This window comes from Poecilia latipinna, unplaced genomic scaffold, assembly GCF_001443285.1.
Source record: "Poecilia latipinna isolate Pla-1442-1.1 unplaced genomic scaffold, P_latipinna-1.0 Scaffold666, whole genome shotgun sequence".
NCBI lineage: Eukaryota > Metazoa > Chordata > Actinopteri > Cyprinodontiformes > Poeciliidae > Poecilia > Poecilia latipinna.
The window spans coordinates 191,673-306,625 of record NW_015113282.1 but is presented as its reverse complement, the minus strand read 5'-3'; the positions used below and the strand labels follow the sequence as shown (position 1 = coordinate 306,625).

The 114,953-nt window shown below is 37.3% G+C and overlaps 3 protein-coding genes across 9 annotated transcripts; all 3 read left to right on the top strand.

Annotated features, from left to right (window-relative positions):
* Window positions 1-26,952: 26,952 nt before the first annotated feature.
* Window positions 26,953-41,825, top strand: kcng1 (potassium voltage-gated channel, subfamily G, member 1). Its single transcript, XM_015044282.1, has 3 exons — window positions 26,953-27,369; window positions 35,844-36,683; window positions 40,488-41,825. Exons 2-3 carry the CDS (start codon window positions 35,901-35,903, stop codon window positions 41,265-41,267), a joined length of 1,563 nt encoding a protein of 520 aa, XP_014899768.1. The 5' UTR covers window positions 26,953-27,369; window positions 35,844-35,900; the 3' UTR covers window positions 41,268-41,825.
* Window positions 41,826-46,485: 4,660 nt separating this feature from the next.
* Window positions 46,486-83,412, top strand: src (v-src avian sarcoma (Schmidt-Ruppin A-2) viral oncogene homolog). 4 transcript variants are annotated; one of them, XM_015044278.1, is made up of 14 exons: window positions 46,486-46,925; window positions 69,564-69,798; window positions 69,878-69,974; window positions 71,573-71,590; window positions 72,186-72,284; window positions 73,215-73,241; window positions 73,727-73,830; window positions 76,808-76,957; window positions 77,045-77,200; window positions 77,704-77,883; window positions 77,985-78,061; window positions 78,165-78,318; window positions 80,731-80,862; window positions 81,640-83,412. In XM_015044278.1, exons 2-14 carry the CDS (start codon window positions 69,573-69,575, stop codon window positions 81,846-81,848), a joined length of 1,629 nt encoding a protein of 542 aa, XP_014899764.1. In that variant the 5' UTR covers window positions 46,486-46,925; window positions 69,564-69,572; the 3' UTR covers window positions 81,849-83,412. The 4 variants fall into 4 exon arrangements, with proteins under 4 accessions (XP_014899764.1, XP_014899765.1, XP_014899766.1 ...); XM_015044279.1 differs by lacking the exon at window positions 71,573-71,590; XM_015044280.1 differs by lacking the exon at window positions 73,215-73,241 and having other exon boundaries at window positions 46,487-46,925.
* Window positions 83,413-84,663: 1,251 nt separating this feature from the next.
* mical1 (microtubule associated monooxygenase, calponin and LIM domain containing 1) lies at window positions 84,664-110,234 on the top strand. Of its 4 annotated transcripts, none has more exons than XM_015044274.1 (25): window positions 84,664-84,762; window positions 88,335-88,388; window positions 93,325-93,633; window positions 95,415-95,622; window positions 96,091-96,198; window positions 96,322-96,417; window positions 96,585-96,740; window positions 97,617-97,717; window positions 97,958-98,215; window positions 98,935-99,050; window positions 99,135-99,261; window positions 99,498-99,573; window positions 99,722-99,869; window positions 100,226-100,401; window positions 101,624-101,730; window positions 101,917-101,979; window positions 102,064-102,319; window positions 104,638-104,705; window positions 104,796-105,558; window positions 106,269-106,381; window positions 106,465-106,572; window positions 107,189-107,282; window positions 107,958-108,051; window positions 108,241-108,314; window positions 109,155-110,234. In XM_015044274.1, the coding sequence occupies exons 3-25, from the start codon at window positions 93,376-93,378 to the stop codon at window positions 109,346-109,348; spliced, it is 3,762 nt and encodes a 1,253-aa protein (XP_014899760.1). In that variant the 5' UTR covers window positions 84,664-84,762; window positions 88,335-88,388; window positions 93,325-93,375; the 3' UTR covers window positions 109,349-110,234. The 4 variants fall into 4 exon arrangements, with proteins under 4 accessions (XP_014899760.1, XP_014899762.1, XP_014899761.1 ...); XM_015044276.1 differs by lacking the exon at window positions 84,664-84,762 and adding an exon at window positions 85,762-85,917 and having other exon boundaries at window positions 106,468-106,572; XM_015044273.1 differs by lacking the exon at window positions 84,664-84,762 and adding an exon at window positions 85,764-85,917.
* Window positions 110,235-114,953: the final 4,719 nt, after the last annotated feature.

The following is a 114,953-nucleotide window of genomic DNA, read 5'->3' as shown; positions in this document are numbered from 1 at the left end:
ATATATATATATATATATATATAAAACTTTAACCTCTAAATTCAGGAAAATAAAATAAAACTATCTTTCTAACAGATTTTAAAATAAACCACTATCATAATGGGCTACAGTACTACACCGAATTACACAGCGTTTTTTTGATTATTTATTGGAATCCACAGTGGAAAATTATTTTGAACATCAAAAGCCAGAACCCAAAAAATACAAGAAGTTTTGCAAACATTATCAATTAAGCGTTAGTTATTGTTATTAACCCATCCAGGGTCCCTATCTGCAGCAGCATATGGGCAAAAGGTAGGAGACGACCTGGACAGGTCACCAGTATGTCACATGACTACAGAGACAGTCAGCCATGCACACACACACACACACACACACACACACACACACACACACACGCATGGTGTTAAATTGGGTAGACCAGTGAACCAGAAGGTAACTGGTTAAAATCCATCACATGCAAATTTCATTCTGAAAGAGCCAGGATGTGAACCCAGAACCTTCTTGTTGCAAGACAACATTGATAAGGAGCATTTACCAAAGGACGAGTAACTCTTACTACTAATGTGTTGTTTTGCTTTTTTTTTTTTTTTTACACATGAATACATCATAATAATTTGTAGTTTTGTTGGGTTTTTTTTCACACCTGTTCTTCATTTCCTCATCAAGCTGCTGTCAATCCTTTTGGATCACCAGAATGGTAATATTAACCCTTTACTGGTTCCTGGTGTTTACCTCCATCTCTGTGCTGCCAAGGAAAGAAAATCCTGGAGCTTTTCAAAGAATCTCGAAGAAAAAGAGAACCCTTACCTGAATCATATATCTGATTCCAACGCTCGCCATTTGTGTGCCCAAAGTGCAGAAGCTTTCTGGAAAGACCAACTAATCTAGCAGTCATGTCTTTTTTGGAATGTGGGACGATGTTGGAGTATCTGCAGGGAGAACGCAAACTACATGAAAGAGCCGAGACCAGGACTTGAAACCAGGACTGAAAGGAAAAGCTGCTACTGAACGGTCAGAAGCTTGGCTGTTTGAACAGATTTGTCTTCCACTTGTTTAGATCAGTCAAATAACATCTCAATCAGATCTCTGGCACTTATATGACAAAGTGTCAAATGTACACTGCCTGGCTCAAAAAAAGGTCACACGCGCTAAGATTTGTTGGACCTTTACCTTTGAAGAAAGCATACATTGTTACGATAAGCTTCTGCAACATCACAAGATTTCATTCCATCCACTGTTTCTTTAATTTGTCACCAAGATATTGTACTGTTGAGGGAAAAGTCCAACCAATGTGCAAAACATTCTCCAGAGCATCCCAAAGATTCTCAATGGGGTTAAAATCTGAACTCTGGTTAAAATGTTATGAAATTGTAAGAAAGTGGTTCAGGGAGCATGAGGCACTGGGCTTCACTTTGCCTGTCTTCTTACCCTGAGTCGCCCATTATCCTGGAAGAGGAAAAATCCAGATTCATGAGATCACATGACCTTCTTCCTTCACTCTAAAATCCAATCTTTATGATCCCTTGCAAATTGCTGTCTTTTCCTCTGGTTTTCCTCACTGATTGGTGGTTTTCTTCTGGCTACACAGATGTTCAGTCCCAATCCCTTCAGCTCCCTTCACATTGTGAGAGTGGAAATGCTCTTACTTTCACTATTAAACAACCCTTAGTTCTACTGTTCGTTTTATTTTGATTTGTCACCAGATGTTTAAGTGACCACAAATAACGATCAGTCAAGGTTTTTATCTGACCACATTTCTTCCTTAAAGATGATGGTTGCCTGCTATACTTCCAGTTTTTGCTCATGCTTTGGACAGTTCTCAACCCAAGTTTAGTCATTTCAGCAATCTTCGTCAGTGTTGTCTTTGCTTCATCTTTTTCACAACCGCAGGACGTGTCTTTCCTGTGGTTGTTGAAGACGTGAGAAGCTACTCCTTGCATCAGTTGGGGTTAAATAACTTGTTGCTAGCTGGAAGACAGTCTTTTTTTGATCAGGCAGTGTAAAGGTGACTTAAACTTGAAACATCCATTTGTCCTTCAGTTCCTTTTCCACAGGATGGTGCATATTTCCAGTGGCTAGTACCCTGAACACAGTCCATCACAGGGACCCATTCACTTACTTTACATTAAATGTTTACATGTTATTTATGTTTGGAACATTCAGATTACAGGCTAGCCCTCACACAAAGTTTAATATTTGTTTTAAACATGAAAATATCCCAAAAATGGGCGTGAACTTTGCATCGCAGAACTTTATGAAGATATGCACATCTCTGGGTGTTAAGCAGAGACCGCTGAAAGGTGCCTCTTCTCTCTCTGTAGTGCACATTAACAGGAAAATTATTGGAGCAGACGGTGACTCATTCTTGCACTTCCCTCCTGCTCCGAGACTCATGGGAGACTTAATCTGTTTGTTTATAATTCATGAAACATGGTAATAATCAGACTTTTAATCTCCAAATGTTGTGTGCTGTTGACATGGACACACGTGGTCGTGAACTGAACAGACAGCCTCAGACGTCCCCCGCTCTTCCCCCCAAACATCATTGAGAGGAGACCTCACATGGCCAGAGGCTACGGTTGCCAAGGAAACGGCTTGTTTGGTGCAGTGTCCCGTGTCAGAAGGAGGGCTCTGTGAATGAACCCTGTGTTCAGGAAGTCTCTGGTTATGACATCATCGTTTTGGGTGAAAAAGCACCAAGTGGGCGTCGCCAGCGCCGCTCACACAGATATGCCTTGATGAGTCATTCGGCCTTTAGCGGCGCTGTGGTGTAATGGCTTTGGAGTGCACACAGATTCGCTGCGTGAAATCGGACAAGAATGAAAGTGAGTGACGACCGTGGCATTTCATTCAGATCACTTCTGTGTCGCTTACAACAAAAACAAAGACACGCAGGAACTCCGAAGTAACAGATTCTGCAGGAAGCAGAACAGTAGTTTTCCTCTGAAATCATCAATTGCTCAGAGACATGAGTTAGTTTCACTGGATTCTGGTGGGTAAACACTTTCCATACTCACCAGGTGGAGCATAAAACCCTAATCCAAATAAACGCAATAATTAAGTATACCAATCTAATGTTTGGTTTAAAACTGCTGTTTCTTGCCACAGGATATGCCTTTCAGATGTCTTTTTCAAGCAATAAAACCAGATACAGTCTTAAACCTGCCACTACACAGGGCTCAACGCACATGTGAGAATGTGGGGTTCAGTTTGTGACGGATTAAACTCGGATTGTAGGAATACTGAACGCAGAGAGCTGCAGTTAGGAAGCCACGGTGGAGAGCGGTGAGCTCTGCCGACGCCCTGCAGAGGGAGACAAAAACATATGAATGAGTGTCAGGAGCACAGGGAGCCGTTCAGCAGCACTCCAGCAGAATCAAGAGACAGCTAATGAAGTAAGTAGGAAACACAAGAGCTCCCTCTGAGGAATAATGGGAACACTGAGTACTTTTCTTTTTATCCACTGGACTGGAAAATTCAGACACATTACAGAACTGAGAGGGAATCTAAAGATGGAGAGATTAGAAACGTCCTTTCTGGCTTTTATAAGACATTTTAGCATTTCAATTAATTTAATAGATTTGACAGCTTAAAATATAAACGAATCAATCATTTGTTTTGTTTGATACCATCCATTCAAACATCCACCCCCTTCTCACTGATCTTCAAAACTGTCCACTCCTCTTTTTCTGAATCCCATCTTGATTAAGCATCATCTGTAAATGTTTTCTCCAGAGGTGGAACCTTGACTCTAAATCTGTTTTTAATCTAGAGAGGATTTCAGTAAGCCCTAAAACATTCCCCCAGATCTTCTTTACTAATTTTATGCTACAAAGCACTTTGACTTTTTAGTAACACAGTAAAAAGCAATGGTTCTATTCCAAGCTCCCCTTTTGATGATGGAAACTTTTCCATCACTTTTATGTGGGATCCCCCAAGGCTTTGTTCTTGGTCCTTATGGGCTCTATTTAAAATATAAAACCATGAAGTCTCATTTTGTTGTTTTGCAGATGACTTGCAGATTTACCATACACTGAAATGTATGACTTCTCTGAAGGATTTACTAGATTGGTTGGAGGACTGTAATGTAGTGGCTTTAAACTTTCTTAATCTAACTGAACAGGAAACTGAGGTCATTGTGTTTGGTCGCTGTGACCCTCACAACTTCAGCCGTTTAGACATTTGTAAAAACAATTAAAAAAAATAATTTAAAAAAACCTTTTCTAGAAGCGGATTAGGAGAGATTTTTGACATTAACTTTTGATAAGCAGGTGAAATAAGCTTGTTTATTTAACCTCTGGCTCCTTGCACAAGTTAAGCTACTCCTCAGTTTCTGAAACATTTAAAGGAGCTATTCATGCATCCATCTAATCTTTCCTTGACTATTGGAATACTCTTTCTTCAATTGGTGAATTGACTGCAACTGGTCCAAAATACTATGGCTGTAAGCACAGCAGGTGATGTTCATCCAAGTAATGAGGGTGGGTGTGGTCTAATGGGGTCAAAACCCTATATCAAGGTGTGCATAATTATTTGTCAGTTTCTTTTCAGTGAGCCAAAAAAGAAAATGAACTGACTGTTTAAAGTTCCTCAGCGGGCTGCAGCACTTATCACAGAAGCATGAACCGTTTTGTTTCAAATAGAAAATAAAGTAGCAAGAAATGTGTTGAGAAAAAAAGATGCAAATTAAACGGCAATTTAATTTGCATGACAAAACATGTTTTTCATTTAGCTGTAATAATTTTACACAATAATAGTTGCCCAGCAATTCTGTACACAAAGATATTATCCTAAGAAAGCCAAAACCTGACTTTTACTTTCTAAATTAACAGCTTAGGTTGACTAAGAAAACTGTGGTTGATGATTAATAATAATAAAAAAAATCCACAAAAAATAAGACTGGCCTGATAATTGTGCACACTGTGTATTCTTTGAGTTCATGGCCATTAAAGCTAGTAATTTCTAAACTCTGGTCAAAGGCTAGTTTTATATTTCTCTACTTTCAAAATGCTATAGGAAAGAAATATTAGAAAAAATAAATTCTGGTAAAGCATGTATTTTTTATATTTTAACTAAAAATATTTTAAATATTTTAATATTTATTTATTTTAATTAAACAGACATCAACAGGTGCAGAATTACTCTGTACAGTAGTTGAAGTAATATTCTTTGCAGGTTCTCATTTTTTCTGTTTTTTTTTTTTTTTACAAAACCAAGAGTAATCTTCCACAAGCTTTCCTTTCCTTTTTTCTCAAAGTGACCTCTCAGAATGCAGTATCTAACAAAAGAAAGTTTGCTGATGAAAAGATGACCAAGGCTTTGATACAACCATCCCTGAATCAGAGAGGTCAGCTGTGTCCAGTCTAAATGACCACAGCCCAGGAAGATGAACTCTGCGGCTTTGGAAGTTCGATTTCACAGAATATCAAAAGTTACATCAGTGTTGCTCCTTGGCCTTCTCTTCACGCCACCTTTGAAGTTCTCAGCTTTGTCTTCATCTGCCTTTCAAACACCTTCTGGATCAGAAGTCTGTGTGTTTTGAGTTCAGCTCACCAAAATACAGTTATGTTCATAAAAATGGAATATTGTATTGTAGTTTAATTGCAGACAGGCTGAGGTGTTGAAGCCTCTATTACTGTTAGTTGTAATGATAAACCACGTTATGCCAATTATACCAGGCTAATAAAATACATTTTAATACAGACGTGAGATTAATGAAAACTAAATTTAATATTTGCTGAAATGTTGTTTTGTTTTTATTCTGGAACAAAATTCCAGTAAGTAGAAATTATACTCCATTGCACATGTGTCAAACTCGAGGCCCGTGGGCCAAATCCGGCCCACGGCCGGTTATTTTAACATAACCGTTGTATGTTAAAATAAAAATGCATCAATCAAATGGAAGCAGTTTTCAACAACAGAAGATTACAGCCATGGGATTTACCAGAATAATTCCAAATTTAATCTTCTAAGATAAAAGTTAGAATTCTGAGAAAAAAAGTCACATTTTTTTCTTAGAATTATGACCTTTAATCTCAGAAGATTAAAGACAGTTTTTTTTTGTTCAGTGCCAAATTAGATCAATGTGAAATGATGTTCAGCATCACTAAAATTTAAGAAGTGCTCGTTGAATGCAGAAGCGGCTATTCGTTAAAATTTTAGGGGTTTGTTAATGAGATTTACCAAAACGTTTTACCACAACAGGCCCTGTGAGGACATTCATAATCTCATAGACCAAAATAAAAATGAGTGTGACATCATTGCTCTAACATATTTAGTATGACTTCAGTCTACCTCACTATGACTTTTCCAGGTTTAAATAACATTTTACCTCCTTACAAACAAATCCTTGTATGGACTTGGCGCCACTCATCTAATCAATGTGTCAAAACTCTGCAAATCATCTGCTGCAATCACTCAAGCATCAGGGATATTTGTGAAATTGTTTTTTGTCTGAGGTATTCAGAACCTTTAAACTTTGCCACAGTTTAAAGGTTCCACCTTAAACCCCCAAATTTCCTGTATTATTTTGACAAGCATGAAGCAATTCATTATTGTGGAGATTTAAAAAAAAAAAAAATTGCTGCAATTTTTCTATTTCTAATGAAAGTTTACTCTTCTACCACTAAAATTCAAGAATGTCCAAAATAAAGTCCAGGATCATTTACAAATCATTTGAAATTAATAGCTGCTAGTAGTTAATTTGAATAAGTTGGAAGAAGAATATGATTCTTAATGAACTGTGAAACTTTAAGTGCACAAATAGATTACCTCAAAGTCTGAGTACAAGAGGAGCTATAAAGAGTAGAACAAGTTGTTTAAGTTGCTGAACACTTTATCACCAGGTGGTGAAATCCCACTCTCTTGTTTTAAGGTGAGCGGTGACATCAGCGCTGCAGTGGACCTGCTGCTCATTAAATCAGAGGAAACGGGCTCCACTGGTAAATACAGCAGCCGCCCACCAACGGTACAAGCAACAACTGCTCCATGGATCATTTCTGTGCTTCTATGCTTCCCACCGTCAGAAATGTCAAAAGGTCTTCTGTTTGCATAATCCCCTGACAGTGGAATAATTGGGAAGATATATATAAACCTAGATTTATATAAGACACAGCTTTAATGATAAATGCATTACTATGTACTTTATGTAACTTTGTAGGTCATTTATGCAGTAAAGCAGTTTGTCTGAAAAGTAGTTATAGACTTACAGCATGAAACACAAAGATTCATAAAAGTTACCAGAGCGAGATTTGAGATGCTTTTCTGCACAAACAGGTTTCACTTCGTTACTTCACTTTGTTCTGGTATTTCTTGTTTCCCACGTTTGACTTTAAGCCCCCACCAGTGGGTGGGAATTTGTTTTGTCTGTTAAAAGTGAGCAGATGAGTGGGTGAAGGTAAGGTAGTCAACGAGGTTGTGAACACAGTGTCATATTTATGATAAGACCCCACCATCACTGCCGCCCCCACCTCTAACCAGTTCCACTGGTTAAATGCACAATGACAACTTTAAAGCTACAATACCCAGACAGCCATGAGAGGACTGAGTAATGAGCCCTTGATCTTACAATTTGAAAATTAATATAAACATACTTTTACAGGGACCAATAAACTCAAACAAGTTGGCAAAGAGGAAAAGAGTAACCAAAAGATTTAAAAAGTACATTGGACACTTCTCACCTGTCTATTAGCGGGTTAGCATTCTCCTACTTGCACATTTTTCTGTGGAAGGTAATTCCAAATTCTTTGCAGAAAATTGCAGATATGCCATTAATTTATTATTGTGTAGTCTACATAATAATAAATTATTTGTATAGACAAATTTTTTTCTATATAATCTGTGTCAAGACTTGAGAATTGATGTTTCAAGTCTCTCTCTAGCTAAGTTTGAACTATTTTACTAAACATAATGAGCAAAAACATCAGTTTGCAGATTAATAAGTTGGTAGATCAATACCTCCAAAATCTTTTTGCAGGAAATCCATTGTCTGGAAATACACTGTCTGGCTGAAGGAGGCTGAATACAAATGCACGCCACACTTTTCACATTATTAATAGAAAAATAAAAAAGTTAAAAACATCTGTTGATGGTCTTTCACATAAAATTAAAATAAATATTTTGAAGTTTGTAACATGAGAAAATATGAAGAGTTTCAAAGGCAATAACGACTTTTGTCAGTAACTGTCATAAAGCATTTAAAGTAAATGTTATTTAACGTGTTTCTTGTTGCTCCTTATAATGGGATGAAAACTCATTGCATCACAGGATGTCTGAAGATTAATGCTTGAAGTCTTAATTGAAGAGAAAGTGGTGACCTCATGATGACCTCATGGAGCAGTAACTAACACAATTTCCTCTCTTTTATTTACCTTTTAGCAACACAGATTGCAGTGCAGAGCGGACAATAAAGTAGATTCCTTTTCAGCTTGTTCCACCTTCTCTGTAAATGTTTATTTTATTTACTTTTGTACAGCTAATCGGTTTTTGTCTGAAGTTGGCAGAGTAACATCATTCACTGTTTGTTTATAATGCAGCTTTTGCTCTCTAACCGTCGTCTAAAAGCATTAAGTGCTGCCAGTAATTCAAATGACAATGATTCTCATATTTCACTTGAGATTATTTAAAGCGATGCTTCCAAGGCGAGAGAAAACGGTCTCATTCGTTTCATTTTAGAAGTGAAACTCTTTGGCAAACACCTTCATTCTGTCTCTTTCTATTTCAGTTGCCACTCATATGGGGAATGCACAGACAAGTATGCAGAAGCAAAGAGTAATATAAAATGTGTTACTTTCTTCATTTGCAAGTTTGATGCTAGTTGCAGTCTCTCGTGTTTCTGTTCTGTTGAAGATTTATGAAAGTGAAATTCTGTCATCTATTGCCTGATGATTCTGATACCTCAGATATTATCTCCTTGCAAGCTGCAGAAGATGGTGTGCAATCCAGATTTGTTTGAACAAGATGACTGTGCTAAAATAGGAGCTTCTGTGAGGTTTTTGCAAAAAAGAAATAAAAAAAATCATGATTTCATTTATTCAAAATTAATTGTGGGTTTATGATTTAATTTAGCTTAATCAGACTGTTAGTACTTTAATATCTGCATTACACAATCTCTGTAGACCATCAAAAGTTATTGGTTCTCTTGTGTCCAAATTTTCTTCAGCTCACCAAACAACGTTCTGCATATGATTCATACCTGCAGACTGAGCCAGACATGGAAACAAATAATTGATTTAGTAAAAATGAAACAAACAAAAAAAAAACCCTGTTATTTCTTAGTGTAGGAATTATTTGGGTCACCAAATATGTGGTTTGGATTTTTTAAAACTATGTCTCAATTTGAATCAAATAAAATATAATTTTCTTTTAACTTTTAAGTGTAGAATTGTCTCTAAAATTGTTTCTGCTTAACTATTGGAACTGATTTTGAATCTTAATTACTTTAAAAACCAAACTTGGTAAACATTTTAATTCAAACATGTTAAGATAAGACATACAGACCAAACTGGACTTGACATGAATGTAACTTTTTATATTTATTTTTGCAGAACTTGTTCATTTGTCTCAAGATTGTAAGTATCATACTGTCTTTCAAATAACATAAACTCTTTTTTTCACTCAAATAATTGTTCTAATCTGTCTTTTAAGAAGGAAAAAGTAGCAACGAGGGAAATATCCAATCTACCAAGTGGGGAGGCAACAGCCAAAACATCCTGTTAATTAATCACACTTAGGCATGAAGTCTAAGACATAATGTGCAACCAGCTGAGAGTGTTTAATTGCATTAATCCCATGAAACCAGCAGGCTGTAAAGTTCAGATATAGAAACATATATATCACAGATTTTTCTTTAAAAGCTGAGTCATGGTAAATATTTATGTAATGCCTGTCATTATTCCAGAACATAAAAAAGACATAAACACATCTTCAGTTTTTTTCTTCTGATTGAATGGATGTTTGCCAGACATAATAATGGCCCAAAAAACATCACAGAAACACAAGATCCTAAAGAATACAAAGCAGAGTGGATAGTGGATTGTTTTTAGAAGGAAGCTGTTATTTTCCACACCTATAATAATAAAAGTCTTGATAATCAGCTTTATATTACTGACAGGAGTTGTTGACTTATAAAGCAAAGTAGATTTAGAGAGCAACAGAAAATAGGATTGGATTTTAGAGTTTTTCATCCTGTAATTCACCTTTTTTTCATTATTTATCATTCATTTCTTGTGAAATATAATCACAAAACACAGATGCCCCTGAAAGAATCCTGAAAAAAAAGAAGAAGAAAGAAGCATGCTGCCTGATGGAACTAATGAGGCTCGTCTAATTGGGTATTCAGTTATTCTAAGCCCTTTGACAAACAGGTCATGCTCAGTGTTCCGCCTGGAGGGAACGGTTAATCATCCTAAATACATTGGGTCTAATTAAAAATATCCACCATGGGGTAACATAATGCAAAACTCAGCCTGACTGGATTTCACACTATGAACATCACTAAAAGAAAAATATGCAAAGCTTTCTGTTTTGATTTTTTTATCCAATAAACATTTTTCCCCCTTTTTTTTTCACATTGCAATAAATACATCTTTACATACAGGACCCAGCCGCTGACTCATGTTTCAATTCTTACATAGCAACAATGTGGTCTCCATGGAAACTGAATTAAACTTCAGACAAAGGATATTTATATCATATCATCAGTAACAGAATGCAATCATTCTTTAAATAGTAATGATTTCCTCAACTAAGAGCTGATATTTTTGATTTGCAATTTGAGGCACTCCAACAGGCTCTTACATGTGCCACTTAATCACAAAAAGATTGCAAAGTGATTTTTTAATTGAGAATCTTTATAGTGCATGTACCCTTTTAGTTCCTTTCTTTCTTTCTTTCTGGGGCAAAATGTTCCAGTTGTAAATCTTAAAAACCTCTCTCTTTTAAGTATATTCCTGGCTTGTTAAATGAGAACAAATAATTTTAAACACATGAATAATTAAAAAGATAGTTTTGTTTTATCAAAAAGACATTTGTGACAGAACTTCAGTAACATTTTTACTAGATAATTAAAAAAAAGTGAATAACAAATCAGTTTAAAATGGGCAAAACAACCAGTGGTGGGAGAGTATTCAAATATTTTACTTAAGAAAAGTAAAGAGTAGGTGTCCAAAGTACAATGTTTTTATTAAAATGCATAATCCAAATTACTTACAAGGAAACAATAGATCTTCTATTGAGAGTGAAAAAGGCAACAAAGGAATGTGACAATAAACAATTTAATCAGAAATGTGGCTAAATTTATCCAGAAACCTGGATAATGAAAGTGGAATCAACAGAAAAGTTGTCAAGATAACGCACTGAATCTTAAATATTAGCATGATATATAAAATAAAAGGTGACTGCAATGCTTTGCAATTAACTGTCAATACTACAATGACTAAACATCAAGGTCCATGGTCAGGAAAAAGGTTAATTAAAAAATATCAAGAGGGTGAGAAATAGGTTAGGCTAGCTTGACTTTGACAACTTTAACATGTAGATGTGCTGCAGAACTCAGTGTGTTTCAGTTCAGCAAATAAAAAGGCAAACCACACTCTAACTGTCTGATCATCAACACAGCTGGTGTTTAACCACTGCTGGGTTCAGACGATCACTTATTTATAATCAGAAACTAAACATCACATCTCAAAAAGGAATAACTGTAAAGGACTGAATGTTCAGTTTTTGTGTGGGAAATGTTTGGTGTTTTTTGGTGTTGAATTCTGATACTATTGTAGAGCTGTTGTCAGTCAGTTTCCATGGCAACTTGTCGGTATGTAGCTTAGCAGACACTGAGCGTGAGAAGAAAGAAGAATACAGTTTTTCTGAGTTATTTTTCTCTTTTATGTGGCGCACTGCACTAAATTAATAATACCTACATCTCCAGGTTTCATTTTGTAAACAGATTTGTTATACTGTGGCAGCGCGGCTACAGATGGCAAGTAAACGAATCGTCTTTTTGCCCTCCAGCATTGTGATGTAAACAGATGTAAACAATAACATGCAATGTGTCTCTACTCACTTTTAGCCTCTGAGTGGCCAGACTGAACTTTCACTGCTTTTAAAACACCAATGAACAGTACATGTTTGTCATTTCTCAACTCTTGCAGTTATCAGATGGTGCAGTTTTCACAGCCATGAGTCTTGCTGCTGTCCTCCAAGCCAAAAGTCATCAGCAGCTCCCTGCCAGCAGGATGACTCCTAAAACCTGGCTGCACAGTTGGAATTCACACATTCCTAATATCCTAACAGGAATTTTTTTTTTTTCTTACAAAAATTGCTGAATGAAAAATGAAAACTAGAAGTTATCAAACTCAGTTAGGATTAATAAAGATTCACAGTTTTTTCAGATGAATAATGAGAGAGAAGTGTTTATGCCTTTCTTGAGATGATGATGTCACGGCTTTGTAAGCCTCTGATAGGGTAAGCACAACACGTGAGTTAATTATGGTTTTATACTGTGGATTTATTCTAAGGGAACATCTCAAACCCACTTATTCTTTGAGAATTTCATGAGAAATTAAAATAAAATTGGTCAATCAAGACAACAGAAAGAGAGTTATAGATCTCCTTAGGTACAATTTCCAGATGCTTAGAGGTGCAGCACATCCTGAACCATAAGCAGCATGGGAATATCCAGCCGTCATTCCTTTCGGAAAGGTGACATGTCCCAGACATGAATATAGTTTTATGTGACAAATGTATTTTTTTTAATCCCAAAAGGCAAAAACAATTTTTAGAGAGTGTCATTATCCACAGTGAAACAAGTCCACCAAATAAATAGGAAATGTAAATTTCCAAATTTGAAAAACACTTAAAGCATTTTTTAAGAAATGGTTTCTGTCATTATTCTGGGATTCAGCAAATATAAATAATTTTAGGAATCCTAAATGACCTAAACCAGCAAAGATTTCCATCTGTGTGCAGTTAATCTATATTATGTGTTTCACTTGGTGAGGAAGTTTCTAAAATAAATGGGTTTCTCATCTGAAATTCATACTGAACATTAGAAGCTCAATATAAGAACGCAGATTGATCTTGCACAGTTCAAACTAAATATCTTGAGATAATAGGAGGCAAAGACGGTTAAACTACTTACACAATCGAAAGTAAAAATCTTCATTCTGCAGCAGCTAAAGCATCACAGAAATGTTAAGCATGGGGCTGAGACCTTGAGCTATTTTTAGAAACTCTTCCATGTGAACTCCTGACATATGAACGTGTGAATCTGCACAGAGTCTTTATTACTGCACTGCTGCTGTTTCCTGCTTTGTTTTAAGGAATGAGATTATTTCTGTCACCAAAAGCTGCAGCTCTCTAACGGTAACATGTCAGCTGGATGTTTTTCTGTTTTGTTCGTTTTTTGTTTTTTTTACAAGACAAAAGAAATCACGCTTGTGATATATTTTTGGTTTCTTTTGCTTTTTTTTCTTTTAATTTGATTTTCCTTGATTGTCAACTTGTAAATTTTTGCTTTGGGCAAACGCTTTGTATTTATACCAAAGTGAAGTTGTATCTGAAACAAAAATCCTGATAGTCGTACAGCTGCAAGAAGAAACTACAGAAAGCAAGAACAAACAAGTAAATTGTGCTTTAAATGTTTCAAATGTGCCTAAGTAACTATCTCAAGCTATTTAGAATTGAGAGTATTTGTAAATATCTGATAGTTTTTGATGTACACACACATTAATAAAACCCATTTGTCAGGTGAAAACAAGAACAAAGGGTAATAAAGTGTTGGAAATCTACAGCCTTGTTCTGAAAAGCAGAAATATGAGAAATCTAATTTAGCTGTAAGCTTTACCTGGATTTACTGTTATAGGTTGAGACAGATTTCTGCAAAACCTTTTACTGACTACCATGCAGCTCTTTACGTGAACTGCATAAGGCTCTCACTAAAAGCAGGAAAAAGTCTTATTATGACTTCACTCCACCTTATGTTCATGCCGTATTTCTGAGCTTACATCTATTTCCCCTCAGAGCTCCAGGTCTGATCTGCCCTAATACCTTTTTTTTTTTTTTTTTTTTTTTCGGTGAAATCAAAGGGCGTCAGAAAAAGAAAGCAATAATGCAGAAGTCTTCACGCCTTCGGAGGTGTGTTTACCGAGCTTCCAGCCCGGGTGTCAAGAGACTGAGGTGTGCTCGGTCGTACAGGAAAGCTAAGGAGCTGCAGGTCTGCTCCAAAACTGTGACTAATCTTCTGAACTTCACTCTCAAAACAAGCTATTTCAAGCTCGCTTGACATAAAATACCTGTCAGCTTTTAAGGCTACTGAATAGTGACTGTATACTGATTTCAACTTGATTTGCTTGTCATTTATTGTAGATAAACAGTCATAATCAATAAGTTAAATCATCTGTTCCAATTACACTGAACTTCCTTTAAGCTGGTACTAAATATACTTTTCATAACGCCCACATTTCTGTATCTAAATATGCTTTTTTATCATTTTGTTGTAATATTCTAACCATATGTATCATGTTTTGTTTAGCTAAAAGAGGAAAATAATCATAACTAACAGAAATAAAGGATCAAAACATAAGTCTCTGTGAAATTTAGATATATTAAATATTATATGAATTGAGCAACTAATGAAAACAGCCTTAAGACATTTCTGTTTGACAAAATATTTGATTAATTTTCTTGGATATTGGTTTAATCTCATTTATTTATTTATTTTTAGCCATTACAATTACTTAAGACACAAAGGGCATTATAAATAAAAACTATTATTATTATTACTGAAATAAAATAACTTTTGAGTAATGTTCTAATTTACTGAATGTGTCTTTGTGTAAAAATGTACCAAGAAACTACCTTACAAAAAACATAGAAATGGAGACAGTTAGCTTTCCGACTAAACAAATGCACACTTTGTCCTTTTGTCAAGCAAACTCAATTGATCTGAGTTATGTATCTTACTGAACTAAGTTTTAAAATATACTTTTGAACTAGCAAATTACAGTTGTAGCTTTGCAGTTGTCCTGCCCTTTCCACTTTCAGGCCATGAACTGAACAGTTCTTAATGAGACGTTCAAAGCTTGGGAAATTGTGTCATAATCTACATTACACTGTAGTGGTTCGTAATATAAAATCCCAATAAAATACATTAAAGAATACATTGAAGTTTCTGTTTACTTGGGATCTGAATACTTTCACAAGGTATTGTTGATAAAAAAATCGACTTCTTTTAGATGCAGCCTTTCCTCAGGTTCCTCATTTTCAGACGCACCGGCTGTTCCTCGTAATGTGTTAAAATATGTTAAATATGGGCTGTGATGTTGCTTAGTGAACCATGTGAGAATACTACAGCGTTGATCCTCGCTGCTGGGATCTGTGGATGTGACCTACAACTAAAAGACCCATTAAAAGCTGATCTTAAAGCTCTGAGATCATCCCAGTTTGAGTCAGTGTAATTAAGCAGCTCCTTACTGCCCATTATGTGGACCTTCATGCTGTCATATTGCTGCATAATTTGCTTTGAGTGAAGGCTGGGAAAAGTGAGCTTCTTTTTTAGGAATGTTCTCACCACAGATGGACCAGTCCACCTGCCAAAGGAGGTTTCTAAATAGATTCCTGAGCAACTACAGGGTGGAATTGGTTGAGCATCCAGGTGGGTAATTTGACATTTAAAGGGCTTCAGGCTGAGCTGTAAAGTTTCAAAGGAATCAATTTGGCTACAAGGACTCACTGAAAATATGACAAACCCGACTAAGATCATTTTCCTCTAACATCTGACATCAGATGGGTTTTTTTTTAGTACCCATCTCCTGTAGAGCTTCAGTGTATTTTGAGGTTCTCAGTGAGGCTCTGATTGCACAGATCTTAAAGTCGAAGAAATATATATATATTTTTAGAATCAATATTTAGTTATTTGCAGTGAATCTGTCTAGCTTTTTCTGGAGCTTGATGTTGGAAACATTTTGACCTGGCAGCTGTCAGAAATAGGCTTAAGTCACAGACACCTCCCACTCATTTCCACGCCGTCACCCACCGTGTTCTAACTTCTCTGCTCTGTAACTCTTGCTTTATAGAATAGACAGTGCTGGGAAAGAGGAACTTTCGCCCCTTACAGATTTCTTTTTTTCACATCTACATCATCATTTTTTAAGTACCACTCAAAAGCAACCTTAATAGGCACAACATGTAGTTTTTAAATTATGATTTTACCTATAATTTGGGGAAAAACATTACAAACTAAAGCTAATAACTGGCTATGCCACCTTTTGTTTTAGTACAGACCCACTTAATAAATCAGGATAATATTAAAAAGTCAATTTATTTCAATAACTCATATACAGATTAGACAAAGACCAACATATTATCACCTTTATTTTTCTTTTAATCATCGTGATTTTCTGCTAACAACTAATGTAACTTATAGATCAATATCAGAAATGGTGAAAGAGAAGCTATTTTAAAAGGTGCAAAACCTTTTCAAATTACCAGCTGTTTCCATTGACCATAAAATTGCACAAATTGCATTTAAGAAAATGGAATCACAGCAATTTAGAAAAAAAAACCTCACATTTTTTGATAAAATGTTTTTGCCTTAGGATGAGGTGGTTTTTCAAAACTATTACACCAATGTGAAAGGAAACACATTTTCCCATGACAACACATCATGTTATAAACAATTGGATGTTACAACTGACTGAAAAGACAAAGAAGACAACAGGATGTGGTAGGAAGATAATGATGTTTTCTAACCACTTATCTCATGAACAAAAACTTATTCACGTGTGATTTTAATTGCATTGGATGATGTTTTTTGACATTACTGGAATATCAACAACGTGTTTCCATTTGTAATGGGAACACAGCTACTGATCTTCATTCACACTCAAAGAAATCCTGTCATTTGCACTTCCACATGAGTTCAGCTGCACAGGATTAGGATTAATCTCACAGTAAAACAGACACAGCTGATGTCATTTCTTCCAGTTCTCTTTCTTTCTTGCGTGTGGATCAATAGCACGTTGCTGTTGAGTTTTCTCAACAAAAAATGCTAAATGCGTAAAATGTGTCATATAACTTCAGTTTTATTTTGCTTTAACTAATTGTTTGTCATTTAAATGCATGTGAAACTTAAAAATGGCACCGGTTGGTCCCAACTGAGTCACTTTAGACTGTCTTCGCTCATTTGCACAGTTACACCTATGTCAACACTTCACCCCTGCTAAAGGTGTGTGAAAATTCTTAGAATAAATTCATCTTCCTTTGCAGGAACATAATGTGAAATTATCAAAAAATATATTCAGACTGAGAAAAAAAAATATGTGTCAAATAACTGTTAACAAAATCACTGGTGTTATTTCCTTTGCAGATAATAACTTTGGCAACCATCTTTTGTTTTCTCCGACAGCACTGAGAAAGAGAGAGGTTAGCTATTCCTCTGCATAATCTGTCTGGATTATCCAGAGTCTGAGTTGGACACTTATTCATCCTTTACTTCAAATTAGTTAAAAACACATTAATCAACATGTTCTATAGTATTTATTTATTTATTTATTTTGCCTTATATGTTGATGAAGATAAATGAAGTCGTATCACCTGAGTGGATGATTTTTAATTGCCACAAATCAGTGTCTACATAACTTTGTATAAGTCTAGGCGACATTTTGTCAGGTCATCGCTGCCATGGTAACACTTTATTTGAAGGGGCGTGGATAAAACTGACATGACCCACCTGTTTAGAGTTGCTTATGGCTAAATTAGGGTTAGAGTGTGGGTTTGATGTATTCGATTTTTTTTAATGTTTTTATCTTTAGTTTTTATGTATTCAATGTTTTTAATGTTTTTTATTAATTTCTTTTTATTTCTCTTTCTCACTGTTTATCTTTTTAAATCTTTTTTAAAATGTCTTTCTCTTTCTCACTGTTTTGGTGATTTTAATGTTTTTATCTTAAAAAAAAAAACAGTCCGAGAGGTTAGAGTCCTTGTCAAACAGCGTTTTGACTAAAATCCAAAGGGTTGGAGTCCCAGTTGACGGAGTCTCAACTAAAGTTCTACAGCTTTTTATTTCTCTTTCTCACTGTTTACGTTTTAATTATGTTTTTTTTAAATCTCTTTCTCACATGCTGTTTTTATTTTAATTATGTAAAGCACTCTGAATTGTCATGTTGCTGAAATGTGCTATACAAATAGAATTTGATTGATTTGATTGATTGATTGATGACATGACAACAACTGTCATGAACAGGAAGAAGTCTTTATGAATGTTTATGACTGTCGTGAGGTGTTATTCTGTGAATAATGACATTTGTGGTCCAAAGTTGACACTTTTAATGGACTTTTGATGCAATTTTGCATGCAACTTTGCTTTAAAAGTGTCATTATTTACCAAATACTGTAAAGTTTACACTTTTTCATGTACTTTTACTGCAACTTTCCATTACAAATGTAATTATTTACCAAACTTCATGACAACAGTCATAAACATTTATAAAGACTCCTTCATATTTATGTCAGTCTTATGCACACTCCTTCAAATAAATGTTACTGTTTCAAAGCAGGTAGATTTCCTGACTCAGGAATGTCAGCACAGACATGATTTAGATGCATTTTATGTTCTGGTGTCTTTCCCATTTTGAACAGTGGCTCAGAAATTTGTGTCACATTGTATTTATACAAAAGAGGAACAGGCAGTCATAAATTACTAAATGTGTTCAAGAACACAATTAAAATAAAGTATAGGGAGATGTTTTGGTGACATTTATGTTACAGGTGCAACAAATAGATCATTAACAACATTATTCTCCACAGAATTTACTCTTTAAGGTTTGATCTCCTTATGAAACGACTGGAGTAGAAAAATAATTTATTTCAAGGCTTTTTAGAATCAGATCTCTTCTGCTCCTCCTAAAGCAGCATACCTTCTTCCTGGCACAGGGTCACGTAATAGGAAAATTAGATGATCCGTCTTTTTTATCCTCCTACACTCCTCTTCCCAGATAATTAGACTTCCTACAGCACAGATTGCACCTATACTGGAACTCTGAGCAATTTCTCAAGTATAGTATCACTTTAGGTCAGAAACAGTCATTAAAAAAAGTGCATAATGAACATGATCCTCATTACCATTAAGAATTTGTCTAAATTATTTTAAAAATTAGTTTCAACAGCAGCTGACACGCTCAGAGGTTTTCATCACAAAGGAAGCCATTTTGGTTCCTCTGGTGACAATAGCACATTAGAGAGCAGCAGCTGTTGAACTAATGCAATAATGGAGTAAAAGAGACTGTTTGCCTGTTTGAATGGAAATAAAGAACTTATTCAGAAAATCCCTCCCACAGTGTGTTCACCCCCTGTGACTCTCTTCATGGTTGAAACTGTAGAGCCTTAAAGTGCTTGAATGGCTTTTTTTCTACTTAAATCTTTCTCACTGCAGCGCTGAAATGTCTGTGTATCAGTTCAGGATTAAAATAATGGTTGGAGCAATTTGAAAGCCACATGCTTTTAGAAAATCAATGGTAAACTCTTGAAACTTTGTGGGTATGTCTTTGTGTTTAATGTGGTTACAAGTTGTTTTTTTTCCCCACAGACTGAGTGAGTTAGAGTCTGAGTGGTCCTGTCCATCTGATCGATAAACCTCTCATACGTCCATTCAGCCATTGATCAACTTTAAGAGAGATGATCTAGTTTAGAAGACGCTTACTAAGCGTTTACTTCAACATTTTAGTTCTTCACTACCCAGAAGTTTTTGCAGAGGTTTGGTTTGACACAGTCTGGAGGTTGCCTCACTGAACAGCAGTTATACAAGGCTATGTAGAGTGGCTTTTTTTTTATAGTATTATTATTGATTTGCTGTGGCACTATCAGTAAAACAATAAATGATTTTTCCGGAAATGCTCATGAGAAATGACCAGAAATTACCAAAAAGGGTGCAGAAATGTCTAAATTGCCTCCAGTAATCTTACAATTATAAAGACCACTAACAGAAAATACAGTTCAAAGTGAACATAGTTATGTTTATTGTTTAACATGAGGTACAAGAGCTTATAAAAAATGATTTGCATACATTTATGTAACTGGTAATATCTTAGCATTTTCTGTTTCAGAAAAAGATGTTTCAAAAAAAGGATTTTAATCTTTGCTCACCTCAGTGTCAGAAGTTTTAAAGTAGAAGTATTATGAAAGCAATTTTAACATAATATTTTAATACCATACCTGGAGTGTTGCTTTGTTCCTTTCATGCATTTTGGAAAAATACTTTAACCTCCCTTGGCACCCATTTTGGTCTCATCTCCCCTTTTCCACAAAGATCCTCCTCAGAGCTGCAGTTTCCAAGCTGAGCTTCNTGTTTCCATTTGTAATGGGAACACAGCTACTGATCTTCATTCACACTCAAAGAAATCCTGTCATTTGCACTTCCACATGAGTTCAGCTGCACAGGATTAGGATTAATCTCACAGTAAAACAGACACAGCTGATGTCATTTCTTCCAGTTCTCTTTCTTTCTTGCGTGTGGATCAATAGCACGTTGCTGTTGAGTTTTCTCAACAAAAAATGCTAAATGCGTAAAATGTGTCATATAACTTCAGTTTTATTTTGCTTTAACTAATTGTTTGTCATTTAAATGCATGTGAAACTTAAAAATGGCACCGGTTGGTCCCAACTGAGTCACTTTAGACTGTCTTCGCTCATTTGCACAGTTACACCTATGTCAACACTTCACCCCTGCTAAAGGTGTGTGAAAATTCTTAGAATAAATTCATCTTCCTTTGCAGGAACATAATGTGAAATTATCAAAAAATATATTCAGACTGAGAAAAAAAAATATGTGTCAAATAACTGTTAACAAAATCACTGGTGTTATTTCCTTTGCAGATAATAACTTTGGCAACCATCTTTTGTTTTCTCCGACAGCACTGAGAAAGAGAGAGGTTAGCTATTCCTCTGCATAATCTGTCTGGATTATCCAGAGTCTGAGTTGGACACTTATTCATCCTTTACTTCAAATTAGTTAAAAACACATTAATCAACATGTTCTATAGTATTTATTTATTTATTTATTTTGCCTTATATGTTGATGAAGATAAATGAAGTCGTATCACCTGAGTGGATGATTTTTAATTGCCACAAATCAGTGTCTACATAACTTTGTATAAGTCTAGGCGACATTTTGTCAGGTCATCGCTGCCATGGTAACACTTTATTTGAAGGGGCGTGGATAAAACTGACATGACCCACCTGTTTAGAGTTGCTTATGGCTAAATTAGGGTTAGAGTGTGGGTTTGATGTATTCGATTTTTTTTAATGTTTTTATCTTTAGTTTTTATGTATTCAATGTTTTTAATGTTTTTTATTAATTTCTTTTTATTTCTCTTTCTCACTGTTTATCTTTTTAAATCTTTTTTAAAATGTCTTTCTCTTTCTCACTGTTTTGGTGATTTTAATGTTTTTATCTTAAAAAAAAAAACAGTCCGAGAGGTTAGAGTCCTTGTCAAACAGCGTTTTGACTAAAATCCAAAGGGTTGGAGTCCCAGTTGACGGAGACTCAACTAAAGTTCTACAGCTTTTTATTTCTCTTTCTCACTGTTTACGTTTTAATGATGTTTTTTAAATATCTTTCTCACATGCTGTTTTTATTTTAATTATGTAAAGCACTCTGAATTGTCATGTTGCTGAAATGTGCTATACAAATAGAATTTGATTGATTTGATTGATTGATTGATGACATGACAACAACTGTCATGAACAGGAAGAAGTCTTTATGAATGTTTATGACTGTCGTGAGGTGTTATTCTGTGAATAATGACATTTGTGGTCCAAAGTTGACACTTTTAATGGACTTTTGATGCAATTTTGCATGCAACTTTGCTTTAAAAGTGTCATTATTTACCAAATACTGTAAAGTTTACACTTTTTCATGTACTTTTACTGCAACTTTCCATTACAAATGTAATTATTTACCAAACTTCATGACAACAGTCATAAACATTTATAAAGACTCCTTCATATTTATGTCAGTCTTATGCACACTCCTTCAAATAAATGTTACTGTTTCAAAGCAGGTAGATTTCCTGACTCAGGAATGTCAGCACAGACATGATTTAGATGCATTTTATGTTCTGGTGTCTTTCCCATTTTGAACAGTGGCTCAGAAATTTGTGTCACATTGTATTTATACAAAAGAGGAACAGGCAGTCATAAATTACTAAATGTGTTCAAGAACACAATTAAAATAAAGTATAGGGAGATGTTTTGGTGACATTTATGTTACAGGTGCAACAAATAGATCATTAACAACATTATTCTCCACAGAATTTACTCTTTAAGGTTTGATCTCCTTATGAAACGACTGGAGTAGAAAAATAATTTATTTCAAGGCTTTTTAGAATCAGATCTCTTCTGCTCCTCCTAAAGCAGCATACCTTCTTCCTGGCACAGGGTCACGTAATAGGAAAATTAGATGATCCGTCTTTTTTATCCTCCTACACTCCTCTTCCCAGATAATTAGACTTCCTACAGCACAGATTGCACCTATACTGGAACTCTGAGCAATTTCTCAAGTATAGTATCACTTTAGGTCAGAAACAGTCATTAAAAAAAGTGCATAATGAACATGATCCTCATTACCATTAAGAATTTGTCTAAATTATTTTAAAAATTAGTTTCAACAGCAGCTGACACGCTCAGAGGTTTTCATCACAAAGGAAGCCATTTTGGTTCCTCTGGTGACAATAGCACATTAGAGAGCAGCAGCTGTTGAACTAATGCAATAATGGAGTAAAAGAGACTGTTTGCCTGTTTGAATGGAAATAAAGAACTTATTCAGAAAATCCCTCCCACAGTGTGTTCACCCCCTGTGACTCTCTTCATGGTTGAAACTGTAGAGCCTTAAAGTGCTTGAATGGCTTTTTTTCTACTTAAATCTTTCTCACTGCAGCGCTGAAATGTCTGTGTATCAGTTCAGGATTAAAATAATGGTTGGAGCAATTTGAAAGCCACATGCTTTTAGAAAATCAATGGTAAACTCTTGAAACTTTGTGGGTATGTCTTTGTGTTTAATGTGGTTACAAGTTGTTTTTTTTCCCCACAGACTGAGTGAGTTAGAGTCTGAGTGGTCCTGTCCATCTGATCGATAAACCTCTCATACGTCCATTCAGCCATTGATCAACTTTAAGAGAGATGATCTAGTTTAGAAGACGCTTACTAAGCGTTTACTTCAACATTTTAGTTCTTCACTACCCAGAAGTTTTTGCAGAGGTTTGGTTTGACACAGTCTGGAGGTTGCCTCACTGAACAGCAGTTATACAAGGCTATGTAGAGTGGCTTTTTTTTTATAGTATTATTATTGATTTGCTGTGGCACTATCAGTAAAACAATAAATGATTTTTCCGGAAATGCTCATGAGAAATGACCAGAAATTACCAAAAAGGGTGCAGAAATGTCTAAATTGCCTCCAGTAATCTTACAATTATAAAGACCACTAACAGAAAATACAGTTCAAAGTGAACATAGTTATGTTTATTGTTTAACATGAGGTACAAGAGCTTATAAAAAATGATTTGCATACATTTATGTAACTGGTAATATCTTAGCATTTTCTGTTTCAGAAAAAGATGTTTCAAAAAAAGGATTTTAATCTTTGCTCACCTCAGTGTCAGAAGTTTTAAAGTAGAAGTATTATGAAAGCAATTTTAACATAATATTTTAATACCATACCTGGAGTGTTGCTTTGTTCCTTTCATGCATTTTGGAAAAATACTTTAACCTCCCTTGGCACCCATTTTGGTCTCATCTCCCCTTTTCCACAAAGATCCTCCTCAGAGCTGCAGTTTCCAAGCTGAGCTTCCACCTTAGAGATCTCTCATCCCCACTCAGCTCCTGCAGACTAGCCAGCAGCAATTAGCAAACACTGCATATCAGCTGAGCTCATCATACCATCAGTCCAACGCTGGTAAAACGTTGTTAAAGGCTTAAGCAGGAGCTTCTTAAAGAGACAGAGGCCCAATTTCAATTCTGAAGTCAATTTTCTTTTAAGTGCTGTTTGATATTTACATAATTTTTATAACTTAAGCTTACATACCCTGTGTTTTTGTTATAAATGTGTGGAAAAACTTTGTTGATATTCGATTAATGTGGACGTCATTAAAAAATCATCATCCTCCTACCACTTCCTGTCAACTTCTCCGTCGTTTCTGCAAGTAGTAACATCCGGTTGTTGGTCACATGACTCAAGTGAGATCTTTCCATTGCAATTTTGTGAAATACACTGATATTAAAAGTTTTAAAAAACATCTCATCCTAGCGCAAATAATGTGAACTTCCATCTTTCTATTAAGCAAAATTATTTTCATAATTCCAAGTTATACTATTATAATGTCAACGTTACGCAATTGTGTTATAAAATGGCACAATTGAGTCTGGAATGTGTGCCTGGAAAATACATAATACAGGTCCCTTAATATTCTGGCACTGAAATGAGAGAAAGCTTGAAGACAAACAGATTGTTTGCTGTTCCCAAAATACGCCAGCTGATTTATTTGTTGTAGCCTTGATAGTGCTGCATTTTATGCTGTAAAAGAAAGTCATTTTTATTACAAATGTTCTCTGATATGTATGTTTTAGTGCTTTCTTTTATGATCTTCAGTAGATTGTGTGCAACACTAAACCTATTTTATTTGCATAAATGTTCTGCCATCTGCCTCTTTTATTTATAACCTCAATGTAAGACAGTGCTTTAGTGAATCTGTTGAAAGGTCTATATTTTTATTATCTTCCCTGCAGTTTAGAGATAAAAGGTGCCTTTGAAAGCGAATTTGACTGTTGAGCACAGGGGGATGAAAGTGTCTTAAATGAGGGGGTGAAATTTTCTCAAGACCGAGCACAAGTGGAGCGGAAGAATCAGTGACTGTGAGATCGTTTCATGAAATGATGAAAAACCAACAAACTGAAAGAGTAATTAGTAATCAGGACTCAACAGGTGAAAACCTCCAGGCACAATCACTGATGAAAAGACCCCTGGAGAAATGCATTCCTAATTTCATTCTTCTTCTTCCGATATTCGGATGGATTCATGTTTTAAATCTGCCAGCGGCTTCACCAGATCGGGGTGAGAAAGCACAGCATGCCTGAATCCTGGTGTGCTGCATGTGGATCAGGATGATGAATTGCAAATACAGCAAGGTGGATTTGTTATTTGTAGTATTTCTGAATACCTTTAGACTTTTTGTTTGTTTGCACTTTCATCTTAGCTTGCCTGTCAAAGAGAAATCATAAGGAAATGTTATTTTTCCAGCTCATTATAATTGTTTACAGACACTAAAATGTCCTGAAACAGATGAGGAAATGACCATAAACCCAGATAATATCAATAGATATATAAGCAGATTATAATATAAACAAGAAAAAAATTAATTAGGGTTATGTTGCATTATTTTTGATTGAATCATACTTGAATTTATTTATTGATCTGATTTAAATTCAGGAAAAAATGACTTTCTGTGTAACAAATTGGACCTCTTTGTCTCTTTTTGGGAATTAAATAATAAAATAAACAATCACATAACAGGTTCATGCTATTAACACTACAAAAGATTCCAGATCATGACAAATCTGAGGACTGCACAGATGCAGTTGGTAGCTCAGTTGCCTTGCAGCAGGAAGTTCTTTGGTTTAAATGCTGGTCTACAGTCTTTCTGCATGGAGTTTGTACAGATTATGAACATAACTTTTATTTTCTATCCCAAATTCCAAATTCAAAGTCTGACAACAATAAACAAAAAGAAAAACATTGGAGAAGAGTCATGATGTTGTCATCCCTGGGACGTTGACCTCATGCATCACTGCATAACGCAACTGAAAAAAGAACGTATTGATCGCAGCGTCTCCAGCCGGAATGTGAGCTCATGCAATTGAGATTTATCTGGTGATCTGAGTGGAGAGGAGGAGGAAGTCAGGAAAAAGGTCCTGACTGGAGGTTAAAGAGCAGCTCAGACCATTTCAGACTGTAACATTCTGGACGCATTCATCCATCCAACCTGCTTATGGATCATCAGGGGAGGCTGACCAGAAATATTAAAAGCTTTGTATTTTACCAGCTTTACCTTGTATAAGTCATCAATCCAGACATGCAGCTTTGAATAAAAACACGAATAAATATGATAATCATTTAGTTCTGTGTTACAGTTTACATATCATGTCCATATATTTCATTCACCTCAATATAACAGCAGCGTCTGAGAACCCAGGCGAAGTTTTATGATTTTTTTCCACCTCAAGGTTCCTGTGCTATTTTTGCAGCCTAATGTTATAATGATGGAGCTCCTTTCCTTTGTGTGTATTATCACAGTCATCAGTTCCCTTTAGTCACCCAGCAAACAGCAGCTCTGTTCCGAATCTCAACAACCCCGCACAGGAACTGCACTTGACCTTTCCTTCCCTGCATACGTCTCTTTGTGAAAGCAGCCATAAGCGGCTGACAGGGGAGGGAGACTGCACCAACAGTTTTTAGAAAAAGCAAAAAAAGAAAAAGAAAAATTGTGCAAATTTTGGTATTTTCACTGCACCATAATGGGTCATTACTAAACTGAGGTGAAAATAATTTGCTGAGATTGACCTGTCATGTGCAGATGTGTGTTCATTTTCAATTCAGAAGGGAATAACAGACTTTACAAAACATGGAGAGGGTTTTTTTGTTGTTGTTGCTTTTCATACTTTCTGTGCAGATTTTAAATAAAATGCACACATATTCATGTCATTTGTGAACATTAGGAACAGAAAAAAGTAGAAATTAACATTTGTAGCATTGTGAAACATTGCCTCTTCATCATGTACCTCATGATAGCATTTCCCACCACTTCTCTAAATTTGGACACCCTGCTGAGTCTCAGGCAGCCCACTGCAGCCCTTCCCTCCTCCTCTTCCTCCCTCGCCTTCAGTCGAGTAACCCACTTGACAAACATAAACCTTCACGTGAATTTACCAGCAACAGACGCAGAGCATTCCCATTTAAAAGTGAACAGGAAGAACAGGATATGCGGTTGCCATGGAATTCTCTCAAAAGCTTTTGGCAAACTGGCACATCCCACTTCTGATGTCAGCACTCAGAGAAGGAAGCATGGAGAGAGGGAGGGTGAGGAAGGAAGGGAAGAGGGTGAGGAAGGAGTTCAGAGAAAAGAGCGAGAGACGAGGGAGAAGTGGAAGGTGTGAGAGAGCGAGCGAGGGAGGGAACAAGGGAGGCAGCCTGTTGCTCCTGATCATCAAACAGCCTCTTCGTACTCCACAAGCTCCAGCGCCTGTGTTGAGATGGAGCAGAGTTGAAGCAAGAAGGAAACACAATTCTTCATCTTCATGTTTCCTGAGCAAGGATACAAGAGCAAAGTAAGTATCTTTTCATTAAAAGATAAAGAAAATGTGATTTTTAAACTTTATTTTTCATGAGGGAAAGGATGCCGTTTCTTTTAAGCAAGTTTGTCCTTGGAGGAGTTTTGTCACAACTTAAAAATCACACTGCAGTTTGAATATTTCCACAGCTATCTGGATGAAGGAAAAGAGAGCACTTGTTACCTGAGAGCTCTAGAGAAGATGTGCAGAAATTTTCCCCATCTTTTGACACCAACTGGAGTGGTGCTGCAGGAGAAACACGGAGCAGAGCAAACGTTTCCTGCGAAGTGAGCTTCTGATTCAGAAAAGGCATTATTTGTCTTTCACAGATTACAGTGATTTGCATGCTGGATGCTCTGCATCTACACCATGGTAACAAGGCTGCGGCCACATTGCAGAATGTTATGGTCTGTAAACATTTGCTGATATCTGAGAGACAGAGTCCGGCTTAGACACTAGATGCTCTGCATCGTTGTCTGGATGGCCACTTGATATCACATTCACTCCTCAAAATCAAATTATTTTTTTAATGAGAATTGATGAGGGAGAAACTTTCACAGCACTGAGTCCTCAAACAGCAAAACCTGGCTGATGTTTCGAGTCCGTCCATCATTTCCAAGCACAGACCATGCTCTCACTTTTAAGATGATGGCAGATTATGGCATGTAATACGATTATATGTCCGCAGCTCTGATGCATGGCCCGAGTCTTTGGGGTCAGTGATATATGATATGTAATACATCAAAGGCTCTCCCTCCTTCAGGTAATTGTGACCATAATGAGATGAACTAATGACTTTATTCTTGTTCTAATAGAGTCTGTCTGATTCTCTTCCACAAAGAGGAAACCATAAAGTAATTAAAATATGCTGTTCTCAGGTACATTTTAGTGTAATCTTCAGCTTCCTCTGCAGTCATTGGCATACCTGGTTAAAAAGTGTAAAAAAAAATTAAAAAAAACCTGAACAATTTATACAATTTTATTCCAGAAACATAATCTCCTAACATTTCTTTAAAAACATGTTTTCACTTAATCTGTTTATTTTTAGCAAAATGCTGCACTCATTAATTCCTCAAAAATACATGAAACTGAAGCATTTTTTATTTTTGCTATTCTTTTTTAAGTTAATCAGAATGTCTTAAGAACTAGTTTAGAACATGGCTTTTAAATCAGGTGTTGGTTTTAAAAAGCCAGGAAAATAACTACAAGCTAATTGGTTGGTCTCAAGTCTCATGACAACCAGCAGACGCCATCTACCTGCCAACATGTTGTCTTTTTTGTCCAACAATCAGTTAAATGAAACAAAAATTGAGCTTCTTTGCATCAAACACTTCAGGTTGATATGGAAAAAAAAAGAAAAACCAATTAGAAAAGCACTTCATAACCACCAAGTTGGAGGATTTGTGATGCTGTGGGTCTGTTCCTCTTATTGTAATCACATAATGTCTATGTTTGGATTATCTGTAGCCTGTAGAGGAACGGTCAAAGATCCCTCTCTCTGGATGCACCAATTAGTTAAATGTTGTAGAAAAGACGAAAGGCTGTAATGTCGACTAAATGTGGTTCTACATCAGCAAGATTGCTAAAAACTTTGCTCTTTGTATTTTTGTTAAAAGCAGTTTTCCAGTTAGATACATGCATTCAACATTTTTCAATCTGAGATTGTGTTACTGAGATAAAAGGTTAATTTAAAAAAATAACATAATGTGTTGATATGTGTGGGGGGTGAGGTTCAATGTGAGTTAAAAAGCATGAATGAACGCAAATCTAATAGACTTTAACTCTAGCTTCATTTATTTACAGAACGTGGTGAATTAATATTAATATTTGTGTGAAAATGTTGAGACATGCAAAATATTTTGTCAGTTTTTATTTTAACGCTGAGCATTAAACCAGGATGGGATGAGTCTCTTACTCCACTTCTTGATCTTCTTCAATTTGACTTCACATCCATCACTTCTGCTCAAAGGAAAGCCCTGTGGCTGTTTGTCAGCTCCATTCATTCCATCTCATCAACCAGAGCACTTCTTCACTCTCTGTGTTTCAGTGTTAAAAGTTCAATTTTTTTTTATTTTTTCAAACCAATCTGGAATAAACCATTGCCCTGGTCAATGCAGCCCACAGAGACCGAGTGAAGATCCTTTAAAACCTGGCAGACAGGGGAGGGTTTCCGCTGCAGGAGGATGCACCCATGCCGATCCTCCGAGACATTTATCAGCGCCTCCTCGACAAAAAGACTTGTTTACATTGCCCTGAGGCAGTTAGGTGGTCGCATGACTGCTGCCCTCACAGGAAGAAAAGGCATCAAAAAGATGAAAAATGATGCACACAGTCAATACAGGGAACCTAATGTTATGCAATCTTTATATAATCAAGTTAGATGAGCACTCACAAACAGCGAGAGTGTGCAATCATCCACTCAGGAAAGAAAAATGCCTGGGATGGAAAAAAAAATGTAATGTGATTATCGACTAAATCTGAAGTATTGATGTAAAGTTAGGATGTTGCTGCAATATTTTTCAGACAGGGGATAATATGGAGCAGCAGTGCTGAAATGTTTGGATTTGTTGGACCAAGGACAGACAGAACTGGCAGACAAACTGCAGACACAAAGTGATGGAGGTGCAATATTTCTGCTGGCTCTTTTCTCTGAACAGTTTCATCCAATTAAAAAGTTTTTTTTGTCTTGTTTTTGAATAGCAGATCTTTTTTTTTTACTTCCTTTCCTGATAAAACGAGTTTAAGCCTTTAGCTCTCTGTTGTTATATCAATTTCAATGACTGAAAGTGAGAAATATCCAGAAGATTGCCAGAATTTGGCAGAAGAGGAATAATGTTACATTTCAAATGCTGAAAGCGACATTAATGCACAAAATGTCCATCCAAGACAAAGATAGTGATGGAAAATGCTCTAGTTTAAAATTGAGTTTATCATGTCAGGATTTATATGCAGAGGAAGTCAGGAGATTTTTCTAAGTATTGTAGCTTGGAGACTTAACAAACCGGCAACCTGGTGGGATTTCAAAGTTTTATGGAGATCCGGCTTGGAATTTATCTCAGAGAGAAATGTCCAATTGAGACAAAAACTTTCATTTGAAACTGAAAAATTATGAGTGTCTTTTTTTCTAAGTTCTGATTCTGATTGTGCAAACTTTATTTTTCTTCATGTAATCAGATTTTTTTAATTGAGTCTCTAAATGTGCTACAACATTGTAGCAATCAAGATATTATTCCTAATACAGACTGGTGTCTCACCAGTCTTCTCATACCATGAAAAAGACATTTCAAGCTAATGCAGTACAGAAGAGGAACGGAAGTGGAGAGAAATTACTTAGTGTTGAAGAGAAAATAAGGTCTCTATTACTAATAGTTATCAAAAGAAAACATTTGATAGATGATTTATGCTCACAAACAACATTGCGGTTACCTTCTTGGTCCATCAGTTGATGTTGCTTGAGCTTTGGTTGTAGTGTTGCCATGAGGTTTATTGTGTTCTTGTCCCACAAGTTTCAAGTTGTTCCTTCACTTTAATCCAAGGTTTCAGTTGTTTTATAGTCCTGGATTAAAAGTGTTTCCAGCAGAAATATCATTTTTGGAAATTAGGAGAAATTATTCTTCATTTTTTCCTCGGCGCTTCGACATGTTTCCATTACTGATGATAGCTGCAGTAAATCATTTAATCTATTTTTATGTGTATCAACAATGTGACTGTGTGCGTCCATTGGAGATTTTTGTTGCTGTTTCTTAAGATAACAATGTATGACATGATTAATGTAAAAGATTTCCAGAAAGTGAGCAAGTAACATGTCGTCATCCAGGCTTTTCTGTTTTAGTGGGCATGACACAAAAGGCCCCTTTTCTTTTGCAAGCTAGATTACTAATTTGTATTTTTCAAGATTTTTATGCTTTCATATCTAAAATATGAGGATATTTGTCTTTTAAGATCCTTCATGGTGCTGAAATTAATTGTATAATAGGAAGAAAGACAGGAAAAAACAGCCATTAGTGCTAACATAGCTCATGACTGGAAAACATTATCTCCTAAGAAGCAAAGAGCAACCCACAGCAGTGGACCACAGACTTGTGGAGAAGATTATAACCCCAAAGCTCGCCCTCCTTCCAGGGTTTTCTGTTTGCATTAATACCACCCACTTCCTACTGTTTACAACTATTCCTACAGGAATTACTGTAGAAAAAGGTCTCTGGTTCAGATCTGCCTCTGGCGTGCCTGACTGTTTCAGTGTTTAACCAGATTTTAGTCGGAGACAAAGAAGAGTGAGACGGCCAGGTCTTGGCAGCTTTTACGGTCCATTAGAGAACAGTGAGCTGTTAAAGGAACAGGGAAAGAATTGGTTGTTGTAAAATTGGGCATTGTGCAAACTAAATGGTCTTCTAGAACATGATAGATCTCAATTATCAGGTGATATCTGTCATTCTGAAGAACACCTCACAGTACCTTGTGGTTTCAAGCAAAATGGAAGAAAATAAGACAATCCTTTTCAGTCTGAACAGCTCGGGCTGTGTGAGTTTTGTGTGTCCAGAAACACTGACAAAAAGTCTGTTACTCATGAATTTACCATGTGTCTGTAATTCACAGAATGAGTCAAGCTGAATTGCAAATCCCTGATTCAGAGACAGATTGATCAAATCTGTTTTGCATAACGCTTCCTTCAATACTGTAGAACTACAAATAGTCGCAACTAATACAGCAGTACGGGTCTCTCAGGAGAACATGTTGCCATTCAACATATGCTATTTCTATAAACACACGTCTGATACAATCTCAACTGTTTCTTAGCTTCTAGATTCACAGTTTTTCTTTTAATTTAACAGGGACTGTTAACATGATCTCCCCCCTCAGCTGATATGGATGCTCTTCAAATTCTCCTGTGGATGGAATTGTGGGAAACGCAGTTCAGTCAGGAAGCAGAGACTCACAGGCCGGTGACTCACCAGGCAATCTGGAGAACATGCCCTGTGGCTTAGCTGCGATAACGCTGGCACCAAAAGAGGCCAGACCTCAGCCGATCTGGTGAGGAGAACAGCCTTCATCTCTCTTTCAGAGAGAGAGAGAGAAAGAGAGACTCCGTCACCCCCTCCTGAGGATGCATCAGAGCCGCGGCGGAGCAGAGAAAAGAGTTTAGAAATCGTTTCTGCGTCTGTGAAGAGACAAAAGCACAATCACTTTAAAGACAAAGTGAGAGATGAAGCAGGCCTCGGGGGGGTTAAGTGTGATTTAATCCGATTGGGGGGAGGCTGAAATAGACTCCATCACATCCACACTATAGAGGTGGGTTGTAGGTGTATGAATGACCTCTGCCACACAAAAGCAGGGACTGTGAAAAGTGTGAAAAATGAAAGAATTTACATAGTTTTATTTCTGGAGTTTATGTTTTTTTCCCCCAACTACAAACACTGGCTGATTTCATAATCAGGCAATGTTTCATACTGTTTTCTTTGGATTACATAATCCAAAGAAACTTTGAAACTTTATTACAAAATGTTAATATTTGTGGCTTTAATGTTAGAAATGATGAAAAAGTTGTGTTGGTATTTGTTCCCATCAAGTTTTTCCACATCAAACAATTTATAGATAAACAGATGGTAGTTTTATGTCTTTTTTCTTCAGATTCACATTTAGCAGCAAGAATTAGAATGAAAATTCTTAGAATAAAAATTGAAATGAAGCAGAGAAGAGCTCAGTGAACAACATCTGGCTTCATGGGTGGAAGCTCCTGCTGGCTGTAATCAGTACGGCAAACAAAAGCTGACAGCGCAGGTGCTTAATAACCATTCGGTCGACACCCACTTCCCCATTTTAGAAGCCAAGACCTTCCTCCTAAACCCAAGCTGGCATTGCAGCATTGACAGTTTAATCTCTGACAGGCTAACCTGCCTCCCCCTAAATTACTGTAATTGATTCAATTAGTGTGTACATTGGCCAGGAGTTCCTTCTTAAAACGATGATGCACAGTAAAAAAAATGCTGCCTTTTCTTCCTTCTTCCTCTTGTATTTTCTCTTACCTCTAAAGAAGAAAAAGCGTTAAAATATTGAATTACTTTTTCTCAGCTCAACTCAGGGGGTATGGAAAATATAATCTCCTTGTAACATACAGAAAATAATTACATCAGTGAATTATCTAGCACTCAGAGGAACATCATTATTTATAATTCCCAGGCTGCAGTGGGTAACAGATGTTTATGCACACTGCAGGGGGATGAAACCGTTATCTCTCTATGCCTACTGTATCTATCAGTGACAGTGTTTAATGATTCATAAATGTCATATTTCCTGCTTCAGACGGTGAGAAAGACTTGAAGGGATGTTTTCAGTGCCACTTGTTAGCCTGTTTGGAGAATCTGCCGACATCCAGAGAGCGCAGCAGAAAGTATTTTAAGATCTTGATCATGTTATATCCTGCAATGACTTGAAGGAAAACTCTAATTTTTTTTAAATAAGCTGCTCATAACTATTGAATAATCTTTGTCACAGTAGGCCTGAATTGCTGTTAAATGTACAAATATTTTCAGACTAACGGCACACTTCCAGATTTCCTTTATTAAATATATTTTTTGTTTTATTAGTTTTCACCATAACTGGAAAGAAATGATAGCTTGTCATGTTGTTTTTTCTAATATGTGAAGTTTTTATGTGGTGCCTAAATTAGGAGCACAGTTTCTCAAACTCATTCCCAACTCAACCTATTTGCACTTCATCAAATCACAGTCCGTGCATTTACATGCACAATATTATTTTTTCTGATTGCATCCAAAAACAGAAGCAATTTGAATAATTTTGCTGCTTGCAAAAGGTCAGGAATCTTAATATTTCTGTGCAGTTTAACTTCTTACCCTCGACTTCCAGTCTTCAGTAAAAATAATAACTCCTGCATGTAAATCTGCCATTAACACAACAAAACTGTGTCAGTTTGCTATGGCAAATAAGGAAACACCATTAAAAAAATAAACAGAATACTGATTATTATTATAGTTTGAGCAAGGAAAAAAACTTAACATCCTGGTTATACACCATGGCTGTGTTTGGTCTAAGTGCATTTATCCCCCATTCAGCAGCTTAATCAAACTTTAAATAAATTAACAAAGTTCATAAAATTATGACCTCTTATTATATCATACTAACAATGATCAATCTATCTATAAAATAGAAAATATTTTATAGATAGATAAAATATTTAAAACGTTGACCACCAACGTTTTTACCATGTTGGTGGTCAAAACTGGTTTGAAATAAACAAAGTTTTTTATTATTATTTATGAAAAGACTAAAAGTGTAGTAGTTTAAAAGCATTGTTATATACTTCTTGTATACATATATTAGTGAACTGCTCTGGTGTGTTCTGGTAAAGAGGAAGCTGAGCTGAAATGGGAAGCTCTCGACTTACCAGATCATCTTCATTCTGAAGCTGAAATTTGCTTTTTTCATGGCTTGTTTGGGTCAAATTGAGGAAGTTGTGATCTCAGGTGTTTGACATCCTGATTGCCTCCCTTTGTAAGTTTACCAGTTGCATCCAAATGTGAGGAGAAACCAGGAAAAACCAAAACGCATTGGAGGGAAATCCAGTTGAATTTCCAAAGAATATTTTTAGTGTCACTGGGGAGACATGGGTCTGAGTTTCTTGGTTACCCCAGCAACCTGATCTGATCTGGCTGCACTATGTTAACTATCTGAGCTTTGACTTGGCCTTGGTCAGAAAGTTTCTAGCTTTCTTTTTCTCATTGAGGCTTGGCCTTTGTGCTGGCCTGTTGATGCAGTCATTCATCATCCATTTGACTGAAAAAGCAAACAGTCTGTTGGTTTCCTGCAATAAAAACAAAATCTGTATCAGGTGATATGGCCTCAAATATTTACTGGTATAATTTTCAATAAACATAGAATATGAGCAAGTTTGTCAGATTAAGACTTTTCCAAAAATCAGTTTTTTTCATATTTGTTAAAACTGTTACCATGTCTTAACAGTATGAGACATAATCTGTAAAAAGATTGATCAATTCCACCTACTATTGCTGTCTTAAGAAATATAGCTCCTCGTTAAAAAGAACCAATCAGAGCCAGGAGGAGAGTCTTAGCACTGCCAACCAACTTGTGTACATGCTGCTTGATGTGCTAGTGGCAGGGAAACAGCTTATAGTTACAGGAAGCTACAGGAAGGGTACATAAGCTTCATTGACAGCAATAAGACCCTCCTCCTGGCTATGATTGGTTGTTTCTAAAAAGCACTGGAAGTACTGGGAGAAGAGCTTTATTTATTCACAGATTATCTGTCTCATGCTGTACTTCCACAACATAGTAACAGAAAAACATATTTTTTCTAAAGGACACATACCTCAACTATAATTATCCATTGATATTTAAAGTATTCATCATCAATAAATGAGGAATCTGAGCATATCCCACAATAGGTGAACTTTCAGAAGAATTGTCAGAGTAACCAGTTTTATTCTCTCTTTCAGTCTGTGAGGGTGAGATCGCGCTGATGGGAGGTTGAGCACAGGGATGTGACAGTAAAGATGACCCTGTTGGCGGGTGATGGTTCTGACTACGACTACAGTGCCCTAAGCTGTGCCTCTGATACTTCCCTCAATCAACCTCCCCAACAAGAAGCAGAGGCTCGGAAGGGAGCCTTCTACAAAAGGGCCCAGCTCGCCCTGGAGCGCACCACCATCCCTGACAACACCGCTTTGTCCGGCGCCCGGAAGATCCACGCCATCATTAATGTGGGTGGCCTGCGCTACCAGATGCCTTGGACCACTTTAGAGGATTTCCCTCTGTCCCGCCTGGGCCAGCTGCACCTCTGCAGCAGCTTTGATGAGATTATGCGCATCTGTGATGACTACGACGTGGCACACAATGAGTTCTTCTTTGACCGCAGCCCCTGTGCCTTCAGGACCATCCTGACGTTCTTGAGGGCCGGTAAGCTGCGCTCCCTCAGGGAGATGTGCGCTCTCTCGTTCAGAGAGGAGCTCCTCTACTGGGGCGTCCCGGAGGAGAGCCTGGAGTGGTGCTGTCGCCGGCGCATGCTGCAGCGTGTGGAGGAGTTTGAAGCCATGGAGAAAGCAGAAGAAGAGGATGAACTTTTGGAGGACCTGTTGGATTCGGAGAATGGGCACAGGGAGCGCACGGCTGAGTCCAGAATCAACTGGTGCATGAACAAACTGAGAGACATGGTGGAGAGGCCTCACTCCGGCCTGCCAGGGAAGATCTTTGCTTGCTTGTCAGTGTTGTTTGTTACCATCACAGCCATCAACCTCTCCATCAGCACCATGCCGGCTATGAGAGAAGAGGAGGAGGCGGTGAGTAAAAGAGCATTTAACATATAAAATCATTTTTATTTAAATACAGCAAAGACGCAGGAACAAAACAACATATAGCCTACTTTATGGGCATCAATGTCTTTTTGTTTCTGGGCTTTTATTAATGCATCTGAAAAAATCTGGTTACAGAATAAACGTAATTTGCAGAGTAAACATAAATGGAACTGCTGTGGAAACAGTCTTAACCCACTTCAAAATAAAAGGATGATCATAAACAATTTTCCACAGTCAATAATCCAAACGTCAACACAGATGTCAAATTTACTTTAACTGAAAGTTTACAAAACAGCACTATAGAATTTATCCAGAAAATATATATATTTAGGGGAAGCTAAACATTTTTAACGAGCAAAATGACAAATTAGCTTAACTATTAGGATTAGTGGAAGTCTGTCCACCACTGCAAACAGGTTTTACTACAATCATTAATAATGGTATTCCAGCAGTTTTCCTGGATTATTCCTGATCAGTATTGGCAATTTTTGATTTTTTGGGAGTCATAATGGAAAATCTAATTTGAACTCTGCCAATTCTGATAGTAAGAGTGGTCTGGTATCCAGCCAGAGTTATTAAAAAGTTCTCAATAAGCATTCATGTTAAAGAATATTTGGATAAAACAACAAAAAATGTTAACAGTAAGGAATGTGAAAAATAAAGAAATTCTTAACTGAAACTTTTTATCTGACCTGTCCAAATACAACTTCTGTTTCCAAGCTACCTTTTCATTCCCTCTCAAAGAAAAAAAAAAAAAAACAAGCAATGAAATTTTTCTGGTGGTTTACCTGTTATTCCTGCAAACATAAAGCAAGTTGCAGGAATAACATCATTGCTTTTCACATGTCAACATTCTCCCCACCTTCGTCTCCTGAGAAAACTTCATAAGCTCCTCTTCCTCAGCCTTAACTTATTAGAGAATAAAAAGATGTTCCAGGAAAGAACGTGATCCCAGAGACAGCAAGTGTTGCTCTAGTGTGTTTTTCTGCATTAATGCTACTACCATAGAAGTGTAAATAAACTTTGCTGGAGGCATTGTCAGTCCCAGATGTTTCTGGCTTCTTGGTTAAGCCAGGAATCTCTGGAAACATTTGCGATTTTAACTCTGCTTTATAGAGACTCACAATGTTTCCCAAGACTTAGTCTGGATGGTTCTGTTGGGTTTTTGATGCAGTAGATTACTGATCAGTAGACCAAACCAGAGATCTCAGTGGATTGCTCCGAAACCCTTTTCTGAAATTTATGATTCCTCAAAGGTTTAGTGAGGTTCTGCACAAATGTTAAACGTTTTTATTTAAAGAATATTTTTTAAACAGTTTGATGATTTAAAAAAAAAAAACATTCTCAGGAAGTTATCCAGAATTTTTACCCCCTGCTCTTCAAAATTTTTACCTTTCCGAAATCCTGTTTTGTACTAAATTATTGAAAAATCAATTGCAGGTCTAAAGTGAAATTTTCCTTAACTTTTTTTTTAATGTGCATATAAAAATAGTATTAAATCAGCATTAAGTTTCAAAAATAAAAGAAGTTTTAAAATGGAGCTCCACAGACAAGTTTTTTCTTTAGTATTTTTAATTCTGTCTCTATTTATTTTATTTAATAACTATTGCAAATATGTTGCTTTATGGGATCATCAATAGATTCAACCTAATCACAACTAGTTATGTCATGTTTCAATGCTGTCAAATTAAAAAAAGAAATATAAAAGAGAGACCACTGGAAGAGCAGCGGCACAGAATTGATGTTTTCCAGATTAGAAAAATATTCATAGACATCACAGGCTGTATTATTATTGCGTTTTACTTCAGTCACAGCTTTAATTAAAAACCTTAGCCTTCACTTTCACATAAAAGGAAAGTGGATTTTTAGCTATTCACACAGAAAACGACAGAAGTTTTATAAATAAATCCTAAATCTGAGCTTTTACCACAAAATCTCAGTGACTGCAGATTATATTTCCAACTGCTAACAGGAAGATTTAAAAATTATGCAAAACAAGTTTCTTTAGATGCAAAAATGTGAACTTTTCAGTGTTAAACTGAAATATAATGATGTTAAAATCTTCTCTATTACACATTTCTAAACCAAGCCCAATCCCTGCTGATGAAAATGAATAAAAAGAGTTCTTGGGATGTAACTGAGTTCAAAAATTTAGTTTGAGCCAACAGGCCTCCCTTGTACTCACGCCTCATTTTTCTTAATATGTCTCTGCGAGAATGCTTAATTAAAAGTGGCAACAATCTGATTGTAACAGACTGCTTCTGGTTCCTGTCTGCCAGAGAAAGTTTTCAGCTTCTGCTGCAAGTTTACTCAACATTTCCTGCAATTCTGCAGTATTTCCATTATAATATCATAATATAAGCATTCCAAGTCTGTGATATGTTTACAACTTTAACCTTTCTGTTCCCTTCAAATGTTTCAACACAGTTTTAACTCAGCATGACATGGACAAACCCCTGTATTGTGTTTACCTACTTAATTTGGAAGTTTAGGCAAATTATGAAGTATTTTGTGTCTAAAACGCAGTTATAAAAAATCCAGCTATTTAAGAAATACGATCTCTCTTAGTCCTTGATTAGGGTCCCAGTGGAAGCAAGGGGTATTTCAAGGACTGGACTTATTTCTGTAAATGTTTCTCTTGGCAAAACAGTTGAAATGACTGTTGATGTCACTTCCCACACTTTATTGGGTCATTCTCAAGATTTCTTTAAGTGAAGTCTTAGGCTATGTTCAGACTGCAGCCTGAAGCGACCCAAAACCAATTTGGTGGGGTTTGGGGTTTCTTGCGTGGTCGACACACTTACTACTTGTACGTGATCTCCTGTGTGAACTGCAAACGACCTGGAAGTGTCCCGCATAGCAGTAGAGGGCGCAATAACATAACCCATAGATGTTTTTTGCCGACCGCCATTAAAAGAAGAAGTGTGTAGTGTTTGCGGAAGTAAATGTGGATGCTAATGGTGAAGCTTATCTTACAATTTGTAAGTTATTGTCCGACCCGTGCCAGCACACTAACAGCTTAATCTTCATTATCGTCCGCACTGCTTGTTGTTTTTCTTCCTGGTCGCGGATGTCAGGGCGCAGAATAGTGACGTTTATCGAGTATCAATCAGGTATCAATGACGTTCAGGTCTGATGAATGCGACCTGGCAGTACAGACTCAGGTCACATCTGAAAAGATCAGGTACGTAAGTTTCCTGGGTCGTATTCGAAAAAATCAGATCTGTGTTTTTCAGTCTGTCATGAAAAATCAGATACAGGTCGCTTAAGGGGGGGCAAAAAAATCGGAATTGGGTCACTTCCGGCTGCAGTGAGAACGGAGCCTTATTTGCATTTTTGAAACGATTATGGTGCGTTTAATTTACACTACGAAGTTGGATTTTCTGGTTCCGAGTCAGAGAAGTTGACTAGAACTGGAATGATCCCTGAAGTCAGATTACTAACTCGGAAAGTCAGCAATCTGTTCTGTAGTGCGAACAAGTTTGTATTAAAGAACAGCACAGCAACAGCAATGACTTGTATGTAGAGTCTGTTGTGACACAAATAGGTAAGTTAAGAAGTGGACATACATATTTTAAGGAAAGGCTGTAAATTAATACGAAATATATGAATATAGGGGGAAAAAAACATACAAAACAAAATAAATCACCAAAAAAAAAAAAAAAAGCCATGTGTTGCTTGTGCAGCTGCATCCTGTTCTGGTTAGTTTCATGCTGATGTGGCTCCCTCTAGTGACTGTAACGTGCTGATGGGCACAGGGGGATTTTTTTTTTTTTTTTTTTTTTACAGGGCACATGTTCCAAGATGTGCTACAACATCTTCATAGTGGAGACCATATGTGTGGCCTGGTTCTCCTTGGAGTTCACCCTGCGCTTCATTCAGGACCGCAGCAAGCTGACCTTCTTCAGAAAGCCTCTAAACCTGATCGATGTGGTGGCCATCCTGCCCTACTACATCACGCTGCTGGTGGACGGTTCGTCCAAGGGGGAGAAGCGCCTCGGCTCCGGCAGCAGCTACTTGGACAAAGTGGGCTTGGTGCTACGCGTCCTCAGAGCGCTGCGCATCCTCTACGTGATGCGGCTGGCTCGCCACTCACTGGGCCTGCAGACTCTTGGCCTGACGGCGAGGCGCTGCACACGGGAGTTTGGACTGCTCCTCCTTTTCTTATGCGTGGCGATTGCTTTGTATTCACCCCTTCTGTACCTGATTGAGAATGAAATGGCCAACACACAGGAGTTCACAAGCATCCCCGCAACCTATTGGTGGGCTGTGATCACTATGACAACCGTTGGTTATGGGGACATGGTGCCAAGGAGCATCCCGGGTCAGGTGGTAGCTCTCAGCAGCATTCTGAGTGGCATCCTCCTGATGGCGTTCCCCGTCACCTCCATCTTTCATACCTTCTCCAGATCATATGTGGAGCTGAAGCAGGAGCAGCAGAGGATCCTGCAGAGGAGGACACACTTCCTGCTGCGTAGCCGCATGGCCGGCCTGGGCAGCAATGTCTCCTTAGAAAGTGACATCCTGTTTCCCATAGGGCCACCTGAAGCCAGAGAAATGAACAACTGAGACTGCAGTAGATGAGGACAACATGTGGCTGTCCAATTACAGGCAGAGTGGAAAGAAGATCAATGTCACCCATTGGACTTTTTTGCTTTTATCACATTGCAACAACAAACTTAAAACTGCAGTATTTAACTTATAAAGAACATGTTTTGTTTTTTGGGGGGTTTCTTTACATATTTTTTAAAACTGCCATCATGTCGTGACAGGGTAATATGCAAAAGATAATCTGTGAAAAGATTGATCTTATCCATCTCCATGAGCTAGTACTGGCATCTAAACAAATGTGCTTCTCCCAACCAAAAACAACCAATCAGAGCCAGGAGGAGGGTCTTAGCACTGTCAATCAAACTCATGTACTCGCTTCCCCCTGAGAAACAAACAACTTACCATTTAGCTGTGGCCATGACTGAGCATTTAAAACAGTCTATGCTAGCTGCAATAGGGAAGGGAACGGGAGGGAGGATGAGCATCACCGCACCAGATTGTGATTGGCAGCGCTAAGTCCCACCTCCTGGCTCTGATTGGTTGTTTCTAGTTAGCACTGGGAGCACTGGACAAAGGCAAAGAAGCTTGATTTTCTTTCACATATTATCTGAGACAACATAATGACAGTTTCAATAAATATGTAAGAAACAGAAAAGAGAAAGTTACATATTCCTGCATGAAGTGTATGAAAAATTGGATTTTCAGTGGTAGACCAACAAAATGTAGTGCATTGTTCTGATATGGAAGAAAAATATACATATTTTATTTTGCTTCTCTACCTAAAAACATGTGAAGTTGTGGCATCAATTTGTATTTAGCCTTTTTTTGTTCTGATACCCCTAAATAAACTCCAATGCAAACAAATACTTTCAGTTTAAATAACCCCACTTCACAACAAATGATTGATACTCCAGAAATGTATACATATATTGTAATTTAACCATTTTTAACATCAAAAATTAACCATGTGAGTTGGTTAAGGGACAAATTATAAACAAAAATGCAAAATTATTTAACAGAGGTAAAAGTTGAGACATGCTAGCCTATAACTTCACACCCTTTGATAGAAACAGCCGAGTCATTCACAGCATCTCAATGAGACCAGGATCTGGGTTTATGTTTGGCCCAGGAAATTTGTACAAGCATTCATTTTTATAACACTGCCTGTTTTATGAGACTTATTTAAATCTTAACCTGAAGGTAATGCAGTCTTCTTTCTAACACTCTTCAGTTTCACTTCTGCAGTCGGGAGGAGTCCAAACTAAATGTCTGAAACACAACAAACCTCCTTCAAAATGCTGAGTTATGATTTTCCAATCATGTGCGCATGATGTGAGATTTTTTCCAGTCTAAGTAACTAAATGTGGTAGTGAATATTCAAATGTCCAGATATGTCAGAAAAGCAGGCAGTCAAACCAGTCATAATTTTTCTTTTTACAACTGTACAATTCATACTTAAATCAATTACTTACAATAATTACTGAGACAGACTGAAATTTAAATACAAATATTCCAAATCGATCCTAGTTATAAAAGCAATGCAATTTCAGTTTGTAACAACAGTTGGTAAAAAGTTAGACTCTAACATTCTGTAATTTAATCTCAGCATAAATGCATCTATTCTGCCACAGACATTTTGGGATGTCAGAGTAAAAGGCCTTCAATTCAAAAGAATGTCACAATTATCAGGTCTTTACTTGCAAAAGGTGTTGAAAATGTTTTATTGTTTGTGTTCCACTTCACAATTACATGCTACTTTGTGTTGGTCTATCGTGCAAAATTTTAATGAAATACACTGAAGTTTGTAGCTGTAAATTTAGAAAGGCGCTGTTGGTGGATTATGTGGAGACAAAACAAAAAACAAAAGCAACTAATGGTTTTCCTTCAGGAAAATCAGGTTCCTGTGTAGCATGAAAGCACCTGGCAAAAAGGAAAAACATCAAAGCATCTATGACGCATTTCAGTTTAACAGCTGAAGGCTTTGCAAAGCATTGAAAATAAGTCGAAGCCATTGTATTCAATTAAAAATGTAGGTACAAAGACTTTGCTCAAGATCAAGCTGAATAACAAACAATTAGCTGCATGTGTCTAATTATGCAACTAATTCTGCTGTTAGTCACATTATAGGGAGCTTTTGCATCTAGTTTACTAAAAGCAATAGGAGTTTTTGAATGAATGGTCCATCCATCTCTCCCCACACACACAACCAAACACACACCAACTCTCCTGATGAGTATTCTGCTGATTAGATTAGATATATTTTTGAGAAAACTAAGAATCAATTTTTTTAAAAAAGAAAAAGAAAACAGAAATTTCAAAATTCATTACCTCTTTTTTGTTTGTTTTGCTTCATGACACCCTACAGGTCATGTCGAATATTAAGGTTAGAAAAATTTTAGAAATATATATATTTGCATTTTGCATTGCAGAATGTTAACTAAGTTGTAAATAAAAAGACACAAGAGCAAAGGACAGAAAATATAGAAGGCCATGTCATGTCATTTACACACAAACAGGCTGTTTCTCAGCTGATTAAAAGTTTAAGAATATAGATATATAATCCTCTAAAAATAAAAACAACAATAACAAATTATGAGATGTCATAAAAGTAGTAGTTCAGAGTAGTTCTGTTGAGAAAGTTTCGCCTTGTGGTGTGGACGGCTTCTCAAAGGTTTCACTTTTTACAAAATCTGAATCTGCAGCTTGTTTTCATCTGGGGGTGTCCAAAGTGTGGCCTGAGGGCCATTTGTGGCCCTTGGATTGATTTTCTTTTACCCCTCAACTCCAGTTAAAAAAAGCTATAATTTTGTTTATTAAACTTTTATTTATAAAATTACTATTTTATAAATAAAAATTGTTTTCTTGAAATGGAAAATATGAAGTCTGCAAAGCATTAATCATTTTACAACCAAACTTTTAAAAAAAGCAGAACCATATTTATCCAGAGATTTTACTGAAAAACCGAGTTTCCTGCATCCGGTTTAACTTTTGTGTAATTTATTAAACTCAGCTTAACATAGTGAGTGTTTTGAAAGAAGATCCAAATTTTGCTTTTATAGCTAAAAGCAAATTTGCTCAAATGAGCCCAAAAGAAATTGAAAATGGATTTTTCAATTTTGGAAAATTTTAAATTTTTCCAAATTTTGCAAATGTTTTGTTTGCAAAAAGGACTTTGCAATCAAGCAAAATCCTTTTTAAGTTTTGTATCTACAAACAGAAAAAAAAGCTATTTGCTTTATTTTAGTCTTTTTCTTCTTTCTTTCTTGACTTTTGAAAACTTCTGACTTGATAATTTTGACCCACATGACAAAATTCTTTGGAGGCCTCTGTTTTAGTCAAATCCATTTTTTTCCCTTCCAAGGAATATCACAACTGAATATGTGGTCAGTCCAGGATTGGTTGTGCACAAAAAAAATAATTATGAAGGACACAAAAAGTGGGAAAGGAAAAAAGCTATTTCAAAAAAGCAATGCATTTCAATAAAATTATGCTACAGCAATATGAAGTCCATGTAAAGTGTAAGAGTTCAAGCCAGACTCTTAGTTATCTGTGTTAAAATCTTAAAATACACTCTGGTGTAACATAAAGAGCATTGGTAATGTTTATTTAGGAAACCATTATTTTTTTCCGAATTTAAAATCTAATTGATTTGAGAATCCATGGTGCAGATTGTCTCAGTGTAACTCAGCAGAAGCTGCTGTATGTTTATCATAAATCCTAAAGCCGTAACGGATTTTATGCCCAAGCTCAAACTTAATCCACTGAGTGTTTCCTGAGTGACTGTGAAAACTCTCAAAGTTTTTTATACTCTGCTCCCCAGCACAGTCAGCATCTACATATTAATGATGTTGTGGTAATTATCCTTCGTCCTCTCAGCGATGCTTCATATGCAATTTCTGAAGATGATTGTCTCTAAAATTGCTGCTGTGGCTGTGAATAGCTGTTTATAAATGAGTTCCCCCGTGGACGTGGATTACACTGGGTTTTTGTCTTTTTGTGTATAATGCTGTCTGATTGCTTCTCATTCTGACACAACATTTGCAGATCTGAGCTGGAATCCAAAGTCTGGGTGTCCAGGTTTTGCCTGTGTTTGGATCCGAAACATAAGTAGTCAGGAAAAATGTAATGTTGTCTGTTCAATTTTTAAAACTCATTAAAGAATAAGAAACGACAAGTGATAAGGGAATTTTTGATGGCTGATAGTTCTTCACCTAAGAGATTCATACATGAAAAACATGGAAACATCACATCTAGGGAAACCGGATCATTGCTGCAGGAGTTTATAGAATTATATTTGTTATAAATGTCAAACTTAGAGTTTGACAATAGTTGTGATACAGGATAGGCAAAGTAGAATAAACAGTGGTGAAGTTACAAAGCTTAGTATCAGTTCTAATACACATTTTTCTCAAAATTTACTGAAAACTTAAAAAAAAACTCAAAAAGAAGAAAACAGAACAAAAAATACAATCACTCTCAAATCCTGACACTGTGAAAGTACAGAATATATGATCAAATAGCTTTTATTAATAAATTATCCAGCAGCCACACTTAATTTGAGTGCTGTTCATGAGATTTATTTTTTAAACTAGTAGGTTCTTTCTATAGATTTTAAATTTATTTTAATCATCTTATTCACATTTGAATATTTTATTGAAGTGTTATCCTTGTGAATCATGTTCGGCTCGCTATATGTTTGCTGTTCTGTATTTATTGGGGAAATCCAGTGCATTTTTTTATTTTATGGCGTAAAATAAAGAATACCTCATACAGGCAGTGCAACTACACATTATTCAGGTGGATGCGAAAACATAAATAAATATTCCATTCAGATGATGTGTTCTCCCGTTTGAACAGTAGAGGGCAGCCTTGTTCTAAATAATTCCTTTTAAACAAAGCAAAGATAAGAAATTTCGTTTTTCTGTAATTGTGAGACTTTTTAGTCCATACCAGTCTTTATTTTTAGTTTTCCAGTAGATGACACGAAATTGAAGAATGGTTGTAGAATTTCTTTAATAAATAATTAAATGGTAATTGTTGTGTTTAGTCCTGGAAAATGCAGACACTGGGTGAATCACAGTCTGATATCAGGCGCAGGTTGGGACCTGCAGCCTCAGGTGAGGAGGCGCTCATCATCAGAGACGCCATTCAGCCAAATCACAGAAAACCTGTGCGTAAAACCTCTCTGACCAATCAGAGCCTGAGAATCCACAGAGGCCCCGCCCCTCGCCCTGCCCCTGCACATCCCAGTGTTTTGATCCCGGTTTGTTTCTGTGTTTTTGCTGCAGAGGATCACAGCGTCGCTCGGCTTTTTTCACGGATCTCTGTGGTCCACGCTTGTCCACCTTCTTGTTTTCTGTCTGTCTGAGTTAGAAATAAAAAATAAAAATAAAAAGATGTCTCCTCAGCTCCGGAGGGTTTCCCCATCATGACCTCACCGGGCCGCCGCCGCTCCTCTTCACCGGGATTCCTCACCGCTCTTCAGTGAGCCTGGCTTCATTTTGGCACCTCCTCGCTCCGCTTCAATCCGCTGATTTTTTTATTATAATATATTTTTTATTTATTTCTGGATCTGTGAGCTCGAAGTGTCGCTGAACAGATCATTGATGTTTTGACGCCAAATTTGGACCTCCAGAAGAGAGAAGAGACTAAATCTCCAGCAGCCTGTTCTTCAGGGTGAGTAGCAAAAACTTGTTTTTCTTTTTTTCACAGACTTCAGACAGAAGTTCATGAAAAATGAATGAGATCTCAGATGCATCAGTCTCAGCTTTGTGTCTTGAATCTTATCTTATCTTATCTGCACACTGTTGCGGTTTTTTTTCCTTGTTCTTACAGTAAGTTGTTGGGGCAGTGCCAGCTGCTCCAACATTTCTGGTTCTTAGGAAATACGTTGCATACTTTTCATACCTCCATGCTGCACATTATGAGACAATCACACCACACCTTACTGGATTCCAGCAGCGGCGACAATTAATTAACATCAATAAAACTTCACTCAAAGACTAGAACAGCATTCCAATATGAACACTGTAAATAATGTGGAGAACTTAATTAATTTGGCAATTTCAGAGGCGGATTTACTTCGACCTAAATTAGAAGACAGGTGTGGAATCCCTTCTTAGTTTTATTTTTAACCCTTATTTAACCTTGACTTGTACTTCTTGTTGCTATTTCACAGGTTTGTTTAACAAATACACTCTTTTCAAAATGTTTTTTTCTAGCCACGTGTTTTACAAACAGTGATGTTTTGTTTTTAAATTTGATCTGAAGCTGTGAATAAAAGTAGTTTCTGGAAATATATGAAACATGACAACGGCTGTTGTCATTTCCTTGGAAATAACAGCATTTAAATATTTTTGATTCACTATTCTAACTAGAGTTTATTCTTATCATTTACCATCTGAATTTCATATTATTTTTTTATGGCATCAACTATTATGTTTCTCAAAGTTTATGTAAGTAAAGTTTTGGTTTACCAGAATGGAAAAACTTAACTAAATTAACTCTTCTATGAAGAAACCTCACATTTCAGATCACCAAATCTGAAATTGTACAGTTCTTAATTTCACCCCATTTATTTAAAACAATTCAAATACATCTTTTTATATGTGAAATTCAGTAGTTGTTAGTTTTTCAAATAACAGGTCTCACACATATGTCTTGGATCTTACAGTGCATTAAAGGAGTCAATTTCCAATTTGAGCAGCTAAACAGAACCATGTCTGTTGTAATTGTGAAATTAAATAAGAGATCCACCAAGAAGTAATCCAGTTATATTCCTTTTAAAATGGCATTGATAGGTAACCGGCCAATCAGACTAAAAAGAGCGTTTTTTTCTGATCTGTTATTGTATCGTTTGAAGGGTTATTAAATCAAACTAACAAAACTGTGTGGATGCTGTGACTGAGGAAAGAAGACTCCTCAGCTATTTTCAGTTTCAGGTGTTTTAAAATGACGTCAGCAGGATCTATTTAAAAGGAAACTGTAATTTTCTGTGACGGGTGTGTCTGCTGTTCATTTAGGCTGTAAGTGAGAGAGAGAGCTGTCCAGCAGATAACAGGAAGGCTGAATGGAGGAAAGCATAGAGGCTTTGTGTTTTTCCTTTATGCCTTTAGCTTTTGTCTTGCTTGTCAACTGTGGTTCGTTTAGTCATTCACCAAAAATGGATCAAACCGATTTTTCCATCTCAAGCATAATTTTTCTATTATTATTGGTCATTGTTAAGATATAATCACTGTATCTTCAAACCCATAACACACACTACTGGGGCTCCTTAAATATGAAGTGTTTTTCAAAAAGAAGCAATATGCATTAATCAGATGTCTTCCTAACTAATGCATGTATTTTAAATGCTAAAATGGTCTAAATCTCACATTTTTGCTGATTTAAAACCTGAAAGGCAGCAACTCGTGAAAATTTACTGATCATTTTTCATCAAACATTTTGTTTACCAGAAGGATTTTGATCAGAATCAGTCACTAAATAATTTTTTATAAACTTTTAAAAGAATAATGTATGAAAATGTTCAGGGTCGAGGCAGTAATGGGGCTAAAGAAAATTTTGAACTGTCATGTAAATTTGGTTTTGTTTTGTATCATATATGTTGAGATCTTTTTAATCTAACTCATAAGGAGCAAGCAGAATAAGATAAAATTTAAAAAATGACAGATAGCATAGATTTCTAAAATATGCATTTCTTCTGCTGAGATATGTTCACTAGTACTTTTTCAAACCAGGAGTATCAAACTAATTTTAATTTTGAGTAATATAAGGATAATGAATGTTATCAAGGGCTGGTTTTGCTGGAATGTATTGATAAAACCCATTAAGAACCTGTTAAAATATGAATGAATAGCTGCCTCTGCATACAGTAAATTCTTAAAATTAAATAATATTGAACATCTCTTGACATTTATCACCACCTCCCAGATTTTGTGATTGTTTTTTGTGATTTCTTTTGCAATCAAAATTCTGTTCCTGCTTTAGAAATATTTTAAATGTTTTTGACCATATTTGCAGAAAATTTGTAATGAACTCACAATTATGCATTAGTGAGAAAAAAAAGCAAAAAAAAAAAAATACTGGAGGGACTGATGTAATTCGGCAGCATACAGATAAAAATGCTTTGAATTGATTGATAATATTATATTTTATGACAACTTTTTACTTGAAGTGTCTATTTATTCTAGAGTTTAGAGGGCCACATAAAAAGCTATGGTGGGCCGGATTTGGCCCCCGGGCCTCAAGTTTGACAGAGATGGTGCGATCCCGTGTGACTGTAGTTTAGATTAACTTGATCTGACGTATTTTTGGGGCTCTGTGCGGCGGCCCACCTTTACCTCAAGGCTAGGACCGCCTCTGGAGATGCTGACTGTACAAGCCACGGTTTCCGTTCCCACAACCCCACACACTTTAACCGACACGCTTCAGGATTAGCTTCTCCCACTCAGCATGGCTCAAATGTCCAAATATTGACTGTCTGTGGTGAAACTAATAATAGAAAAAGACTGGATGTGCCAGCGAGAGCCTCAAACCAACTGGACCGCAGCGTTTTTGCCTGATTTTGAATAATAATTCAGTCAATTCCTCCTCCTGCTTACAGTATACACATCAGGCCTGAATCGATGCCAGACCACTGATCCAGGATCTGCCTTCATTACTGGAGATAATTCAACCGGGTTCAGCGTCTAGACAAGTTGTTCCTCTCAGACACTTAAGTAGTGGCCTCCCTGTTCATGGACGACGTCAAACTGTCTGCATTTTTCCTTCCTGACATTGATATATAACGCTTGGCATACACACACACACACACACACACACACATACACAGTCAAAGCCTGCTGTGCCACTATATCAGCGTGTTGCCACAGCTTTTTGATCTGCCTTAAACCTAAATATTGCACATAAACCCCCGGCTTGTTTTTTCCCCTCGCGCTGTAATCCGTTCTGAAATCTGAAACCTTTTTTCCAGAGACTTGTGTCGAAGCGCCATTAGATGAGTTTTCATGGAAATAAAAATGCTAATTCTCGTGATCATCAGGAGTGCATACGACTAATCCTCCAGATTCTGCCAGAAGGGGTTTTTGCTCTGTTTTATTTTAATTTTTTAGACATTTTCCTGAAAGAATTAAAATGTTATGTAGCAGGCAAAAGAAAACCCACTGATTTCCCTTGTTTTTAGCATTACGGAAACTGATGCTTCTGCAAACACTGACTCAACAGACCATCCCTAATTATTTCTCTCTGCTGCAGTGTATATTATTTTTTTCTAAATTGCTAATTGATGCCAGTTTAAGGAGCTTCCTGCAGTGTTAGTGGTGCAGCCAGCTGATGCTGAGCGAGAAGCAGCTTGAAAAGGTCCGTTGCATTTCCTCAACTGTCAGACTTCAACTCCGCAGAGGGGACCTAATGCTCCCTGGAATCCCATGAATGCATCCCAGAGAAAGCCAAAGATGTTTGTGTCAGCTCCAATGAGATTGCTGGAAAGTGCCTCTTGAGGTTCAAATTCCTGCTAATTGGCAACGTGGCCAGGCACAGACGCCTTTGTTCACTAATACAGGAGGTTTCTGTGTGTGTCAGGCTGATACACTGAGCCTGGCATCAATGAACTGTTTGTTTTTTTGTTTTTTTTTTTGTTGTTTTTTTTCTGAGCTTGCTGCTCCCGGAGCATCGATATCGGCGTTAGGACAGGTCACTTCCACTTATTTAAAACTACCTCTGTAACCTTTCTCTCAGGGATTGCAAAAGAAAGATTCAGGGTGGTCCACAACTCTAGATTGCATGGCTAACAGGAATCTTTCGAGTCAAATTCAATAAACTGCTTTTAACCGCAATGAAGCAAAAATGTGCAGGCAAGTTAAACAGACTGCAGTTGAGCTTGCAGCTTGATGACTTCATTTAATTTTGCGGGTGTCTCATTTCCCTTTAGGACCAGTGCGGATTCACTGACACTGAGCTGGGAAGATGTAATTTAAATTTTTATGATATCATAAAGAATACAGTCCTGGTAAAAAGATACTGGGCGCTCTTCAATTGCAGGGTTTTAGAAATGATTTAGTCTTCTACAGTTATTTCAATTTAACATGAAGTGTAGAAAAACACAGATTTATCATCATTATATATTAAATGAAGACTAAAAGGATGGCCTTTCTGCACCCAGTAGATTTAGGAGAATGAGTAGCAGCGAATTAAATAAAATAGAATAATATACTTTATCTTCCCTGGTGGGGAAGCTAAAAACTAAATAAAAATACTTGGTCAAATTTAGTGGGGTTTTTTGCAGTAAACTTGTTTAGTATCATCATTTTGTAAAAACTAGAACGCGTTTCCACACAATGTTCTGGCAAAGTCAACTATTTCGAGTTTAATGTGATGAATGCTTTTGCAAGGTACTGTAAAGTTTGGCCTGAATTGGGTCGTCTACGCAGTGAAGGCGTGTTTTAAAATGAGTCGACATGTTTTCAACAATGACGTGAGCCTGGAAAAGTCAAACAGAAAACTTGTACATCTGGTTATTGTTGCTGAAGGCGATTCAACAAGCCACTGTACTTAGTCTGTCACGCTTGGTTTTCAGTTTTGTCTTTTTGTCTTAGCTTAGTAAATAAGGGCCTTATGGATTCTGTTGTGTTTTTGAACGTTTGAGGTTTGTCTGTGGTGAACATCAGATTATTACGCTCTGATATAAAGATGTTCAGAATCTAAAGATGCAGGCGCTTTCTTTTTACAATAACTGTAAATCCACTGAAACAGAAACAGCAGCTCACAAATTACAGGAATTGTGAATAAGCCTCTACTGTAGCAGCAGCTGTAGAAATTTGAGCGTGCTTTTTGTTTTTCTAAAGAAGCATGATCCCCGTTTGGTTTCAGAGCTCTGAACCAACAAAAGAAAACCGCGGTGTGATTCCAGCACCGATCTCCTTCGGTTCCCTGCTGACTCGGTGTAAAGGCTCTCTGAGCGAGAGAATGTCAGAAACGGATCATGTATCCAAAAATGGGACATGAGATTTGCGATTGCGTCCCGCTGACTCAGGCTTTTGAATTTTTTATGCTGCAGACACGAAACGTCTGTCGCTCTGGCCCAGATTTGGTGCTAATTAGTGTCCGGCTTGGTACGCGGGCATATGGCTGAGCATGGGAATGCTGCTGCCACCTGTTCTCACATCGCTCCCGTCCTGTTGCTCTGTTTCTCTGCTTGTTTGAAACTGAAGCCTCAGTGGCCTAGTTTGGCTCTTTTTCATGTCTTTGTTGCTTCGTGAGCTCTTTGCTCTGCTTTACGGTAGAGATGCTCCAATCTGATATTAACATCCGTATCGGCCTTGATATTGAAAAAAACTTCTAGATCAGGTATTGGTGACAATGTGCCCGATCCAGATCGACGCCACGTTTTAATAATTTATTTAACAATAAATTTAGAATTCCTAATTGCACTTTTTGAACCATTTGAAAGAAAGTTATTCACAATATATTTTTACTAGGTGTGCACTGATTGCAGTCTTTTGGCCAATCTTTAAAGATCCAGATCGTGCTGAGACTGATTTATTGGTGCACTCCTAAGTTTTACATGTTTAGCTGAGGCAGTCAGTCTGTTCCTTTTGTCAGTTTCAGTTTCTTTATTTGAAATTGGCTGACTGAACAAATTAAAGCTGAGTTCTTTTTACACGTTTGGCCAGTATTGGTGCATTTAAGTGTGCAGAGTTATCAAATAAATTTGTAATTCAGTTCATTAATGTTTGTATTTAAAAAGAGAAATGTTTTCAGTAAACTCAGCGCTGTTTTTCTGTGTCGAGTCGGTATCGTCTGATACTAAACCTCCGATATCTGTATCTGTATTCTGAAGTTAAAAAAGTGAATCAGTGCATCCCTACTTCTCCGCGGCCTTGCTGTTAACTGACAGTTTCTGAATTTCACTCTGTTTGACAAAGATTTAGAGACGGTTTCCACCCCAAAGATGACCGCTGCATAATAAAGGCGGCTGAATAGTCTCAATGCATAGTCCATTCACTCTGAAATATTCCTCTAAGCTCTCAATCTCTTGGCCATTTGAATGAAGCACCAGATAGTGTAGATGCAGACAAACAGAGGATGGCTTGTATCCTCCCAGGATCCCCTGGCCACTTCCTGTCCCTCTGCTCTGGGAACGGGCCAGGGTGACACAGGCCACCCATCTCCCGCTCAATCCACCCACTGTTGCCTCAGTGGAAAAGCGGTCCCTCTCGCCCCCTTATTCCCGCCGCTCTGCGCACATTTTCTTGTGACAGGAAAAGAGTCTTTGGCTTTTAGAAAAGATGCCTCTGTGTGCGCGGCTTTGTGTAGGCGCAGCTGTGCGTTTAAAACGTGCCGGTCTCCATCCTCTGAGAATCGCCGCAGTGTACATGGGCTGGAGAGTGGAAATTGGGGATTCTTTTAGACTGAGCCTCCGGTCCAAACAAATCTATTTATTCCAGCAAAATCAGATGGGACACAAAATGTGTCATTCCCTCTGACAGTAAAGTGTAAAATACAAAATCTTACCACGTATTTTTGTCCAGTTTCTAGTGCAAATATCTTTGTATACTTGAAATAAGACAAAACAAACTTACAAGTAATTTTTCAGCAAGAAATATGACCTTATTTTCAATCAATAATTAATTAATATTCAAGAAAAAGTATTAGGTTAAGTATTTCACTTAGAACATATCTAGTACTTTTTCATCAGTATTAAAGTATTAATTAAAAGAAGCTGCTATATCCTTCTGAAAAGTTACTTGTAAGTTAGTTTTGTCTTTCAAGTGTACTATGACATTTGCACTAAAAACTAAACCAAAAAGATGTTGTGGTTTTGCACTGTGGGCCCAAATCTTTAAATTTTTCCAGATTTTTTAAAATGTTTTTATGGAACCTGTTAGCATGGTGGCTGTTTGAACATTTTTGTTGTTGAACAAAATATGGAAATTAGTAATTTATTCCACCTACAAACCAAAAACTTTAGTTTGTGTTGCCTTTTTGAAATCAAATATCTTCTCTTCCTTTTGCATTAGAGTGGCTTTGTGCAATGTAAAGTTTGAGACCTCAGCAAACCGCAGCATGTTTGTGTGTCAATCCTTTTCTGGCAGCTGAACCTTTTTCAGGAAGTGGCGGCTCTGTCCTCTCTTCAGGCCGTGACCCCTGGTATCTCACCCATCCGTGCTGATGTCAGACTCCGATGAGATACAGAGCAGAGGCGTGGCCACCAACTCTGAGCTCTGCACTGATTGCCTCGCAGTTGGCGTCTGCTTCAGCGCTCCGCTGCCCCACCGACCTGCATTTGAATATTGAAATCAGGGCGCCCTATGAACAAAGGGGTGGTTTAAATGAGATGGAGGAAATTACTGCAGTGTCGGGGGGCCTCGCCCTCCAATCTGCTATGTAAATGTCACGACAGGAAGCAGTTATGTTTTGATGATGAAGCGTGACATGGACATATTTCGTGTCTGCTTGGTTTATTTGTCTATCTCCAAGGAAGGAGGGTTTTCTGTGATCCTTTGTTTCACTTTCAGTTTAGAAACGTAAAATTGACATCTAATTGTGGTTAAACTTCCCTCTTTGTGATGCAGTTGGAAGCACTAATGCTTTACAGAAATCAAGTCGAGGGGCTTTTAATTCTGCACTGAGTTTGCATGTTCTCCCTGTGCATGATTAGGTTTTCGCTGGGTACTCTGGTTTTCTCCCACAGTCCAAAAACATGACTGGTGTTTTATTGGTCTCTTTAAATTGTTCTTAGGTAAGAGTGTGTTGTGCATGGTCCTGTGTGCCTCTGTGTGTTTTCACACCTGAAAGTAGACCAAAAATACCTGGTAAGAGTTCGTGTTTTTGCACTGTAGGCCCAAATATTTTCATTTATCCAGTTTTTCTTATGTTTTCATTGAATGAGCCTGTTGGCATGATTATTTAAAAATGGTTGAACATTTCATTGTTGAACAAATTGTGAAAATTAGTCATGTATCCAGAGTTTCAGTCCAATAGACTTGGTTTGATTGGGGGACCAAAATTGCGACATTTGTTCCATTTTCAGCTGGTGTGATTCGCTTTCATGAACCAAACTATTTGAGAAACTTGTTCCCTTCCTCACCTGTGGTGCTGCTACACCAAGAACCACTGAAGGAAACAAAACAAAAACCACTAAAGAAGATGCAGAGTGCAACTTTCTTCTTCACAAAATGTAAGCAAGAATGGAATGGTGTCAGATTTTAGGGTTTGTAGGATTTCTCTCTTTTTTTCCTTGTTAAATTAATACCACAAGCCATTCCTCTGCTTTGTTACTTAAATATGCCATGAAAATCAACTTGACCAACACTCCAGTACTATATCTAGACCAGAGGTATACAACGGCAGTCCTTAAGAGCCACTGTTCTGCAGCTTTTAGACGCATCCCTTCTCCAATAAACTTGAATGAAAAGGCTACATTTCAGGTCAGCATGTTCTGCAAAAACCTGGTGACCAACCCGTCGTGTGATTCAGGTGTGTTGGAGCAGGGATTGCATATAAAAGTTGCAGGATAGTGCATCTTGCCAGAACTGTATGATGAAAATGGTCTTTCTTGTTTTAAACCAAATGAAGTCCCAGTCAAGCCGGGGCTCCTCATTACTTGAGGTGTTTTCGAAGACACATAATGGGAGTAAGAACTGATGAGCAGGCACAATGCGACACCCTCCACACACCCTTTAATTCAATATTGATAATAAACAACGTGAGCTCGAATGTTTTCACAGCAGTTTGAACAACCACAGAGCGAGCGCCCAAGCAGGATGCCGCCCTGGACCGACGGTTGTCTATACCTGCTTCCCCAAACGCATTCCTGCTCCGGGCTGTGGGAACAGGAGCGAGGTTTAAACTCGCCTCATTCTCAACCCTGCATTCCAGAGCCGTGACTGGGCCCAGCAACACCAGCGAGCCTCGGACTGCATCAAGAACACCTGGTTCATTTTACATGCAGATGAAGTTATGTTTAGCGTGTCTATATATGTATACGTCTGTCTGCGTATTTTATGTAAAGTCCCCGGGGACGGAGGGTGTTGTATTTCGGCGCTGTTGGGATTCCTCATCCTGCATGGCAGTGCCGATGAGAAGCTAAACGGTACAAGTGCTGGAAAAGCTTTAACCCACTGAAGCGTGAGGCATATTCCAGTCTCCATGGAATCGAGTGGATCAAATGCAGCCTCTTTGAAATGTGAAGAGAAGGGGCGAATTTAAGGCTTTGCTTGTACAGTACCCCAGTTCACTGCAAGGAAGCAACAAAACACAGCCCTGTGTGATGCTGGAAGAGATCTAAAGTGCCTTTTTAATCTAGCCTCTGCCAGTTTTTTGGACCTTTTCATTTCCCTGATGCTTGAGCGTCTTTTCCCCCAGCTCATGTGATATACTGCTGACACTTGAACGGATGAAAGCCTTTTCCTTTTCCATTTTGTCTGAAAAGAAGGGATTGGAGGAAAGAAAATAAGGGAAAGAGTGTAAGGATGGAGATAGACTATGAGGGACTAATCTAGGGGGTGAGGGGTCGTGGAAGGAATGGACTCAAAGCTCTTGAGGATTATCTTCTACTTCTTCTCCCTCCCCCATTTCAGAGGCTCATAACTGGAGCTGATGATTTCACGTGCTCCTAATGATCACAGATCAGGATTCAGGGAAGAGGGGATATAAAGGTTAGGCAAGGACTCCATGCCAAAAGTAACACAACTTCAATGTTTGTCTGCAGGAATACTCACATAGTACTGCTGAGATCCTAATGCATGCTTCGTATGTTTCTTGTCCAGAATCCAAAGTTCAGAAGATTTCACGAGTGACAAGAAAACTACACACACGATCTTACCAAGTAATTTTGCTCTAGTTTCTAGTGAAAATGTCTTAGTACACTTGAAATAAGACAAAACTAACTCACAAGTATATTTTTAGCAAGATATTGCAGCTAGGTTTAAGTCAGTAATTCCTTAATGTTGATGAAAAAGTAATTCTTCCATTGGCGCATTATTTCACTAATAATATGGGAAAAATGTCTTGCTATTAGCGAAATAACTTGCCAATGGAATAAATTACTTTTTTTGCACTTTACAAGCAGGGAAACACATCAGAAAACATCAGACAGTGGAAATTCATAAATGCAAAGGAAATCTGAGTATGAATCTCCTTCTGTCTGTCACAAGAATAAACCAAAGTCTGTTCTGGATGGAAGGAGAGATGGGGCTTCAAACTATATTTTTTCACAAACACAAAAAAAGATTTAGCAAATCTGTAATCATTACAGCATGATTCTCCTTTTCATGCTTGCCTCAGTCTTGTTTATTCCTAAAGCCAGACAAAATATGAAAATACTATTACCATTATCCAACTTTCAAATTATTTTTAAGTGGTCTCACTGTTCTATGATCAAATGCAGTAAAGTTAGAAACCATTGAATTATAAGCTACCAATCTTCAGTATGACCAGCCTTGCATCAACATTTAGTTTTCTTAGACACCACAGGGGGCGCTCACCCATCAGATCCCTTGGTTGGACCAGCAGAAAAGCAATAGAAAACTCATTTGGGGGGCAAAAAACATGTTTTCTTGTTGTTGTTTTGTTGTACTCCCTACTTGTGCTAGTCTGCAACACAACTTATTGTTTTCAGTTTTTTCTTCTCATTATAGACAAATTGTTAGAGTTCAGCTTCATGTTTTAACTCTTCTGTAAAAAGAACAAAAAAGGTTTATTGATTTTACCAACTGCATGTCACCAGGAAAGAAATACCAGATTACTATATCTTTCAGCTGATATCCTCAATTCAGTTTTTGAGTGAAAACCTACTGCTGTTGTGATGTAACTGATCTAATTTACCTCCAACCTCTGGCAAGTGCCAATTTCAAGATGCGAACATGAGCTCAAGCATGACACATAAACGGTAGACATGAACTGACCTCGCTTGTATGTCTCATCTGTTGCTCGACCAGTTATCACCCAGCCTTGAAATCTGCTTCAGGGAACCTGGGATTGTTCTGGATAAGGGCGGTTACCTGTTTAACTGAAGTAGTGATGTAATCCTTAAAATCCCTAATTCTGAGGTGTTAAAAGCAGAAACATGAAGAGTGACGTTTTGAGCATGTTGACCTACTCAGCATAATGAAATGGGTGGGAAAGATAAAGAAAATGAAGTGTAGCCCAGAAGCCATTTGAAGCCAGTGGAATAATTTTTCTTTGGAGCTGATGCAGATGGACACTTTCTACAATTTTGTACTTTTGAGTTTTGTCAATAACTACACTGCTCAAAAAGTAAAGGGAACACTCAAATAACACATCCTAGATCTGAATGAATGAAATATTCTCATTGAATACTTTGTTCTGTACAAAGTTGAATGTGCTGACAACAAAATCACACAAAAATCATCAATGGAAATCAAATTTATTAACCAATGGAGGCCTGGATTTGGAGCCACACACAAAATTAAAGTGAAATGTTCCCTTTATTTTTTTGAGCAGTATATTTTGTATCGTATTAAATGGAAAATATTAGCTAAACCACCACGTAATCTTATTATATAGGTTCTTCTTTCGCTTTTGTTTTAAAATCAGAGCAAGCTGGGCCACACACATCACTTTGGTTCATCTATTGATTAACCTTGATTAAATACAGCCAATGTTTTCCAAGTAAGTTCTTATTGTTATTGTTGGGAGCAGACTAAAAACATTTTCTCTCAGTTATACATCTTTACTTTAGGCAGACATCTTAAACTTACTTTCAACATGCAGATTTTGACTCGTGCTAAAAGTTTGGTCACATGTGCTCAGCAGAAAGCGACACCACCCTTCATCAGAAATGGCCCAGATATTTTCTTTCTGAGCCTCAATCCCAAAATAATTTGATACATGTCACACTCAGATTAGGAGCAGGGGATGACAGAAAATCTGTCATCCCCTGTGATTAACCTGCAGTGGCTACCAGAAGCATTTATTTGGATGAGAACAAAAAAAAATTCCCAGTTAACCCTGGGTTTAGGATACCGTGGCCAGCTGCTTGGATTGTCAAATAATTTTAATGCTTGTTTCACTGTGGCGTTTGGCAAACAAAAAGTGATTAAGAAAAATCTCTGGATCACTTTTGTTTGTTGTATACCGCTGCATAGAAATGTACTGTGCACACAAGCTTCCACACAGTGAAAGGGAAAGGAGCTCAAAGACCCCGATCCTGTTATAAAAGCCAAAGATCCTCAGGCTCCATGAAGTAAATGAGTAAACATGATGTAATTTTTAAAAATTGGAAACTCCCTTTGACTTATCAGAAGATATTTGCAGGTGATTTCACCTTGCCTCCGTTTCTCTGGCTAGTCCCTCTCCGTCTCTGTTCCTGTATGCCTCTAGGAAGTGTCAGACGTCCCACATATTTCACAAAGCCTCCACTAATCTTGCCTTTTTCTTCATCAGATCGGTATGCAGTGCTCTCTGAGAGTTTTGGCCCAGAAAGTGTGGATGTGTGTGTGTATGTGTGTGTGGCTATCTTACATCTGTGCAATTTGTTGGTTTGTGGAATGCTTGGAATCACCTCCATGGCAACAGCGGGACCGTGCGAGTGCGTGTGTGTGCCGCAGTAAATATTGACTTCACCTCCTCCCCATCTTTGTGCTGCCTGTGTTCAGCCTTTGCACACACTTCATCCAGGTTCCAGTCCTGGCACTGGGGGTGTGTGTTTACCTGTAGACCTCCAAACATGGAGGAACTTTCTGATTCTTCTTCCATTATTTGCTTTTTGCTGTGTTACATCATCTTCATAACATTCTGGTACTCGGTGTTAGAAAAAAGTTACTGACCAGAGTTGTTAATTCAGATTGTAGCATTTTTATTGCACTGTATTTCAGGGTGTTTTCACTCCTGACAGTCTTAAGAACTAATTAAACTTTTGAACCAGTTTCTCCAGCAACAACAGCCCTGAAGCGTTAATGGTTATCTGTTTTCTACATCGCAGAGAAGGAATTTGAGTCCCATTCTTATTTTCACTATTGTTTCAATTCAATGAATGGTTTTCAGGCATGAATGGCTTGTTGAAGGCCACACCACATCATCTCAGTTGAATTTCAACCTGGATTATAGCTGGGCCATTCCAAAACTTTAATTTTGTCTTTTTGTAGCCATTCAGGGGTGGACTTACTGGTAAGATTGAAATCACTGAAGCACACCAGATCCTTAAGAAATTTCTGGTAAAAAGCAGAATCTATGTGTTAATCATTTATAGCAAGTTCTCTAGATCTTGAAGGAGTACAGCACTAAATAAGTAAAGTTTATTTATAAAATGTTCAGACATAAATGTCACAAAGTGCTGCACAACATAAATCACAGATAAGTTACACACAATATAAAAACATAGATGTCTGGGAGAACAAAATAGTTTTCTGTTTAAAGAAAAAACAGAAGCAGCAAAATGAAGCTGTAAGAGGAAAATGACCTACAGTTTTGGAGCCACTGACTGAAAGGCCCTTAATTTTTAACTAAGTATGTAGAACAACCAGAAGATTCTGGGGTTGCAAAATGTTTGGTTAAAACTGAGACAAATAAGATTTAGCTAAAAGTCTGGTTGCTGCGTTCAGAATAGCTTGCAGACATAAGAAATTATGATCTGTCCAGACAGGTAAAAACAGCATAATAATAGTTAAAGTGTGATGACACAAAAATATGAAAAATTTTCTGAAAGAAACGGTAAATAGCTCTGATTTGTGTCTCAAAGCCCAATGAGGAGTTGAGTTTTTTTTTTTTTTACACTGGGCAAAAAGAGGCAACTGTCTGACTGGTTTTAAGATGCAGTTGCCTGGCAGCTAATAACTCAAAGGCTCTCTTTTATTTGGGCTTAAAACCAGAAAATTACTGGAAAGAAATTCACTAATCTGAGATAAACATTTTACAAGGGTGAACAGCTTAACCACCTCGTGTGGTTTAAAATAAAGAAACAATTGGATGTCATGAGCATAAATGTGATAATAAATGTCATTAAAAAATGAGTAATGTTAGCAAATTGAGGAATGTAAAAAGAAAATCATAATGGGCCCAGAACCAAGCCCTGTGGAACTCCACAGATTAGAGGAGCAGAGGCTCAGGTCTGTCATAATGCAGAATTTCCTGTCAGATACATAAGAAGATAACCAGCCCAATGGCAGAGGCAGAAATACCATCAACACTGAACATTTTACATCAGCATCAACATTTTATTGAAAAATTCAGAATGAATGAAGACGTCTCAGTGGAATGCTGCTTTAGAAAGCCAGACTGAAAGAGCGAATCAGAGATCCGTGACCGACTCAGCCAGAATCTAAGCTGAGTTTCTACAACTTTATCGAGTATTTTACTCAGAAAATCCAGCTTGGAGATGGAACTGAAGCTGCAAATCAAACCAGTATCAAGATTATGTTTCTTCAGGACAGGAGTTGAGTTCTTGTGTCCTATTTCAAGTGTTGGACAGGAATCTTGATTCTGAAGGTCAGACACTGATCATGTGGAAATCAAGTGAAATTAAACCAATGAATTCAAAATGAATTCAAAATAATCACAATTAATGCATAGTTTGAGTTGACATTGGACTTTGTTGGTTTAAATAGAAATTCCTTTAGTAGAAAAATCCTCAAGTGATTGATTTTCTACCACAGAAGGAAAACAGAAGGAATTCTCTTTCACAGAATGAATCCAAATAGAAACTGTGGAAAGGTGGTGCTCTCGTACAAACACAACTAAATATCTTTTTGTTTGCTACTGTAGAGAAACCAGGTGAAAAACCAGCGATACCCTGTGTTTGCGTAGAACCAGGAACTAACCCACCTAAACAGTCGTTCATGCTTCAGATGGTTAAGTACATGCATACGTTGAGGCTCTCGGCAGCTGCTGTCGTTCGCCACAGTTGGACCGGTCTTTCCTGTCTTGCCTTCTCAGCATCCGTGTTGTTTACCGGCCACAGATGGGATGTCATTGCTGCGTTTGGTGAACACGATTAGGGAGTAGATGTTGATAATCTGGACAGAACTAGCAGGGTTGGATTATGGTACAATTGGCGGCAAGTGACGCAGGAGCCAAAGCCTTTCCGCTCCCTCCTCCCCTTGTAATAATCACATAGGGGGCATTAAGATGACAGAAGACATCCATCAGGCTGCCTTCGGACTCACATGGATGTTTTCCACACAGGCCAAACTCTCTGTACATGCATGCAGACTCTCTGATCCCTTGTACATGTTCTCTGACAAGTCACATGTGGAAAGGGCTTTAAAAACATCAAGGCTTGGATCGTCAGCATCGCTAACTTTGGGAAGCATCTTTGTAGGTTTGGTTAAGAAGTTTATCACCATACAACCGATTTTAAATAAGGACAGTGTGTCTCCCAATATATTCTCCACTACATGGGAACAATGTGTTAAACGCCCGATGTCTGCTGATGCAAATGCAATAAAAACACGATAGTATCTTTCTGTGGTCTGGCAGCTGCTGTTCGCTGAGCTCACTTAAGTGGACTGGGTTGGCGTTCATCTGGCTCTGATGTGCAATATGTGACATGTCCAGAGTAGTGGTCGCATTACGAATCAGGTCATTTTGCTTTTAGCCGGCGCTCTGGACTGAGATGACCCTCTTTAAACTGCTCCAGCCACTAATGTCAGGATCAGAACAACTGTTAGACTCATGAAAATCTACAAGACATCTCAGACCATGAAACTTGAGCATTTGTTATTTATTAGGTGCAAAAGCCTGAATATATTACCAGAGAGAAGTACTATCTAATTCCATAAGCAAATCAGTGCCTTAAAGGCATCTACAGTCTTCTCAAACTCATATATGTTTGATGGCGCTCCCGTTTCAGTATACATAATTTGTGTCAAATTCCAGTTTTAAAGCCTTGCAAAGTGCCGCTTTAAACATGTCTTAACTTTTACCACCTGATGTATGATTGCAGCTGTGGTTTTGCTCAACACCACCAGCATGAGACGGAAACATGTTTTCAGTGGAGTACATGTTTCCACTGAAACATGTACTCAGTGGAATACCAGAAAAAATAATAATAATAATTTTTTGTTACGATCTACTAAATCAGCACAGTGGACCCGCGGTATTCAGTGGGGGTTATGGACCACAGCCATCCACGAATACTTGAGACGCCCTCTTAAAACACTTATAACAGCCCATTTTAATGGTTTGAACACAAAATATATCTTACTATGCATTAATGTGCACAGTGGAAACCACCTTAGCACTACAGCAGAAGCTGCTATTGTCTTGAATATTATGTATTCAAGAATAATACAAATTAATTATTTACATTTTCTAACAAGTAAGGATCCAATAAATGGGAAATTTGCTTTAAACAAATTATTAGACATTTGATCATTACATGCATTGCAAGTCAATTCAAAAGCAATAACTTATTAATGTACCGGAAAGCATTTTGTTTCAATGCCGTATTTAAATAACGCTCCAGCACCGTCTTACTACACTGCATCATTCAAAATATGATCTCCAGCTAAGTCAGGCTCCAGTAGAGTTTTGGAAACTTTTGCTCTACATGAAAAACCCCGCAACCAAATAATAAAATGACCTAATCTCACATACACAGTTGAGATGTCTAACTCACCTCAATATGTTGGATGCTCGAAACTTAAAGAAACTGACAACATACTTTCTCATTATGCTGAGGCTACATTTACACAAGACCGCAGTGTGGAAACTGCTGGTATTTTCAAATGTTGGTTGAGGAAACGTTCCATGTTTAGATCAGTTGTAGTTGTCATGCCAGGCCACTGTATGGCGCTGTGATTTCAACATCTCTTCACTGCAAAAGCACAAAGTCTTACCAAGTAAATTTGGTCTAATTTCTAGTGCAAAAACTAGCATTGAAATAAGACTAAACTAACTCAGAAGTAACTTTTCAATAACATATAAGAGCTTGTTTTAAGTCAGTAATTCTTTAAAATTGATGAAAGAGTTCTAGTTCCACTGGAATATTAGTTGTTTTTTTTTTTTCAGTTATAACAAGACATTTTTCAGATGTCTTGAAATAAAAACGTTTTTCTCTTAGATCAGGCCTCAAGAAGTGACACTCCGATTACTGGAGATGTGTAAATGTAAATATTACAGTTTTATTGAAAACTGTAAACAAATTTCTTAATATGTATTTAGAGGGCTTGAAATTTTATCTCAGATGATCAGATACATTTTTATAAATAATAAGAAAAACATATTTGAATTTTCACACTTTTGATGCCAATATGCAGATACTATTCAGAAAAGGAGTGTATCAAAGTCCAGACCTTCACTTCTTCATGTTTTTCAACAAAATACAGTTTGTCTGCAGTTTTAAATGTAAAAGTCCCCTTTTCCATTTTGCATTATATTCTGCAAACATCTCATTAAAACTGCATACTGAACATCCTGAAGAAAAAAAAAATTCAATATGTTGTTTTCAGCTGTTCTCATGTTCATAATCCTCCACAAAAGATGAAAAGATTTTCTAAGGGGTCAAAATCATAATTTACTTCGTAACAAAAGCTGTCCTGTGTGAAAACAGACTTTTGTCACGATCTTGTTCGCTTATTCATAATCCTGTTAACCACTGAAGGACACCAGATCCTCTTCTTATATTTCAATAAAAGGATACTATTCAGAAACTGTGATTGTTTTCACATGAAAACACCGATAAGCAGCATGCCGTGTAGGGAAACAGCCCTGGCAGCTACGTTAAAAGACTATTCCCATTTCCCAAAAGCTCAAGAGACATGAAGGATTTGGAATTCATTGCCAGATCTTATGCATAATTAAGCTAATCGTAACTCTTCCACCCTCCCATCCAGCTACATCCCCCAGAATTGCCCAGGGGATTTTCATGCTGCTGCTTTTTTACAGTAACTTAGTCCTGTGAGCTCAGAATTGACCTCTCGTTATCATTAACTCTGCAGATAATAATACCTCTCTAGCTACTTTGGTCTATGACATGAACCTAGACTGCTGATTTTTATGATTTTTTTTTTTTTTTTTAATTTCCTCCCCGCCGTTCAAGCATATTTCCATGCAGCCAGCAAGCCACAGGGCCGTTTCTGTGCAGCCTGCTGAGAGCTGACAAAAGATGGCTTTGTTGGAAACGGAGAGCGAAGAAAGACCAAAGACTCACTTAACGCTCTGTTCATGTTTTACTTGATCTGGTCCTCGCATGGAGTCTTGGCCGGTTGGCTAAAGGAAGTGATTCTCTATTCTTTTCATTTCTTTTTTCACATCAGATTTGGTTCTGTTGTTTTAATCCCGAAGGTATATCCACCAGCACATCTCCTTTCGTCTTCACCTTCTAACGCTCGGTCTGCATAATGTGACTTTAATCACCATTTGAGGACTATTAAGGTGACAACCCCTCGAGTGAAAACTGTGCCTCTGAGGAATGGTTGTGGCTTTCTCATAATTGACGGCTGCAGAGGAGAGAAGTGGTTCACCCGCTCTGCTATGCATCAGACGGCTTATTAAGCATGCAACGATTCTGCTTGCGGAGAGCGCAAAAACAAACAAAGAGCAGCTCTCACACGATATCTTTGTGTCTGCTGTCTTGATACTGTGTGTTAACCTGCTAACCCTCACCCCTCTTTTTTGCAGACATGCCCAAAGGGGGTATGTATATCTACCGTCCTGCCCCATCAACTCCTCAACCCTTTCCTTGTCATGCTCCCTCCTCACTGATTCAACCCAAACACCTCTGTTGCTTTTGTTTCTTTTCTGCTCATATGCAGTTCTTTACAAAACCATTTGTAGTCCTGTGTGTTTTTTCTTTTTTTTTGTCTTTTCACTTTTATTTTTATATTACAAGTTGCCACAATGTATTTCACTGCAGTTATGTGCACAAAGAAGTTCATAGATGTGAAGTGAAAGGGAAAGGAACACATGGTCTTCCAAATATTTTACACAAGACGATTTGAAAAGTGAGAAATCTTGTGTGTAATTCAACAGAAATCTTATAGAGAATGCATCATAAAGTTGGAAGAAGGCGCTCTGGTCCAATTTGTGGAAGCAAATGTTGCACATCATCTGTGGTGGCAGCATCATGTTGGGAGGCTTCCTTCAGTAAAGACAGAGGAGCTAAGCTGATGGAAAGATGGATGGAGTTAATGTTGCATTCCAGTTACCTCTGAAGTCAAAACTCGGAGTTCAGTTTGATGACACACTAACAGCATTCTGGTTGACAAAGTTGGAGAAGTTGGGATTTCAATATGGCGCCATGTTGAAATGATAAATTGGCCTTACAAGTTGTAACTAGGGGGTAGTCGGAGTTTCTCCCAATTTACGAGTGGGAAATCTGAGGACTTCTGAGGGTGTTCCAGTTGATTTTTCCAATGAGGAAGTTGGAATTTCCCAGTTCTGCCTACAAATGAAATGCACCACAATGCTTGGCTAACATGGAGGGAAACCTTAGAAGTTGCAAAAGTCTTGGAAGTGGAGCACAGGTTCACCATCCGGCTAAACAATCACCTTAAACATAGAGCCAAACTACAACTGAATCAAAGATCATGTCATTTTTAAACTGAAGTTAAACGACAGTCTCTATCTGTTCTAAATAAGCATGAGCTATTCTGCAAAGCTGGTAGAGACAAAGAGATAAGAGGTGGTTCTTCAAAATGTCAACCCTGGGGGGTTGAAAACAAATGCACAACACACTTTAGAACAAAAATGTTGAAAATCATGCATCTTTTTTCTTTCCACTCCCCAGTAATCCCCCACTTTGTTTTATACTCTATGCACTTACACATTGCATCACTTTACCTTATATTACCCATGCTGTCATTTCCTCAGCAGACCATTATAAAAAAGGAGTTGCAGTTATGAGTAACCATTCGCGACTGAAAAGAAGCAGTGACAGATTCATCTGTTTTGCTTTGCCTTTTATAGCCAGATGTTTTCCACCATATGTCATAGGACCGTCGCCCTGAGTGATTTAATCTCAACCAGACAGAGTAATGTTGTTTCTCTCATTTAGATGCGGAACCTTTGCTTGTAAACTCATGAGTCCGAAGACAGCACTGGTGCATCGGAAAGATGCATTTCTCCATGAGCAACAAGAGCTGTGCAGCAGATGTGAGCAGAAAGTTGGGCTGCTTGACATGACACACGTTAACCTTTATCTTCATCTGCTTGTCAGGACTCTCCAACCCCCTCCTCAGTCACAACACATTCATTTTCTTTAAATTAGAACTAAAAAGTAGAACCCCCAAGGCTGTATCTATTTAAATAGAAGTCGGGGCATTCCCTAAATAAGCCCAGGCTTGCTGCATTGTTTTCATTGTAATGAGAGAAGCTTTAAAAATGGGCAAGAAAAGCAATACAGTGCAAATCTACTGAATCAAGAACACCTATAAAGGCCATTAATGATTCATCATCCAATAGCAACTGAAGAGCTGATATTAAGAAAAAGGCATAAAGTTTCAGGTGTTTTTTTTGTTTGTTTGTTTTTTTGTCTAATTGGTTATTCACTGTTAAGTTAAATACAGGTCATCTTACCATTAGGTCTCCTTCTGAGCTTTAGGGAGCATGTAGCTTGGTGAAGTCTGGTTCATAGTGAGAAAACAACACCCGTTAAAATGAGAATGAGTGGATAAGATGAAAACAAAGAAGTGGATGCCACAGAATGCTTCAGAAGCTCAGAGGCATTGCGGAAAACCCAAGACGTCCAGACTCTGATAGAAGGTTCTGAGCTAACATTTCTCTGAATTCACTTCAAAACTCCTGTTGACAGAGCAAAACAAAATGGAAATATCTTTATTTTTGCTTTTATTTATTTAGTGTACATAGCTAAATTTGTTGAAAACTAATCCTACTATATCAGTTTAGATGCAAAAAGTAAACTTGTACATGTTTAGCTTTCAAATATAATAGTAAAAATGTTGGAAATGTGACTCTTTTTAAGCTCCCATTAAATCACATCTTGAACATATATTTTGAAAATGAGGCATCATTAGCCAATTTGATGACAAAAAACACATTTCAACCACATTTAGACATGAATTGACATTATACAACAACCCACTCCACCCACTGTCTTCCAGATTCAGTCAGGAGTAGCAAGTCCACTAATCCTGCATAATCCAGACATTCCCAGGCCAGGAGCAAAATATTGTTCACCCAGCATGCTCTGCTGGATGATCTTTGCAATTTCCATCCAGGAGTTTTTATCTGTTTGACAATTTTTGTGGGTATTTTGCAAAAATAAAATTTCAGAAATGTACGGAATTTCTCACCATGTCAGATAAACGCTCCTCAAAAATATTTGTGTCGCCTGTGTGGATACAAAAACAGGACAGTGGAAGCAAACTGTTTGAAACAACATATAAATCATACAACACATCGCTTAGAGTTCTGTGGAAAATGGTTCAACAAGGTGTTGAGAAGGGGACACCGTTTTGGCATCTTGTTTGACGCATATCTTGGAACAAGACGGCACAATTTTTGTCACGCAACTTTGAGAATCGATTTCAGTGCTTCAGATGAAGGATGGAAGAGCCTTAAGGCTGAGTCGCTCCACTCTGTAGAGGAAGCTAACTGTAGCTGCTTCTAAACAGAATCTTAGTCGAGGTTTGGATCATTGAAGTACTGATAAATCAAAAGCTTTACGTTTTGGCTCTTCTTTTTCCTTATTATGGCACTCTTGAGAATTGTCCATGTTACTGCAGAGGCTCAACCCATATATCAACGCTTTATTCTTCCGTCATTCATAAACAAGACACCAAGATACATGAAATCCTTCATTTAGGATTTCAGGACTTAATTCGCAGATTTCCCCTAATGAAGGATATCTTTATCTTTTAATAGTTTCACCTTTTAGTCTTTCTGGGTATATATGTTGCTTTAGGGAATCTCTGAGTCAAGTAAGAAGAAAATGAACGTAGCAGTAGTTTCTTTGACTGCACATCTATGTTCATGGGGCTGTTCCAGAGATCTGCGCTTGCAGTTGTCTATGGCAAATATTGCCTGTGTGTTTGCTCTGCTGGTTGCAGTGGAATGAGGGGGATTTCATATTTGTCTTGAAACCAAAGAGTGGCAGCTGCTCTTCAGTCTGTGGGGAAAGTTTCGTGATAGTGTTTTGTGTGTGTGTGTGTGTGTGTGTGTGTGTGCGTGTGTATGTGTGAGTGTCTTTGTTGATAAAATGGGAGATTCCAGACCCTCTCTCAAGTCTGTGTCTGGCTTTTTGGTGGTCAGAAGACCCTAAATGGATTATATGAACAATCCGACAAGAAAGCTAGACTGTCTGATGCCAAATTAAGTGTAATTTTCACTTTACAGTACATCTTATAGCTGTTTATTCTCTAACTGCCTCCTCACTGAGTCGTTCATGCTCTGCAGGTCTTGGCCATGGGGGGATCCAAGAGTAAGCCCAAAGACGTTGCCCAGCGAAACCGCAGCCTCGACAGTAACATCAGCTCTGGGGGAGGGGCTGGCAGTCTCCACCACAACTCGGCTCAACAGTCAGCGACACCCAACCGCAGCCCAATTGTGGACACAGATTCACAATTAGTGACCAATAATGCCGGACTCGTTCTGTTTGGAGGTGTGGACAATAACAGAATAACTCCAACAGGTGAGACGTCTTAGACTTTGGTACTTTACGCCATCATTTAGCACCTAATTAAAGCCCAATTATCTGTTTTTTGCATAAGGTGTGACGACATTTGTGGCCTTGTACGACTACGAGTCTCGAACAGAGACAGATCTGTCTTTCAAGAAGGGGGAGCGTCTCCAGATACTAAATAACACGTAAGAAACACAAAGAAAACATTAACAGTACACCATGACCTTACTGCATTTTTACTCTTTTTCTCTTCAAAGTCCCTCCACAAAGCTTTCAATTTAGATTAAAATATTTCCCACACCATTTTCAGACTGTCTAGTGCCTTGGCACATCTTTGCAGTGACATAGTGATTGTGAAATGATATATGATATCATTTGTTGCTCCTAAGAGCTGGGCATTCAGCAAGACCTACTTATTTACTGAGTGGAGTGCTAACCTGTGTAAAGGGGAGGGTTATGCTTGTTTATTCACATGTGGATTATCAATAGAGGTGCAGTGAACCATATACAGTGTACACAATCCTGTTCACCCAATAAATTGCTGACCTAGAAGGCAGAAGCTTTGAACAATAGTGGATTATAGCTGCGTCTGGCGCCTTGAACCAAAAACGGAACTGGAGCATCGAGTTTGAGTTCACAGAATAAATCTTAATTAATTAGATTAGTTAGCAAGTTTTTAAAGAAAAATAAATAAGTTCAACTATCTAGCTTTCTAGCTAGTGTTAAGAAAATAAATTTAGAATATGCTAGTTTTAAAACTTAACATGTTTTGATTGAAATAGTCTAATTATAGTTTTAAAATTAGTAACTTATTCTGGCCTATTGACCTTTATGTTACCTGTAGTTACAGCAGATTGTCTGCTATTGTTTGAACTGCCATTTGTCTGTGTGGGAAATAATCAGGAGAAGTTCCAGCTTTCACATTCATTTGTGAAAAGCCATAAAACTGCAGGAGTTCAGGAGAAGCTCTGCTCTGACTTTGTTTAGACAATGGAGACAAAAAGTCTTAGATTGTGACTTGCAGGGAGTTTTAAAAAGGGTCAGAGATAGCTCCTGTTTGGATGAGCAAAGATGTGCCTTATTTGAATAAATTAAAGACAAGAATACGCCTTTACTATAAAACTTTCTACACAGAAGTAACACATTAGATTTGCTCTTGCAATTCTCCAAAGACGTCTTTGCTTTTCTTTCTTTCTTCCTTCTTCTTTCCATTTATGTCAGGTAAATGAATGTATGTCTCTGTTGTTCTGCAGTTTCTGTTGTAACTTCATGTGTTGTTTTCTATTGGATTAAACTCTGTCATTCTGTGACCTCAACACTCATTGTTGTTTTCTGTGTGGCTACACGCGGCCCGCCGGAAGAACCTGGGATGAGAAGAAGATCAAGCTAGAGAGTTTCTTAAAACCTAAAATCTTCTTCAACACTAGATTTACTATTGCTAAAGAATATCAAGCTCTTCCCTAGCTAGCTAACTTGTAAGCTAGCTAGTTGGCTAGGTAGCTTATAGCTACAAACCATAGCTAACTTGCAAGTCCTAAAATTTGAGTTTGCAAAAGACAGGAATCTGTAAAAGTTTGGAAAGCATTCAGGAGGCATTCATAAGCATTATTTTTTAGAAAATAATGCTTCTGCGTTTTCTCCTTCAGTCCAGTATAAGTGTTTGATACTTCACACTGATCTGTGTTGTTAGCCTTGCTGCTCCTAACTTGCTCTCATTTTTTCCACTTTTTTCCCCTTCATTTATTTTCTCATTTTTGCATCATGAACCATTATTTGTTTATAGGAGGAAGATAAACTGCAGGTTTGTTAAGCTTTTTCTGGAATTTTGAATTTACACTGAACGTCTGACCTCGTTGGTTTGTCACATAGACCACATCCTGTATAATACCACTTCATCGCATAACTCTGCCCTTGGCCCAGAAACCCTTGTTACAGTAATCCAGGGGAGCTGATGCAAAGCCTTGCAGCACTATCACCATCATAGGTCAGCTAGAGGTAATGAGAGTGAACCTTGTTTTGCCCCAAATTCTCTAAGTAAAGATATTGCTGCAAAGCTGCAGCAACCCAGTCTCTGACAAATCATACAGCAACTGCATCCTCCTCTATTTCATACCCACATGAATGCATGACCGTATGATTTTATGGCTTTAAACTAGTGTTTGTTTTTAATTTAACAGTAGAGCGACCACGGCTTATGTTTACCAAGCTTCTCTAGGGCCAAGAGCTCAACCATGCCTAAATGTAGCTTCATTTGAGTTTACCAGTGTGACCAAAAATGACAGTATCGCTGTGATTCATGCTTTTAGAGACTTGATAAACCGAAAATGGATCTTTGTGTATCTGATGTGTGATGAGCCTTGGTTTAAAAGCTAAGTCTTATCATTTTATCTGTGCAGGGAAGGGGACTGGTGGCTGGCGAACTCCCTGACCACCGGAAAGAGCGGTTATATCCCCAGCAATTATGTGGCTCCATCTGACTCCATCCAGGCAGAAGAGTAAACCCCTTCATTTATTTTTTCTACATGTTCTGTTTTATCTGAGTCTTACCAAGAGCGATGATGATCCACTCCCTAATTCTAGAAGGTTTTCTCTCTTGGAGCTTTATGTTATTTTGAAATTACTTTTTGAAGAGAAGTCTGAGGTTTTGAGAAGTTAAAACATTGTTATTGGTTAGCTGAGCATAGCTTAGACTGCTGCATCAAATAGCTTGGGGCTCTTGAAAACTGATGAAATCTTGCTACCCATACCTCTTAAATCAACTATGAATATACAAATAACAGTTTGGCAAAGAGCTAAATTATTTCCAGAATGTGTTTACAGTAGACTTCTGGTATTGCACCATTAAAACCTTGGTGGTTAATTGTTTTTTTTGTGTGCCCGTATTAAAATGCCTTGCTCTACTGTAGCACTGCTGATTCTGGTTCTGGTTTATTCAAACGCAGTGCAAAATATTGCCATAAATGTGTATTTTTATAATTCCCCACCTCATTACTTGGAGTGTTTGTGACTCCTATAGCATATACAAATAATGAGCACATGATTTTTAGGTGACTGTAAAACTGCAATAAGTTCCCAGCACTTTATAAAAAACATTGTTTCTTTTATTATTTTTATTCTTCATATCATAGACGTATTGTGGTAGAATTATTACACCTTTAACATGCCAGCTACTGTTAGCTCAATCTGCAGTTATAAGCTATTTTTCTCTGCTTTGATGCGGAGATGTTTTTGGATATTCCTGTGTTGATTCTTTATCTTTGTCCTGATTAAAAAAAAATATTCCAAATATCTTAACTTTTTCTTTGTGTGGGTGGTTGGCATTTTCTGAATTTGCATGCCTACCTGCTCGCTTTTACAGCATGACGCATGAGCTAATCTTCATCTGTAACTACCTCCTTTCTCACTTTTCCCTTCTGCTCCACCAGTGATCTCAAACTGACACTAGATTCCAGGTAAGCAGCTTTTACTGGAGAAAGAAATATTGAATTAATATCAGGGTTTCCAGTTCATGAGTGCAGATTTATGCGGGTAGAACAGACTTTATTTTCTCTGCTGCTTTTTGTCTCTTTACTCATACTCTCCAGTCGTCTTCACTTTTTCCCCAAACTGTTTGCTTTTTAATGCTTTGAAATCAATCAAATGAGTAATCTCTTCAAAACAGACTTGTTGCTTTCTTACGTTGAAATGAACTAAAGTGTCAAACCTTAGAAAAAAAAACAAATTACTAACTAATAAATTAAATGTGTGAAAAAATAAGAAACTTTTCACTTTTCCAATGCTTGTGGAAAGACAACATGTTTGGCATCTACTTTCATTTGAGAGAATAAATTTTTGTAGTCTGTTAGATGAATTCATAAATTGTCGCTCTGATTCCCACATATATTCTGCTCCCTGATGTTTTGGATTTCTGTGTTTGTTTCTTATTTGCACTTTCTAGATGGTTCTTTGCCAAAATCACACGCCGCGATTCAGAAAGGATGCTGCTAGCTTTGGAAAATAGAAGAGGGACTTTCGTGGTGAGAGAGAGTGAGACCACCAAAGGTCAGTGCCTCACCTTTCCCATTCAGTCTGTTGAGTTACGACTGCAAAATTAAAACAGTGATTTAAAGACTCCTACTGCCTAACTTAACTGGTGTTTTGTGCTCTTAGATTGTAAATATATAATCTTTTCACAAAACTAAGTTAAATTTTAATTTTAAAAAAATAAACACTAAGGCAAAAACACTAAAATAGGCTGCCACCAATTAAAATGAAATGTATGAAGCAAAATATTTATGGTTATGAAACATAACATTTTAAAACCTCAGTATATCATAACCACTATATGAAAAACTGCATTATATTTGCTTTTATATAGCACATAAGTGCTAATTAATTGAACTGGCTAAAAAAAAAAAAAAAAAAACATTTGAGGTGTTCTGGAATATTCAGGTATTGGTTAACACAATGCCAAGATGGAACAACACCAGTGATCTTAAAAAAAAACATCTGTGAAGAGTTGTCAAGGCAAATTATTCAAAAAGTTATTGACAATTAAAAAACTTTGCAGAGAGGCTCCACTCTCAAAATATCTTCTTTCTAAATATGATCTGGGATTGTAATGTTTCATCTGAACAGCAAATTATAACATTTAGTTTCCCTAAATGGGATAAATATATTATATTTGACATGAACTGAACTGAATAAAAAATATTAAAGATAATTATTTCTCTCATTACATGTATTTTAGAAAGGTAAAAGTAGTTTATCAGAGTCTTTTATTAGTGAGGCCTTTGTCTTCTCAGATACCAGATATGGTGAGGAAAATAAAGAACCAGTGACCATGATAATCTCCCTTCATACTAAATAGGAGGAAGTATAAATTAACAGCTTGTGGACCAGGGTTTGTTCTCAGGTACTGATTAACAAAACCAGGTACAAATTCCTTTAATGCAGAGTTTTAGTGGACATGTGCCCTCTTCCACATGTTTAGTCTGGTAAAAACTTGTAAAAAGTAGCAGAAAAGAGGTAGAAAAATTAAATTTAGTTCATTTATTAAACACTAGTTCCTATATATTATCACCTCTATAAATGTTGAGAGTCAGAGGGACATTTATAACAAGCACTCACATTTGGAAAGACAGAAAGAACATACTTTTTTTGTCTTTGTAACGCAGTAAATGGCTGTAAGACAAACTTATCCATGTCTGCAGTCAAAACAATAAATAAAAGTCTTAGATAAAGATGGCTGGTAGGAACTAACGTGTGTCTTGCCACCATTCAAAGTGAGGAGGAAGGAATAGAAAGAAGCGTTTTTGTAATAACATCATATAAATTAGCACTTCTCAGACTTTAAACTGTAACTATGTGCTTTAATTAGATTATGCCTGTCTGTAAAAAAAACTCCCAACATTGTATGTAAAAACAAATATAAAAGATATGGAGAAGCACCCCTTAAGAATGGTGGAGGGTGTGTGATGCTGTGGGCTTGTCATCATTAATTTTTTAAAATTTCAATATTTTTAAAATAAAAATCTGGTTGCCTTTGTGAGAAAAATAAAAAAAAAATGAATCAAATATGACCTAATCAAGAGAAAAATGGTTCACGAGTCACAAACAACCTTCTTCCATCAACGTATCAACAGCATGACATACCCAAAGGTTCTGGAAAATAAATAATAATGCAATTTTCTTCTCTAAATAATGTTTTTTATAGTAGGGGTGGGAATTCTGTTAGTACAATAAAAGATTAATGTCTTTCATAGCATTTTGTACATCAATACTGGAGTTGTCAATAAGTGTGGAGAACTGTGTACTTATAAAATGTTTAGACTTCAACATGAATCTCAGTTTGAACTCTGCAGTTTGAACAAAGAAGAAATAAAGGAAACTTTAAGCAACGAGGCATGTTCTCCCGCTGTTCACTGCACTCCCTGCTGCGTTCTTGTAAAAGCGTTTGTACAGAAGAAAACCCATCAGGTGTCCCGGGAAAGGTTGGAAGTGACGCTCCTGTAAAGTAACGGGGCTCCTGATAGGCAGCTGCTGCATCCATAGATACAGGCACTGAGATGAGATCAGGTTGAACGTAAATTATGTGGGTGTAAAAAGGGATTCAAATTATAAACCTTCTTTTAATCTTCGTTATAATCAGCCGTTTCTGTCCTCAGCAGTCCATGGTTTGGGGAGAGAAAAGGAGGAAGAAAGGAAGGAGGCTGATTAGAATCAATAGGGAAGAACTGGTTGGATGAGGGAAAAATACAGAATTTAGGTCAGTGTGGAGCTGAGCTTAGAATTGTACAACCACAAGCCACATCACCCAGTTCAAACATAGAGGAAGGGGGGAAGTGGCCTTGGGCTGCTCGCTGTTTCACTTTTAGTTGTGTGCGCTGCAGCTGCTCCCTCTGGTGGTGAAATCAAAACGTTGCACGATGTGAAATTTTGGGCATTTTTAGTGGCTGTCAATCGATTTAAAAATTCAGATTAATCACACTCAAGTGCTGTGATTAATCACGAATAATCCTTATGCCTGACTTTGTGAGCAGCAAGTTTTGAAAGAAAAAATTTAAGAAAATGGTTTTATTGTCTCAAACCAAACTGAAGATTCTCAGTTTTTCCAAATATTTCAGCTGCCTGAAACAATCTGTTCCTCCTCCAGAACATGAGAAATGATTATTCTTTCAAAACCTCATTAACTGTGTTTATTCCTCTCATCATGGGTGACAATGGATTTGGAAACGGTTGCTCATATTTGCCAAAGTTACATGGGGGAACCAAATATTTCACCTGTTTGAAATAATCTGTCCCCATTCTGTACCATGAGATCAAGATTTGATTTATTTATTTTTTTTTATTATAATTTGGTCATGTGAAATTTTGAGCTCATACATGTAGACGTGCTTCATTAAATTTTTGCGGACATTTTTCACCTTTCCCACTCCCGTGTGTGTTTAGCCCTACATAACCCTTCGCAGTACAGTAACGCATTAAATGTCTAATATTACGTGTTAACGTTACCTTACCTATTTTTTTTTCCTTCCAGGTGCTTACTGTCTGTCAGTGTTGGATTGTGACAACACCAGAGGGCTCAACGTGAAACACTACAAGATCAGGAAGCTGGACAGCGGAGGCTTCTACATCACATCCCGCACACCATTCGCCACCCTGCAGCAGCTCGTCAATCATTACCGCAGTGAGTTCAGGGAGAAGCTTTCCCACTCAGTCTGTTATCAACAAAAACAGATTGTTATTTAAAACAAAACTGCTGTGTCCTCCTCAGAGCACGCCGACGGGCTGTGTCACACTCTGACGGACGTTTGTCCCGTACTGAAGCCTCAGACTCAGGGCTTATCCAAGGATGCCTGGGAGATCCCGAGAGAGTCGCTTCGCTTGGAGGTCAAGATGGGACAGGGCTGCTTCGGAGAGGTCTGGAGAGGTAGGTCATACAACATATATCCTGCTTTTCTATTATAAAAATTTCTGCTTCTCTTTATGCCACTGGTACATTTCTAAAAAGATTTAGCAATCTGGCATCTGCTGTAAACATAAATTAGTCTTTCTTTCATTATTACTGCATAAGCACAGGAAATTTATAAAATTCAATCTTTAATTTGAGAACATTTACTATTATTATATATTGTTGTTACTGCCATTCTTAGTAGAATATAATAGAAACAGCCTCTATTGTCTCGCAAAGGGGAAATTCAGGTGTAACCTGAAACCCTAGAAAAGGATGGAATTTTTGTGCAAAAATGTTTTCAACCTCTATGAAGAAAAGTTTTATTAAAGTCTCCTCTTGACAATAAGGGCATTTTTTCCCTCTTGTTATCTTTCTAACAACTTGATAGGACACTTTGCAACTCGTGGCTGAAAGTATGAAGGAAGTCCTGAGTTGTTACAGATGTGTCTTTGATAGTGGATCTGCTTTGTTTTCATCAGGAACGTGGAACGGCACCACACAGGTGGCCATCAAGACGCTGAAGCCCGGCACCATGTCCCCCGAGGCGTTCCTGCAGGAAGCTCAGGTCATGAAGAAACTGAGACACGAGAAGCTGGTTCAGCTGTACGCCGTGGTGTCTGAGGAGCCCATCTACATCGTAACAGAGTTCATGGACCAAGGTCAGCATGATAACATTTTAGACACTGTAACTAAATTTCTCCCAGAAATTTCCTTAGTTGTTTAAAGATTTGCAGCGTTTAACAAACTTCTCTACAAACAGGCAGCTTATTGGAGTTTCTGAAGGGACAGTATAGCGCAATGCTCCGCCTCCCTCAGCTGGTGGACTTTGCCTCTCAGGTAAGAATATTTTCTTACCATTAGCTTGAGATGCTATACCTTTTTGTTTATTTTTTGTTGTTGTTTTTTGTAATAAACCCTAAATGTTGCCACCTTTCATCAGATTGCTTCAGGGATGGCCTACGTAGAGAGAATGAACTACGTTCATAGAGATCTCCGAGCCGCTAACATCCTGGTTGGAGATAATCTGGTTTGCAAAGTGGCTGATTTTGGTTTGGCTCGCCTGATTGAGGATAATGAATATACAGCCAGGCAAGGTGAGTAGTAAAAGTCCTAAGCCTCATAACTGGTGGTTCCACCTTTACAAGCAGCTGCCATCTGTAATAACTACCAGTGAGTCTTTCACATTGCTGTGGAGGAATTTTGACCCACTTTTCTTTAGAGAATTACAGGGTTTTCAAGCATGAACATCCTGTTTAATGTCACGCTACAACGTCTCAATCAGATTTAAAGGGAACATATTATGCAAATTTCACATTTTGCATGTTTTCATTCTTTAATTTGAGTTGCTACTGCTTCTAAAAACAGCCTAAGCGCTTAAAAAAACACCCAGCTGTTATTTGGGAATAAGTCAATGGTTTTTGATGTCTTAAAAATGAGCTGTTTCAAAAACCTTATGAATGTAACTTGACAAATATGCTCCTCACTTAGCTAGCATTTAGCATTTAGAAGCCACTTGCTGCATTCTTGTTGGTTGTGCAGAAGGCACCACTTTTGCTTTTTAAAGATGTAAGTTTGCGTAATTAAGCATCTGTTGGCAGCCATTTTTACATGCGAGTGTAAGCGCATGTGAAAATGTACATTTACCCATATTCACATATGCTTAGACATCGACCAACAGCAGGTTACCTGGAATTTGAAGTGACGAGAGACCCTAAAACAGCCTCTTGTTTTATGATCAAAATGTTTGTTGGCAAACATGAGACAGACCTTTGTTTTTATTTTGTTTTGTTTGGGTTTTTTTGGTCATTAATGGTTTTTGCCATGGAGGCCATTTTGCCCAGTTTTATTCTTATTGTTAAATCTTGAACATTGACCTGATTTGAGGAAGGTGAAACCTGCAGAACTTTAGATGTTGGTCTTTTTTCTTTCATGACTTCTCTCAAAATATGCACTCATCCACATTTTCTCTACATGTGGATGGATTCATTTCTATTTGCAGACTGATAGATGTCAATAACTTTGTTTTCCATCTGTATGTATATTTCTTTTTGATGTCTTTTAGCCAAGTTGATTTTGTTATGCAGGTTTTGTTTGAGTGATGTCTTCATTCTACAGGTTCATGCTGGTGCTTAGCTGATAAAATTGAACTTAACTTTCCAAAACAATGCAGTTGATCACGATGAAAGCATGCTTTAACAGAGGGGGTGATTATTTTTCCACTTAGGAAACTGTTTTATATTTACTCTAATATTAAATTTTTTGATGTTCCAAAATCTTTAACACTGTAAATATTTCCACTGCTCTGTAGCTTTGAATTGCTTTTAGACATTTAAAATCAAGTTGCAATATGAATATTGTCTAAGCGCAGCGTATGCAGTGATTCATGCGCTATGAAGTGAAACTGATTAGTTGTCAGGGTCATCTAGATTCCAACGCTCACTTACGAGCAGGAACTGCAGGAAGTTACTGACGGGAGGAGATAATCGGAGCCAAACACAAACATCTGGCAGAAACTTACTGTAAATGATGGCTTAACTCACCCTGAGTGATGCGATGAGGAACTTATTTTGTTTTAAACTCAATCATTTATTTCTTCAACCCATGAATAAAGCATAAAACTATCATATAAAAAATATTTTAGGAATGACAACAGTGATTGCTTTAAAATGTCTGTAAAACTTCCAATTGTTCCTTTTTCTACTAGAAGCTCCATATAAGAATTACTTATTTCAGAAAGTTTAAAAATATGTATTTTCCATACTAATTTTATGCTTTCTTTACAAAAATAAAATAAAAATCAATCACAAAATTCCTTTTGATGCGTCTGTAGACAGTTAAAGCGATTTGATGACAGTGGTGAGGGTGCTATCCAGACAACTTTGAATAGAATATTTAGAAATTTAGAAATGCAGCAGCATCAATGTACATAGGTTCACACAACTACTGCATGTCCTGGCTCAGTTTGAATTAGTCAGAGTCTGTTTCTAGATTCGTTTAACTGGAACGATGACTGATGAAGATGGAGCGGTAGATATATGCTCAGCCAGAATGAAATGGCAGTTGTTTTGACGTAAACATCTGATTGCTGCCTGCAGCTACGCTGAAAGCTGTGGGTGGTGATACAACTGGTTTCTCTTTAAGACGAGCAGCTGAGTCACATGTAAACATCCCGAGGCTCAAAAGTTACAGAAACTAGCAAAGAGGACATGGAAACTAATTCATGTTGTTGCTTCTCAGTGTTTTTTACTCTCCCAGTCCTTTCCTGGAACAGTATTCCTTCAAAATCATGAACAGCTTATCTGAAATCATCTGTAACTGACATTTGATGTTTTTAAAACTTAATTATAGGTATCGGTAACTGCTACGGCAAGTCATAATCTTCGACTCTTGTTGACCTAATTTATTATTCATCTCTAACTCCAGATTAGTTGTTGATAAGATCTTGTAAGGCAGCTTTGTACAAGTCATTGATTTCCTGACATGCTAATGAACCTGTTTTTCTACAGGCGCCAAGTTCCCCATCAAGTGGACGGCTCCTGAGGCGGCGCTCTACGGCCGATTCACCATCAAATCTGACGTCTGGTCATTTGGGATCCTGCTGGTTGAACTGGCCACCAAAGGTCGCGTGCCCTACCCAGGCAAGGCTCTTTTTCTCAGACTTCGTTTCATGACATTAGTACTTTATGCATGTTCTCATCAAGAATAACAAACAGTCAGGGTAAAGAGAAAAGTACACCCTCTCAACTATAACTAGAAATGCTCTGTTCTTTACTACGTTCCAATAAATTTACAACACAACAGAAATCACCAGATATTTTTCTGTCCATTTTTTTTATTTTTCTTTAATTGGTTTGTTTCTAATACTCGAATGTGTGTGTGGGGGGGAGGGATTGTTAAACATTTCAGATCCAAAACTTAAAAGGTTTCACATGTTTGCCTTATTAAATTAAAGGCTAATTTGAAAAGGATTTGCTAAAAGGAAAATAATTTAGATCACTACTTCTTTGAAATTGGCTTATTTGTTTTGCCAAGTTTGATTTAATAAATTTAATAAAAGCAGATTTAGCTGCAGTGAAAGTCTACTTTAGAGTTAAAGTGACTGGACAGATGTGTTGTTGTTAAATAGAATACACTTTATTGATTCAGAATGGAAAATTGCTTATTTATTGACAAATTAATTAATCCAAAGTATAAATAATGGAAAATTTATGAAAGAAAACAACAGAAAAAAATTTAAATACTTGTGTGTTACCTAACATTTTCCCTTGTAAGATTTTGAGGATCCTCAAATGGGCCTTGAGTCGCAATTTGGGCACCACTTTAATATTTAAAAGTGTAGTAGAGACAGTGGGTCTACTTTCGTTTTTTTCACTGTGCATAATGATGAATGCTTAAGGTGTGGTTTGTCGTCCCAGGCATGGTGAACAGAGAGGTTCTGGATCAGGTGGAGCGCGGCTACAGGATGCCGTGTCCGACTGAATGTCCTGCTTCTCTCCATGAGCTGATGCTGAACTGCTGGAGGAAGGAGCCTGAGGAGAGGCCCACCTTCGAGTACCTGCAGGGCTTCCTGGAGGATTACTTCACCTCCACTGAGCCTCAGTACCAGCCTGGGGATAACCTGTAACCAGGCTGTTTGGATATGCAAAAACGGACCCGCGTATGGACATGCATGTGTGGAATAAAGGGGCAGAGATCAGCATAAAACTGGGTACAATCACTGACTGATTTCGTTCTTATCTCAAAGTCATTAGCTTTTTTTCATACATTTTTATCCAGAGAATCTAAAAAAAAAGTGCAAAATAATTGTTTAATTGCTTTCTCTGATTTTTATGGAACATGATCAGTGAGTCAAACTTGGGAAGTATTGATCTGCTGTTACGTTTCTCAGTCAGATGTACATTTTTACCACATTTTCTTTCGGATCCAATTTGAAACAAGCTCAGACTGTCTTCCTTTTATTGAGCCTACAATAATTTCTTATGACGTTGTGAATCTGGTTGAACTTGTTTCTCCCTGATCAACTGGAAATGTGTCATGTCTGCTGTCATGGCTGCCATGGGGAACATACAGCTGTTTCTGGTCAGAAAAGGTCAACTCAGGATGGGGTAAACAAAACTAATCTGCTGCAAAGATTTTTGTGCCAATGAAAATCTATTTTGTACTCTATTTTTGTTCTATTTTTGGTACTTTTCTTATAACAAAAAAAACTACATTGTTGCTCTGAAAGGGTGATCCACTGCTCCTGTGTATAGATTTTAATGTGCTGAGTTTTCAAATTTATTTTAAGTTTCCTTTCATTTTAAGATTTGTTCTTTATTCAGCACTGCTACGTTTTTCGTTTTTGTTTTTTTCTTAGTGCCATCTTGAGCACAATTTTACACTGGAGATTTTTTTTTTTTTCTTTTTCTTTTATTTTATTATTTTTTGGGACAAATGAGCAACAGGAGTGCATTCACTGTGGTAATGCCTCTCTATCGCCTGCAGGGGGCAGACCATAGTGGATTCCTGTTCACTCACACTGTAAGCATGTACAGAAATTAAAAATTGGCATTTTAAAACTTAATTGTAAATATCTTTGATGCTAATAATTTGTACATATCAACTTTTCTTATTTATTCATTTTAAATTAACCCAATTTTTTTTTCTTTCAGCACATGTGCATACTTCTTGTTTATGGTATTTTTATGGGATAAATAACATGAAACACATATAAAAATTTCATTACAAGTATTTTGGAGCATATTTCAGTGAAGCTGACCTGAATATTTTCTCAATGACTGACTGAAGAGGTGAGTTTGGGACTCATTTAAACATCAGTACTACAGATTTTTGAAGAAACTGAGCGTTGCTGACCTTCCTGTCTATCTTGTCGCCTGTTCAGCATGCTGACTAACAATAAATTGTTTGAAATCGCTTCTAATTTGTGCTCCCACTTAATATTTATTTGCGAAACAAAAAATGCACGTTAAAAGGTCATATTTGTGTGCACTGTTTATGTCTTCTGTAGGGGTTTTTAGGTCTCCTTCCTGCTTGTGCAGATATTATTTTTTAAATCTGCAGGTTTCCTACATATACCGTATTCTTTTTCTACCATATTCTGCTAGTATTTTCACATAACTCTTTGTGAAATTCTTTCCAATACTGTTCAAAACTGAAAAGTAAATTTGAATAAAATTTGTACATTGGCAGAATTGTCGTTCTTTTCTTTCGTTTATTTTAGAGCTATAACTTATTTTAACTGAGGTTAGGCATGATTAAGAAGATCACAGATGGGAAACCACAATAAAAAGATACTTTTTTAATTCTGATTTGTTTTTAGCTTTTAAAATAAAAAGGAGAAAGATTAAGCAATTTGCTCCAGCTTTGAAAAACAAGCCACACCCTGAGGACAAGGGAAGAGAGATCTTTTTTAAGACTGTTATCAACAAACTTCAAAAGCAAAATAGATATTTCCTAATCACTATAATTCTCACGCTCATCTGAGCAAAACTATTTGAATCCAAAGTAGCGCTTTGCAAATACAGTGTACTATCTTGTAATAGTAGGACTGAAATATGTTTTTCCCAAACAACCAGTTGTCTTGTCGTCACAGTCAAATGGTTGCTATAGAGACAGGGCCGCAGGCTGGGCACTTATTTTAACTTTGTTTTGGGTGGGAGTTTCAGTCACAGTTTTTTCTTTGATCTTAGCTAAACAAAAATCCTTGAAAAGTACATATGTGTCTTTAACATGTTGCAGTTCTTATTTTATAATACTCTTGATTACATGTAGAACTGAATGCACACGTCAGATTAAGCCTCAACCAGAACAGGTTGAACTGAGTAGCATAGAACAAACAAGTGGGGAGAAAATGTTCCTGTATAACTTATAACTTCATATGCATGACGTGAAAACAGGCAATAAACCAGGAAGTGCAGCATCAACCAGACACCAGTCCTGCATGTTTGGTCTGAACAAAGAAGTTAACAATGGTGAGCATGAACACAGAAACTGACATTCATCAACATCCAAACCGTAATAAATGAAACTAAAACAAACTTTTGACTCACTGTTTGCTTTAAACACAAAGTATGACTACATCATGTCAACAGTAAGTTAAATCATACACAAACAACCCAATTACAGATGAGGGCTGTTTCAGAAATCCTGCTTTTGTGAGCCTATATATAGCCTAAACTATAACGAAAACACATAACAATCATACATAGAGTTACCTGCTAGTTGCTTAAATGAACAACTTTAAGCTTATAAATGTAAGCTTATAAAGTAAATATCTTATCAATAGTTATACAGAATAAACATGACAAGAGGTCTAGTTTATAAAGGAACATTTTTGCAGCTGGTAAAGGTAAACGACAATGTACAATTAGTTTTAACTTCCTGTTTGAGTTGGGATGCTTTTATCTTGAAGGGACAACTTCCTGTTTAACTGTTAGCACTAAGGCAGCTTAATGCCAATCAAAAGACAGAAAATAAGTTTGATCGAAGTTTATAAAATGCATCCTGTTATTAGTACCCCCCGTCGATAGAGGTACAAGGTATGTTTATGATATAAATAAGTACATGTCTTAAATACTGTGTGTTTTAAACTGTGCATTTGTTTAATCATATGCCCAAGCTAAACTTAATTAACGTCGTAAATGTTATTTTAAGTTAACATTCTTCATCCTTCGTTCCTACAATTTAAATGCTGCACATTGGTTTCTGATCGACATAAGCGCTTACTGAACAAATAAGGCACGATGATAACTAAAAAAGTTAGACTATTAGCCTGATGTGTAGCTACGCAACAAATCACTATGGCAACGTATGTGCTCCTGCTTTGATTTCCGAAAAATCCCAGTTTAATTATCTATCCTGGTTTTGTGAAACAGCCCTCTGGTGTTTTCCAGTTATAAAATAAATACATCACAAACAAATGTAGAATCTTAAACTAATTCAGCAGTATGTCAAAAGAATTTATAAGAAAGACAAATAAATATTAAAGAATTAGAGTTTTGTTATGTTTGCATGCCAGCAGAATGAGAGGTAAACTATAAATGATCAAATGTTTTTACTATAAACAGAAATTTCCCATTTTATTAGGATTTTTGATTGAATTGGGTTGAATAGAGATTAATTTGAATCTGTGAAAACACCTAAAATCATTCAGATATCTGGCAGATTTAAATAAATATCAACCATGAAGTTTGCTTCTAAAAGGAAATGAGACAAATGATGATGAGCTATGTAAAAGGAGTATCAAGTATTAGGGTTAATTGAAATGTATAGCTTGAATTTAAATTACTTTTTCTGTAAAGTGCCTCGAGATATTTGTGAATTTTCCCTATTTAAATAAATAAATAAATAAATAAATAAATAAATAAATAAATAAATAAATAAATAAATAGTGATATTGCACTTAAGACGGGTTTTTAATTATAAAGAACATAGAAATTAATGCGGTGGTGAAAAATATTTATTACTTATTTTTACTTCCTATCCAGTCCTTTCAACACGTCGCTCGTGACGTGTGCTCGCGTGCAGTGCGAGAAAGTCCCGGAAGTTGGTGCTTTTTCATTTGCAGCGAGGGGCGCGAGGTGAGGTGCGCTCTGTTCTGTTTACCTGTGCGTATCAGGGGAGGTCAGAGCGAGAGAAAAACAAGCAAACATGGGAACCGGGATATAGCTTCACAACAGCTCGCTTCAGACCAGGTAATTCAATTAAAGTACGTTAATCGCATTTTAAATGTTGTGTGCCGGTTTCTTTTGGTTAGTTTATTTAACTATGGTGTTCATTGCTACTTTAAATATTCCTTGAGTCGTTTTATTGAGCCACCACGGTCACAAAGCGTTTTTGTCCACTTCGTAATTTGTGAATTTATTAACTTATGTTAATTACAAGTTTACATGAACAGGAAAGTGTTGTTTGAACGTTCTTTTAAAATCTGGCAGCTCTTACTGGGTAACATGCTGAGACTGCAGCCTGCTTTGCTACAACAGACACCTTTTACTCATCAGCTTCATGTCGTTGTGAATCCAAACATTTCAAAGCTTGAATTTAAAATATCTCAGAAGAAACACAGCTTGATGACTTCAGAAACTGACATCTCTTTGTTCTTTTTCCTCATCTCTCTTGCATCTTTCCTGTTAAAATCTCTTCCTCTCTGTGTTTTCCGTAAGGAGGGGGATTGATTGTTTGAGCAACACTTACGCAATAAGGTGGGCCAACCCCCCTGCAGTTCAACTCACTTGCTTTGGGGGAAATGATGTCAGTTCACATTGAATTTCTTGTAGTTTCTGTCTCATCTTGTTTATTTCTGCCTTAAGAAACATATTCCTTTAACACAAGTAAAATGATAGTGATTATTTGCATGAGTATGTCAACCAGTCATGGCAGTCACCCACAGCTTTATATTTAATACAGCAGCGTTTCAACATGCAGAGTGTTTGTGGTTTTCTGCAACTGCATGTCTCAAACCTTGTTCAAACAACAAATGGCAGGTTGAGTATAAATACACAACCCTTCTTGGGAATATTGTGTTATTTTTAGATTTTGACGGGCTGTCTTGTCTTCACAGACCACTTCATGCTTAATTAAGGAAGCTGTCTCCCTTTGTAGCTTGTTGCAACACTGATGTAAAATAGAAATGCTTTCTGGTTAAATATGGCTCCTTTGGTTGGTGTTCTCGGTACCGTCCACATAGTTGCTGTTCAAGTATTGTGCTTTGTTGTTTGTACAGTCACCCTGACACGTTTGAAATGCTTTAAAGCTGTTTCATTTTCTTTTTTTAACATGCAGTCTCTTTTGATTGTTAAGAAGGCGTCCAGAGAGGCTTACAAAAGAACATACCAACAGTCTATTTTTATTCCAGATTAATCACTTTTAATTCTAATAAACAGGAAGAAAGTGCCTTTTTTAAGCTATGCCAGAAGTGAAACATGGTTTGTCATAATCTTCACCTCAAGGAAATGTCTCCAGACAATAATTAATAAGAATACAGTGAATAATTTGGCCTTCAGTGTTACTTTCCCTGAACATTCTTTCATATTCTCTGTTGTTGTGCTATTGTAACGGGCTGTGTTTCGTCTGCAGGCCTGCGGCAGAACAGTGACTGTCAGTTAATATATTTTAATGAGGAAGTGGTAATTTAGCGTTTGTTACAGGAAACGTCAACCAACTGAATTTTACATTTGAAGTGTTCATGTGCTGTGTGTGATTCTTGCTACCATATGGAAAATGCAAAGCATTGCAAATGTGGGCATGACGGTCTTAAACGGCTCGTTTCTTGCTATGAATGTTGCTGCTAAGTTTTAAGAATAGCATGACACAGGTGCTTGTTCTAGTTCCTTAAACAGCCCACCTTTAGCTTTGACCCTCTGCAATCTCTCTAATTCTTATCTTTGACAAGTTTTGTCAGGATTCACTGAAATGAAGTAAAATTCTCTTGAGAGAGTTTTATCAGCTATTTTATGCTACAAGGTGGTGAGAAAAGCTGCACAGGAACTTTGTGGTTAGCAGTGTTTCCCTACTTCAGGGACCTAGGTTCAAAACTGTGCTGTGGCATTTCTGTTTGTGTTTTCTCTGGGTACTCTGACTTCCTCCCACAACCCACAGAAAGGTATTTTGGGTTAACTGGTCAATTTAAACTTGTTTTCCATGGAAAGACGATTTTATTGACACCCTGTTAACAATCTAAAAATTCTGGATGCACTGATTGGAGATTTCTGACCAATCACAGATGGCCAAATCCAGATCTGCCCATCTGGATTTGACAGATTTGGATTTCGAAAGCGTTTAAATATAGTGACAAAGTTAAAGGGGACTGTGGCTATTTTTTTGTTGTTGTTTTTTTTCGATTAGATCATCTTCTTATGTAAATATTGCCAATCTCCCAAAATGAAGGAAATCAGTACTGATTTATTGCCCATAAAAAAATGTTATAAGGGAAAAAAAGGGATAAAAGTCACATTAAACGGCTCTGGTTTTAATCAGTTTACCTGCATCATAATTATCGATGCCCTTTATTATCTATTTAAAGTTTATCGTTATGAATAATTGATCATTTTGAAAGTTGATCAGTGTTTATAGAGACATCTAATCACTAATCTCTGACTTCCTGTTTCCTCAGGACATTAGAGAAACATTGACGTGTCCAGTTAGACCCCCTCATTCTACTGGACAGGTATGTGGGGTACACCAAGGCTCTTTTCTGGGTCCTTTTATTTATTATACCCTCATAGTTTAATAAAATCTTCATCACCTTTTATGCAGTTAATCGTCATCTGCATTGCTGTGTTTTTTTCCGTAACAATTTTTATCTGTTGAGAAATATTTCAAAATTGACAAGGTTGGTGTAAAAAAATGCACTTAAGATTGTTTCTCATGCGATTATTGTAATGCACTTATCAGATGTATTAACAACAACAAAACAAATCCATAATCTGTTGGTTCAAATCTCTGCAGCAAGATTCTCAGCTTTAACAGCTCTCCCGTATTAATATCTTTGCACTATCTCTTCATTAATTTTAAAACTCTTAACATTATTTTTCAGGACCATAAATAGTTATGCTCTTCCAACTAAAGTCTTCAAATATCAGTATCTGATATTAAAATTGACGTTATAGCCGATAACCAATATTTAACAATAATCTTCATATTTTATTTCTTTCCTTACCCTTTTGTGAAAAAAAAAAAATGAATACACCACTGACAATGCTTCTCTGCTTCAGTTAAACACACCTCATGAACAACCGTTCCCCTCTTTAACATTCATTATTCACATCATCACAGTTTCACTCACAGGACGAATACCGATAATGTTTAGCTAACGCTAAGATCGACTGATACTGATGTTAATGCTGGTACATCCCGCATCCATAGTTCCTTTCTTTGTCTTCTTAATAATATTTCTGCTTTCCTGCTGTCTTTGTGGACCTCTTCTTGGTTTCTATCTGTGCTAGAAATATAAATAAACTTACTAAATATGATGTGACATAGAGCCCCACTTCTCTTAGCCACTGGCCACTCTGTTGGACTGTGGCCCATATTTATCTTGCCACCATCCACTGGAGGGAGGAGAAAGGAGGCAAAAAACTATGCAAAGCTTGCTGTTACAAAAATGCAGTAGAGTGACATCTTGCTGTTGCCAAGTCTCCATGATAACTTTTAGGATGCTGCCAACAAAGCTTCTGTCCTACGTTCACGAGTTGCTACGTTTTGCTAAGCCTTTAAGATGAGACTGACGTTGAGTTTTTCAGCAAAAGACACTGTAGCTGGTTTTAGGCTTAAAAAGGAATGTATATTTGGAAAAGCTCCTTATTCCCATTGTTTAAGCACGTCATGTTAAAAAGTCAGACAATAGCAACACAGTCGGCAACAACTCCTTTTTCACTATTTATAAAATGCATATCCATATTATTCCTTATGATGGCCTGATGAACATTGAAGCAGATATAAATAATAGATTTTACTGGAGAATCTGGTCCTGTATCGACATCAGAGTTTGTGTCTCGTCACAGTTGGCAGTTAAAATCCTCCTCCTCGTTGCTCCTGAGTGAAAACTTATGACTCGATTTACTTCACTTAAGAAATGTCGCGTGGTCAAATGGTCAGCTGACTACTCTGAGTCTTGTTCACATCTTTTCCCTTATCACTAATAGATCTGGAGGAGGCCTGACTGTAATGTTTTGAACTCATCAGTGCCATGCAGGCTAAACACTGTCTGATTCTAGTCATTGCGTAATTTACTGGTGCACCTATGATTGTCGAGATTCCTAAAAGATTCATAAACTAACTGATTTGTTTTGCAGAGATTAGAATCAGCACATCTCTGCTGAGAAACAATGCACAACCCTTAACTCTATATTATGATACAGTGTTTATATTGTGTTCATTTGTGTAGAAACTGGGAATAAGATGTATTCGGCTACTTTTTTTCTGGAAAACAGCACAGATTGGGAAGAGAAAGCAGTGTTGCAGCTGTTTATGGAATGTTATCTCAACTGAAAGCTTTTAACTTGATGCAGAAGAAAAGCCTGTATCATTTTGCTGTCTCGTAACTCAGACTACATCTTTAGGAGGATTAAAATTGTATTAATTTGATCAATGCTGCTTATTCATAGTGCCTACAGTGTTCTGGAACTGTCAATCTTGTCGGGTGACCTCTGCAGGAAATGATCTTTAATCTGTTTCATTAACTGTCTACATCATCAGTTGTTCATCTGGCTCTGATCACGTGGGTTGATTTTTGCCTTGGATAATATATTGGATTAAATCAGCTGACTAGATCCAGCCTACATCTTATTTCAGGGATTAAAACAATTGTAATCAGGATACTGTCCCACCATGCTTTTTACTGGTTAAATTGTAAAAGGCATTTTTTCAATGAACATTAATTGTTTTGTTTTTTTTTGTTTTGTTTTGTTTTTTTCTCAAGTTTTGGGATCACAATGCTTATCACTGACAAACGTATGCTTTGGTGTTTTCTAAAAAAGTGTAAAGTAAATACAAAATGAGAACACAGAACAAAAAAAGCAGGAAGTTGTGTGAAAAGGTTTTTGTTTTTCTTACCTTCTGATTTTAGACAAACCAATTTTAGTGTCAGACAAAGCTTATCTGAGTAAATACAACATGTGGTTTCAAATATGACTTTCCTATTTCAAAGAAAAAAGTTATTCAAACCAATTCAGCACTGTTTCTCCCCTCTAAATTTTAAAATTGTTAAAACTATTTCACAAGCCGCAAAAAGGCCTATTCAATGCTAAACCTGTGAATTTAAGAAACCACTCAAATGTAACCCAACTGATGACTTAAGTAGGCCAAAAGTTCTGAAAATGTACACCATCGTGACTCGATAGAAAGAAATCGAAGAACAGATGAAAAACAAATTGTCATTGCCGTTTAGCAGTCTGGAAAGGATGACAAAGCCGTTGACTGTGGGACTCCAGTGAGCAGCCGTTTTGTGAAACCTCCCAGGTATGACTGACCTACTAAAACCTCTCCAAAAGTGCATCAGTGACTGATTCAGGAGGTCTTAAAAGAATCTAAAAAATAATTTAAAGCTAATTTAGACAGTTAAGTTAGTTGTTGGGTGAATTCTAGTGACAGGAAATCTCTGGTCGTAATCGATTCGCTTCTTTCTTGTCCAGATATCCACCAGGTTTTCTTTTGAAATCTTGTAGTTTCACTGCTGCTGCCACCATTGTTGGTTTTTTGCATTGACATGATCGCTTGTACCTCTACTGACATTACTGTGCTGCAGCAACAAGTTGTTTCGTTTGTCGTAATGGAGTCACACCAGTTTGACATGTTTATGTCCTATTAAAGGCGCACAGTGTTTGCAGGGCTAAAATCCCTGCTGCCTCAATTAAGGTCAGAGTTTGTGATTCAGCAAGAAGAAAGAGAGCAAAAATAACCTCCATGTGTGAGTTCCAAGGCTAAAACCGTTTCTAAACAAAAGAAACACAAACATTTAGTATTTTCCAAAAAAAGCATCTTGATGAGGCCAAAGAGTTTCAGGAAAATATTCTGTTCATTGACAGAACAAGGAGAAACTTTACGGAATTAGTGCATCATGTTTACATGGGACATAAAATCAACCATTTGAATGAAATACCATCATGCCTAGAGTCAGACGTGGTGGTGTTAGTGTGATGGTCTGGAGCTGCTTTGCTGCAGAAGAACAAGGTGATTAATGAAAACACGCTGCTCTCTAGTGGAAAAATCCTGAAGGACAATGTTCAACCATCGTAAAATAAATGTAGGTGTTGGAATCGACGTGAATGTGATGATGAAGACGCAGCATCATAATCATACATAGAAAAATCCTCCATTGGGGCTGAATGAAAACAATTCTGCAGAGAAGTGTGGACCAAAACTCTTCCACAGTTATTTTAAGCACTTGGAGACAGTAGCACAATGGGTTACTAGGTTTACAGGGAAGTTACTTTTTACATAGGGCTAGGTTGCTTTGACATTATAATTAGTTTGTTCAAAAACAAATAAAGCAAAAAACAGGAGAAATTTGTAAGGAGGTAATTATGTTTTACAAGACTTTAGGTGTGTTGATCAGCAGTCAACACTACTGATCATCTGATATACAGGTCTTTGATTTGTACATCAGATTTTTTTTTAATCTAGATTGAATTATGCAAATTAATATAAATTAGCATCCTTTGTTAAAAACCCCAAGTAGCTCATCAGGTAGGGGATCAATTCTTCTGAAACTTTGAGGCCTGCTGTCTCACTAATTTTGCTTTCTTCATGTATTTTTATTTTTTGTTTGTGTTTGTTATAATTATAAAGCCTATAATCCACACATGATAGATATTCCTGGCTTTGTTGTGGTCAGTCACATTTATTAAGATCTTCTATCATTTCACTCTACAAACACAAAAACCAACAGCATGTATTATGAAGCACTTTTTCTGAGCTGAGTGACAGCTTTGTCTCATAAAAAGAAATAATCTTCAAACCAAGCTACTTCTATCAAAGAACCTGCAAAAAAATTGTTTGTGTGTTAAAGTCTTATAAATTAAATCAATAATCAGTGAAAATCATAATTGGCAGATCAGACCTCCAAAGAAGAATGGAAATCTGTATCAACCAGAAATGGCCTCAGACGTGCATGTTTAAAAATAATTTTAAACATGAACATTTGCACACCCCTGTTAATAAAAATAAAACTAAAGGCAAGTTTAGGCCTGTTAAGACGCATGGAAAAATGTTTATGTAACTAACTCGTACCCACTGATTCTGACACGTCCTCAAGCTGTGTGTCAGAATGACACATAAGACGTAGGCAGGTTATTCATTTGCAAAATGGTCATAAATAAAAGACACATGACCAGCAGAAGGGAAGTTTTTATGTGACTCAGACGACCAGGTTGCTTCAAGCCATGAGCGTTTAGGTTGGACTGTAATTAAGGGACCATGTGGCGGGAACTTCCCATTACACAGCAGGTAGAAAACCCTAATGACTGGTTCACCTTTATGGGTGCAAACAACAAAGAGTTGGACTTTGCTACCCCTCTGATTACTTACAGTAAACGTTTTCTCACAGTAGATTTTTTTTTTTCTTGGAGCATGTGATAATTCCCTGATATTACTTCCTTCCACAGTTCAGCTTAAACTCCAGCGACTGAACGGATCTGGATCTCCCAATCCCAGCCATGGCAAACAAGGAACCTGTGAATCCCTCTCATGCCACGTTTGACCTCTTTGTCCAAGCCAAGACTTGTCAAGAAGTAAAGAAGCACTTCACAGAGCTCTGCAGACACCTGCAACTTGATCCTAAGGATTACAGCAACTTCTACACCAAGCTGAAGGAAAGGCTGAACTACTGGAAGGCCAAAGCTGTGTGGACCAAGTTGGACAAAAGAGCCTCTCAAGAAGTTTATGAGCAAGGAAAAGCCTGCGCCCAGAACAAGGTGCAGTACTATTACACTTCTTGGTCTTTCCATTACAAGTTTAGGAGCTGGTTTTAGCAGCAGCGTTAGTATCTGCAATGGTTAGTGTTTTCCTTCTCATGTTCTAAGGAAGCCGTAAATCAGGTTTAGCTTGATACTGATACTGCCATGTGTATTTATCTGTTGCTGAACAGGCACAATATCTTTCATATTAAAAATGTTATAAAAGGTTTTCCATGCTTTCCTTCAGAGCAGTCATTGACACAATGGTGTTCTACCTCAATTTTGTACAATAACTTTAAGGTTTGAACATAATTAAACTCCACATTTATTGAACTGATTTCCTGTATTGAGGATAAAGCCGCAGAGAGTAAGTATAGATAAATCAGTGCAATAATCAGTAAAAAATTAGCTTGAATGATGAATTATTTTCTTTCAATAAACTATTTCTATCCCAAATGTAAAGAAACCGACAGACTATGTTTTGAATTAAGATTTACTGACCACCAATAGAGCAATTACACTTCAGCTAAGGATTATAAGAGAAAAACAAGATTTATGTTAATTAAGAAAAATATTTTTAATTACAACAGATCATGCATACTAATGATTTACTGAAGTAACGAGATATTCAAGGAAAGATAAAAACAAATTATTTTAATGTTATTTATCAAATTAGTTGTTACAGGATGATGGGGAGGTTATGAACGAGAAATTGAGCATCTAAAATATTTAATATGTAATTTTTCTTAAGAGTTACTGATCCCTTATCACTGCAAAGACGGACGCTTTGCAGATTTATTTCAACTTGAAATACCAAACATTAAAAAAAAACATCATTAATCTTTATGGAGAATACAAAAACAGAATAAAAACAAGGTTTTAAACCGACTCTTATCTGTTAACCTGGAACTAGGTTAGATATGACTGATTTTATTTTTGAAGAACGTTGACCTAGAAACACAGCTGACATGCAGAAAAAAGAAAACAAAAAATAGATTCATGCTCCTTTCTCTTTTTCTTATTAAAATCCAATCTCAAGAAGGTGATTTGACTTGCCTCAGACCCACTTTGGTAAAGATTTATTTGGTTCTGTTTTCTGTCTGAGTCTAAGAACTCCAACAATGAAACATTAATCAACAGTCTGATGTGTAACGACTGCAAAATGTGATGTTTCAGTTGTTGCATTTTTGTGTTTTTCTGATGTAAAGCACTTCGAAATGCCCTGCTGCTGAAAGGTGCTATACAAATAAAATTTGATGTGATTTGATTTGAACAACACACTGATAGTCAGAGCTCAGTGGGAGGAGTCATCACAAGGTACTGCTCGACCAATCAGAAGCAGACATAGAATAACGCCAGAAATAATAAACTGTCTTTTTTAGACTCAGGAGACCAGAAATGTAATAATATACTACTGTTTAATAACTGAAAGTTTTGTAACACTGCATTTCAAATGTACAATTATTCTAATAAATAAGCAAACCTGACTTTTCAAAGTGTAACACATTAATGCTTAAAGTTAGGATTTACTTAAAATGTTGGCACAGTCACATTACATTACATCTAGATGACTTTTAGATATCTTCAGACATTCAGACCAGCTTCTGTAAGATCATAAAACGTTTGTATTTTGAAGTGCCAGGGTAAAAGGTTAACTGCACTAAACCTACAAGTTCAGTGAGGACATTTTTAAAATGAAGTGAAAGGTCAAATAAACCTGCATGTTCACTAAAAAATATATTGTTGTTGTCACTTTGTGTTTCTGAATGTTTTTCTTTGTTTTCTGTTCTTTCTCTCAGTGTCTGGTGTTGGGCGCGGGACCATGTGGGCTGAGGACGGCCATCGAACTGTCCCTGCTGGGAGCTCAGGTGGTGCTGCTGGAGAAGCGGGAGGAGTTCACCAGGAACAACGTTCTCCACCTGTGGCCCTTCACCATCTGCGACCTCCGAGAGCTCGGAGCCAAAAAGTTCTATGGCAAATTCTGTGCTGGTTCTCTGGATCACATCAGTAAGAGACAGAATTATGAATACGATTGCTTGTTTGAACTGAAAATTTATTTGGTGAAATAAGAAGTCACACTGCAAAATCACAAAGTCTTACTAAGTATTTTTGTCTAGTTTCTAGTGCAACTATCTTAGTACACTATGAATGATTTTCAGGAAGATATAGTAAATAATTCCTTAATATTGCTATAAACATACTCGCACAACTATCAGGTTGTTTCACTTCTAACAAGGTAAAAATGTCTTGCTATAAGTGAAATAATCTGCCTGTGGAACTAGCATTTTTGTTTAACAATATTAAGCTTCTATATCTTGGTTAAAGGCTACTTGTGAGTTAGTTTTGTCATATTTAAAGTGTACTAAGATATTTGCACTGGAAACTACTCCAAAAATGCTTGGTAAAATTTTGTTTTTTTGCAGTGCACTAATGCAAACTTCTAGTTAAACTTAGATTTTTTTGTTTTATTTTCAGGCATCCGTCAGCTGCAGCTGATCCTGCTGAAGGTGTGTCTCATCCTCGGGGTGGAGGTCCACACCGGAGTGGAGTACAAGGGCCTTATTGAGCCCTCTGTAGAAAAAGGTACCTCATTCAGCAGCTTTATGTATGCAAACAGTGATGTGTTTACTTAAGACTTTGAGCATTAGATCAAAGAATCAGATGTGGTTGAAGTAAATACAGCTCATACCTGATGTTTCTCTGTAGGTTGGATGGCCAAACTACAGCCTCCGTCTCATCCTGCTGCAGCCTTCCAGTTTGATGTTTTTATCTCTGCAGGGGGAGGCAGGTTCGTCCCTGAGGGTACGGAAAATAAAAAAAGGCATCACTTTAGTTCACCCTGTTCTAGTTTAAATAGGACACTTTCTTTTTTAATGACTATTACCTTAAAACACAAAAGTGCATTAGCATCCGTAAGTAAATTCACATCGATCCTGTTTTCTTTCTTTCTTTTTTTTTCCGTCTGTCAGGTTTTAAGCACAAGGAGCTGAGAGGAAAACTGGCCATTGGCATCACAGCCAATTTTATCAACGGGAACACGGCTGCTGAGGCCCAAGTACCAGAGATCAGCGGGGTGGCCCGGATATACAACCAGAAGTTCTTCCAAGACCTGCTCAATGAGACGGGTACCATTCCTATTAAAATGTGTGCTCAGGGTTGTTTAGACAACTAGTTCTTAAGAGCTGTGACTGTTACACATGGTGTTTACATCCTGTGCAACAGTCACAGTTTTATGCTGCCTCGCAAGTAACGCCTACAGCACAAAACACGATAAATAAAGGTCAAACTAGATAAAAAAAAATATGTTTGTGTTTCTAAGCACCGTCATTGGTGGCCATGGTAACAAGCCTGCATATTTATGGCAGACTCTAACTTGGGGGAGGAGCTATAGCATAGCAGAGAGCAACGGAGAGGGTGTGAGCAGCTCGTACACGAGCATGAACAGTGCTAAAGCCATCCTCTCGGCTCCGATTGGTTGTTTTTTTTTTTTTTTCATAGATAGTGATAGCTTTGACATGTATGTAAAAAAAAAAACAAAAAAAAACATAAGACATACCTACTACAGTTTTAATAGTGTATTTTTTGTAGTCTATTTGTTCAACTAGCAATATCTGCTGAATTGTTTTCCTGTTGCAATTTAAAAAGTTTTATATTCTATCAACTATACAAAATCTGACCAAAACAAAAGCCTGCGTTTTATAACTTTAATATACCTACCACATGATAGGTATAATAAAGAATTATTTGCAATCAATGCTCTGTGTAAATACAGATTAGGAGATTTGCTAATCCTCCTTTTTTCAGGCTCTTCTATTGAACTCTAATCTTTCAGTGCGTCCTGCTATTTGCTCTCCTGTCTAGAATTAGTTTAACAAGCACAAAAGTGTAAATAAACTAGCAACTGCAATTGGAAAACTATAAATCTTTCTGATTTGTTATGTCTTCACTGGCATTTTGTTCCTCTAAACCCACTTTTCTCCCTCCCCGCTCTTCTATTCCAGATATTGATTTAGAGAATATTGTGTACTACAAAGACGACACCCACTACTTTGTCATGACAGCCAAGAGGAAGAGCTTGCTGAAGAGGGGGGTCATTAAACAGGTGAGAACAACACATCCATTACCAAGAAAAAAGTGTGGCTTCTTGGCTGCAGCTCTGGCCTAGAAAGAAAATATTCGAATCAGATAAACACAACAGCTGTGCTTGGGTTTCTGAGCGAAGAGAAGCTGCTAATCAGATCTCCCTTCCTGCAGAATGCTCAAGGCTAATAAACAAAGTAGAAAGAATGTCATTCTTCATGTCATGAATCATTAGATGCAATCTTTCCATTTCTGTCATCAGGATTACAGTGATGCAGATCAGCTCCTGGCACCTGCAAACGTAGATCACGAGGCGTTGTGTCTTTATGCTCACGATGCGGCGTACTTCTCCACTGGAGGCAAGCTGCCGGACCTGCAGTTTGCTCTGAATCCGGCCGGTCAACCTGACGTGGCCATGTTCGACTTCACCTGCATGCACCGCGCCGAGCATGCCTCGCTGGTCCGAGAGAGGAGGGGCAAGAAGCTCCTAATAGCTCTTGTTGGAGACTGTCTGGTGGAGGTAATGGACTGCACTTAAGAGTCGTTCGTCTTGGTTCGTTGGGAACCAGTCTGATAACTTAAATGTGGGGTGGCTCCTTTGTTAATTGGTGTGCCTATGAGTCTGTTTATTTTTAGAGACTCAAATGACAATAGCAACGGCATTAAGCTTTAATTTTGCAGAGTCACGCTGAAAATAATGCAGAGGTTTGAGAATCTAATTTACAGCTAATTGTTATGCAATAACACAGCTGTTTAATTAAAATGTGTGATTAGATGAGCTTAAAAAAATTCTCCATTCATAATGCCGTGCTTAAAAAACATTTTGAGTTATCTGGATTTTTGATTAATGTTCTTATAGTGGCAATGATAATATGCTCTTTCTTTGTGCAAATTAGATTTTGTTCACTACTAACTACCAAAACCGTCTCCATAATAAGAAAAAGTATAATTTAGTTTCAGTTCTAGAGGTAAAGCCAGCAGTAAATGAATGGATTCCAACATTATATCTATTTATGCATCTTCACCTTCTTTAGATTTTGACAAAACAGCATCAAAAACATGTTTGCTGATTCAATTACCTACCAAAGAAGCAAGAGTCTATAATTTTGATCGAATTAATGAATAGAGAAACATAAACTGCAGCTTTTTCTGTGAAAAATACAGAATATTTACTATAATAGAAGGTCCTACTTGTGTATTCTAGTCTCTCATTTAGTTTTCACTGTCTTCACTCTGCAGCCGTTTTGGCCTTTGGGAACAGGGATCGCCCGAGGGTTCTTGGCTTCATTTGACACGGCGTGGACGGTGAGGAGCTGGGGGATGGGGATCCATCACATGACTGTCATTGCTGAGAGGTAGGTGAATCTGAATGTATTGTAATTTTGGTGTTTTTGCTTTGACTTTAATATTCTGCTTTAATTTCTTTAAAACTAATCCAGAGAAAGCATGTACCAGCTTCTCTCCCAGACCACACCTGAAAACACCAGCAAGAAGTACTCTCTGTACAGCATCGACCCGAAAACGCGCTACCAGAGACTCAACCTGTCCGCCATTCACACTCGCCAGGTTAGCATGCTTATCTGCTGTTTGCTCAACTGAGACTGAGACTGAGGTCTCTCCAGCAATCAGGACATAATTTAGAAAGATTACTGTTGAAAGAAAATCTTAGAGGCAGCAATACATTTGCATTAAGCAGCTCAAAATTAACAAAATGCATTAAAATATTATGTGTTTAGCAGCAGTTTGTGAATTTTTACATTACTTAGAACTTGATTTTTGACATTTTCCACCACTTTATTCAGGTGCAGCACCTATATGATGAGAAAAGCCATTCGTTAACCATAAAGCTGAAGGAAAATCGGGCTCACATGCGTCAAGGTGAGTTTCTACAAATTTGATCACATTGACAGCAGTTAGTAGTTCCTCTTTAGATAAGTCAAACCTTATTTTTTTGTAGATAACAAATGCCATGTTTACTGATCTACAGGGACTGATTGCTGGTTGTTTATATGTTTTGCTTCCTCAGATTCAATGAGTGGTTTTAACGAGTTGCTGAGATGGTGCCAGAACAATACCAGAGGGTACGACAATGTGAACATTAAGGATTTCAGCCAGTCCTGGAAGTCCGGCCTCGCGCTGTGCGCTCTCATCCACCACTTCAGACCTCATCTGATGTGAGTTGCAATCTTTGTGGGACTGATTGGGTTGTAATGATCCAAGCATTGCCATTCCTCCACCAATTTCTCTGATAATCAGTCCAAGATGTCAGTAGCTCTGTATCTAAAATGCAAAGAAGTCTGAATTAAGTCAGATGGCTTAGCATTTTATTTTGCAGCAAAATTGACTAAATCGCTGAAAAAGGATCTAAAATCCTACTGATTAAACACTATACAAATTGAAAGAGTTTGTAATTTCTGCTAAATTTCCTCCGTATAAAATGTTTATTTACCAAAAAGTATTTCATTGTTTTGACTGTCCAAACATCTGGTTATGTAAATGTTTGAATGATGTTTCTCTCTTTCGCCCAAAGTGACTTTTCCTCGCTGGATGAGGCGAACAGAGTTCACAACAACCAGCTGGTGTTCAGTGTGATCCATAAGGAGCTGGGAATCCCTCCGGTCATGTCTCCCAGTAGTCAGATCGACAAGCTGTCCATGGTTCTCTACCTCACCCAAATCAAAGATGCTGTCACTTTGCCACCAAAAGGTAAATAATTTCACTCGGGTATTTTTATATTCTGGAAATGTAGATCTGAAAATCATCTCAATTTGAACTGAGACCATGGAGGTGCATTTTTATAAAGTAGAAAGTCATTAACCCTGCATTCATCCAGTGGCAAATTTGTAATGAAATTTTAAAATGTGATAAAGAAAGTGTGAATTAGGTGTTTCCATGCAGTTACTGCGTGTGTTTTAGTGATACAAATTACACTTCTTTTTGTGACTCGTGTCTTAAAGAAGGATATTACAAATTGATATGTTTAATGTCACCTTTATCATTATCACAATCGTACAACAAAATATTATTATGATGATATGTAATCAGTAATCTTTATGAAGGCCATAATGTTCCTCTTCATGTAAAGGCCGTAAAACTAGTTTTCCTTCGCTGTGAGACGATGAGTCAGGTTGAATTATTGAAATAAATTAACTTATTCAGATTTACTGAGGTGCAGCTGTGCTTCTGAAGACGGTTGCTTAGACACCACGCTGCATTTGCATCACCTTAAAAGGAGTCAGGTGTTTTCCCTACAAAATGCATTCAGTGGCTCTGTCTCTTTAAGATCAGGGTACCCATAATTCACTGGGCTTAAGTGGCTTGTGCCGTGCTCAGAGCCAGCCTGTACTGGTTGTGTTGCTCTCCTGCACTGAGCCAGCCCAGCAGCAGGCAGAGCGAGCGGTGGGCTTTTAGGGCTCTGGCGGGGGGTGCAGCCTTTCTTCCAGGGCAGATATTCCCTCCACTATCAGCAGCAGAGGTATTTTCACACCAGGATGGTAATGCGGCGTAGACTCAATCGACTAGTGGCGGTGGATGAGCTGAAGTGGGCGTGATAGGCGCTCTCGTCTGCTTTGCTGCTCTGCTCGGGATCGGCTGAGCGATGCGCAGGCAGGAGGGAGCAGTCAGTCTCCAGTAACCTCATCTGAATGAGAGGAGAGGGGGAGCGTTGGTGATACCAGGAATGAAGAGTTTTGGTTTGGGTTGACAAGTTGAAATCTGCTGCTGCTGCTGTGACGCCACAGAAATTAGAAGCAATAATCAAATAGGATGCAGCTTACCTTTTTAAAGCTTTAAAAGAGAAAATACGGCATCAGAATTTATCAAGTAAAATTATAAATGGGGAAATGGTGAGTATTCAGGTGGAATCTGCATTAATTTGTCTCTTCTTTTCTTTCTTTCTGACATTTCTTTCCCTTTCTGTTGACGACAGAACCTGCAGGCCCCCTGCCACCGACCACGTCTCTGAGTCTCTCTAGGACAAAGTCAGCTGTCTTTTTCCTGAGCAAGCTGAAGCACCTCTCACTGCAAAAACAAAAGGTAAGACCACTGAGTTAGGGATTACACAGCCTGCAGAAATATCTGATCAGGATGTTTTCAGACACTCTTACTTGCTGGTCTGAGGAAACAGATGTGTGGTCTCCTTTGGTTTATATTTTGTGACTTTTAAGGTTCATAATATTGCTTTTTGAGGTCTTTGGATACAATTCTCTGTTTTCTCTGCAGGAAAGACTGGCGACTCTGAAACGAGGTGCACAAGCTGAGAAAATCATGGAAGATGAGAAACCTGTGAGTTTTATTTGGTTCTTCACTTTAACTGTCAGTGTCTTCCCTTACTTTTATTTACTGATTCTTCCATTTGCCCTTCCTCAGACGTCCGTGCTACCTGCGTCTCCTGAAGTGCATCCAGTTCCTCCCGCTGCGGCCGCCGCCTCTCCACCACCAGAACCAGAACCAGCCGAGACTCTGCTGACGACCGACAACGAGCAGTGCTACTTCTGTGGGAAAATGGTGTACGCGGTGGAGCGCATCAGTGCTGAGGGGAGGTTCTTCCATCGGAGCTGCTTCACCTGCCACAGCTGTGGCATCACCCTCAGATTGGGAGGATACGCCTTCGACAAGAACAGTGGTGAGTTGAGCATTTTTTGCTTCTGACATAACTTCAATCCAAAATACTTTAGATTTATTTAATCTGCCAAATAAATCAGTCGTATCTCCTTTGCAAACCTCATTAAGGCGTGTCCGTACGAAGTGTTTGTGCAGATAGGAAAGCAACCTGTGTTCATACTTGCAGCTTCAAGTCCCCACCCTCCACTCAAAGTGCAGATTTGCTGATGCACTTTGGTAGATTATTTTTTTTAAAACTATGATTACGATTAAAGGCAGTGAATACATCCATATCCTGCAGAGTCGTTGAATGCAGGATTGAGTGGTGATTAAACATTTTCTACTTGCACTTAAAAGCCAGAGATGAAAGATGCAAAGAGCTGTCAGCCCTAGTTTGTCAGAGCAGATGGAGCTGGAAGGTGGATGGGTAATTGTTTCTTTCTGTCAGTACTTGTATGTGTTTAAATATAACATTTTTCTCAGTACTGCCAGTCTTTAAAGTCTCTTTAAATCTACACCAGGATCACTCCAAGGAGAGCTTGCTTTTTAATGATTTGTAGCAAACATCTAGTAGACATAGTTAATTTAGCATTAATACCAATTTTTTAATTAATTTTGCAGTGAATTATTTTACATTTTTAATGTAAAGAGGTATGAAAAGAAATATTTTATTTCTATCTATTGTAGAGCTGCTATTTCAGTCTAATCTAATAGACTGAAATATTTTAAAGATCATTTTTTAAAGATCAGGAGCAGAAAAATTATTTAATGGTGGGAAGTATTTGAAGATGCCTTCATCTTAAAAATGTGGCTCTTAAATTATTTTATTTTTGTTGGGTTCAAACTTGTTTTTTTTTATTGTTATGTTCTAACTTGTTTTTTTTATTATGCTAAACAATTAAAAAGAATTAAAAAAAATTAATAGACTGCTATTTCAGTCTATTTTAATAAACTGAAATAGCAGTTGTGAGGTTTTTCCACACATCTTTTTACAGTTATGCTATCGCCATGCAAAATGCCTCTGCAAGACAAAAACGCACTGGATTTTTCAGAGATTTCTGAACCTCAATAACGGCATAAAATGATCCAGTTGAAAAGACTTTTGCTTTTTTTTTTTCAACAGAGCATGTTATTGTTGTGACCTTGTCAAACTATATTAAAGATTGTAGCTGAAAATTTGTAAATGAATATTATGATCTCATTGAGCTGCTGAATGACTATTATTTCTCCTCTTTTCTCATTTAGATTAAAAATTAAGCATCAAAAAACTCTTAAACTGATAGCAACTAAGATGGCAAAGGGGGACTTGGATTATTGTAGTTGTATAGTGTTGAGATGGAACAAAACAAATGAAGATTGATAACCCTGAATGGAGTTATGACACATTATACGTGGGTCAGTATCAATCTGAGCCCCATTTGGTTGAGAAATGCTTGATTTTTAAATCCTGCATGTGTTCAGGGTTTCCACCTGCTTGATTTGTGATTTATAAAAGCTCAGAGAGGATGTCATCTTTGTGGGTTTGTACCGAATGTTTTAAGAGGCTTTTGACTGCCTGACAGGTAGATTTCTATTTAAAATGCTGTCTAAAACATTCACAGCCCCCTTCGGTCTCACAGCAACCAGTACAGCTGAGCGTTGTCTCAATATTTCTTTTATGAGGAAGAGCTTTGCATATTAAAAACGGCAGCGTGCCATCAATCATGATGGGGAGCCCACTGTGACCCGGGCAATTCTGGAATGCTGCTTTTAAAACCCAGAGGTGGGCAGAGTACTGAAGATTGTACTCATGTAGGCGTAGCACTACTTTGACATATTTTTGTAAAAAGTCTACTCAAGTACTGAGTAACTGATCAAATTATAAATTATTTAAAAATTACCTAATCAGGTGGACCTAAAGTTAAATGGAAATTTTTGTATTTTAAGTTCATATTCATTCATATAAGTACCAAACAATAACATCAGGCAAAATATTTTTTTTTTCAAAATCAATTTTTTTCAATATAAAGTTTATGAAACTTTGACAAAAACTGCTGGTGCGTGGTGAATTTTTTTTAAGACAAGTTTATTCTTCACTAAGTGGGTAGAGAAAACAGAAATTTGAATCGAGTAAGAGTAGCGATACTTCATCATAAAATTACTGAAGTAAGGAGTAAAAAGTACAGCGTAGCAAAAATACTCATAAAAGTACATTCTTTGACAAAAGTCACTCTGGTAAATATGACTGGTTACTACCAGACTATGGTAAAGCCTTTACATGAATAACAATTTTTGTTTACGATGCTGATATTTTTACAAAAGGAAAACATGTGAACATTTTTACCTCTTCTCTTCCCACAGGGAGATTTTACTGCGAGATGCACTCTGAAGATTTGTTGCTTATTAATGGTGTCGAAGCATCCTGTGAGGTGGGTCACTGACCGAACAGACGGGAGGGATTCTCTGGGTTTTTTGTGGTGCAGTGGTCTGTATATTTCACTCATAACTTTGTTATTTAGGACATCGATGAAGATGAAGAGAACGAACTTTCCAGTGAGAGCTACACGCCGTCTCCATCAGATGAAGAGTACTTCCTCAAACCAGATGGTGTCTCCTCTACTGTCACACATTCAGATGACCAAGAAGAACCGGATCAGACTATCCATCAGTCCAAAGGAGACTCCCAAGAACCACAGAAGACGAGCACTTTTCCAGATCCTGCATCTAAACCTGAGATATTGGAGCCCCCTCAAGATGAGCCGATGGCTTTTCCCGTTCCAAAGCCACGCCTGTCCCGTCAGACGACCCCCACCTCCGAGCCCTCGCCTCCAGTGGCGAAACCTCGCAAAGTCATCCTGACTCCGCAGACATCTTTTCCTGAAGCGGCTCCAGAGGAGACCTCTAAAGCAGGACCAGATTTCTCTCTCAAACCACTGCGAAAGCTTCAGCTGTCCATCGAGGAGCGGAACGAGCTGGGGAATCTGCAGAGCTTCAGCGCAGACTCAGACTCCGAAACCCAAGGCGGGTCGTCCTCCTGCTCGTCTTCCTCCGCAAACGCAGGTGGGCCTCCTAAACAAGAGGGCCAGGAAGGACCAGAAGAAGAGGGCTACTGGAGCGGGAGCACAGCTAGTCTCATCCGTGAGAAGAAGAACCGTCACTGCTTCAAGCGAAAAGAGATGCCGAGCGGGCAGAACCGAGTCCGGTCCAAGTTTTCCCCCTGGAACCTGTCCTCACCGAGGATCAGCAGAGACTGCCGACTCACCGTCCATCCAGGCAGAGTCGGTATGTGGATCCCTGATCTTCTGATATGGGAGGAAAACATACTTTACTCCACTTTCAGTGAGAATATTATTTTTTAAATACTTGGAAAAGCTCAAACATTCTGCTAAAGTCTTCCAGTACTTTGTTCTCTTTGACAGCTTATTTCTTCTTCATACTTCAACCTAGAAACTCAATTCAACTTTTGAACAAGTCAACATGATAAGCTACCTTCAGATGATGAAACGTTTTGACATCCCTTATAGTTTTTCTAAAATCACAAGTTAAGTTTTATGGCCATTTTCATTTTTACAATGTAATAAAATTTATGGGATTCTTCAACTGCCACAGCGCAAAAATTAGCGCTTTCTCAAGTTTGTTTTTTCACAAACAAAATGGTGCTGTCCGTACATATTTCACTCTATGGAAATAATTTTTACTTCTGAAAGTAGCTACGCGTGTCTGTGATGAGAAAATATAAACGTCTTTGCAATAGGTCTTGCATTTTTCTTTCAAACACTTGTGGAGAGCAGGCATGTCACACATCTACTCTTCTGCCATTTTAGATCTGCTTGTCTTCAGCTTCCTTCTCGTCTTTCTGTCTTCAACTTTGTTCAGCTTTGCTTCTCTTCAGCGTCTTCCAGTCCGTTCTTTCAGCAGACTAGCATTCTCACGGATGTTTAGCAAGAAACAACCTTTTTTCTAATTTATCTACATTTTTACTCTTAAAACAGAGACGACCTTCCATCACGTTCATAGCACGGACGGTGTTGATGATGAGGATGATGACGACGACGATGATGATGACTATATGTTTGATGAACAGGAAGACTTGTTTGACATGAAGGTAAAGGTCCGAAGAGTTTGTATTTATAATAGGAAATACACTTAATGTTCTTCATGTGTTGAATGTTGTCTCTTTCCCTGCAGCAGGAGCCATCTGACCCGGTTCAGGCAAAAAAGTTTGAGTTGAAGAGGATAAAGACACTGCAGAGGAGAGCCAAGATGAGTGTAATGGATCGCTTCTGCAAAGCTCAGGTTTGCACGAAAGTCAAATTTCATCAACATATCTGTTGACTTAATGTGCTTAGACCTGGAGTTGACATGCATCCTGGGTAATCTGAGCAACTTCTCTACATTTTGCAGAACTAGCAGGTTTTTGTGTCAATTTCATTTCATCAACTTGTTCTTTATTTAGTGGAAGATAGTAGAACTGAACCTTTCATTTACAGGTTCATCTTAATAAATTTAAATATCTTCCAATTCCAAAAGTAAAACTCATGCAGATTTGTTACTTACAGAATAATATTTTTCAACGCTTATTTATGTTTTTTCAATTAGCTTTAATTATTTTCCATAAATTTGTCAAACTTTTGGGATTTTGCAGCAACTCTGATTAAAAGGAAGGAGGAAAAGGTTAAATGTTGGTTTTCTGCTGTTGCCCTGTTATAAATGTAAATGATTAGCCTTCATAATATCTCTGAATGCTTTTATTCAAGCAGCTCTACTGGTTAAGGACTAAAAGCCCTCTCTGTGTTTTACTACGTCACCGCTGTTAATGTTTACATAAAGCCTGTTTGTTTTTTCACTGAACCTGAAAAAACATTAAATATGGGGTCTACTAATGTAAAATAAAATATTACTTATTTTCCAGTCAATCCAGCGTCGACTGGAGGAGATTGAAGTCTCCTACAAGGACCTGGAGGAGAAAGGCGTGAAGCTGGAGAGAAGCCTGCGTAGACAACCCAGTAGGTCTTTTATTTGTTTTTTGAACTAATATTTATTGCAGTTTGTTGTTGTGCAGTTTTTATTTGTTGAATTTCTGCTTGTTTTATGGCTATTATACACCCATTACCTTTACCCATTTACTATCCACACTACCTTTAGACAGAATCAATATTATATTTTGCTAAATGTTTTTTTTTTTTTTTTTTTTTTTACTTCTGCTCAAGTTTAATTTTCCCAATTAAATTCCATAAATGTCTGATTCACCTGATGCTGTTGTAAAGGGAAAAAAATATCATTGTTCCTTCATTCCTGGTGCTAAAATCCATCCTGAATTTGGTTGTTCATAATTTAATTTCCCTTTGGGTTTGGTAAAGTATTTTTAAATTTAAATTTGATTGTGAGTGTCTGTACATTCATTCCTAAGGTTAACATACAACTAAACCCACATTAAAGTCAGTTTTTGTTATTTTCTTACATTGAAATAACAAAACAGCAGCTTTTCTCCATTTGCATATTTAGAAGGAAAATGTTACTTTATTATTTTGTAAGTCAGCTGAATGTCTTTTTGAGCATTCCCATGTGACCCATGTCAGATTTCAAATGGTTCTGATATTTGATCAAACTCATCTTCCACTTTTTAATAAAAAAAAAAAGCCCAAATGATTCACAAACTATTTGTTTTCGCCCTCGCCCAGACAACAGCGATTCCTCTGAAACGATTGAAGAATGGATCCAGCTGGTCCATGAAAAGAACGCCTTGGTCTCGGAGGAGTCGGACCTCATGGTGGAGTAAGTCGCAGCGTATCAGGAAACGAGCGCAGCCATGGAGTTAATAACAGCAGACCTTTGAGCAGCCGGTGGTCACTGTTTGCTCTCTCCATGGCAGCGCTGCGCCTTCATGTTGCCTGTTTAATGACCTGCAGCATCAGCAGGATGTGCTGCAGACGTGGCTGAGCTGTAGTTTGTTTTTCCCCTCAGGTCCCGACAGCTGGAACTGGAGGACAAGCGCAGCACGTTGGAGCTGGAGTACAGGAAGTTAATGGAGATAAAAGGTGGGTGGTTCCGTCTGCAGGAACTCTGACCTCGCTCTGAATGCCATTAAAGATACAAATACTCAACTTATAAGCAACCAACACTGCAGTATTTTACTTTCCATGTCACTGCAGTGCTTTGTCGATGTGCTGTTTTTCTCCGTTCTAAACATCTTGTATCTCTGCACAGTCAGTAAAAAAAATATCTAAATCTGTTGTGTTTTGCTTGATTAACTTAATTAAACTCGTCATCAGCCCGTTTCTTTGTTCAATTAGCTACAAGTATAACAAATAATGGAGTACTCTATACCATATACTTTTGTAAAGCTTTAAAGTAAGATGTCTAATTAAGTGCAGCTTGAGTTCAGTAGTCTGAGGCACTAAAAAAAGTGAGTTTATTGCAAATTTTCTGCAAAAAACATTGGGTTTACATAACTACTTACTCCCACCTGCAGATGGCAGTATTTACTTCATTCACACTGCTGCCTCAGCCTTTAATGTGATGAGTAACAAAAATCAAGATATTTAAGTTCTTGGAACAGAAATGTTTTTCTTTTTTCCTAAGCTTTACCATTTTTTTTCTATATGTAGATTTTAAAAGGGATTTAATGAGTTAAAATCACAAAACTAATTTTGAAATCCTGAATGGATTGATTGTAAATTTAACATTGAAGTATGTTTTTCAGTAGAAATGCACCGATCCGATATTAATATCTGTATCGATCCTGATATTGAGAAAAAATCTGGATTGGGTATCATGGATAAAGTGGATCGGTGCATCCTTATATTTTTAGCACAGAAAAATATCACTTGTTTACAAGTAATTTGTGTTTGTATGTCTTTTCTTTTCCTTTCCAACAGATAAGACGCCAGAGCAGCAGGAAGAAGAAAACCGGATCTTTGATCAGATTCTTGAGGTGGTGGAGATGATGGACTCTCTAGTGACATTTTTGGATGAGAAGCGGCAGAAAGAAATGAGCGAAAAGGAAGAAGCTCTCTCCATCAAAGAGGCCAAAAGACACTCCAAGGCAGGAGCTCAAGTTCAGTGGGCTTAAGCGTTTTGGACACACACACACACAGGCCGGATGAACCTGCACAGACTGTAGGTGACGCTTTTTCTCTGTGTGAGATTCAGACTTGGAACCTGAAGGGTTAAACTTTGCAAAGCCAAAGATGAGACGACATCATTGTTGGAGGCAGCAGACTGCCAGCGATTCCCTCAGAGGAAGAAAAACTCGAGGTTGCGTGGATATGCTGGTGGTCACATGTCCCGGCAACAAACTTTATTTGAAAGCTGATGTTTACACGTCTGTTAAGCAATCACCCGGAGACCTACCTGCTTCAGTGTCATAAACCTGAAGTCGAGATAAATCAGAGATTAGAAACCTGCAGAAGGACCTTCAGATAAACACAGGAGGGATTCTGTTTCTGCAGACATGTTGGTTTATTGTTTATAAATAATTTTAACTGTACATTTAATTACCACTGGACAAAATTCTCATCCAGGATATCTAGAGTCTGTTTTATATGTTTGCATACATGATATACACATGAGTGGGACCTGAATGAGGGATTCAAAGTTTGAGATTCTTTTTGTATTCAGTTTGTTTTCATCTGTTACTGTTGATGAATTTTGTAGCATTTTCAGCTTTTCGCCACGTTCAGTCTTCACAGCATGCTGGTTTGATAATCTCAGGGCTCGGCCGTTGAGTTGTGCAGGGTCACATGTGGTTTGTCTGGGTGTAAACTGGAGAGGAAAATCATCCAGAATGAGACCGGTGGGTTGGACTTTAATGCCTTCATTCATCATTTGCAAATGAAAGAAATTGAGACTGAAACGGATCAGTTAATAGAAGCCTTACGCCATAATTATCATCCTGCTGCCATTTTGTGCCATTTGAACCACTTCACAGTATATCAAATAAAAATATCACACTTTGAGACTGTTTTTAATACTTTCTTCCCATGCTGAAGCTACATACATCAATATTAACTGTTTATTGATAATGATGATCTGCTGCTGCTGTACTTCACACTTCAAACCTCTAGGGAGCGCACAAGAGTCAAGATAAGGACTCGACTCTTCTCAAGAGTCTTTAGAGATTCTGACTCAACCGCTTCTGATTTGTGAGCTGGTTCTACTCTTAGTAATAATTAAAAATAAAAAGAGAAATGCGACACTGAATATTTTCATTTATCTGTGATTCATGTTGCACTTTTCTAGATTTGAAGGCAGTTATCTAAATGATTCGTGTTCTACAAATTAGGTTTATTTGCAAAATACAATTTACAACAAACAAATCAAACGAGAATATATTAAATGGCTTTAATACAACTAATATTACCAGAATGCTTCTCTGAATTCAGCAGAAAAAAATGGCCTCAGAATTATTCAGACCATTCATGACAAAAGTCTTTATAGGGCTGAAGCAATTAATCATGATTTATTGATTAGAGTAATAATTAATTATGAGTCGAATCCAAAATTCACTAAAAACACCCTTTAGATTCGAGTCTGGAAAACTGCATTTTTAATTAATGACAGATGTTTAGAAATGTTACTTTTATATGAAGATTATCTCTCAAAATGAAAGTATTTGTACTGTTATTAGTGAAAGAAATTGTTGCACATTTGCTGTATTTTTACAACTATTATTAAGACAAGACATTTACAAATTTCTAAAAAAATCCTCTTTTCTGCTCAGCCTTTTTATTTTCTTGATGTTTTTTTTTTCCAGATTAAGTCTGTTATTTGCATTGTATGCATTTGAAATTTAAATAATTAATTCTGTAAGGAATAATGAGCTGAATCCCTTCCTGTGAACGATTGACCCGGCTCTGCAGGATCCTTCATCGTTACGTCAGCTGGGAAAAGATCCAACCCTCTGCCTGCAACTCTAAACAGGATTAAATGCTATTGGAAAATAGCTAAATAATGATTAATCTATATTTTAAAAAAGTACACAATGAAGAATCTTTCTTTACTCAAGTCTTGCATAATTTTTTCTACACAATTGATGCACATGTTGAAGAGTTTTGTCTGGCTTAAAAGGGGATCTGTTAAAAATAAATTAAAATATCCAATATGTGGGCAGCATGAACTACAAGAGGTTTTAATTTTGCCTCTAAAATAACTTACTGTTAATTCAACAAAAGCACATTTGCTGACTAACTGCGATTATTTCTGGCACCTCCTGACCTTTAAAGCCACCCTGAACATTTGGACTTTCTAAATAAAAGTGCATAATTGCAGAGCGCCCACTTGCTTCTAAATAAAAATGATTGTTTAACCTCATTATTTTAACAAAACAATGTTGTTTTTTCCAACAGATTTCAAGCTAGTGGTGTGTGCAGCTGCCACATGCTCTCTACTCCCATCCCTTTAATCCAGGTTATATGAGCATGGATTAAATTAGCACCCAGATGAACACAAGGTAGTTTAATTAACCAACCTCCTGGTTCCTTTATGTCAACAGTGAAACATGCAGTAATAATGAAAAATGTTACAATCTCCTTTTATTATTTCAGGAACAATTTAAATTATGTAAGGCCTTTGATCCATTTAGTGTAATCCTGTGGCCATTAATTTAGCCACGGGGAAACTGAAGAGCTGCAGGTGGTTTACATCACAGAAATGACATAATGAAAGGTTGAATCTTAGATAACGGCTGGTGGGGATTAACGTGCTGCTGGAAGGACGGCGCTGCTCTAATCACACACTTAAAAAACAAAACAGTGGCAAATTACACTCAGAAAATTACGTTTTGGATATTTCCATTTAGTTTAACTTAAATAAGAACTTTTGTTTTTACATTGTGGAATAATTACAGAAGAAAAAACAACAGGAAATTTACAACAGAATGTCAATAACTTGTTTTCAACTTGGCAACCAATAAATTGCACATTATCTCAAACAAAACTGCTACTCAGTCACATTTCTGTTGAACCCTGTGTAATAGTGTTTAATTCAAAATCTTTCACAAATTTTATGTTTTAATATTTTTAGGACTTTACAGAGTAAACAGCTGTGATTTAACTTGACTGGAGGAACCGACACGGCTTGCAGTTTGAACAGGAACATATTTATAAACATCAGAAAACCAAGATCAATTCATGATATTTTATTTAGTTGGGAAATTTTCTGTTAGTGTTACCCACCGAGAAAATGGCAAAATGAAATTGGTCTGAGGCAAAACACAACATTTTCACAGGAGCTTTATTTATGCATTTTTATGAAGAAAGATTTATGTTTTGTTTTCTTATTTACCTGTAGTTTATAGACTATTTTGAGCTGTAAAACTTACGTAAGCTCCTGTCCTGCCGACATGATGGCTCCTCAAAAAAAAAAATCACTTGAAACACCTAAAATAGCAGATAACCACAATAACCTCTTTAGCCAGTATCCATGGCAACATAAAAGCGATAATCACTTTGTTCGTATTTTGTCTCTTTTTGCATCAGATGGATTCAGTTCAGGTAGCCGAGTCCATCAGAATCCCTTCGTTCGTTTGTTTTGAGCTTTTACAAACATCTTAAACATAAATGAACAAAGAAAACAATAACATAATATCAGAATATGCAGGACAGAAGTTTTGGGGATTTTATAGATCCAACTTCTGCAAGTTTTCTTAACCAGTTTAACACAGGAGTCTGCAACCTGGACCAACTGCACTTCATAACATTGACTAAATGAATAAAAAACAGTTTCTTTAATATAGATATAATGACAAATGCAGGAGTTCAACAGTATTTTGTCTTTTTTTCTGGAATATTTGCACTTAATGTCCACAAAGAATGACCCTAAGGCACTATCATCCTTTCACATCTGTTTTTTTTTTGTTTTTGCTTTTTCTTCCTCAGAAAATATTTTTCCTTTATTTTAAATCCTAAAAAATAAATTTAATGGTGGTTCTTTAAAAATTAAAATACATTTCCTAAAGTTGATATTTGTCTAATTTTATAAGTTTGTTCTTTGTATTTTTGGTTTTGCACTTTCTTTCTCAGAAAAAATAGAATAGTCATCCTTTTTTATGTTTTCTTTATTTTAAGTCCTGAAAAACAAAACATAGTGGTGGTTCCTTAAAAATTACAGCAAATTTCCTAAAGTGGACATTTGTCTACATTTATAAGTGGACATTTTTCAAAACGCCATGTGACATTTGCAGCTCTAAAGGAGTTTTATTTGTTTTTCCTGAGAACAAAGTGATTCTTAAAGGTTGCAGATCCCTGGTCTAAAAGACGTCTGCAGGGTCTGCTGTGAATAATCTCAGTTTCCAATAAAGAGATTAAAAATAACCTCATAATTGTTCCCAGTCTGAGCATTAGGCAGGTCATTGCTGATACATTTCCATCTAGCTGCAGCATTACCTCATGTTTTATATGGAAAACATAAGAGCAAACTTATGTTGTTGCTTCTGAATTTCAGATTTTTACATAAACTTCTTTGTTTTATCATGTCGTAAAATTAAAACCAAAAGAGAGCACAGTTTGTCTTTACCACTAAACATAGCAGCACATCTGCATGTACCCAGGATCTCTCTTCTCAGATGCATCATTTAATTTAAGCTCAATAAAGACTTACTGCATCGTGCACAGACAGAGGTAATGTTTACCAGCCGTAATACGTGACCAGAGGGGACCATCTGCGTGGTGTGCACAACATGTCCTCTGTCCCTGCTGCACGCCTGTTCGTACGGCAAGTGACAAGAGCACCTGATGCAGATTAATACATAAGCCTGTTAAAGGTTGCCCTGAAGTCGAGTATACCGCAGCACACCGCAATAATCCAAAGCCCTGTAGCTAAAGGACGCCTGCTGACCTACTGTACATTATCTGTGAAAGTGATGTCAACCCCAGAAGCTGTGAAGGAAATGTTTGTACCCATATAATGGATCTGATTCCTCTAGGATGGTAAAATTAAAAAGTAGTAAAAAGTAAATAAGAGTAAAAAAGCATTTGGTAAAAGACCTTCTGAAGTACTGAGTAACCGCTCAAATTATCAATCATTTAATATTTAAATATTACATCATCAGATGGATCAAAATATAAAGTTAAGGGGAAATTTTGGTATTAAAGGACCAAAAAAACAATAATTCACAAAAGTAACCAAAAAAAAAAAAACCAAATCAGCCAACCAAATTAGTTTTTTTTTCCCAATATAAAACTTATGAAACAAAAACTGCAGGTGTGTGTCTGTGCCTGGTGAATTTTGGCTAAAACATATTTGTTCCCCAACACAACGTTTACACCTGAAAATGGCTGCTAACAGATGTGCAATTATACAACCACACATCTTTGAAAAGCAACAGTAGAACCTCCTGCACATCCAACAAGAACGCAGCAAGTATTTCTGGATTGTAAGTCAACAACAAAACACTTGTTTTTACTGAAGTTACTGTACGGCGCATACAGCAGTAAAACCAGCTGATGAAACGTGTTGGAGCTCCACTTGTGTTGCTAGATAACAGGTGGGGCTCGGCTGTAACTTACCAATCAGGAGGTTTTTGAAATGGCTCATTTTCCAGACACCAAAAATACGCTCCGATGTTGTTGTTGTTGTTTGGTTTTTTTATGAGCTTGGGATGTTTTTAGAAGCAACTGTGAACTAAATTAAAGTATAAAATTGTGCAAAATGTGAATTTTGTATAATAGTTCCGCTTT

Bases quoted from the DNA above. Each gene is read 5' to 3' on its own strand.
- mical1 (XM_015044274.1), top strand. From the start codon at position 93,376: ATGGCAAACAAGGAACCTGTGAATCCCTCTCATGCCACGTTTGACCTC. The intron at 105,559-106,268 runs GTATGTGGATCC...CTCTTAAAACAG, and splicing joins CGTCCATCCAGGCAGAGTCG to AGACGACCTTCCATCACGTT. The intron at 106,573-107,188 runs GTTTGCACGAAA...CTTATTTTCCAG, and splicing joins ATCGCTTCTGCAAAGCTCAG to TCAATCCAGCGTCGACTGGA.
- src (XM_015044278.1), top strand. From the start codon at position 69,573: ATGGGGGGATCCAAGAGTAAGCCCAAAGACGTTGCCCAGCGAAACCGC. The intron at 76,958-77,044 runs GTGAGTTCAGGG...TGTCCTCCTCAG, and splicing joins GCTCGTCAATCATTACCGCA to AGCACGCCGACGGGCTGTGT. The intron at 77,201-77,703 runs GTAGGTCATACA...TGTTTTCATCAG, and splicing joins CTTCGGAGAGGTCTGGAGAG to GAACGTGGAACGGCACCACA.
- kcng1 (XM_015044282.1), top strand. From the start codon at position 35,901: ATGACCCTGTTGGCGGGTGATGGTTCTGACTACGACTACAGTGCCCTA. The intron at 36,684-40,487 runs GTGAGTAAAAGA...TTTTTTTTACAG, and splicing joins TGAGAGAAGAGGAGGAGGCG to GGCACATGTTCCAAGATGTG.